Here is a 144,179-nt window from a genome sequence, read left to right as displayed (position 1 = left end):
ATTAAGTCCCGATTTTAAAAATAATTATACATTTAACGCGTCTTAATTTTCAAAACGTCCCGCGGTCGCGTTCAAAGCCTTAAGTTATTTCCTTCGAATCCCGTCCGGTGTCCGGTCACGATGCTCTTATCACTCGGTTTTTTGCTCCTTCGCTACAATGTTCTTTATTTGGGCCCGACTGCATTCTCACACGACAACCTTCCTTCCCACTCTCTCGCATTAGCTTCACGTATGTTAGAGTGAGATGGCATACAAATAAACTACAACGCGAAGCACGTACCATTACGGCATTCAGAACTATTAGGCATGCTAGGCGTATCTCCTTTCGACTTTATTTTAAAAGCCATAAAGTTCAAAATGTCAGTTAATTTATGGAGATGACTTCCTTTGAATCGTGCTGGAAGGAGATTTGCTCAATTTATAGGTTTAAGTATAACTAATAGCGGAGAGAACGTTTTGAAGTGAAAGCGGTTATTTTTAACCGACTTCGGCGAAGTCGAAAGGTAGGGTAATTTAATAATAACACTTTTTTAATGATTTAAAAACCTAACGTTAACGGTAACGTTAGTCACGGTTGTGACTAACGTCAAGTCAAAATTGCTGAGTAAGTTTTGAATACTGCATTATAGGAATAGGTAACTTCTATAGAACTTACCTATTTTTAGGGAATTTACTAGTAACATTTAGTGACTACCTACGTCTATTTTTCTTATTTTTAAGTAATATATATTATGTATTATTTGTGCAACCTTTTAAAATGGCTCCAGCTTTAACATTTCACCCGACACGCCACTTTTTACGACATTCAAATATCGATTTGAGCCAAATGTCGGCATGTAACCTTTCTACCTCGTTCATGATTATTTTATGTAATTACGTTTCTCAGAAGCTCTATTTTGAAATTTTAGGTGTTTTCTGTCGCTGGAAAGGTATTTTTTAAGAATCAAAAAGAGATATTATACGATTATACGCTTAAATGAATTTTGATGTTTTTAGTAAAAAACATGACATATCAAAGAGAATCGAGTATTAAGTAAAATGTATATCACAGTGCATTAGACTCTGCCATCTCTCGACACAGGATTAAAACTTTTGAAGGTCAGTTTTGACCTTTTGATCTTTACTTGATTTGTGTTTAAATTGACAAATATTAATATTAACATTAAGAATCAACCAAAAGTGTAGCGCCATTTACACGAGCATACGTTTTTCTTGATGGTTTCCGATGTTTTCTTAGACTTTATGCTAGACTATAGGTACATATAGACATACCTACGGATTACGGAAATAATACATATTACTATGTCTTTGTTTATATTAATGTGTCAGTGAAGATAATATCGAAGTGATCCAATAAGCATTATTCAAATAAATATATTTAATTTATTTATTACGTACCTATAGTTTATAAAAATCTATGTAATTTATTATTTCCGGAATAAACTGATTTCATTTCATTCATTTCAAATCGGGCTATCAGTGGTTGGAAAAGTATGTGCGTGAGTAGTGAATGTTTTTGGTCTGTATCATGACTCGCATGTTTCATACATTATACTACCCGGCACGACTACTAAACACAGTCGTAGGTTGACTGCGCGCACGATATTTGAATGAGATAGCTATCTGACAGCTACATACATAATACATGGGTTTGGAAATGGTCTCGGTTTAGCGTCCTTGCTGAGCTAAGGTATCATTCGGATTCTAGTAACAAGAGCAGGGTATTTCACCGCATTTAATAGTTATTTGTTATACAGACGCGTTTATCGCTGCTTCCAGTAGTTTCACAGGTGTTAGGTAAATCATCTTCATTACTAAAGTCACCTACTTTTGTCAATTTTAAAGCAGTTAATTTGACTATATTCAAGGTCAAATTACTTTACCCACTAGTGGATAAAATGCGTTTGTACCCGCTGGCATTAAATGATAAAACACGTGTTTCCGAGCTAGTGACCCCTCACTCTAAGCATGAAACAAATCACTAGAATATTAATAGAAAAACGTAGGCAGCATCAGCAGTTAGATACAATTTCTACTTAAACTCGTAAATCGTACCTACGTATAGAACTATAACTAAATACCTTAGTCACGGCAGTGACGTCATTGCATTGTATTTCATATAAGAAATAGAAACAAATCGTTAATGTTAATATTGTTTAATATACCGACTGCCAACTGCATGGATGTCATAAATGTCAAACATTCCGCTAGCAAAACATGCCATTGCAGCTTTCATCATCAAAATAATGTCGGCGACAGATAGGTTCCCAAATGTGCTCCATAATCTTTTTTTTAACACGCTTTTATTAGGTCGTCGTCTTAAAGTCTTTCCTGTTCCAGCGCCCCACGCTTTTACAATCAAATATTATAATTAAAAGCACATAGTTTTTAAACTTCAGCTCACAAATAGAGACAACTTGAACGATCCATAATTTATTTTTTGCTTTTACGTGCATTTATAAAAGCGTGTTTTATAGTGTTTTTTAAACTATTAATTTTTTTCACCACACCCCAATAATTATCCTATGAGATCTTCTACTTTTGAGTAGATCTGAAGATTGTATCGTAGATTGCAGCAATCGTGGTTGCAATTTTTTATGGTCTGCGCCGCCGCTGCAGTTTGTCATTTGTGCGGTTAGGGTTACCAGCTCTCTGTTATTGAATGAACAGCTGAATTTAAACTATAGGTAAGAGATCAAGAATGGGTGAAGAATTTATACAGGGTGTAACAAAAATGGTGGTGATCCGTTTAAGGGCGTATTCAGTATCGTATTCTCATCAGGAAAAAGTAGGATAAAAATTTTTTTTCGCAAAAAATTGTTTTATCTTTGTATGGAGATTCGACCGATTCGCGCGGCCCGGCTCATACAAAAGTGAAAATTTTTTTAGCGAAAATAAAATTTTCTTCTACTTTTTCCTGATAAGAATACGATACTGAGTACGCCCTTAAACGGATCACCACCATTTTTGTTACACTCTGTATTCATTCGGGATTTCAGATAATATGATCAGCGTGGTAATCCGTCAGGTCTTTTTTCGTATATTTTTACAGTACATATGACTCTATGTATATTATCGCACTTGTTAGGAAATGAGCTCATTACCCAACTATGTCAAAAATTGAAATGGCCATATTTAATGTCATAAATCCTTGTACGATACATTTCGAATAAGTAATTCGCAACTCGTGTTGATTGAAAATGAACACTCTCGACGTTTCGTGTTTTATTTTACCGCCTCTTGTTTCGAATTTCTTATTTATCGCACTTGTAATGTATCGTTATGTAATATTTTGAGTTAGTTCTTCAGTTTTCTAAAGCAGATTATAGGCAATTATTATTTCTGTGAAATGAAACCGCGTAAAGGATGAGTCACTTCCGATATTTTGTTTCCTAATAAATATGACAATTGATCGGGGATCACATGTTACTTTATATTCTGTAGGAAATTGAATTACCGCGGGCTTCACACCGAGTCCAGACTTAAGTGTCAGATAATTCCATTTTGATTTACAGTCAGTCATGTATACCGGGTGGCCTAAAATTACGTTGACAATGAATAGTAAAATGTTGAAATAAACCAAAATATCGAAGTTACCGAAAATATTTTTTGAGCCTATATTTATTGTATATTTCTACATTCACCATGAATATTTCAACAGCATTCATGTCCATTTCGCAAGATTTGCTATGTAGACCAATTGTAAAACGGCGATTTTTTCAAATTCATACGTTCGATACGTTTCAGCCTACCTACGTAAATTCACCTCACTTAAAACTATAAATTATAGTTTGTAATCAATCTTAAAACTCTAGCCCGTTTATTGATTACAAAAATTAGGATATTTAAAAAGCTAAACGTGCAATAAGTTAGACGAAAGTCATACTAGAGGTGCAGCGGCATATCGTTATTTTTTTTTCTTACATTTGCGTTTGTACTTCAAAGCCAAAGGAGGGCATTTTGAAGGCGATTCGATTTATTTGGTCAAAAATTATTAAGGTTTCACATTTTAATTTGTTGGACAATCATTCGTATAAGGACAGAAAAATAATTATACAAACGTTTGTCAACGTATTTTTGGGCCACCCTTTACTTATGTAACTTACGTTATCCCAGCGTTTAGCGACGCAATGAGAACCTGGAGTCGCCTCGGGAACGAATCCCAGGATGGCGTCGACACTACTGTCCCACCTTCCAATAACCCAGAGAAAAATAGGCTAGTTTGAGTCATCAATACCTACTCATTTGTGCTGTCAAAGCTTGCATTGAGAGTGTTCTTAGGGCGGCCTTTCATAGTAGGTAATTTGCTCACCGACTGTTGTGCCGCCCATTGGTGCATTCAAGCAGTACCTAGGGTTGTCAGTCATATTAAATACCTACTAGACATTGGGACTTATAAGCGCTGGTGACCTAGCGGTAAAAGCATGCGACTTTCGATCCGGAGGTCGCGGGCTCGTACCAATGAGTTTTTCGGAACTTATGTACGAAATGTCGTTTGATATTTTCCAGTCGCTTTTCGGTGAAGGAAAACATCGTGAAGAAACCGGACTAATTCCAATAGGCCTAGTTACCTTTCCGGTTGAAAGATACAGATAGCAGTCGCTTTCGTAAAACTAGCCTACTTACGCCAAATCCTGGGATTAGTTGTCAAAGCGGACCCCAGGCTTCCATGAGCCGAGGCAAATGCCGGGATAACGCAAGGAGGATGATGATGTTGATGATTTTATACGCCGATCGACAACATCCAAAATATCAATCATTTTATAAAATTGAACGATAGGTACGTGTCTACTTTGATGTAACGCCACAATATTACTAAGCATGTAAATGTGAGTGTGCACGGAAAAACGTCCCACTATGTCGACGAGATACAAATAAATCTGGCCTTAATAATGGTAACCGACAAAGTGGGATGTTTTACTAAACACACTCACAAATAAAACCCTCTCACTAGACTTATACGGCAAATAAAGTCTTCGGGTGAAAAGGACATATCCCATACATTTTAATATCGTAAACATAATCTCATGAATACACTACGCATACGTTAACATACTAAATTAAAAATCAAATGAACGTTTCAAGCTAATGCTGCCGAAATGAGTTTTAATTTTTAATGAATGTAGATTCATATTTTAATTGGAATGTCATTTTTGGAGTTTCGTTTGCTTCGGTGATGGGTTCATTCGTTAGTTTCAATAACTTCATTAATTTTGTTATTGGTTCCAAAATAATTGGGAATATTTCATTCATTTTATCACGATCATGAATTTGTTACTTTTTAATTATTTTATCTTTCGTTCGTTGCAGCTAACATTGCTGGTACTTTTTGTTTTGATTTTTAATTAATCGTTTTTAACAATAAGACAGCTTGTTTCTATGTGGGTATCTTTTGTTACTGTTTTAATTTAGAATTATTAACTTGCATTGTCCAATAAAAAGTTTGTATCTCCGTTTGAAACTCTCGGGTCTTTTGAGCCCGGTCATTTATAAGGCGTGCGTGGGGATATAGATCCAACACGTAGAGGCCGTTTGGAGAGTGATGTCATGTAGAATGTACCTAATTAATACCTAAAAACGCTATCACCCACTAAAACTAGTTCAAAAGTGCATACCCAATTAAAAACCCATCAGCGTGACAACAGACGAGTGGCAGCCCTACGCAGATTACCGCTTTGTCGGCGAGCGTGCGTAATGAGCCCAAATGCAGCTCCGGCGCAGCTGACGTGCGCACACGTATGCACACACACAACGACGTAACTCCACACGCACACATGCTTGACTAAGCTTTATCGAAACAGAAGAAGGTGTATATTCGTATACAACGTTATTACAACGACAGATCTTCACAGAAACATCTGAAACACGTTTTGTACAAAAGGTTTAAGGTGCAAAATAGAGTGGCAATGTCTGCAGGACGTGACGTCACGCCACGTCATTATAGTCACGCACTGTTGCGATAAAGAACGTAGTTTCATTATTCAAGTGTCTGGGAGTTATGACTTTTTGCCAGATGGCGTGATGGGGTTCATATTTTTGAACAATTTTGAGGTTTAAAATGGATGTTGGCAATTTTGACGCGTTTTTGTTCAATTATTATGTGGGGAAGCGTAAGTTTTCTTTTTATTAAGTCATTTTTACTGGTCCAAATAATACTACGCAGAACTTTTAAAATACACACTCACACTGACGGCCTACACATGCCAACAGAAATCAGACATAGGGATCACGTCGTTACGTCAATTATGTCACAGACTGACTTTTGACCTAATCAAGCGTAACCTCTACAGAAACTTGTTATCTAACAGTACCTAGCTGTTGACATATTTTAAATAAATTAGATATTTTTCTGTCTAACCACCACAAACACAAGTTCTTCATCATATTTACCTGAATGTTTTGTCTTAAGCTACTTTAAAAGGAGCACGACAATCTCGACAATTCCAAGTTTAAGAATTAAAAAAATATTAGGCATTCTCCTTGATAGCTTTATACCAGGCATTTCAAATGTTTTAGTTTTCCTCGCTGTTTCAATCGTCTCAAATAAAAATTTGTTTTAATTTAAAGTATAACAAGTATTGTCCATTCTCGTAAACAACTTACGCATGTATGTCTTTAGTTGTAAAAAATACATGAAACTTTAATGGTTGTTGAAATTCAAGTAGGAATAGATTGGGGCCGAGTGTTGACCCCTGCGGGCACGATAGCGGGAGGAAGCTGCGTGTTAGATAACAAAGGGACCCTCTACAAATTGTATCGGAAATTATAGATAGGAGAGTGTTTGGGTAGAAAAAGAGGTATGGGAAATCAACTGATCTACTGATAGGTATAGTTATTGAATTTTTAAATTTAATAGCAATACTGCCTGCCTGTATTTCAATAACATACTAATGTTAGGTGCAATAATTTAAATCACAGCCGTTTTTCATACCTATGGTGGTGCGATACTTAGAAAAAAAAACCGGTCAGTTTTCCTCAAAATACTTTTACAGATTTGGACGAGACAAGTTCAAATACATTAAAGCAAAAAAATCAAAGCTTGATAAACAATAAATACCTAGTACATATCATTTGTTATTAAGTAGGTATGCGGTTATGCATCGAATTACAAATCGTACAATACGAAGTTGGTTACAAAATTTGTGGACAGTATATTTAATATCAATAAACAACAACATAGTACGACTGTTAGTCATAACAAATAAGACTTACAAATTCTATAAATTTACAATAACTTTATTATCTATCTATAGTTTCAATAACTTTATTATCTATCGCTGTACTTTCTCAGACTATTGAAACTCAAATAAAATCAAAGTTATATGAATCTCCACAATCCTTGTTTACAACAACCACGAGTACACAAGTTTTGTTATTTCTGCAGCGTTAGTTTTGTTTTCGCCTTGTTTTCCGTTCCGTTGTTGTTTTATTGGTTCAAAACATAGTTATAGTTTTTTATTGGATGTTATTGCTATACTTGTATTGTAAATAATAGTGGTATTTTTGTTGCGCGTCATAAAATTCCTTTCATCTGATACAATGATAAAGGTGTTTGTTATTATACTAGCGTTTCTGGGAAAAATAACATTTTACAAAGTTCTACGTACCTTAATGTATTCCACCTCGCATCTAAGAGTAGGTATTAGGTATGTATTAGGGCACATTGAAATTCATATTAGTCCTATTTACGAGTCTTAAGAATTGAATGAGTCTTAAGAAGTCTTAAGAAATGTGAAGATTGTGAATCATATTGACATAATATGTTTACATTTTAGTTAAGCTTTAGGACGACGTAATATTTTTAGTTGGAACAATTTTGAATAGAGTAGTAGTTTCAGCAGCATTGTGTGTTTTTGTAGAACAACAATAGAAAAGTGTCTGTCTAATCAAAGGGACCAGTTGCTCAAAAATATCACCACGCACACACAGATAAATTAAAATATCACCACGCACACACAGATAAATTAAAATATCACCACGGTACACATCTAATGAAATGTAGGGTGGGTCTTTGCACCATAATCCTACAGTCTTGCCAAGATAAATAAATAATCTTAAAGTCTAACCAAGGTAAGTTGACAGTCAGTTGCGCCTGTGTTAGAGTTAAATAAACGTCACAATTCTAAGATACCTACGTCTGACGGGGCTGTCAACTTAGGATGGATATAATATGAAGATAGCACCTTCAAAAACTTGAACTAATTAAAATCCCTTCCCTGTATTTTTCAGCACACTCTTATCTTAAGACAGTATTAGGCTTGCATGGTGTTAGTTCAGACCGATCTGATCCTCTTAGCGCCCAGGGGTAATCCCACGGCCATCAATACGGACTTGCGGCGCCATCTCGCGGGCTTATAGACAAGTTCCAGTACCAAGTCCTCACTTTCCGTTAAGTTGGTCACTTTTTCTTTCATATGTGTAATTTATTTCGGTTTTAATTTATATACATAGTAGTGTGACTACTTTAAGACAGCACAAGTTGAAATATTTTCAATAGATTATAATTTAACAGTGTAATGTCATACGGTATTCTGGTTTGGGGCAAAGCAGCTGACATACAGACTATCTTTGTATTACAAAAGAGAGCCATTCGTTCTATTTACAACTTAGGAACACGTGAATCAGTAAGAGAACTCTTCAAAGAAATTAATATCTTAACTGTAGCTTCCCAATACATTTATGATAGTATAATTTATGTTGTTAAGAATTTAGACTGTTTCACTAAGAATTCTGATATCCATAATTATAACACTAGAAACAAAAATAAGCTTGCCATAAAGAAGTTTCGTGTCCGTAAAGTACAGAAGTCATTTGTTGGGCAATGCATTCATTTTTATAATAAGTTACCTGACACTGCTTTGAGATTACCCCTCCCAGCTCTTAAGAACTACTTAAAAAAATCATTGATGTTAAAGGCTTATTACAGAGTCGAGGACTATTTGACAGACAAACATGCATGGCCCGAACCAGAAACTACAAAAAACGAATAGCAATTAAAATAATTGTATTATGTATAGAGGACACAGTTCAGATAAGAAAGCACATCAAATATTTTATATTTTATGTTGTGTAGGTAAATTACATAGGTATTTAATGATATTGAGATTCATATTATCTTTTTCTTCTGTGACAATTTGATATGTTTTCTCTGAATAAGAACGACGTATTATTAAGCAATAATATAATTTATTGAAATTAATTTCCATAGAGTACTTAGTCTGTTCATATTCTTTGATGAATACTTTTGCATGTTAAATTGTATCTTGTTATTTAATGCATGTTAATTATAAGATGTAATGTTTTGAAAAGAAGTTGCCCGCCGAGTTTCTTACCGGTCCCATAGTGGATACCCCCCTCCCAACTGAGGGGGGACTGAAATCTTCTCGAGGCTGAGGCGTAGGGTTAGAGCCGGCGTAGCTTTATCTGACGTTCATATGCGCATTGTAATATGCCTACTTGAAAAATAAATATTTCATTTTCATTTTCATTTCATTTTTTAACTTGTGTTCATTAGAAGTTCCAGTTGAGTTTAAATACGTCATGGAGTCATTCATTGTATGGAGAGAAAAAACAAAGCTCTCAAACTACTTGGTTCTCTTCAATGTAGGTAAATACGAAGCTAAGTTGATTTCGGACGGGGTGCAGTCAAGGGCTAATATGAATAGAAAAAAAAAATCGTCTAGGAAATGTGGTGCTACGATCTTATTGCACCGGATTAAGATACTTTTGGATTGGACATATTTTTTTGTAAAGCTGAGTTTAGACGAGCAAGTTATTGCTGCAAGTTTCGAGACGCAACTATAGGTAAGAGTGAGTGGCAAATATCTTTATCTCTTTCTTGCATATAAGAATAAGAATAAGAAAACATTTATTGACACACAAATAAAAATTGAACATTTACACAAAAATATTAAAAAATAAAATAGACAATTAGCATGCATGTCAAAAGGAACGGGCTCGGCATGTTATGCTGCGCAGCCATTTTATTACAAATTGACGGCGCAACGCTGATTTTCAGTCCGTCCCCTTTTCTGAACCTCATTAACAACTATGCGGTGTAGGTATTTAATACATATTTAACACGAACAGTATTGATGCTGAAATACGTACGTTTACATAATTACGAGTAATAGGCATATAATTCGGTCTCAAAACTTGCAGCAATAACTTGCTGGTCTAAACTCAGCTTAAGATGTGTAGTTGTGTGTACCTACTCGTACATCCGTATTTAACATTCTTAGTGAAATTTGCCTACATTTTTCACCACACCGGCAGCGGTAATCCCACGGCCATCAATACGGACTTGCGGCGCCATCTCGTAGGCTTATAAATAAGCTTACACTGTATTTATGCGGGCGAATGAGTTATTTTAGATGTTTTAGTTTATTGCTGTACCTATAAATAAAAGTTATACAGCACAAACAACTAAAGTACAGTATAAACAGCTAAAGTTGACAAAACGATTCAGATTTCAAGTAAAAAAATACCTGCAATCATTCAGATTTTAATCAAGTTTTGGTAGGTTTCTAGTGTACAACTTACGTACAGTGCAGCTGCGTAATTGCATGGATAAATTACGAATAAATTCAATGACAAATTCTCAATGCACTTCCATCCCCATCCCGTCCCCCGCATCATGTATTATGTACGTTTTACAAATTAATATTTTTTTAACTTTTGCAGCTCACTGTAGAGAGAGATAGACTATCTAATAGATAAGTATTTTGTCTGCTACAGTACCCTTGTACAATCAAATAATATTTTGTAAGAGATTCCTCTTGAGAATTCACAAAGACCACTACTATTTGTTTACAAATGTTGTTTTTACGAAGACATACATTTAGTAGTCATGAGGTAAGCTCATACTGTAAACATAAATATTAAATAAATTCAGTAAGCGGGCAAATCGTACATTATTCATTACTTATAATAAATCCGCGGCGTCTCTCTAAGGACTGAGCAGTAGCTCCAGGTTATTTTATTCTGTAGGTACCTATAAATCCTACCATTTTTTAGGTTTGAGTTATTTGTACAATCATATTATATATTTGTATGTCTTAAAGAGAAACAAATTAACATGCAAATAATTTCAGTAAATATACATAATAAGTTTACAGGAAAGCCTAAAAATTACGGAGTGGAGTATGATTGTGTCTCGGGAATCGGGATTGTGTTTATAATGTAGGATGTGGGTATTGATCTGTGTTCTGGTAAACGTTTGTTACAAAAATCTATTGGGTACAAATGACGTAAAACAGATAAATTAATTCAGATGGTTTCTAATAACATCCGAATATCGACGATAAAGAGGGTCAAGTGACTATTTATACACTCTCACACATAATTAAATTCAAGTTTCCATATTTATTGAAAGTGAATTCTGTTGTATTATTCCAAATGGTTTTGGTGTCATATTACCAGAAATTCCATATAAGGAATTATTTCGATTGCAAATATACGTTAACAGTGTTCGTTGGTCAGTTAATATTACCGACAAGTTATACCTACATATTTGTAAGGATTAGGAACACTATTATTATCTGCATTTTATAATATCAATTAAATTTCGACGGTAAATATAATGTGTTTACATCCAAACTAGCGACATATTTTTGTAAGTCCCCGATACAAACCCCGCGATTAAAAAACAAATCAGCTATCGCAAATAGGTTTAAACCCACACCAAATAACCCTAAAAACGCATTCAGCCCAGTTCGTTTTTGCAGTATTTAGTTACCTTTTAACGTTGTTTATTTTGTCTGTGTGCTGTAAACATCGAAACGCAATCTGCGGTAGATACGGTCAGTTGTCGCAACTATACGATTCATTCAACTTTAAACAAATGTCGTCGACTGATAAGTTGTAGTTATATTTGTTTAATTATTGGACAAGAATATTCATGTAATTTAACCGAATGACAGACGATTTCAGCAATAAACGTCTAAAGATGGTACGATCATACATATAAGGTTGCTTATAATACTAATATAGTCCTTCTCATCATTTCCGATGACGGTGACCCTCAATAGACCTTAGTCCGTTTTCACATTACCCGATCCGATATCGGATGTCGGAAGGATTTCAATGGAAAGAATCCAAGATGGAGCCTGTAATGTATGGGATATCGGTCTGACATCCGATATCGGATCGAATAATGTGAAAACGCACTTACGATGTTTCCAAGAGTGTGGTCTAATCAACTCTAATGTGGCTGGCCACTCTGGTCAGGCCAAACTTGTGTTTAGATACTGTCCTACTCAAGTACTTACCTACGTGTGGCAATGGCAATAAAGTTGGCCAACGGAGTTATAAGTGTACATGAAGGAGGGCTTAGGACTCTTTTTTTCTCTGTAGGTACCTAAATATAGGCCTTAAATACCATCGGAACGTAATATACAGGGTGTAACATTAATGCTGGTGATCCATTTAAGAGCATAACCGGTATCGAATAGCGGTTACGAATACCACTTCCTTTTTTTAAAATAAACACCATGAAAATTAAAGGTACTATAGAAGGTAATGTATAAGCCGTAGGATTTATCTTCGGCAATTATGTTACATAGTGTACACTAGGCATCCAAATAGATTTATCAGCCGTATAAAACGCGTAGGCCCAGATAAACCAGATTCCCAGGCCTAATCCGCCAGGGCCTCCTAAACCATTCTAGATCCTCCGCCGGGACCCTAAAACTGTCACTGATACCGTATCTGCCAGATGGCGCTGCCACTGATAACTGCTGACTGATATACCATCACACTTCACTGACTATTCCTAAACCTTCTATTAAAGGCTGTAAGATACATTTTAGGTCAGAAATTTGATGGAAGTACAGTAGTGGTATAGTAGTCCAGTGACACGCAAACTTCAATCATGTTATAAAGGTTTAAAGTGTAGTTTCCATTGGTGGAAGGATGGGATTCAGTAATAGCTGGAAATGGAATTGGACCTTAAAGTGAATGGTCAGAGTGTAGGTTTGATTGATAGCGAGACGCAACTTTGTAAATTGTTAAGTTATTGTTGTTGCATACGAATGTTTTGCAGCTCTGATCCGACTATTGTAGTAAACTAGTCGGTACATTTTTGAAGATAAGTGCCACCTATAGTAGAACGGGCTAGAATTGTCGACTGCTGGCGTATTTCAGACTTTCGAGCGGCTTAACACCTTGACTTTGCGCTGGAATGTGACCTGACTATCTCATATAAGTAAGTATGTGTACCTACGTATGTATAATGAAAAGTGCTCCGAGAGTTCGGACTAATCCCTGCTGATTATTTCTGCTATCGCTTTAGTGCGTTTTTACATTATCCGATCCGATATCGGAAGTCGGAAGGATTTCAAAGGAAAAAATCAAAGATGGCGGCGTAAATATATGGGATATCGGGCCGACATCCGATATCGGATCGGATAATGTAAAAACGCACTTACGCTATGCGAAAACATTTCTTCACTAGGTAGGTAAATGGTTGATAGTCCTCAACTGAAAGTGTCTTCACAAACACCGCGCCGAACAAACACCTCTCACAGCTATTTAAACCACACTATAATAAAGACTATACTATCGTACAGAATGGCCACTCCCAGCTGAAAGTGCCGCCTACCCCCTCTCGGTTATCTTACAGTTACCGCCTGTCAAAAACCTGTCATATTTCACTCATACAAGCATAGTACGCATTCACATACACGAGCTTAGACTGTGTGCTAGGAACGCGCCTCTTTCATATATTTGGTCGCCAGTGTCCGAGGTGTGGCTAAACTGTAGAATTAATTGTCGTCTGCGGTACTTCTGTATGGGTCTCTGATATTGCAGGCCTCTCATATCATCATAAAACAAAAATCGGTTTAAGGAGTTTCAAAGAGATCCCCAAAGCTGATATTAGTGAATTGTGCCAGTCCATGGTCTGGTTTGACAACTTTTGGTCTGATCTAGCAGTAACTCAATATGTTCAAGAACTCAGCTGTAACGAGTCTTATCTAGGATTCGTTTTATATTGGTCCTCGGTGAAATGTGCGGCCGGTGTGAAGTGGGAATACCGAGAGATAACATCGCAGCTATAGAACACATTCGAGAGTTTTAGACTGTGACAGACAGATAAATGTCGCAATAGAAGATACGCTGGAAGCCGAGGAAGCGACCGCGGTAAAATTCCAATTCAAAAGAAATAAAATAAGTACTTACCTACCTACCTAGTCAGATAACGGAACCAACATTCTTAAATCGTATGTTTTAGAAAAAACACAAACTCTGCAAGTTGCTTAAGAGTTTAATGACGTAACAAAACTTCATTTTCTTTCCACCGCTTAAGTCAGTACTGGAAGTTGGACGGTTTCATGTGCTCTTTTCACGCCTTTGACGAATACGTACTTGAGTTTTGGTCGGTGTGTTAAACTTGCATCTCTACGTTTAATTATTAGCGTATTGTGCACTTGTACACAATGTTTAAAGTGGGTGGAAATGTAAATATTTATTTTAAAATACTTCACCCTTGACCCGATAGAATCAGGCTAGTAGGTTGCAAGTACACGCAGTTCTCTGGATTCTGTTCGACAGGATTCAAACGGTTTTACACTATGGCTTCGGTTTTACTTTAACTGACAATCAGCTTTACTGACCAGACTTAAGTAGCATCTATATGGTTCCTTAGTCGTTGTTAATACAATCCTTTGATAACAAGCCATTGACGGCATTGACCTTTTATAAACTTTATTGCAAAATGTAATAGAGTCCATCAATGGTTAGCTATGAGTGTTTTTAAGCCTTTGATGACTATTTGAGTAGTTGTGAAGTTTTAAGCCTTTGATGACTATTTGAGTAGTTGTGAACCTTACGTGAGGAAATTAAGGATCAGTGATGGTAAGTTGAGTGTATTGCTGTAAGTAGTAAGTAAGTAGACGTTGTAAAAGGGTTTTAGTGCACGACAGTGGACATATATAGCTGCCTCAAGTGCATGTGAGTTTTGTGCGGGAGAAACACAAGCAATGCTGAATGACACAACATGTTGATGATATTTATGTGGCTTTGCATCTCAGAAGAGTACACTTAGGTTTTGCTCTAAAGTCTAGATGCTTATTACACTTTGACCCTACTAGATCCCAGTAAGTACCTATAATATTGTACATTTTGTAAAATGCCCTTATTGCAAATGAAGCAGAATATTTAATTTTATGTTACGAAAAGTCACACATGAACGGACAGTCGGACAGAACAATCGCAATCGAAGGACAATAGTATCTTCATCAAACTTGGGAGCTGCCAAAAAGTGCTAACTATCAACTAAGAAATACTGAATAAGTCAAGTCTCCCCAGTTTTCCTTAAGTAATAGCCATCGGCACTCAAGTTGAACTATTTCAGAAACGGTTTAATCTTTCACATCCCAAGTATTTGCATCACAAAGTTAAAAAATTCCACTTTTAATACCCCTTGCTTAATATTTAACCCTCAGTACCTCCACCTTGTTAAAACGCTTAAAAACTTCATTCAACCCCTAACGAGCCCTCGACGCTTCAATTTTTATGACACAAACGATGACTGATGGCTGCAACTATCGATTCTACCCCCTCTTCTACCCCCCTTGTTTTTGAAGGCCTGTCGGATGCTGCTTTCATTATGAAACTTCTCTATTAACAATCTAATCGAAATTTTCTACATCCATTGCCGTGTTGCTTCTACCGCATTCTACACACACTCTTATACAACAAGCAATGGATGACAAATGAGAGTTACACTCGCTGATTTGTCTATGGAACATCTCGTGGATAGGTCAGTGCCCTTTCCGTATAGGCTGCCGTTCTAAACCAAAAGGACATAAGCGCCTTTGATTTTCATATAAACTTACAGCTATTTGATCGGTTCGAGTAAAGTTGGACGCGCTCCAAGGCTCGCTTTGTTCAGAACGCGATAGCAGAGTGCTTGCAAAAGGCCTTCTATAGAAAACTAGTGAGCTTAGGTCTCATATCAAATGGTTTCTACCAACATTGTTGCAAAGAAATTCAATACGCCTAGTAATAAAAACGTCGTAATATAAAACTAGCTTTATTCACTCGGAAACAAGGATGTATTTTGTGTAATATATAAAATTGGCTATACACTTTAATGGTCTATATAATAAAAGTGGGTAACTTTGATACAATCCGGCGGATAAAATAACAGATTTAGAAACTCGGAATTGGCATCGGATATAATGTGCTCTATATTGAAGATCGTAATCATTAAGATACAAAGTAAGTATAAGGTGTATGTATCTTATCTTACTGCACAGTGCTTAGTTTATTGCACCTATTTAATATTTATGATGTCTCTAAGAGGACATAATGGATATTGGTATTATGCTCTATTTGAGATGTATTTTATGCGAATGGTGACGAGGGAGACGGTTTTAAATATATTTATTGGCTTTTTAGGGTTCCGTAGTCAACTAGGAAACTTTTACAACTGCTTTTATATTATGACGCTACAGGAGCGAAAATGCTAAAATGGAAAGGAGCTCCCCCTTTCGATTTGGGAATTCTAGTTTAATATTATATAGTGTTATTAACCAGATTTATCGGAAAAAAAATTGTCCATTAAGAACAACTCAGTTAAAAGATATTGCGAAAAATTCTTTAAAATCGAGGTTCTGCTCTCGACTGTTTCCTCCTTCAAAACTAAATCAATCGTAACGAAATTTGAGAATCTGAATAACAATGAAATAATCTGTGTCGGACCGTTTAGTTTTTTTTTGCTAATTAACAGCAATTTTGAATACCACACTTTTTTCACACCATAATCAATAAGGCCGTTTTTGGAAATGTTTGATGGGCTCTAGCGTCTTTAAAAATAAGAATATCAAAAAAATCAAAACAATAATAATCTGTGTTTAAAAATCATTGCTCTATCTTCAAGAACCAGGGAGGAAATAGTCGAGAGTGTTTGTATGGAAAATTGACCCCTCCTGTCCCGTCTTAAAGGAAGCGTTAAAATTATATAGGTAATGCCCCTTATCTGGTAATGAAGTAAGATAGTAAAACTAACAAAATAACCTACTTAAAACTTAGAAAAAAGACAATTTGCTAAAACAACAGCAGTCCCTACACTCACAGCACCTGTCATAAAACTTAACTGCTTCATACAAGAGTTCCTTGCTCTTTTTAGTTTCATACTCAACTCAACATTAACGACATACCTCAAACCTTACACTAATATGATCCTTAATCAGTTGTAGTAAGACTTATATATCTTTGAGTGCCAATGCTGATCCACACTGGGGCCTATCACGGATACTAGAGTTAGCTTTCAACTTTCAAATGAAACCAACTAGGGAACAAATCAAATTATTTTACAAGATATTTATTTTGACGACCGGTCTGGCCTAGTGCGTAGTGACCCTGCCTGCTAAGCCGTGGTCCTGGGTTCGAATCCCGGTAAGCGCATTTATTTGTGTGATGAGCACAGATATTTGTTCCTGAATCATGGAAGTTTTCTATGTATATAAGTATTTGTATACATAGAAAACAGTAAAAAGTACAAACAAAACAGTAAAGTTTGGCTTAACAGTAAAAATGTTTATAGCATAAACGAATACCAGACTTGAAATATGTGTAAGAAGTCACTTAATTGCAAATAATAACAGTCTGTAATTTATTGACACTGTACATAGTTTACTTTTAATTATAGCTTTAAGTTTATGTGTATATTTGCATACCAGCAATTGGTTAAACAGAAATCTACCGTTTTTTGTTTTTTTAACACCTATGTAATAATGCATGCATGTTATAATTATAATTATGGTAATGTTTAAAGCAAATAAAAATATTCTTATTCTTCTTCTTCTTCTTCTTATATTATATATACCGTTGCCTGAGTACCCGCAACACAAGCCTTCTTGAGATTACCGGTGGGACTCGGTCAATTTGTGTAAAAATGTCCTATAATATTTATTTATTTCTTGTTTTTCAAGTAGTCACACTACTATATATATATATAAATTATAAACTGAAATAGATATCATATACGAAAGAAAAAAACGACAAAGCCCACTGGTGGCCGAGCCGGTAATCGAACCCGGGTTTTCAGCTTACGCGGCTAACCAATGATATCTATTTCAGTTGAAAATGAAAACTATATGATTTTTTGATGAACAACGTGCTAAATATTAGTCACATAACTTTTAGGGGTTTCTACAATCTATGTCCGTATTTCTCAGCCATTTTAATTACGTGTTGATTCTTGATAAGTAATTTGCGAATTTCGGTGCTCGTGGTATAGTAAGCCCGTTGCGTTGACAATAGGTCAACTCTTATTACCAAGCTATAAGTTTCAGGTTTGGACACACGTCACAAAAACTCATTATGACACGATATTTGCATTTGAAATGAAACGAGAACTGTTATAATTATAATTATCTCGTGTTTACTTCTGAATAGGTACTTCTGATTGTGTTGAATGCATTGTTTCCGTTTTATTTCAATTAGCGTTTCCGGTTCCTACTTTATTTTATGAACGATTTTTTATGCACGAGTTTATAGGGTTCTGTAGAGTTTGTACCATGAGCAGAAGGGGACCAAATCGTCTTAACTTTACTAGTAGGTACCTGGGTGACCGAGCTTCGCTGACATACACTAACATAGGAATATGACCCATTTCCTTCCCTATCCGTCTGTACCTTAGGTCTCATGGTGCAGGTAGGGACTTATTTAATATGTTTATTATTAATTTATGGTTAGGGCGAGTTCTGTAGGGATGTGTAGGGTTGTTTAGGGTGCTACTAGGGCACTTAAGTTGGATAGGCTTAAATTGTTGGTAAAATCACTTCCTGATTTTACACCACCTTTTGAATATTTTGGTATCCATACTAATATTATAAATGGGAAAGTGTGTGTGTCTGTTTGTTTGTCCGTCTTTCACGGCAAAACGGAGCGACGAATTGACGTGATTTTTTAAGTGGAAATAGTTGAAGGGATGGAGAGAGACATAGGCTACTTTTTGTCTCTTTCTAATGCGAGGGAAGCCGCGGGCAAAAGCTAGTAATAAATAAATAAAATACCTACCATAAAGAAAGGGATTAACTGATGACAATTGTATTTTCTGTCACTCAACCATTGAATTAAGTACCTTTCCATATCTTGATAGATAAACATGGCCAAATGAGTCAAAACCGGAATATCTTATAATGCGCCAACGAAGGTGTTTATTTTATCGAATAATTCGTTCCCGCACACAATGGACCATTGATCGTATTGTCCCCATAATCACACATTGTCATCAACACTATACCGCAAAAACTATACTTCGTAATGATCTATCAGATAAATGTACACAATGGAATTTAAACCTTAAGAAAATGGGTCAAAGTTTGACTTGAAATGGTGGAGGAAGTCGATTCGTTTTTGTTTTGAGTGATATCGCAAAATTGAATGAACAATCGTACCTTATTAAGGCATGAATAGAATTCAAACTCCTTTGTTTTCGACGTATAATGCACATGTGCTGCGGTTTTTACTGTTTTTATTTGATATAAAAAATGTTTTTAATTGAAAACAAATTCCCCCCTCGCTTCTTCCACTCAACCCTGTTATTATTACAATCTTACAAAGGGTTCAAATAATGCTTTTTTTCGCTGGCTTAATTTGTCTTTTAAGTGTTTTTGTCTTTGGTCGCATCCTTATCTTTTAAGGATGGTAAGAGAGAGATAAGAGATATCACTTATTCTCACACGTGGCGTCGTCTTGTTGTCAATTACAGTTTTTTACAGAAGAGCTGTGATAAAAAGTTGATGTTCCGAGCGAATGAACCAGAGTGGGTAGGTCTTACTAGGTATACTCTAAATCTCAGATTACCAAATGCCAAAGTAACCTGACGCTTCTCAGCATTTGAAGCCTTATTAGGATATATAAGTACATATTTACATGATATCCTCATTTTTATATTCGTAACTGGGCATTTTCAGAAATTGGCACCCAAAACTAGTGACAGTTGTTAACAAAAATTAACTCGATGTCAGTTTTGTGAGGAACATTTAGAGAAAATTTGTCTAAAAACGAGCTTTTTTCGTGTTCTAAATGTAGATTATTGCTTGTAGTTAACACAAAAGCAATATTTTTATTGAAATTTCATGCTTAATCGTCGTCACAAAACTGACATCGAGTTCATTTTTTTTAACAACGTTCTCTAATTTTCAGTCTCAATTTTTGAAAATGCCCAATTCTCCATTTCATTCGCACCTTTTTTTGTTGTTATTTATTTTTTTAGGCCTGTGTGGTGACGGGTTAAGAATTTCACCACCCCCTTTCTTCCCGTGGGTGTCGTAGTCGACTATGGGATATGGGTTAAATTGTGGCGTAGGCGAGAGGCTGGCAACCTGTCACTGCAATGTCACAGTTTCGTTTTCTTTCAACCCCTTATTTGCCAAGAGTGGCACTGAAGCTTTAGTAGTTTCATGTGTTCTGCCTACCCCTTTATGGGATACAGGCGTGATTGTATGATTGTATGTATATTTTTTAAACTGAACTTACATAAAGTTAGAGAAGTATAAAACAGATTTTTTCTCATCATGATGAGATATTTCTCATGTAGATCTGTAAAAAGGCGCGCTGGGGGCCTACCGGTAAGAGCGTGCGACTTTCAGTCCGAAAGTCATGGGTTCGAATTCGAACCACGGCTCGGCACCCGCTTTCGTAAAACTAGTGCCTACGGCAAACCTTGGGAGTAGTGTCAAAGCGGACGCCAGGGTACGTAGCCGAATGGCACAAACGCTTACGAAACGAAACGCTCGTATTCAATTCATTTATTAAAAAAACATGTTTACATGACCTTTCAGTATAACCAATGCGTCACGAAACTTAGATAACAAAAACAAAGAGAGAAAAAGACAAAAAAAGAGAACAAGAAAAAGAAAATTAATCAATTCATTTGGGCGATGACGTCATAGCGTGGCGTCGTTGCGTCGTTTGCGTATTGGCGCGACAGAGCCAGACTACCTTGCGTTTCGTTTTCGTTTCACGTCGCAGAAATGCCATTCGGCTCCGGCACCAGGCTCCCATGAGGCGTGCAAATGCCGGGATAACGCAAGGAGGATGATGATAAAGCGGTGTCTTTGCGGTTGGATTGTAATATTTGTAATCAAGCAAAAGTAGGTAGGTATGTATCAACAACATAGTATGAAGAACATGAAGCTCCCAGGCTCCCACGGCAGTCTGTCTGACCTAGATTGCGATTACCCAGCTAATTACGACCATCTAATGATAACAATTTAACGATTCTGACTCCATTAGCAATTGTGCCGCGGGCGAATATTTATGTCATTTCTGAGACTGGCAGAGAACAAGCTGACAAAAGATCATTGTGTCTTGTCTTGTTCTTCGTTTCTTTATACATACTCGAACACTTGGGTTTTGTCTGAAGGCTGGAGGATAAGTTTTTAATACGTTAATCGCTAGCGTTAACGTCATATGGAAAATGGTATTTTTGTGTGGAGGAGATGAACAGCACCCGCCCGCCGATTACTTAACGGAATAAGGTAAGGTACAGACAGTGGGGCAATGTTTTACACTATTAATTTGAACTCCATTATCCATATGTATCCACTGAAAACGCGTGCTATATATGACTAGCTATCAGTGATCAGATCAAAAGAATTTTAAAAGGCGGACCATTGATAAAAAAATAAAAGTTCTCCTCTCCAGGGCAAAAACTGTCAAATCAAAGGTTAAAAAGTTCTAAGGGGTCAAGCAAGTCGGACTCAGCATGACTCTGTTAAAGGAAAAAATTAAGGCGATATGTTCTCTCTTTTAAACGTCATAAAAACATAATGTATTGATTTATATCTGTCATGAAATATATTCGAAACCGCACTCTAAATACGACAGGTTAAGCTTGTGTAAATGAATACCGGGTGTTCTTTCATAAGCAAAAAGTGTATTACTTAAAGTGTATTAGCATTTCCCTCATGGCGGAAATGCACACTCAAGCTGGTCTCTGGTTACACTCGCCTTAAGAGCGCTTTCAAAAAATCTGCTTGCTCGCATTTCGACGCCGGCGGCGCTGGCGTGCGCCTGTGTGCAGACGCACACTATAACCAGAAGCATAACGATTGTAGCCTGCGGTACAGACATAGCGTGCGATCCTCTTTGAACCAACCTTACGTGCGGCTAGAGCGAAAGGGATAGCATTCATGGTCGGTACCGCCACGCCGTCAGTAGCGTTGCGGACTAACCATTATTGATACTTGCGTAAAAACACCACCATATATATTACATATTTGCATACATGATTTCGTGCATAAATACTTGACCTTTTAGTTTAATTATTAAACTTATCACAGTTTTTTTTATTAAAACGTGTGTAGCCTTGGAAGAAATAAATTAAAAAACTTTTATAATATAATAAATTGTGTATATAATATTGTCTTCTGTCACCGCGATAGTTACTCATGAAATAAATTTATGGAATCAGATTATATCGCGTATAATGAATATAATCCGTTTTCTTAGTTTTATTTCATTTTGTATATGATATGTTTTCTAGGTTCTTTTCGGTGAAGGAAAACATCGTGAGGAAACCGGACTTATTCCAATAAGGTCTAGTTTACCCTTTGGGTTGAAAGGTCAGATGGCAGTCGCTTTCGTAAAAACTAGTGCCTACGCCAAATCTTGGGATTAGTTGTCAAAGTGGACCGCAGGCTCCCATGAGCCGTGGCAAATGCCGGGATAACGCAAGGAAGATGATGATGTTTTCTAGGTACATATATATAATGGAACTAAGATCGGTTTTCTTTAATTTTAAGTAGTTTTTTTTTATATTTAAAATGTGTTTTTAGGGTTTCGTAGTCAACTAGGAACCCTTATAGTTTCGCCATGTCTGTCTGTCTGTCCCTCCGTCCGTCCGTCCGTCCGCGGATAATCTCAGTGACCGTTAGAACTAGAGAGCTGAAATTTGGTACCAATATGTATATCAGTCACGCCGACAAAATGCAAAAATAAAAAGTGGAAAAAATGTTTTATTAGGGTACCCCCCCTACACGTAAAGTAGGGAGTGATTTTTTTTTTCATTTCAGCCCTAACGTATGATTTATTGTTGGATAGGTATTTAAAAATGAATTACTGAAATCGTTTTTTGATAATATTAATATTTTCGGGAATAATCGCTCCTAAAGGAAAAAAAAGTGTGTCCCCCCCCCTCTAACTTTTTAACCATATATTTAAAAAATATTTAAAAATCACAAAAGTAGAACTTTATAAACTTTCTAGGAAAACTGTTTTGAACTTGATAGGTTCTGTAGTTTTTGAAAAATATGGAAAACTACGGAAGAGCCGAGCGGCTATTTACCAACGCGGCTTTAAAAACCGGCCGAGTGCGTGTCGGGCCACGCTCAGTGTAGGCACTGAGCGTGACCCGACACGCTCTCGGCCGGTTTTTAAATATTATGTTGTTTTAATTGCATGGAGCACAGGAAGGTCCACATATAGGTATCAGTTTTTTGTAAGGAAATACAACTCTACGCTACGCCTACCTGCTTTAGTTGACTGTTGACACACTGAGACAGTGGATGCGCCAGAGTATAAAAGAGTGATTACCATCTCTTGTCAAAGATCTTGTTGAGACGAATCAAACGAACCCAAACACGAAGTGGTTTCAAGACCTGGTCGTGGAATACTCTTGACTACCTTCCAGCTTCATCATCAGATCCTGGGTACCATCTCTTGTCAAAGATCTTGTTGAGACGAATCAAACGAGCCCAACCACAGAAGAGTTTCAAGACCTGGTTGTTGAATACTCTTGACTACCTTCCGGCTTCACCATTAGATCCTGGGTACCATCTCTTGTCAAAGATCTTGTTGAGACGAACCAAACGAGCCCAAACACGAAATGGTTTCAAGACCTGGTTGATGAGAACTCATGACTACCTTCCGGCTTCATCATCAGATCCTGGGTACCATCACCTCTTGTCAAAGATCTTGTTGAGACGAACCAAACGAGCCCAAACACGGAGTGGTTTCAAGACCTGGTTGATGAATTCTCTTGACTACCTTCCAGCTTCATCATCAGATCCTGGGTACCATCTCTTGTCAAAGATCTTGTTGAGACGAACCAAACGAGCCCAAACACGAAATGGTTTCAAGACCTGGTTGATGAGAACTCATGACTACCTTCCGGCTTCATCATCAGATCCTGGGTACCATCACCTCTTGTCAAAGATCTTGTTGAGGTGAATCAAACGAGCCCAAACACGAAATGGTTTCAAGACCTGGTTGATGAGAACTCATGACTACCATCTGACTTCATCATCAGATCCTGAGTACCATCTATTGTCAAAGATTTTGTTGAGACGAGTCAGTAACCTAAAATGATATTCAATAATAAATAATACTTACTAAAAATATTAGTCAAGTTAATTAGTTAGTTACCAAAGTCGTCAACCCAAGGATCAAAGTTTTCGGTCGCAGTATACATGCATAGTACAGCCAAACACGCACACAAGTGCGGTTTTGGACACGGCGGGTGCCGCACACAATGACAAAATAACTTCGCGATCGTCGAGCCGCGTGCGGAGCGGACTAACATACGTCCTGCCTCTACAAGCTCTGCCGCGGTACTGACATCGCAAGCGCGCGTAACCGGTAATAAGGAGGCATTTTTAAAAAATCGTCAAAAATATTAAATTGCAATTAATAGAAAACTTTTGCATAAAATCTGTTTGAGTAAGCGTTGCAGATTATTTTTATATTAAAACTACTTCAAAAACACGTAAGTTTTCGAAGAAATTGACACTTATTCTGAGGTGATTTCTGAAACAAATTGGATTCATCATATCCTCATTTACTCTATTCTAAAGCCTTATAACAAAGAAGTAGTCTCAGAAGATTGTAGTACAGGATATACATAATACAAATTTACCACTTGAAGCATTCAAAACTATCCAAATTTTACAAATTAGACGGACTAAGTCAGCACTTTTCGCGGGTTTTCCTAAACATGCACCAGAAAAAAAATCATAATTAATTAAGTGAGTTAGTTTTTAAAAATCCAGTCTCACAACATGTAAGTTAAGAAGATGTCCTAATCGAATCCTGAACTTAATAAGTCTTTTAGATGACGGAAAGTGTAGCATTTTGCCGACTAAAACTATCAATTTTACATTATTACGACGTTTTCGTTGAATGCCCTCTTAAGCAGGAAATTGTAGTACAATTATTACAGACAGTACGTTAACTTGCACTTATTTAAGAAGTGAACAAGTATTAATATTAGCAGTGTGGCGGAAATTCAGGCAATGGTCTTTGTTAACGCACGCCTAAAGGACACAGTACAAGCATTAAAGAGAGTATTTTAAATGTCACAGAAAGCCTATTTTAGAGAAAACCAATCATTATTGGGAGAAAATGCGCAAGCACCTGTGCCTTACTGAGTGTTCAGAAACCTTAGAAACCTGGATTATGGAGACCTCTGACATTTTTGAGACTACTTTTGACTGAAAAGTTTTCAAAAGGTTTATAACTATCGATCTTCCGAGTTAGGGAGCTTACCTCACAGCTGGTGCGTCCATAGGAGGAAATTCTTACAATTGCACCTTAAACCGCGCAGTGTGCGACCAGTAAAACGGATCACTAACGTATTTTAAGGGCCGGTTACAGCAAACCATTTGTCACCGTTAAAGCGTTCGTTAAATTTTATTGCATGGGAAGTTCCATAGACGTCTGCTCACTGCTGTGTGACGGTGATGTGTCTGTCAAATGTGGTTGATGCAACTGGTCCTAAGTCGAAAAACGCTGACATGTCTCGCTTCATACATTGGAGCGTTTACAATACTTAACGTGCATTGGTGGAATAGAATCCGGTGTGATCTGATGGAACTCTTTGCGACATGACGAAGGCGCGTAAGATGGATGTCTTTATACTGGGAAAGATAATTACACTAGTTTATCCAAGCACGTCTGTCAGGGCATCCACTCAGAAAAAATAGAAATCAATCTCCCATCGCGCTTCCTCGTACCCAGGTTACCTTGTGAGTGAAAGAGACGGCGACAAGATCGAATTTCGCTGGCAACTTGATTTACAAAGTATTGCGTGTCCCGTGTCGGGTGGCGAAGAACTTTGAATAGGACAGGATTCTGTATTCTGTACATACTGTTTGGAGATAATCGACTTTATTTCGAGGAAATAAAGGCCTTCGTTAATCAGTAAAGAGTGTTTTGCTGCTCTTCTTACCAGTCGGGCTGAAATAATTTTCAATTATTGGCTAGTTGATTCGCTCTGTGAGCTGTAGACACAATGATACTTCAGGTACTTCACAGGCTCAGTGACCAAAAACGGATCTTGCCTCCGACACAAGAGATCGCCACTCTGCCCTGACCTGCGCCACTTCACGCCAGTTGGGTACCCCGAGTACGGACAGGTCTTTTAGGGCTTCCTCGCACCTCCTCGTCCGCATAATGTTGCTCCCACACTCTTATAAATGTAACATCGTGTGACAAGGACCGCCTAATGTGAATGCCATCGCGCTGTCCCTGTCACACGTGACACAGCGTTATATAATTAATAACAGCCAGCGTGGGAGCACCATTATATACAGGGTGTAACAAAAATAGTGGTGATCCCTTTAAGGGCGTATTCAGTATCGTATTCTGATCAGGAAAAAGTAGAAGAAAATTTTTTTTTCGCGAAAAAAATTTTCACCTTTGTATGGCGGTTCGGCCGATTCTCGCGGCCCGGCCCATACAAAAATGAAAATTTTTTTCGCGAAAAAAAATTTTTCTTCTACTTTTTCCTGATCAGAATACGATACTGAATACGCCCTTAAAGGGATCACCACCATTTTTGTTATACTCTGTATTAACCGTAATTCTCTTTATCCTCTTATTTAATTATAATGACTTCGGTCATTCCCCCCTAGAAATGCCACGGAAACAAACATATTTGCCAATATACACGTTAATTACTGCATACTTACTTATAATTACGATCACCAATTAAACATCATGTGTGGCATTCCATGCCTAAAGATACCTTCATCTACATTTAGGACGTTTTGTCTGAATCTCCAAGAAAAAACACCTACATAAGGACAAAAGAAGAAAATTACCAAAATCTAAATATGTATATAAAAAGAAACTGACTGACTGACATATTATTATCATCGTCCAGCCTTTTGTCCTAGAGACTCCAAATTTGGCACGTAGGTTTCTTATAAGGTGTAAAAGAGCACTAAATAAAAACCGGCCAAGAGCGTGTCGGGCCACGCTCAGTGTAGGGTTCCGTAGTTTACCGTATTTTTATCAAAAACTACTGAACCTATCAAGTTCAAAATAATTTTCCTAGAAAGTTTTTATAAAGATCTACTATTGTGATTTTTTTCATATTTTTTGAACATAGGGTTCAAAAGTTAGAGGGGGGGGACGCACTTTTTTTTTCCTTTAGAAGCGATTATTTCCGAAAATATTAATATTATCAAAAAACGATCTTAGTAAACCCTTCTTCATTTTTTAATACCTATCCAACAATATATCACACGTTGGGGTTGGAATGAAAAAAAATATCCGCCCCCACTTTACATGTAGGGGGGGTACCCTAATAAAACATTTTTTTCCATTTTTTATTTTTGCACTTTGTTGGCGTGATTGATATACATATTGGTACCAAATTTCAGCTTTCTAGTGCTTACGGTTACTGAGATTATCCGCGGACGGACGGACGGACGGACGGACGGACAGACAGACATGGCGAAACTATAAGGGTTCCTAGTTGACTACGGAACCCTAACTAGTTGACTACGGAACCCTAAAAAAGGCTTTTTCAAAAGTCAGAGTATCCTAAGGGGGTGAAATGGGGGTCCAAGGATAAACGTTTTAATAAGATTACTTTTAGTAAGCGGGCGAAGCCGCGGGAAAAAACTAGTAAATAAATAATATTATAGGACATTCTTACACAGATTGAATATGTTACTGTAAAAGCCCGAAGTACGGTAAAACCTAGATTTTACCGATGCCGATGGGTAAAACATTTGTTGTTTACTTCGGGCTTTTACCGACATTGATTTGGTAAAACCTAGGTCGTAACCTTACCACGGTGGACGGTAAATGTGGCGGTAAATCAGATAAGTATCCGTCAGGATCGGGGCATTAGATTAGATGGCCTGATGGTAGTAGTTTTCGTAAGAAAGTACTAGTAGGTAGGTAGTGCCTATACGAATTCCTGGGATTAGTTAAACATTGCAATGCAGACCCACAGATTACCTGTCTTAAAAGTCTTATACATTGAACATTGCGCGTTCCTTTCTCCGTTACTTATGGCTCGAAGGAGGACAATAGTAATTATTTAATTAAACTATTTACTAGCCGCCTCAAACATAATTATAGTAATTAGTGATTAGTGCATCCACTGAGCTCGTTGAGAGTTGAGACTACGGTTAATTAAATACTAAGTTACCTTTCTAATTATTTTAACTGTTTTTATATCTTAAATTAAAACAATTATTATTAAATATAACTGTGATAGGTTATACTATAATCAGTGTCATTATTTTAGTTTTTAGTCGGAGAACTTTGACAGTGACAGGTCAGTACAGTATCATAGCTGGGCACCGTTAATCAAATAGTTAACTTCGATAATCGCTAATCCGTTACTATAAAAGTTAACTTCGTTAATCGTTAAAGCGATACATTTCAACAAATTTAACGGAAGTTAAAGTTAATCGATAATCCGTTAATCGTGATAAAAAATAATTTTACTGTAGCTATATAGTTGCATCAGTTATCAACTACTAAGTTTTTGGGTAAGTTTATTATGTTATTGTAAAAGACCGAAGATCGTCAAAATCTCTTGAAAAATCCCAGCTGCCAATTGGTAAAAGCGAAATGTTTATAAATATTGTTCACTTTGGACTATATCGACGTTGTTTTGGCAAGTCCAAGATTTTACCTTGGAGCCGTAGGTATTGGGTAGGTTCCTCGGATTAAGACACCTCTAATCGAAGTTGTGATCCACGGTAACTTGGTAGATAGCGCGGCCCGCCGAACTCCGGCTCTGGCTTGATGCGTCGGTTGCGCGATTTATGTGCCATGCGTTGTGCCTGATGATTTACATTCTGTTTCGCAGTTAATGATGGGTGCAGTAGGACTAATAAACTTTAGCAGGTCTCGAACAAGTGATCCAAAGGCACCAATTGATATGTAGACTGTGAATTTTCAGGAAAATCCTAGGTTTCGCCGTACTCCGGGCTTTTACAGTAGCGGTCAGAGCAAGTTTTACTCGGCGCGTGCGGAACTGGATTAACGATTAACGGACTCGAAGAAATGTAACGGAAGTTAACGAATCCGTTAACATTTTTTAAAGTTAACTTAAAAGTTAATCCGTTAACCAAAATGTTAACTTCGTTAATTAACGATTAACGGATTAACGAGTTAATGCCCAGCTATGTACAGTATCGCTGTTAAAACTTATAACTTTGGTTTCAATTGGGCTTCAAATGAGGAGTGTCTTTTCAAGAGGACTTATTTTTATAAGTCAACAAGGGTTATTTCTATCGGAAGACAGATAAAAAAAAACTCTGTTGACTTACAAAATAAGTCCTTTGAGAAGACACTCCTCAAATATTCTCATAAATATTAAAGTACAGTTTATAGCTCTGTCGCGCCAATAAGGAAGAGCGGCGCGATATCGAATCGATATTATCATAAGCCTTTGTACATTTGGCTACGTACTCAGGAGCAGGGTCAAACAGGTCATCAAACTATGACAGAGTGTCACGTTCCCACAGCAACGCGCCTCCCCCCTCCCCCGGGATTAGGGGAGGCCGGGCCCGTCCGGCGGGACGATTGGATCGAGATGACTTGTACTATTGGATAACGGTTTATTTATATGGCGTTGGTATTGCCTCCAGGCCGAAAAACTATTTCTCTGGGCACATTTCTTTCGAGTATGTCCATGAGAAGAAAATAGTGAACATACGTGGAAAATACACAACATATAGAAGCGTATAGAACGAATAAGACAAACAACTCATAAAAACAAAAACGAGAAAGCCTAAATGGGTTTTCACATTATCCGATCCGATATCGGATGTCGGACCGATATTCCATACATTACAGGCGCCATTTTGGATTTTTTCTATTGAAATCCTTCCGACATCCGATATCGGATCGGATAATGTGAAAACGCACTAATACTGACAAATTTGATTAATGTGTGACGAAAGCTGAATGGGATAAAATAAATACGAAAACATGAATGGGACATTAAAATTAGGTACTGACGAAAATTACCTGTCACCTGTAGAGTGAGTAAGATAAACAAGCATTTTTAGCTACGGAAACTAGTCCTTACAAGAAATGTGTTTGCTATAATTGTATACGACTTAGGGCCAGTTGCATCAACCACGTCACGCAGCAGACGTCTATGGAACTTCCCTTCCCATACAATACAATTTTCACCGCACCCATGCACTGATGAAGACTTACTTTGCTATTCGAAAACAGATAGCAAAATCGCATTTTATCCACAAGAGTGCAAAGTAATTTCATACAAATTTTAACTTGATATCTTGAGCTGGCTAGTAGAAATTACCTATAAATGATGATTTTGAATTATAAATATTGAACAAATTGATAGATCTGATTTAGTTTGATGTTTTATGGTCAGTATTTTGTTCGTGTTGGTGTGGTGAAAAATTTTGTGTCTCACTCGGCGGCAAAGTTTGTTAAACCTTCGTGCCTTGAAACCCTCGCAACGCTTAAGATTCCACTTTTTGAATATTTCGCTTGCTCGGGCTTCAATATTGACACGTGCGGTTTAACAACAACTTTGCCCCCTTATAAAACAAATAACTATTAACGAACGCTTTAACCGTGACAGACGGTTTGATGCAACCGGCCCTTATTTGTGTAATTAGCATGTTCTTTTAAAATTAGAATATAACGCCGATTCTTGACTTTGTGGCGTTCCTGTGACTGTTAATTATTCCTTTAGTCAGGGGCGGCTCACTCCACGATCCTTTCACCGCGCTACAAGTACATGCCGGCGGCCGCGAGTTCGCGGCCCATTCAGTGGCGACGACCTTCGCGCGGCGCAATAGAATTCAATGTCGTCTGCACGCGTGCGGTCCGTTTGTTAATGTAGGTAAGAATTTAGAATGGCGGCGTTTTGTGAACATCAAAGGAGTGAGCCTTCTGTACTTGTACTATTATATATTCTGTGCTTTAGTCTCTAATCCCAAGATACATTATACACAAGAACTTTTATATATGCCATTACCCCACACATGTTTTATAGTTCCTGCAATTCGTACACCACCACTCAGGCAGTTAGCGGAAATGATAATGCTACTCAAGTTATTTACGACCGTCATGTGTCATATCAGTTCCCACACGGAATCGTTCAGTGACAAAATGTAGTAACTGCAGGCCGAGCATCAAGACTATATACACCCAGCATATGTAGGTATCTTACAGCCCGGCAAAATAGTTATTTGTTATACAAGGGGGCAAAGTTGTATTTTAACGCCGAGTGTGGAATTGAAAAACGAGCAAGTGAAAGGAATCCTGAACTAGCGAGTTTTTTAAAACACGAGAAGTAAAATACATTTGCACCCGAGTGTAACACTAAACTTTTCCCCTCACTATAGCGAGGAAACTACAACGCAAAAAATGCGTTTATCACTGCTTCCAGTAGTTCCACAGGTGGTAAATCATCTTTATTACTAGATTCACCTACTTTTATCAATTTTAAAGCAGTTAATTTGACTTTATTCAAGGTCAAATTACTTTACCCACTAGTGGATAAAATGCGTTTTTACCCGCTGGTATTAAAGGACAAAACACGTGTTTCCGAGCTAGTGAGGGGAAAAAATAATTTCTACTCCGTTTTTCCAAGCAGTAGCCTCAACCATCTTTCACCGGTTCACTAATGTCTGGCAGAAACGTTTTTCGTATTTGATTTTCTTAGCAGAAGTTATTACGTTCGGCAAAAACACCTTACTCACAATATACTTTGGTATAAATCATTTCGCAGATTTTTATAATACCAAATGGTATATTGACATAATGTTAATGAGCATAATAGTCTTCTAATTTGTGCATAATATTTAGGCGGCATATGTCCTTCTTCTTTCAATATGGTTTTTGATAGCGAGCCCGACGTATTATGGAGGGATGCAAGATACCTAACACTCCTCCTCGCTTCGCTCGTCGTCGTACCTAACGGTGGCTCTGGGACAGTATTTCCTTTTTGATAGCGTGTTAGAACCTTGCTCTTGTAATAGTTTGCTATAGGTATGATTACTATGGTACAGTCAGCTGCAGAGAAAAGTAGACCCGCTTGCATACAAATTTGTATGGCAGGGGGTCTCCTTTTCTCTGCAGCCGACTGTACATAAAATTATGCTAAATCAAATTTAACCAAAGTACCTAATGTCCTGCAGAACAATATCCTGCCAAGGTTGTAATAATGCTAACTATTTTTCCTGCAAAATTAACATTCGACCAAAAGTGTTTCTGCGAAACATGTTAAGTACCTATGCGAAGTGTGTTTCTGACCAAAATTATTCTGCCAGATGAGGGTAACCCTCTTTCACCTTTTAGAATACATTAACGCGTTCAATGTATGTAATTTTTGGTTTCTTAGTGTCTAGTAAATGTACTATTTTTTAACCGACTTCAAAAAAGGAGGAGGTTCTCAATTCGACTATTTTTTTTTTTTTTTTGTATGTATGTATGTTACTCGATATCTCCGAGAATCGTGGACCGATTTTCAAATTTTTTTTTTTTTATCAAACCTGTATAACCCCGAGATGGTCCCATTGGCACCAAGTCAGGGTTTGATGATGGGATCCTGGAGAAATCGAGGGAACTCTTCAAATGTTATAGGCACATGTAATGTTTTTAGTCTATTTTTCAAAGGTACACCAGTATTTACGTCTGATGGTAATAATTTTATGTGGCTGAGCTGCTGATGGAAGGTCAACTCCTCAATGGTTAGGAGTTAAAGGATAATTCTTTCACTACTGTACATGTATTCGGACTGATACATATAATATCACTAGGAACCACTAAAAATCATGTTTATAATTTGGATGTTTAACTTATTGCAATACGATAAGAAATCTGAATTGAAAGGTTTATTATTTTTGGCTTTTTAGTTTCTCCGTGTTTTGTAACGCGCTTATTTTTGAAGGCGGTTTTATTTAGTGACGTGAATAACGTTGCGAATTTGCAGCTAAGAGTACACACATGCCGTCAGTAGATCTGCGGTTCCCACAGACGACTGTCTCAACCTCAACAAAGTGTAAAAAGGATACAAGTACATACCACTGCAACTCATATAGACATACTCCGTTCCTTAAGCCTATTAATCAATTGTCTCTCTTTTTACAGGTCTTTAGAAAAGGAGCGAACACGACATGTGATACCGGAAATATGACCGCAAATTCTACCAGATGTCATCGACATTTTTGTAACCTTTCTTAACCGTATTACAAGAACCTAGGGTCTAGAATGACAAGTGTAACATGAGATGAGTGGGACAGACGGGAATATTATCTTTTTAATTGCCTGTTAAGAGGAATACGCGAATGTTTTGTGCCATTACTGGTACTTACAAGCAAGCAACCCAACAAAAAAATGTTCTTTACAACTAATTTTTAGCTTAATTAGTGTACAGTACAGTCAACCACTTAGAATCCTAAGCCACTCTAGAACCTTGTCGTATTGACACTGCATGTGCTTTATTTGCTATAGCATTCACACACGGAGAGCATTCACTGACTTTTGAAAATGAAAAAAAAATGAAATATTTATTTTTCAAGTAGGCATATTACAATGCGCATATGAACGTCAAATAAAGCTACGCCGGCTCTAACCCTACGCCTCAGCCTCGAGAAGATTTCAGTCCCCCTCAGTTTTACTGTGAAAGGGTTCTACTGTGGCCTAGGATTCGAGTTGGTTGACTGTCTTACGCCGTGGCTTGCGTGGGCGACGGTCGCGCGATGGTCGCGCGACGGCGATGCGACGCATACGAAATCAGACCTTATCGATATGGAAGTATGAGACGCGACGGCGACGGTCGCGCGACGGTCACGGTTTCCCTGCTCCCACCAGAGCCCAATCGATCAGTTTTGTTTCTGTTAAAAAATAAAGGAATATCTTCTTTAAGTATAACCTAACCAGAAAATTAAAATTTTGAAAACACCCTGACATATGGACAAAACTCTCAACTAATTCAACTTTCAAACAAAAAAAAAAACTAAATCGAAATTGGTTTATCCGTTTGGGAGCTAACGATGCCACAGACAGACACACACACAGACAGACAGACAGACACATCAAACTTATAACACCCCGTCGTTTTTGCGTGGGGGGTTATAAAATAATCAAAAGTAGAAATGTTGTGTAAATAAAGTAGAAATATAACATTGAGACCAACCAATTATCTTTTGTATCGAATTTCAAACGTTGTTCATGGATTTTTAACCGACTTCAAAAAAGGAGGAGGTTCTCAATTCGACTGAATGTTTTTTTTTTTTTTGTAAGTATGTATGTTACTCGATATCTCCGAGAATCGTGGACCGATTTTCAAAATTTTTTTTCTGATCGAACCGGTATAACCCCGAGATGGTCCCATTGGCACCAAGTGAGGGTCTGATGATGGGATCCTAGAGAAATCGAGGGAACTCTTCAAATGTTATAGGCACATGTAATGTTTTTAGTCTATTTTTCAAAGGTACACCAGTATTTACGTCTGATGGTAATAATTTTATGTGACTGAGCTGATGATGGAAGGTCAACTCCTCAATGGTTAGGAGTTAAAGGATAATTCTTTCACTACTGTACATGTATTCGGACTGATACATATAATATCACTAGTGTTAGAGTAAAAACACCAGGATACCACTATTAAATATACAGTTTATTAAACGGAATCTCAAAATACAAGTTCAATGACAAGCTATCTTCAAGTGACGCTCTGAGTCCGTCTGCCGCCATTTTTGACAGCGATGCCTAGGGATGGGGACCAGCGACTAGTGATGTCCTTACATTCGCCCATTCTGACCTTGACCTTTCGTCCCGAAGGTCTCTGCTATCCATGCTGCTACTGATGACTGCCGCAGTCAACGCAGCCGAAGCAGGCCGCGCCTCCAACTGGTGGCGGTAGACTTCATCTGTTCATTTGTTCTTTTCTTTTCTGCAAAGTGAACAAGAACTTTGTATACTCCAGCTATACACTCAGGCCCTGGTCCTTTGAAGTGATTAACTCGAGAACCGTTGGAAACGGCCGGTGTAGTTTAAGACTAACTTACACCAAGATATGTAATTGGCCTCATTTTATAGTCGAATCATAGTAATGACATAACTAAACTCAAGATTGCATGACCAGACTAGCCTAGTACAAGTAAGTCAGGTCATTATTTAACAAATCCACAGCCAGTAAGGCTTTAAAACTATTAAGGTGCGATGGTACGAAAAGTACATGTTTTACCGCCATGATCGATACTATATATTAGTCAAATTAATTATGTAAAATAGATGACATCTAGCGGCGGGCAGGTAATTACTGGTGTACAAAACACCATCTAATATTTGCTTGTAAATAACTTCACCCATCAATACATTTCATTTATTTTCAGGCAAGTATTATGCCATTTATGCCTTAAGTTAAGACTTACGTGAGCGGTGCATTCCAAACTAACCAACCGCTCAATATAATAATGATGATTGGCGTCGTTTAAATAGCAAATACATGGAACAAACTCACAGTTGGCTTCGTCACTGTAGGCTGTGAAGCTCCCCACATGCGCAAGAAGGCGTACAACTCGTGAGAGGTTAACATGACACACCCTATGCGTGATCATAGCCACCTTCCAACACAGCACAAGCTCTTGTTAAGAAGCTCTGTAACATACATGGGAAATACTAAGTTCCTTAATGTAACGAGAACGTGATAATTTTTCCTTGGAACTAAGCCAGTAGGTGATAGAATCAGTACAACACAACTGTCGTTCAAGTAACATGATAAGGTTACGAGAAATTAATTTACAATTGGCATAGTAGGTGCTCTCAATTACAGATCCGGCTTACATAGCCGTTAAATAATTTAGTAATAAACAATGACAATCAAGACATTACAAAATATTGTCATGTATTTTTTTTTTTTTTTTTTTTTTAATATATATTAAGCAGAATACATGGCTGTTCCTTGGCAGGACCTTTAACAACCGCTGATTATTTTTTTCTATCAACATGATAAAATTAATAAATGGTAATAATCAATGTGTACTAGCCACCAATTTTGCTATAAGACAACACACATTACCATATCAAATCTTCATACGAAAGCCACGGTGATACGGCTTCTTTCGTGGCTGTCAGCGCAACGACCGCAGAAGTTGGCCCTTCATGACAAGGTTGTCGCGCAGCCTGTAGCATGCATTCGTTCAGCTAGGCATTCCGAACAGTTGCTCTCTCCGCTCTATTGGAAACCGTAATTTCACCAGCGACCTCTGGAAAGTATGCATGTAAGTGACCCTTTCAAGGTAACCTTGAGATCATTACTCTTTAAGGTCATAAAACATGCTTTTGACAAACAAGGTCTCAAGCTAACCTCTTAAGGATATACCTCTTAAGGACTATAACACATGATGGCATCTCTGAAGACCTTCATCACAAATAACAGAAGCAGAACAATCCTCTTAAGGATAGACTATATAGCACATGATGGCGTCTGTAAGACCTACATCACAAATAACAGAAGCAGAACAATCCTCTTAAGGATAGACTATATAGCACATGATGGCGTCTGTAAGACCTACATCACAAATAACAGAAGCAGACCAATCCTCTTAAGGATAGTCTATATAACACATGATGGCGTCTGTAAGACCTACATCACAGATAACAGAACAGAACTAGCCTCGTAAGGGTAGTCTATATAACATATGATGGCGTCTGTGAAGACCTACATCACAAATAACAAAAACAGAACAATCCTCTTAAGGAAAGTCTATGTAACACATGATGGCGTCTATGAAGACCTACATCACAAATAACAAAAACAGACCAATCCTCTTAAGGATAGTCTATATAACACATGATGGCGGCTGTAAAGACCTACATCACAAATAACAGGAAGAGACCAATCCTCTTAAGGATAGTCTATATAACACATGATGGCGTCTCTAAAAAAAAAGTGTAATACATGTGAAAAACCGACAAAAACTTGTAAGTGTTGAACGTTATAATTCTTTAAAATGAACCCACACATATAAAGAACAAGTGTTTACACAAAAGTTCGGCTATGCTTCGTTACAACTCGGCATCCAATCAGCGATAAGAGTGCTAAGCTTAAGAACTGCAACTAGCGATGCTTAATTTCGTGCCGAGAAGCTTCGTACGAATGGACTAGTGGATACACCGTACGGCTGCTAAGCGGAGTGTCTGGGTTCAAATCCTGCATGAAAAAACTTTTTTAATTTTTTTGCATTTATTTTTTGCATGTTTTATTAATATTTTGACGAAACGGGATACACCTTAAAAAAAGGAAAATGGCGCCAACATGTGCAAATTGCAAACTAAGCATATCCAGCAGCACGGCATTCCTGAAATGCTTTGAATGTAAAAAAACATTTGATTTAAAATGCGCAAAGAGATCATCAAGCCTTTTCAACTTAATGACTAAGGAAAGAAAAAAACTATGGGTATGCATACCATGTCGATCCACATCTACTACGCTGAAACAATCTTGTGACAAAAATGAATCTACTAACCATCTAAGTAAACACAACCCTAGAAGCACTTCAGCCGTTAGTACCTTGACAACGCCGAAAGGAATTCAGAGATCTACAAGTATAGAAAATTGCACTGAGCCAAATAATATTCCTAATAATGTTCCTGTGACACCGGAGGTATCTTTGGACGAGGCTCACGAAGTCCAGATACTGAAAAATGACTCTCCTGAGCTACAAATGGATCATATTTGCTCAGAACTTAATACGTTAATAAGCGACTCTCCCAAACCTCAAATAGACAACAGTATTAGCACTAAATTAGATACTTCATTTGCAACGAATAACTCAGAGCAAGTAAGTAACGAAAAGGAACGAAATATCTCTTCTGAGCAACATTCAAAGAGTACTTCGACACTCGAAACATCACTTATGCTGAAAGAGTCTCAAATCAATGCCTCTATAAATACAGAAAATTGCGCGCAGTCACTAGAGCAATTACCCCTTGACGGCGAGAACCCTGAGGTCGGCACAACAAAAAAAGACTCTCCTATAGTTGACAATATTACCAGAAGAAAACCAATGATGACAAAATATACTTCTGCAGATAATCTGTCAAATACAGATCTAAATGATGGTTCTTATAAATATGACAGCTTATCGTCTCCTAACAGCTTACCAAACCTCTCTATACTTGACTCCACAGAAACGCAGCAAATGAAATTTGCTGTGGATGCATTATCAGTCCAGTTGTTGAGTGCCCATGACGAAATATCTAGACTAAACCAGGAAGTCTGCGAACTGAAAAAAGTTGTAGACATATGTCAAAAAAAGATAATATCATATAAAAAAATCCTAGGTGATACAACAGTCCAAAAAAGTGAATTACGATCCAGCAAAAAAGCTAGAAGACGCAATAAAAACCAGCACAATACCTCAAATACTCAATTTACCCCGAGATCAGAACGATTTCACGCGAGTAGCACACCGTTACAAACTGCCTCTACACCTAATGGCGGTAATGTAGCTCCTGAGAGCGGCCTTCACCCAGCTAACTTTAAGAGCCAAACAATTCGCAAACTAATAGTAAAGAACTCACAAAAAAAGCTAGAATCCTGTTCGGACATGAATCAGTCGACTCCTAACGACCGAGCAAAACAAAAAGACAGTTCAAAACGTGTACTCCATTCAAGTTATAGGAATGAACAAAGGGATAATAATCGAGAGATAAAATCGCCTTTAAATATAAATAAAAAGCCGCAGCAAGTCGTTATTATAAGTAATAATAATAGAAACAAAATTTATCAAATCTCGCGCAATACTATCCCAGCTGAAATACAGATTTGTCATTACAGTATGCCAAATGCTGATATTAAGGGATTGCTGCGGAACATAGAGCTGAAAACAAAAACTCTTTCTCCGTACGATTACTGTGTTATACTTTTGGGGCAAGATGATTTTGAATCTACGAAAAATTATCACGATATTATTCACTACATACGTGAAAAACTTCGACCGTTACAACACACTAATTTCATTATCTGTTCCCCAACGTATAGGTGCAATAACAGTAGTAATCTATACAACGGACGCATAGAAACTTTCAACAACCTTCTCTACCTAGATATTGATACCCATCAGCATGCATACCTCATTGACTCAAATCAAAACCTTACATATGACCAAGACATGTTTTACATGAAAACAGGCGAGCTGAAAAACCACGGCATACGGCAAATTATGAAAGACGCATACAAGGCAATTAAACAAATTACAAGTACTATCGAAAACGAATGCAGCAATATAAATGACCCTGAATGTCTAAACGAATCCGAACTAGCCGCTGGGCCATGTGTGCCAAATAATACACTCCAGCGCTCAACTCCGTGCTCTACACTACTAACAAATACGAAACCTAGAGAAATAACCGACAGAGGCATTAAAAAGTTGAAGCAACAGTGTATAACTAGTTACTTCTCTAAAGATAATCCCACAACGCAACATAGTGATCAACACACAGAGAGTGAGTTTTTTCGTGCCTCATAAAAATTTGTTTAGCGTGTTTCATCAGAATATAGCCGGCCTATTATGTAAGCAAGAGTTGATAGAGCTGGCTCTGGATGAACTAACTATAAACAATAACAAACATTTCGACGTATTGTGTTTTTGTGAAACTTTTATAAAAAAGGGAGGTGAAACAAACGCCCGAATACCTGGATACCGATTAGCAGCATCCTACTGCAGGTCACACCAAAGACGAGGAGGAGTTTCTATATTCTGTAAGAACGATATGGTGACAAAGAGACTTGCTCTTTTAGATAATTTATCGGAAGACTATGTGTTTGAATGTTGTGGTATAGAAATAGAACCTATAAAATGTATGATTATTTGTATATATAGAACACCAACATCAGATTTATCTACTTTCTTTGTAAAATTAGATCGACTTCTAAATAGATTAAAGCGTAGATTAAAATATAAAATAGTGATAGCGGGTGACCTGAACATAGACGTGCTAAAATCAAATGAACACTCAAGCCGTCTGAAAAGTACGGCTAACAACAACAATTTCACGTTGCATATCCACTGTCCTACTCGACAGAATTCATGCTTGGATCAAATAATGTCTAATGTTCACGACGCCCACAGTAATGTTTATAGATTAGGCTTATCAGACCACGATACTGCACAAAGTATTGAATTTAATGTTTCAAATAAAACCAAACCAAGTCGTTTCCATTATTATTATAAGAGAGACTATAGTTCTGAAAACATTGCGAAATTCTGTGACTGTCTTTGTCGACTGTCGTGGTCAGAAGTGTATGAGGCAAGTAATTTTACTCAGGCGTTTGAAATATTTTACGATACTTTCAAGTTATTTTACTATCTTTGTTTCCCTGTTATCAGAATCAAACGGACTTTTAAAGCTCAGGCTACCAACTGGTTTACAAGGGGATTAAAAAAATCTATAAAGACAAAGCGAAACCTGCGTTTCATATACTATAAAAATGTCAAGAGTAAAAATATGTGCCACAAGAACAAATATCGCAACTACTCCCGACTTTTGAAACGATGCATATACCAGGCCCAGAAATTGACCAACTGTAAATATCTAGCCAGGTCTAAAAATATATGTAAAGCTACTTGGGACATTATAAAAAGCATGGCGGGAACTTATAATATGGAAGTATCTCCAAGTAAATTAATTGTTGAAAACAGAATATTGGATAATCCGACTGACATTGCTAATGAATTTAATAATTATTATATTGACATGACAAATTCAAATAAACGTAACTATAATACCTCGAATATTTCGCAGGTGAAATCAAACAACTCTACTATGTTTTTGGTTCCCACAGATGAGTACGAAATAAGGGTAATCATAAACTCGCTTGCAACGACTAACTCGGCTGGGTACGATGATATACAAACACGCGTTTTGAAAATATGTAGAGCAATAATATCGCCAGTTCTGAGTTATTTAGTAAACTTGTCTTTTAGTAATGGCATTTTTCCAGAACCCCTTAAAATGTCGTTAATTAAGCCAATACATAAAAAGGACAGTAAGGAAAACGTACAGAATTATCGACCGATCTCTTTGATACCAGTGTTGTCAAAGATATTTGAGAAAGCCATGCATATTCGCATCGTAAAATTTCTTGATAAATTTAATATAATACATGCCGATCAGTATGGGTTTCAAAAAGGGAAATCGACTGCATTAGCAGCCTTCTCGTTAGTAAATAAAGTTATGAGCTACATGGACAAAAGCATGCCGGTCACTACTGTCTTCTTTGACATGAGTAAAGCTTTTGACTTTGTGTCCCATGAAATTCTTCTAAAAAAGTGTGAGCTCTACGGTATCAGAGGTACGGCAAACGAGTGGTTAAAAAGTTATTTATGTGATAGAACCCAGTTTGTGCAAGTATCAAATACCAATTATAATAATACCGTGACAACACACAAATCTTCCACTAAAGTAAACCGAGTTGGAGTACCGCAGGGAAGTATTTTAGGACCCCTGCTCTTTTTATTATATATAAATGATCTCCCTAATGTAACAAAATTGGACTGCATACTTTTTGCTGATGATGTATCTATTGTTATTCCGCTATCTGACATAAATAGTTATAATAATGACATCGACAATACAATCTCTACAATCGTAACATGGATGCATAATAATAACTTAAATGTAAATTTAAGGAAAACGACATACCTGCAGTTCATAAATCACAATGCTAAAAAGCAGCCACTTAGTGTATCTTTTGGCAATGAACCTATAGAAGAATCATGCCAAACAAATTTTCTGGGCATTATTTTGGACGACACGTGCTCTTGGGTAGGTCATATAGATAAGGTATGTGGCAAAATAAACTCATTTGTATATGCTTTGTGGAGATTAGTGAAAACATGTAGTAAGAAAGCAGCCATACAAGCGTATCATGGCTATGTTGGCTCCATACTTAGGTACGCTATTATTTTATGGGGAAATTCGCACCATGCAATCCGAGCACTGATAGCTCAGAAGCAATGCATCAGGGCAATATGTGATGTTGATATTATGACATCTTGCAGACCTCTGTACAAAGACCTTATGTTAATGACAGTGCCTTGTATATATATTTACGAAATATGTTTATTTGTTAAAATGCATCCAGAACTTTTCAAGACGTATAAAGATATATGTAATTTTAACACGAGATACCCTGACAGGCTAGCAATACCTTGCAAAAGAACAGCTTTATATAGTAAAAACACCTTTTGTATGAGTATCAAGATCTATAATAGACTGCATGATGATATTAAATTGTTGCCTTTGAAAACATTTAAAGCAAAACTAAAAGCTTGGCTTGTACAACAAGCTTTCTATTCCATAGAGGAATACATGTCATCTTTTGACTGAAGTTGGCCTTGACTATAATTGTATAGACTTAGTTTTAATTGTAGGTTAAGATATTTTTGCATGCCCGATGATGGTGAAATATGTGTTACCTATTTATAATATTGTCTGAACAACTTTTGTACCATATTTCAAGCAAAATAAAAAATATTTCATTTCATTTCATTTCATTTCATTTCATTTCATTTCATTTCATTTCAAAGACCTACATCACAAATAACAGAAACAGACCAATCCTCTTAAGGATAGTCTATATAACACATGATGGCGTCTGTAAAGACCTACATCACAAATAACAAAAACAGACCAATCCTCTTAAGGATAGTCTATATAACACATGATGGCGTCTGTAAAGACCTACATCACAAATAACAGAAACAGACCAATCCTCTTAAGGATAGTCTATATAACACATGATGGCGTCTGTAAAGACCTACATCACAAATAACAAAAACAGACCAATCCTCTTAAGGATAGTCTATATAACACATGATGGCGTCTGTAAAGACCTACACCACAATAACAGAAACAGACCAATCCTCTTAAGGATAGTCTATATAACACATGATGGCGTCTCTAAAGACCTACATCACAAATAACAGAAACAGACCAATCCTCTTAAGGATAGTCTATATAACACATGATGGCGTCTGTAAAGACCTACATCACAAATAACAAAAACAGACCAATCCTCTTAAGGATAGTCTATATAACACATGATGGCGTCTGTAAAGACCTACACCACAAATAACAAAAACAGACCAATCCTCTTAAGGATAGTCTATATAACACATGATGGCGTCTGTAAAGACCTACATCACAAATAACAAAAACAGACCAATCCTCTTAAGGATAGTCTATATAACACATGATGGCGTCTGTAAAGACCTACACCACAAATAACAAAAACAGACCAATCCTCTTAAGGATAGTCTATATAACACATGATGGCGTCTGTAAAGACCTACATCACAAATAACAAAAACAGACCAATCCTCTTAAGGATAGTCTATATAACACATGATGGCGTCTGTAAAGACCTACACCACAAATAACAGAAACAGACCAATCCTCTTAAGGATAGTCTATATAACACATGATGGCGTCTCTAAAGACCTACATCACAAATAACAGAAACAGACCAATCCTCTTAAGGATAGTCTATATAACACATGATGGCGTCTGTAAAGACCTACATCACAAATAACAAAAACAGACCAATCCTCTTAAGGATAGTCTATATAACACATGATGGCGTCTGTAAAGACCTACACCACAAATAACAAAAACAGACCAATCCTCTTAAGGATAGTCTATATAACACATGATGGCGTCTGTAAAGACCTACATCACAAATAACAGAAACAGACCAATCCTCTTAAGGATAGTCTATATAACACACGATGGCGTCTGTAAAGACCTACACCACAAATAACAGAAACAGACCAATCCTCTTAAGGATAGTCTATATAACACATGATGGCGTCTCTAAAGACCTACATCACAAATAACAGAAACAGACCAATCCTCTTAAGGATAGTCTATATAACACATGATGGCGTCTGTAAAGACCTACATCACAAATAACAAAAACAGACCAATCCTCTTAAGGATAGTCTATATAACACATGATGGCGTCTGTAAAGACCTGCATCACAATAATAGGTCTTATGCACATGGTCCGCCTCCTTAGGCCTGCATTGCATAAACAGAACTACTTAAGAAACAATAATCAAAGTGCTAAATGTATAGCAGACATTAAAGTAATCATTATAATTATGACTCACACTTTAAGTGACGGAAATCACTTCATTTGTGGATATCACATTAATTACACTACCATGGATACCACAAGATTCAGGTACAATGTGCTTATCAGGAAACCCTGTGAACAGAATATATTATTAACATCATGTAAAGGCAACACAACTCGGTTCTTAATCCGGCGTGTATATATGCAATGGAAACTCAGTTCTTAATCTGAAAGTAATAAGACAAGCACAACTCGGTTCTTAATCTGAGACTAATAAGACAAAACACAACTCGGTTCTTAATCCGGCGTGCATATATGTAATGACAACTCAGTTCTTAATCTGAGACTAATAAGACAAAACACAACTCGGTTCTCAATCCGGCGTGCATATATGTAATGACAACTCAGTTCTTAATCTGAGACTAATAAGACAAAACACAACTCGGTTCTCAATCCGGCGTGCATATATGTAATGACAACTCAGTTCTTAATCTGAGACCAATAAGACAAAACACAACTCGGTTCTTAATCCGGCGTGCATATATGTAATGACAACTCAGTTCTTAATCTGAGACTAATAAGACAAAACACAACTCGGTTCTCAATCCGGCGTGCATATATGTAATGACAACTCAGTTCTTAATCTGAGACTAATAAGACAAAACACAACTCGGTTCTCAATCCGGCGTGCATATATGTAATGACAACTCAGTTCTTAATCTGAGACCAATAAGACAAAACACAACTCGGTTCTTAATCCGGCGTGCATATATGTAATGACAACTCAGTTCTTAATCTGAGACTAATAAGACAAAACACAACTCGGTTCTCAATCCGGCGTGCAACTTGTCTTATTTTTCCCGTGCCCCTAAGGTAACACGCTTACTATATATACCATTATTGAAACACATTCCAGTCAAGCAAGAATAATCATATGGCACTTGGCTTGACTTATCGAGGTTTCACTACATTCAAATAATGTAATATTTTATCTATCATTGTTCACTTACCAAATGGTTCTTGACAAAGGTATTTATATATCAACATCAGGCATGGTGCATAAGCTTAATAATTAAACCATCAAGCTTGCCAGACACACTAGAGAGGTGCTCCAGCTGTAGGTATATGTGCAATTTAAAGCACAACATTATCCATATAGCTGCCACCTGCACAACTACATAATTTTGTTAGTTGTGTTAATACTATGCATATGCAAGAATACTTAGTACAGGTGATTGAGTTTTTATAACAAAATATCATTATTTTTGATTCTTGCAAAAGTCACAAAACATGTAAAATATATATATTCTTGTGAAATCAAGAAGCAATAGAAGTGTACAGTTATTTTTTTTTATATTTCAAGGAACAGAACATATTAAAAGTAGACAATACTTGTCAACTTCAAACGTTACCTGTTTGTCATGCTTCAGTTCAGAAACATTCCTTCGCAGTGAAGGGTTAAAATTATTAGAAGCTCCAATTAAGTTATTTACCTCAGATTATTGCACATCTGTTAAAAACTTAACTGATTGGCATGTTTCAAGCCCAATTCCAAATCAAACTGATTTGTTGTAACAGACAAGTATAGCATGTAGACCGTTAAAGTCCATCAGGTCTATAAATATCAAAATCTCTTACCATTAGCTATGACAAATTTTACCAGTGTCATAAATAGTTCAATAGATATCCAGTTTGGTGTTTCCAGCTTTTAGCAAGATTTAACCTCAGGAACTTCTGGAATCATGCCTTACCAATGCAAGTATTTTCAACTTATGGTCAATATTCACCAGGTTACCGGCAGGCAACTACTGTAATCAATAAATTAATCTGGAAAGGAATGTAATTAAGGAACAAATTATATCACTGATAATGCATTAAATGGACACTGGACTATGTCATGATAATAAATGTTCCAAATGTCTGTCTAGGTAATATATTTGTCTTTGGTTCAATTTAGAACATGATTACATTGATTACATTTCTTGTCAAAAATGTTTGCAATGCTAAACCAGCATTATTATAAACAAAACAGCATCAACAATACACTATACTTCAGTGCTATGCCCTTAATTTTAACACACATTATGGTTTTAACAAGATGCATAATTAACCTCATCAAAATATTATTATTATTTTATCAACATTTTTGATGAATTTGTGCCATGTAATATAGCAACATGTTTCCTCATTTAGAAAAATGCAAGATCATACAGAGTTTATATGCATAAGAATGTCACTAAGACAGATTTCAAAATACAGTCCCCGGAGAAGTGTTAGTGAACTTATAACAAAACACAAACAAGACAAGACAGTTGTCAAAGTTTTCTTATGCTTATTTACTCATCCCTTTATACCAACCTGTAGTGAATTTAAAATGTATTTACTGTCAGTATACTTACATAAGCCAGATGCAATGGTACAATATTATTGAGTAGGATAAATACCTTATTCCATGTCATTCCGGACAAACTTATATTTAATATGACAAATAGGGCAAGATAATGATCATCTCTCTTTGTAGATCATTAAACCCATAAAGTCACCTGTTATAAGGAATCATTTAGGTGTAATTTAGATCTAAGTACTTGTATCTTATACTCTGTTTCACTGTGACACTGTGACAATTGTCAATATATCACAAGTAGGTTCAATATGTATTATGTATTCTGAAACATATCTGGAAGCACAAAAACACAACACACAAGTGAGCTAATGATTATTCATTACTGCAGCCCCTCTATATATACTGGTAATACTCTTTGCCCGGAGCATTATGTGAATGACAACTTGGATGTGGTTAGCATCTCACCGTCCATGACTTACTGTGGTACTTATTGTGATACATTTTGTGAGTATATAAAAGTATTAGTATCTTCAACATGTACATAACTAAGTTGATCTGAAAGAAAGAAACACAACACAGGCTACTATAGTGGATGTTGATAATTTCAGCCCCAGAGCACTGTGTTTGGATCACTTTTACTTCCGATTTCACACTCATTATGATAAATTATTACTCCAAAGTGTGAATATCTCGTAAACTGCAATGAATCTGAAAGACAACACAAGACACGCCAGCACACTAGGCATGTTCTATCTCTTTGTTGGCACAATTACGGACAACTATTTGATCACGTACTTTGCCTCTTACACTTTTAACTGTATTATATGGTGCTAGTGTCTTTACTCGTTGAATCAGATCGACTGGTGTTAATTAAATACTGTTGGACGACAATAAATGGTTATGAGCGCGGCGCGAGAATGATATTGTCAATTTCGGACAAATTTCATAGTACGGGCGTATATGGGTAACTTAATATCTCGCTTCTGAAACTGTTAGAGTAAAAACACCAGGATACCACTATTAAATATACAGTTTATTAAACGGAATCTCAAAATACAAGTTCAATGACAAGCTATCTTCAAGTGACGCTCTGAGTCCGTCTGCCGCCATTTTTGACAGCGATGCCTAGGGATGGGGACCAGCGACTAGTGATGTCCTTACACTAGCAACCACTAAAAATCAACAAATAAATAAACTTTTTAACAAAAAATAAAACCGCCTTCAAAAATAAGCGCGTTACAAAACACGGAGAAACTAAAAAGCCAAAAATAATAAACCTTTCAATTCAGATTTCTTATCGTATTGCAATAAGTTAAACATCCAAATTATAAACAAATCAATTATTTTTGGAGTCGGTACCAGCCTGTGTATGGTTGGGTGGGGCAAACAGGCAATAGCAAGGCGACGAACAGGTCTGGTACCGACTACAAAAATAATTGATTTGTTTATAATTTGGATGTTTAGCTTATTGCAATACGATAAGAAATCTGAATTGAAAGGTTTATTATTTTTGGCTTTTTAGTTTCTCCGTGTTTTGTAACGCGCTTATTTTTGAAGGCGGTTTTTTGCATTTCATATTAACTCGCAACAAAAGTGCGTAAGTCGCAAATCGAATAAAGTGCAGCTGCAATGCATGTGTAACGCATGCAGGGCTAATTGACTTATATATTACTTCGTAAGCACGTGGCATACGGATGCCGAAATTGGTGACAGTACAGCGCGCTGCTCAGTGAGGGCACACCTCGGACACTGGCGATCAAATATATTGAAAGAGGCACATTCCTAGCACACAGTCTTAGCTCGTGTAGGTGAACGCGTAGCGCGTACTATGCTATTGTATGTATGAGTGAAATATGACAGGTCGACTGTTCATGTTTTTGACAGGCGGTAACTGTGAGGTAACCGAGAGGGGGTGGGCGGCACTTTCAGCGGGGAGCGGGAATGGCCATACTATACGATAGTACTCTTTATTATACTGTGGCGAGGGCCCTTTTACACGGTGCGAGTAAGTATTTGTGCGTGTGCTAGTTTTGTTGCGGTATTTGATTGGTGTGCTATTAGTTTGACTAAATATCGCATGCAAGTTCTCACATCGTATATAATATGGGTACTAACATCGCTGCGTTTCAAAAATAAACCGATTTTCTGTCGAAATCATATTATTTGCCTTTGAAATGTAGGGTGTACCGGAGGTAATGACAAGTCAAGTCAGGGAATAACTGTCTCTGCCTATGTGTGGGTGTATGTATGACGCTGCTATGATTGTGACCTTACTACACCTCGTCCTTACTCTATAAATCTTTGGGCTCGCTAATTGGAAACGGCAGCCATTGTAACGAGCTCGATAAAACAAATTCTATGATTGTTCCGCGGGAAATGAAACCATAATATTTTCGAGAGAAACCGGACAATGGTCGTATAAATGTTTAGAGTCGGGTTCTGTAGAGCTATACCTACCATCGGCAACACTGTTAGCTGTAGGTACCTAGGTACATTTGTAATCCTAATATTACAAGGACATAAAGTCTACCGATGGTTAGTTAAGGGTGTTGCTGTTTGTACCTAAGTAAGAAAATAGCCGAAAGTTTACTAATTGAAAAGTAACTTTACAGCCCCTGATGACTTTTTAGGATTAGGAGATAAGAATATTGACCAAAAATGCTTTGTCCTTAGATTTAGAATCAAGTTGGTATTATGTGTACGTAACTACGTACTCAGTTTGTGCATTTGATTACGTACCAGCAGCGGCTGGTCCATACAAGCCGATTCCCAACGGCTTGCCTTGTCCCACATCTAGCGTCCCGCGAGCATAGCGTCGGGCCAACTGTGGAAAAAGACGCCACGTCGACGTGGCGTCAGGCTTTGCCATACAGTTGGCCCGACGCTACGCTCGCGAGACGCTAGATATGGGGGGACCCTAAAGTATCTAATGTTAAGTCTTGTTTCTTTTTGCTCAATATTGCATAGCAGAAATTTTCACCAGCCGCCACTGGTACGTACGCAGGTCTGCGGGCTCCACAGACCCCGTGTCGCGAATGAGCCGGTCACGTCCCGCGGTAAATGCAATCTGACTGCGGTTGCGAATGAGAACGTTTCGCGTAATTCGCAACTCACAATATTTTATGATGAAAGTTATCATGTTGAATGAAAGATGGCTTTATTCGACTGTTCATCGCGGAAAAGTTTAGACGTTTTATTTACGGCGCAAAGGTTGTACAGTGGCCTAGGATTCAAATTGGTTGACATGACAACAGTGAGCCGCAAAATTTCATGGATAAATTAATTATGAATGAATTTATTGATAAATTCGCTATGCACTTTTGCAGCTGCGTACATGAATTTATCTGCCTTGCAGGCTTGTATTATAAAAATATATATTAAATTAAATTCTTGTATATCTTCACGTGTTCTATTTCCGCGGGAGGTCCCTCTAGGTATGGCTACGAGCCGCGGTCACGTGTCGCGGTTACAAACGCAATCTGGAGTGCGGTCGCGCGAACATTGCGCGTAATTCGCATCCCGCGATCTTACTGAAAGCTTATTGAGCTGTATCAAAATGACTTCATTTCACGACTTTGGATGGTTTAGCCACATCCTATCTATAGTTTAGCGGTTGTCTATTGTTTGCCCGACAGTCATTTAACATAATATTCATATGCCCGAATCTAACTTGCCTGAATTTCATTTGCCCGAATGATTTGTTTACCATAAAAATTGTATGACATACTAGTTGTTTATCCGAACATTACCTTCCATAATCATATAATGCCATACTATTTGTTAGCCATATTATTAAGTGCAATAATATGGTTTAATATAATATTCAAACGCCATAAGCAATTATTGCCATATTCATTGTTGCCCATATTATTACCTAACCTACTTTCTGATAGCAGTTTCATTTTCCAGGGGGTCACAGTTCTAACCTAACCTAACCTACTGTTCAAGCAGTTTCATTTTCCAGGGGGGTCACAGATCTAACCTAACCTAACCTACTTTCTGATAGCATTTTCATTTTCCAGGGGGTTACAGTTCTAACCTAACCTAACCTACTTTTCAAGCAGTTTCATTTTCCAGGGGGTCACAGTTCTAACCTAACCTAACCTACTTTCTGATAGCAGTTTTATTTTCCAGGGGGTCACAGTTCTAACCTAACAGCAGATTCATTCTCTAGTACTTCTAGTAGTGTCGTCTCTGTGATAATTACGCATTTCGATGATTCTGCCAAATCACATTATGGAAATTGAGTTTTCTGGTCGCTAATTTGGATGACAAATGATGGTATGGAATGTGGTAATTACTGATTTCGATGATTCTGACAAATGACATTATGGAAACTGACTTCATGGGAAACAAAGTTTCTGGCACTTGATTAATACATATATAGTAAACAATGATTATGGCATAAGATGTTATGAGAAACAATATTATGATTGTTGAATAGGGTGGCAAATAAAATTATGGCAAATGAAATTCTGGCAAATGGGGGTATCCCATAGTTTAGCATATTTGAAAAACCTGTTTGAATTAGGAATGTGATGAATTCTGCGAAAAGTTAATTTATGATGAGAATTCAAAGGAAAACAATTGAACAGGTAAACGTGTCAGAAGTAATCACTTATTGCAGCCTGCCTGCCAGTGAATTACTTATTGCAGCGATTCGAAAACTTCTTCTTCTTCAGAAACATTTGCTCGTTATTTAAATACCTGTGTTCTGGGCTGTGCCGTATCCTTTCCTGAGGGGGTGTGATGAAGCGATATCAGGGCGAGGCCCTCTGTGGCTGCTTCTGAAAGACTGCCCCAGAATATTTCTATAGATGAACATATTGAAACCCAACATATATAGCCCGTGAGGTGGGTGATCGCTCAACAGTGTACACATTGCGCGTTCGCTCTTATCGTACGCACTTGAGCGGCGCGATTGTGTTCCAATAACAATATTAATAAGCGGAAACTTGATGAGATATAGGTATTATCAATATTATTTTTAAAGCTTTCTATAGAAGATAGAGAGACATAAGATGGAAGTCAGGGGGGCACGAAATCTTATTTCAAACCTAGGTAAGCTAAGGCTGCTCTAGGGTTTTGATGGGTGATGCCCACCTTTGATGAGTTATTAAACAAACAGAAACAGTTCGCACCGTAATGCACCGCCGATGCTGTAAAAATCGCTGCTTAGTTTGACTCTATTTGATCTATGTCCCTGCTATTGATTTTATTCTAATTTTGTATGTTTATAATCCAATTTAAATCCATACTAATATTATAAATGGGAAAGTGTCTGTTTGTTTGTCCGTCCTTAACGGCAAAACGAAGCGACGAATTGTCGTGATTTTTTAAGTGGAGATAGTTAAAGGGATGGAGAGTGACATAGGCTACTTTTTGTCTCTTTCTAACGCGAGCGAAGCTGCGGGCAAAAGCTAGTAATCAATAATCATACACCTTTTTCTTATTGAACAGGCTGCCTTCCCTTCTATTCCGCCAGTAATTCATGTTTTCTCAACGCACAAAGTAAACCATCTGTACAGCATCCGTCGCCACCTCCATTTAAAACTCAACCCAACCCCCTTGAACCAACTCTCAAAATCGCTTGACACCAACCTGAAATCTACTTCTATCACATAACCTTCACACGATGTAATCTGGAGTAAATATGTCATTAGAATTACAACCGTATTGATAAGCCGTAGAGGTTTCCTTTGTAGTGACGACGGGGTTGAAGATAAGAGTTTGTGAAGGTTATGGTAACAGTTCGCACTGGTGTCAGATGTAATATGATGACGTCAGTTGCACAACTTATGTTATGTATGTCCACCCCCGGAAATATGGTTCAGAACCAAAGGTTTAAAAATAACATAATTTTAAATTTATGTTGTACACGCATTACTATGTAACAAATGATAGGGCTACATTGTTGCACTTATTTTTGAAATTTGGGATGCGAGAAATGTACCTGCTTATACCTACATCAATCAAGTTATGAATGAAGAATTAAGTTATTTTTTTAAACAAGTAAATAAAATACTGACTATGAACTAGTAAAATCGGTTATTCACAGCTAACTAGAAATAAATTAAAATGAGGTGGACAATGGTCAAAGATTTTAATATATAGGTTTTTTATGTTTTTGGCTAAAAATTAACAAGATTTTGACATTTTTCTTTTAGAATTTGTGGTAAAACGTGTATGGTTAAGGGCCAGTTCCATCAACCACATTTGACAGACACATCATCGTTACACAGCAGCAGAGGTCTATGAAACTTCCTATACAATAAAATATAACAAATGCAAACACAGTGCAACCGGCCCTTAGTCTAAAACACTTCGAGCAGCCAACCCCATTGATGCTTTAGGCATAGAACATTATTTATTATTATTATTAGCCCACATTGTCCCACTGCTGGGCAAAGGCCTCCCTCTTACTCTTCCACGTATCCCTATCCTCGGAAGTCTCCCACCAGTGTGTCTCAAAGGCCTCGAGTTCGTCCCGCCATCTCTGACGTGGTATATCCCTTGGCCTTGTAATTTGTGGCAACCAACGGGTGGCTGTTTTTGCCCACAGGTCATCCGGCATACGGCAAACGTGTCCTGTCCAATCCCATTTGAGCTTGGGGGCAGTGTTAGCTACGTCTGTATCTTGCTCTCGCAAAGATGAAATACGGAAATAAGGCATAGAACATACTCGTTGATAATCTATGAATATTGTTCGAACCCTAAGTTTGATCCCACGCTCCGTGGGTGGTGGGTGGGCGATGGGATGGAAACCGCGTCCGATTACATACTACACTTGAATTACTTCATAGACTTACCACAGAAAACTGATAGGTAGTGTAGGTACAGAATAATGCTGCTACGCCTCACAACTCTAATACCCGAAATACCAACTTTATCTCTTATTATGCACAACCTAAAAAAGCCATAAATGAAACTAGCACCTCTTATTGAGCAGAGAAAAACCTACAGTGATTTCATACGGTATACAATTTATTGTAAATTTGGTAAATTAGTGAACTACACAAACAGTGGGGGTGTATTCGGTATCGACCACAGAATTACAGTTAAACCAGAATGAGTAGTTAGGTCAAAAAGTGTGTCCAGTGTCCACATGAGAGGTCATTGTTTGGGATGGTGTCCCTCTCGCACTTACTGACAATTTCAACGTTATTCATTGACGTCATCACTGTCATACATTGGGGATACCAGTCAATTTTCAAAGTTACTACCAAATCTACTAATACCCATTTGAACATATTTTTTAATTATACAAATCTTTGATTTATTGGCATCAAAATAATTACATTATAATTATTTTCCAATTCTTTGAAATATATCAGAACCCTAGTTTGAATATAACACTAAAATAATATAAGAAGTTATAAAGTCTGGTAATATACAGATAAAAATACTACTACTATGGTAACCTCATTAACAATGCCCTCTCATTTGGACCGTTTTCGCTAGTCTGATACGATCACCTTTCTGTTTCAGTGATAAGGTTCAATTTAGTATGGCTAAAAATGTGATTCCACAATCTAGTTAAATAATTCTAAATCTATGGTATCGACTTAGATAACTGTCCGAATGGCGACTCAAAACGCCGCAGAAACATAGTCTAGCTCTGTCGCGCCAATATGCAAGAGCGATAGAGATACTACGAAAGAGATATTATCGTGAACATTTGTGCTATCTCGTGAGTTTGTGCATTCGGCTACGCACACTGGTTCCAAAGATTGTTTGCTTCAAATATTAATATAGCTAGGTAGACATTTTCCACTTTTCCCTAACACGACACCTCCATATTTATTGTATGCCGTGAACGATTTCTCACCGGCATTCGTACTCTATTGTATTTTGCAGGTTTGTGTGAAGTTTCTGAGCAAGGCCCAAACAAATTGTAAAAGACATGCAACGCCAAAGACCTCGGCCACTCATTTAAAATCCGAATCAATTTTCCACATTATACACAGTTTACCTCGAGCGGCCATCTTACTTTCAAATGGAAGGGAAAATGTCTCATGACAGAAACATGCAGGATCGAATGAATACATTTGGAACGGGGTCGTGCATAATACTGGAGGATAAAAGCCGTAGCTGTGGCTAAATAAATAAATAAATAAATAAATAAATAAATAAATAAATGTAAGGATTGTGTTATAAATTATAATATTATACCTACCAGTACCAGTATCTATGGGGCACTTTAAAAAGGGCTTTCTAAAAAAGGTTGATTATACTTTTTTTATCAAAACTCCGTAAATCAACTTAGACCTTATAGATTGGGACCTGCCGTTTTGGTAAAGGGTAGGTACTATTAAGGCAGACTCATGCTAGAACGTTAGAAAAAATACTTCTTTCGCTATTTGCTAGCAGTGCGTCTCACGCTCTCACTAAGCAATGAATAGCAGACAAAATACCATGCCAATCGATTCTAAAATACTCCATTGAATTATGGAAGCAGTAGTAATCGAATTACGGCCTGTTTGCTTAGCTGCTCACTGATTGTCGATTGTTTTCGTAATCGCCTCCTATCCACCGCTCACGCCTAAAAAGTCGTAACTCCATAGTAATATATGTGAGTTAGGACGTTTTAGACCCGCGGCTGGTGAGAGTAAGCTAACTTCAAGAAAGTCGTACCTTTGTACTTATTTCTATAAGAGATATGATGTTCTGTAGCGATGTTTGGTCAAAGCGCGCTTGCTTTTCGTAGTCGTAAGTGCAATAGTAATGCTATTGTAGTTATGATGTTTAGGAATTGTGGAGAGTTAGACTTTGGTTATGGACTGTAATCCTAGTTGTTTACTCGGACTGGGACGAAACAATGGGAATGTTTAATTAACGTTTACTCAGGGTTGCCAGCCGGGAGAACTGGGGAAAACATCCACTAAATACATAAATCTTTACTATTATTAAACCCTTTAAGACGCTACGGGAGCGAAAATGCTAAAATGGAAAGGAGTCCCCCTCTCAATTTGGGAATTTCAGTTAAATATACGTTAAATTCGAAAATTGCTGAGTGCTCCATACAAACTTCCACCCGCCATTTTAGGGAAGTGGGGGGTTAGACAGAGACAAAAAGTAGCCTATGTCACTCTCCATCCCTTCAACTATCTCCCCCTAAAAAATCACGTCAATACGTCTCTCCGTTTTGCCGTGAAAGACGGACAAACAAACAGACACACACACTTTCCCGTTTATAATATTAGTATGGAAGTATGGATTTGTACACTGTACGACTGCAACTATCAAGTTGCAATGAAAATGCTACAATTTAATTATGTCTAGCCACCGCAGCTGTCACGGTGTTAATGAGATTTTTTGTGCCGACGTCTCGGTGGACGAATTTAATTAAAATCCTAAACTTATTCTGTTCGAGGTGTTTTAATCAAAAAGAGAATGTTAGGCGAGTAACAACAAGTTTTTCTTGTAAATCTCGTTAATAAGAACTTTGCTGTCATGTTTCTTATGTATAGTTATTTGCCAAAGTTATTTCATCTTCGCAGACAAGGTTAAACACATTTTCTCCTGTACAAGTAGTCAAGTATAATTTCTACCTCAGCAATTCCCGTCAACTTTGTACAATGCCACGTCAGCAAATTTTAATTGATCCTATTTTGTTACCAACATTTAGTAATATAATTCGACTTTCGTAAGATATATACAGGATAATTGTTATAATTAAGAAAATATAGATACTACAGAACCTTAATGACGAAATAAAACTTAATAAAATCTCAATTCATCAACAAAATCTTGGTAACAAAATAGGAATTAATAAAAACAAATTTAACTTTTCCCTTAATTTTTGTACAAAGTTGACGGGAATTGCTGACCTACCCTAGCCAATGACACGTATATCTCTACATTATTATAACAAAGAACAAGATGCATTCGGGTGATTCTGAACACTTCCAAATGTCGAGAAAAAATAGATCGAAATGAGCCTACATTTTTAAGTACAATAGTCATACCTATGTGTATTTCTTTTGTTTCATTTATAGTAAGTACCTATTGGTAATTAGTTAATTACTGTATTTAAGAACTTACATTATGTATGTACTTATTTTTTTATCAATAAAACTTTGGGTGGTATCTAAGTACGTTTTCACATTATCCGATCCGATATCGGATGTCGGAAGGATTTCAATAGAAAAAATCCAAGATGGCGCCTGTGATGTATGGGATATCGGTCCGACATCCGATATCGGATCGGATAATGTGAAAACGTACTAAGTGAAGATTCGATGATTCAGGTAGTTACTAAATGCTATAAGAGGATAGTGGGTAAAATAAAACTTAACTCGCCAAATATGTTACCAAATCTTTAATGGCATGAAGCGATACAAGTGTAAAACGTAGAAATCACATGAAAAATAGTCATCAAAAGAATATCGACGAGTTTCACTCGTCCGTTAACCAACTAATGGCACAAAAAGCTAGCATTCAGGACATGCTCTTACAAGTCTTACTATCGGCTATACCTACTATCATCTACATTTCACGTAGGCAATGAGTTATATTAAAGAGCCCACTGACTATCAGCGCGGGTAGCATGGTCGCGCGATAGACAATAAAATAGCAGGCCGTCCCTATCGCACTATTTGTAAGTGCGATAGGGACGGCCTGATATTTTATCGTCTATCGCGCGACCATGCTTCCCGTGCTGAAATACATTTTATATCGGCAGTCTGTCAGATCTAAAAAGTGACAGCGCCGAATAACTAACAGTGCATCATCGTCCGACATCGACAAACTGAAAGTCAGTGCACACTTTAACTAAATACTAATAATAACTACTCATATGGCAAATGTCAAACCGACATCAAATTAGATTCATGGGAATGCGACAGAGACTAGGAACTTAAATAGCAAAATAAACAAAATTTTGATCACAGCTTTCATCTAGACAGAACGAAAAAAAAATTTTTTTTAATCAACAAAATAGGAACTAAACACAAACTCGCTTTTAATTAATCTTAAAGAAACAGATTTTTAAGCCGTTTAATCTATTAGCTTTGCGCTTTTTACGTTGGCCTTACTTGTCAATTCAATAGACATTAGACAATCTTCCACAAAACTGTTCGAAATAATCAAAATCTAGTAAGTAGGTACCTAGTAGTACAAAGTCACAAAATTCTTTTTGATATTAATCTGTACTTTATAATTAATAATTACCAAAATCAGTCTTAATTAAAGTACACCGTAAATGCATAAAATTATACGTAAGCGTTAATCTTAACGTTCATCGTAAAGTCACGGCTGATGCCGCGTCTGAACTTAGTATTGTTATACTCGATCAGGTTGGCGATCCTGAACCTCAAGTACAAGGTCATGACGAGCATCACCGGGAAGCAGTGGCACGGCGCCGGGAACTGGTCCGGGTCCAGCGAGGCCAGTATAGTCGCCATCACGCCCTCTGCCAGCTGCGCCGGCGCGAAGTACAGCTTGAAGCAACGCTCCATGTACCCCATGAACTCCGTGAACACCGCCGGCGGCTTCTTGCAGAACTGCTGGCCGAGCTTGCAGCACGGCCGCAGCCGCAGGCACTGCGCCAGCAGGATGGCCGGGCTCATCGTCACGCGCGTCAGCAGCGCCACGTGCGACGGCTTCACCAAGCCTTTGAACGGTTTCCGCGGCTCCACTTCCATTGAAACATTTTTAATCTTGCTCGCGGTCTGCAGAAAGTCATCCAGCTTGCCCATTTCACTAAAAGACTTCATGATGTTGAACACGAAGTTTCTCCTAAAGCCATCGACCACCTGTCGCGCGGTCGGGTCCTTCTTGCTGTCGCCCGTCAACCGCTGGAAAAACAGATGCAGCGGGTCGTTGTTGACGGCGCGCAGAGGCAGCGACTTGTACCCGGAGCGTCGCATGCGCTCCTGCAGAGCCAAAATTGAACGCACGTTTTTACCAAATGCATTGATGACCCCCGGGTCCGGTGCGTTCATCATGTTACGCTTCTCCATGAATGTAATTTTCTCGAGCGTCAACAGCATATCGTGCAAGAACTTCACGTCTGGGTGAAGCGCCTTCTCCAGCGCTGGAAGTTCTTTATTGTGTAGGATCTCGTAGAAAGTGCTGAAGGTCTCGACGAATTTAACAGTCCCGTGGGCGGAGTTGTCGAGGACCCGCGTGTCGATGGCGGCGGCCAGCGCTGCGGCGACCTTCCGAGACAGCGTCTCTGTTGCCAGCTTCGTCTTGCGAGCTGCGCTCCCGCTCAGTTTAATGTGCTCAGCGGTCAGCCCCGCGCCGAGCTTGTATCTCTTCGTGCTATCATACTCGAACAGTTCTTCGAGCACGTCCCACTCCGCTACCATACCCTTGAAGTTCACATTATAAGTCTTAAAACATTCACATAACTTCACCATTAGCTGCGTGCAGTCGTAAAAGCAGTAGATCTGCTTGTCTTTCAATTGGAAATAGGTTTTCAGTGAGTCTAGTGGTCGTATCAACGTGTTGTAGTTGTCGTCAAAATCGGAGACGACCGCGCGGACATTCAGTCCGAGATCAAAGAGATTGGTAAGGAGGTTTTCCAGCCAGAGCCAGAGGTCTTCCTCGTTAAATCCGGAGGAGGAGGACGTAGGAGAGAGGCTGTCGCCAGCGGGAAACGATTCCTCTTGCGTAAACGACAGTGGCGTAGCGCGCGGTGCGAGGTCGTTGCGAACCGTTCATCTCGTACAGGCCGGCCATGCGGTCGCGCACCGGATCGTACGATAAGCCGAGCGAGAGCCTGACTTTGGCTACACACACCACGCACTCTCGCTCCTTCAGCGACGCACACTGAAATTTCGCTCGGAGAACCTCCATCCAGCTATCATTCATCTCCCAATTCAAATTCCTACACAGCTGTTTAATCTTCAGCAACGGCGGCAGAAAGAATGACTCGCACATTAACTGATAAGTTTGCGGGTGTTTATGGTACAGCTTTAACGCAAGAAACAGCACGTCTTTACTGTATCGCTTGAGCTTAGTTGCAGCTTTTAATTCGCTTTTCAATAACGCCTGCACTTCTACAAACTTCGCGAGTTCTGGGCTTAAGTGTGCTTTACTTAATTTGACGAGCAAATCTATCTCGGTGACATTTGAATTGGATTCAAATACCTTTTCATCTAAAACCTCTGTATGTTCCTGAATGTTTATTGGTCTTGGGAAGCTCGCGTCATATCTGTACGACGGGCGTATTTCGTTTTCATCTTCATTCTCTCTCTCCCGTTTCACAGGTATCTCACTCAAGTCATCTGATTCTATTGACCGTTTCTGTATAGTCTGCACAACCGTTTCTTCTTCAGTAAACAAGTCGACTATGGCCCCATCGTCTGGTTCAGTCTTCACTTCTTCTAGGACTTCGTCTCCGGTAGGTTGTTCTGGTGGAGCTGGTTGGTCCGGTTCGTCGTCGGACTCGGGCAGGTTGCGCGTGGGCACGGCGCCGTAGAGGACTCGGCGCCTCCTCGTGTTCGTGCAGATGTCTTCGTCGGCGAAGTGTAGTTGGCAGACCATCAGATTGGCTTTTCTGGGGTTCTCCGGTTTTATTGCTTTTATCCATTCAGTGCGTCTGAAACAATGCATTTGAAACATTAGTACTTGATGCGATGTGGGCCGGTTGCTTATAATATAATTACCTACGAGGTACTATCAATTGGTTCAAGAAGAAAAATCTCTGGTAGAAAGGCACCCTATTGTAGGGAGAGCTCTAATGAGCGAAACTGATGTGGTATTTACTTCTTTTCCTTTCGAATACGAGAAAAGTAAATACACATGTACTTGTCCAAAACAAAATACAAGTTGATGAGCACACATATAAAAGTCTGTATATGTTATATTTTTTGGGAAACAACAAATTCCGTAAAGAATATTTTTTATGAAATGAATTAAGAAATATCAAAATAATACTAGGTGCAGTTCGCACTTCGTATGTTATCAACGTTAGCATTCTTAGGCTCACTTGCACCAATCACTTAACTCAGGGTTAGTGGGCTGTCATCTGTCAAATTCCGTAAATGGAGGGTTAAGTGGTTGGTGCAAGTGGACCTTAAGGGGCTCACAACACCCAACTGCGCAAAATTGATGTTACTTACGCAAATTTTCAAGACAAACTATTAGTAAGGCATGTAAATTATATGTTATTATTCATTATATTTCAAAGAACATAGCCGTACTCGATACACGATTTAACGAAATCGGGTCGATAGAAAAAAATTGCAAAGATTGGTCTCGAGTTCGTCATTAAACGGTTCTATGTCGTTAGATTATTCACTTAGTTGTCTTTAATTAAAATTACAATAACAAAAAAATACATACTCGTATCTAAAACACTAACGAAACATATTGCACAAATAATGCATCTTTCTATTTTATTTTAATATTTTTCCGTACTTTTCGTACCTAGCCGCCCTGTTTTAGTGACATCGCGCTCTCACTTACTCCCATGCGAATAGACAGTGTACGCTAGCGTCAAGGTCATTGGGTGTTGTCAGCGTCTTAAGGGCAGTTAAAAAAACTTTGGTTATCTAAAGACCATTATATCATTCGAATGAAGGCGATAAAATAGGGGAACGAATAAAAATGTAAGGTACAGCGGGGCAATTAAGACTACTCAATTTTCAACTGATTAATATTTTTCAGTACAGATGGTGTATTTTTTACGCACTAGTGCGAGAAGTGGTTCATTATATGTGAGGTCGAAACTTGGGAGGGTCATCTGTCTGTACTGAAAAACGTCGTACTATACACGTGCGAAAAGGGAATTCGGATCTTCCTTTTCTACGCACTTGTATCGTAATGTATAGTACATCTATGTTTGCACTATTAACTAAACCCCATCGCATATGTAATATGGGCCATTTTTAGGGTTCCGTAGTCAACTAGGAACCCTTATAGTTTCGCCATGTCTGTCTGTCTGTCCGTCCGTCCGTCCGTCCGTCCGTCCGTCCGTCCGTCCGTCCGTCCGCGGATAATCTCAGTAATCGTTAGCACTAGACAGACCCCTCTAACTTTTGAACCATATGTTTAAAAAATATGAAAAAAATTACAAAAGTAGAACTTTATACAGACTTTCTAGGAAAATTGTTTTGAACTTGATAGGTTCAGTAGTTTTTGAGAAAAATACGGAAAACTACGGAACCCTACACTGAGCGTGGCCCGACACGCTCTTGGCCGGTTTTTTTTTAAGTAGTTTTTTTGTAACGTGGGTATCTTATGTATCTTTTTAAGCGATTCATACTCGGAATCACGAGGTCTTTCGATCCTCATAGAAGAAAAAAACCGGCCAAGAGCGTGTCGGGCCACGCTCAGTGTAGGGTTCCGTAGTTTTTCGTATTTTTCTCAAAAACTACTGAACCTATCAAGTTCAAAACAATTTTCCTAGAAAGTCTTTATAAAGTTCTACTTTTGTGATTTTTTTCATATTTTTTAAACATATGGTTCAAAAGTTAGAGGGGGGGGACGCACTTTTTTTCCCTTTAGGAGTGATTATTTCCGAAAATATTAATATTATCAAAAAACGATCTTAGTAAACCCTTATTCATTTTTAAATACCTATCCAACAATATATCACACGTTGGAGTTAAAATGAAAAAAATATCAGCCCCCCCTTTACATGTAGGGGGGGTACCCTAATAAAACATTTATTTCCACTTTTTATTTTTGCACTTTGTTGGCGTGATTGATATACATATTGGTACCAAATTTCAGCTTTCTAGTGCTTACGGTTACTGAGATTATCCGCGGACGGACGGACGGACGGACGGACGGACGGACGGACGGACGGACGGACGGACGGACGGACGGACAGACGGACAGACGGACGGACAGACAGACATGGCGAAACTATAAGGGTTCCTAGTTGACTACGGAACCCTAAAAATGCCCCAAGACTCCATACATTTTTCAAACTTTCCATTCCGTTACCGCCGTACAAAATGTATGAAAAAATGATAACGGAAAAGGAAAAAACCTTGGGACACTTTTTAGGGTTCCGTAGTCAACTAGGAACCCTTATAGTTTCGCCATGTCTGTCTGTCCGTCCGTCCGTCCGTCCGTCCGTCCGTCCGTCCGTCCGCGGATAATCTCAGTAACCGTTAGCACTAGAAAGCTGAAATTTAGTACCAATATGTATATCAATCACGCCAACAAAGTGCACAAAAGAAAAATGAAAAAAAAAATGTTTTATTAGGGTACCCCCCCTACATGTAAAGTGGGGGCTGATTTTTTTTTTCATTCCAATCCCAACGTGTGATATATTGTTGGATAGGTATTTAAAAATAAATAAGAGTTTACTAAGATCGTTTTTTGATAATATTAATATTTTCGGAAATAATCGCTCCTAAAGGAAAAAAAAGTGCGTCCCCCCCCTCTAACTTTTGAACCATATGTTTAAAAAATATGAAAAAAATCACAAAAGTAGAACTTTTTAAAGACTTTCTAGGAAAATTGTTTTGAACTTCAGAGGTTTAGTTGTTTTTGAGAAAAATACGGAAAACTACGGAACCCTACACTGAGCGTGGCCCGACACGCTCTTGGCCGGTTTTTTTCTCCTACTAGGATTGAAAGCGACACAAACAACATATACATTTCCAAATCCAAAAAAAAGTGATCGGGACAACTTTGAAAAAAAAATGTCTCATATAGGTAATATAGGTATCCATTAAAAACGCGTGTACTATATGACCAGTAGACACTATTTAATAATGCAAAGAATGTAAAACATGGAAGTCATAATTGCCCCGCTGTACCTTAAGTTATTCTTACACTTTTGGTAGCAAAAATAGCAGCATTTATCTTAATAAATAGGTACGCTTAAGTACAATGTAAATTGAACTGATAACACGATAACAGGAGCATTTCAGATAGTGACACAAGTTTATTTACATCAACTGACGGCCTGATTTGAACTTAAATATACGCCAAAAATTTGTTAAAAGTGACGCGTTTGAAGAAAGTATCAACGCTCATTCCTTACTGTTAGGTAAGTAATATTGAAGTACTTGTACCCACGCTTCTGGAAAATAACTATACTTTGGTAGATATATACCTATCGTAATTACAAAATTATTTGCTTCTGCCTTTGTTAAAGATCTAGATTCTACATTATAACAGTGACTAAACATTTAATTTTCATCATAACCGCATCACTATTGCAGCGCGACATTACTACAGCAGCGGTAACGATGAAAATAATAAACAATCAGTAATAATGTTAGTAAAGTATACCTCTCATCCTTAGGAATATTAAACAGCGTGACATTTTGCAACGCTTTGCTATCTGTAGTATTACAGCGGCATCGCGGCACGGCGCATCTGTAGCGTTGGATGGGGAGAGACATGGCGGACACACACACGTCCTTTCTCGACCGAGGCACGCGCCCGACTGCCCTGACGTTGTCGCTTATTCTTGGCGTATTCGTGTGCACGCACACACAGGCAGCGGAGCGATGGCCGCTCGGTAGGCTAGAGTGAGACGTACACGCGCCAGAGCGGGATGGACGACATCTGCACGTGGTTGTTATGATGCCGGGTGCCGGGTGCCCACATTCACGCGAAACAATGGCCGTCAAGGTTATCCAGGTAATACGAAAGAATGCTCAAAAATAGTTCGCAACAATCGCAGAGGGCTCGCAGGTACACTCACCGGCATAAATATGTGATGAATTCTATACCTTGACTTGACACATTAACGTCTTGTTTGAAATGTCATACGAAATTGTCAAACGACTTAAAGAGCGACAAGGTACAGAAATTATTTGTATTGTTTCGCGTCACAAAATCAAAAAAGAATTAAAATTGGTATCGAAACATACACCCAAATAAGTGCGTACGACCAATATTACCAATACGTTAGAAGATAGCATTTTTATGAAAAACAAAATGGTGTGAATGTTTTATATTAATGAAAGTATACAGGGTGACTTAACGAAAATAAAATTGGATCCCTAAATAAACTATTTGCTAGATGGGGCAGAAATCTATACGTGTCATATAATTAAAATAAAATTAAATATACTTATGTATTAATGTAAATACTCGTACCTACCTATAGGTACCTAGTAGTACTAAAGTGTCTAGTTAAGACGATTACACTAGGATGATAATTGATCGTGTCAAATTGACCTTATTGACAAACGGCCAGCAAGGTCTACACTCAAGGTGGGTCCACGGACAGACTGTACTTTACTCCTTTTATGTAAGATAAAATACGATATACAGGAGGGCTTTTTTAGGGTTCCGTAGTTAACTAGGAACCCTTATAGTTTCGCCATGTCTGTCTGTCTGTTTGTCCGTCCGTCCGTCCGTCCGTGGATAATCTCAGTAACCGTAAGCACTAGAAAGCTGAAATTTGGTACCAATATGTATATCAATCACGCCAACAAAGTGCAAAAATAAAAAATGGAAAAAAATGTTTTATTAGGGTACCCCCCCTACATGTAAAGTGGGGGCTGATATTTTTTTTTCATTCCAACCCCAACGTGTGATATATTGTTGGATAGGTATTTAAAAATGAATAATGGTTTACTAATATTGTTTTTGATAATATTAATATTTTCGGAAATAACCGCTCCTAAAGGAAAAAAGTGCGTGCGTCCCCCGTCCCCCCCCCCCCCCTCTAACTTTTGAACCATATGTTTAAAAAATATGAAAAAAATTACAAAAGTAGAACTTTATAAAGACTTTCTAGGATAAACTTTTTAACAAAAAATAAAACCGCCTTCAAAAATAAGCGCGTTACAAAACACGGAGAAACTAAAAAGCCAAAAATAATAAACCTTTCAATTCAGATTTCTTATCGTATTGCAATAAGCTAAACATCCAAATTATAAACAAATCAATTATTTTTGTAGTCGGTACCAGACCTGTTCGTCGCCTTGCTATTGCCTGTTTGCCCCACCCAACCATACACAGGCTGGTACCGACTCCAAAAATAATTGATTTGTTTATAATTTGGATGTTTAGCTTATTGCAATACGATAAGAAATCTGAATTGAAAGGTTTATTATTTTTGGCTTTTTAGTTTCTCCGTGTTTTGTAACGCGCTTATTTTTGAAGGCGGTTTTATTTTTTGTTAAAAAGTTTATTTATTTGTTGATTTTTAGTGGTTCCTAGTGATATTATATGTATCAGTCCGAATACATGTACAGTAGTGAAAGAATTATCCTTTAACTCCTAACCATTGAGGAGTTGACCTTCCATCATCAGCTCAGTTGATTTTTAGTGGTTCCTAGTGATATTATATGTATCAGTCCGAATACATGTACAGTAGTGAAAGAATTATCCTTAAACTCCTAACCATTGAGGAGTTGACCTTTCATCATCAGCTCAGTTGATTTTTAGTGGTTCCTAGTGTTATTATATGTATCAGTCCGAATACATGTACAGTAGTGAAAGAATTATCCTTTAACTCCTAACCATTGAGGAGTTGACCTTCCATCATCAGCTCAGTTGATTTTTAGTGGTTCCTAGTGATATTATATGTATCAGTCCGAATACATATACAGTAGTGAAAGAATTATCCTTAAACTCCTAACCATTGAGGAGTTGACCTTCCATCATCAGCTCAGCCACATAAAATTATTACCATCAGACGTAAATACTGGTGTACCTTTGAAAAATAGACTAAAAACATTACATGTGCCTATAACATTTGAAGAGTTCCCTCGATTTCTCCAGGATTCCATCATCAGACCCTGACTTGGTGCCAATGGGACCATCTCGGGGTTATACCGGTTCGATCAAAAAAAAAATTTTGAAAATCGGTCCACGATTCTCGGAGATATCGAGTAACATACATACAAAAAAAAAATAAAAAAAAAAAACATTCAGTCGAATTGAGAACCTCCTCCTTTTTTGAAGTCGGTTAAAAATTGTTTTGAACTTGATAGGTTCAGTAGTTTTTTAAAAAATACGAAAAATTACGGAACCCTACACTGAGCGTGGCCCGACACGCTCTTAGCCGGTTTTTTTTAATGAGTAATGAGTCAGTTCCACTATTCACTATGCAATAGGTACACGTAAAGGAAATTACTCACTAAGTATCTTTTCCCCTCACTAGCTCGGAAACACGTGTTTTGTCCTTTAATACCAACGGGTAAAAACGCATTTTATCCACTAGTTGGTAAAGTAATTTGACCTTGAATAAAGTAAAATTAACAGCTTTAAAATTGATGAAAGTAGGTAAATCTAGTAATAAAGATGATTTACCACCTGTAGAACTACTGGAAGCAGTGATAAACGCATTTTTTGCGTTGTATTCTATAGTTTCCTCGCTATAGTGAGGGGAAAAGTTTTGTGTTACACTCGGGTGCAAATGTATTTTACTTCTCGTGTGTTAAAAAACTGGCAAGTTCAGGATTCTATCGTACTTCGCTTCGCTCGTGGTTCAACTATAGAATCCTTTCACTTGCTCGTTTTTCAATTCCACACTCGGCGTTAAAATACAACTTTGCACCCTTGTATAACTAATAACTGAAATATGTAACTATTATTTTGGCTAGAATATGATGGACTTTTTTTTTATCCAAGGCGGTCTAAGAAATTACTTACAATGCCAATGTTCTTGTTGGGTCTTGGGTCAAACTTTTTTAGGGGGTTATTATGATTGCTTTTAAAGATAATAAGAAACCCTTGTGGTAGTTACGTCTTTCTATATATTGGGAAATACATAAAGACAGCATTGACTTAATATCTAGGGAACTGCTTTTTTGACGATAAACTTTACTTACAATTTTTTACTGCAGTCTGCCTAGCCGAAATGACATTGAGCTGACGCTAGACACCGATCTACACGCAGTCTGGTTCTGTCGCTCCAATATAGAAGAGACAGAGATAGCTACGATATTATCGTAAGCTTTTGCGCAGTTGGCTACGTACCCAGCTGGGTAAGATAGCTATCTTATCTATAGTTAGACGCTTTGTTCATCATTCATCAACCGCCTTTGAGTGCGCCCGGCAAGCCGTCGAACGTTGCACACGATACGGCTTAAGCGCCAGTATTAACACACTGATAAATGTTAACCTTACTGCAACGGTGTAAGGCCCAGTAATGGCAAAGTCGTGTAAGAATGTCGTTGACAGTGTGTCGAGGATTTAGCGGTTAGCATTTTTTTTGCCATTTTATGCAGTAGTACCGGGGCGACCGAGCTTCGCTCGCAGTTCTATTTTATTATATCGTGTTTTTGGATGATATACCATACAATGATATACCTGCGTTTATAAAGCGAAAGAAACCCCCATTTCCCGGGACCTAAGACTAAGCCAGATCGATTTTTCTTCTCCGAAAACATCTTCATAACAGTCATAAGTCGTTTTAGATGTTTACGAGATCACTTTACATTAAGTACATAGAAGAGATGAGCAATATGACTGTAGTGTAGTCGTGACGTAGCTTATTTATCATTGTAAAGGCTTGACCTAAATGAACCATAATTAATATTATATTAAAACAATACTTAAAGGTCAGCCTAAATGTCACGCACGTAGGCATCAACTATATAAGCCTAACCATCTTCAAATAAATGTTCATTTACTTAACTGGAAACAAGAGTATTATTTTATCACTAGTACCGCCGACCATTATATGGCGATCCTGCCAGGCGGACTGCCTCTCAGCAGTCCAGGTATCATTTCTGCTCTCCAGCAAGCCTGAACACATCCCCTGATCCTGCAACATCATGGGAAGTCAGCCTGCCAAGGGCTATCAAAAGCAAGAAGAAATCATCATAGCCCAAAACGGCGCGGGTAGCAGCGTGCAGTCATCGCAAGCCGAGAACCACACGGTTGTTTACATAACCACCTCAATAATGATATTGGTGGCTATCACGTTTGTGTACATACTCTGGAAGAAAGTACACAAGTGCCTCACCAGGAAGATAGAACGTCAGGCAGTCGCGGTAGCGATGCGAAGAACCAGCTCTGTCTAATCATCACGGAGCACACCAAACCGGCGGAGCAGAACGAGCCAGCCCAGCAGCACAGCCCAGCCAACCAGCCAGTGTCTTTAGCCCAGCCGAACAAGCCTGCTCGCAGAAACAACCAAGCCAGCCCATGCAGTCAGCGCACGTAACGGTATTGTTAATTTATTTTCATTTCCGATCGTAATGAGCTTGTACTGGGGATAATTTGCTATGATTATGAGGGATGAGTAATGACTAAAATTGTGGACCTATATGAAAAATTGTCAAAATTACGAGACGACATAAGAAAATTAGGACCTAAGCGTCGGCAAGACAAACTCGGTCAGGACAAATTACTTCAAGCACAGCAAATTTATGCCAAGTACGAGGAGCTCGTAGAGGAAGTTAGTGATAAGTTAACCAAATCGGAAATATCTTTAGAAGACAGTCAGCTAGTAACATCATACTGCATCAAAATTGAACAGATTTTTAGCACCATAAAGGGGTATTTTTCAGAAAACGCAACGATGTCTTCTCAAGATAATTTTGAACTTAAGGCCGCGGTGTCATTGTTGCCCGTCATGGACGGTTCTGAGGACGTCACAAACCAGTTGATTGACGCAATAGAGTTATACGCAACAATGATAAAGGAGGCCGACATAAAAATACTTATAAATTTTGTACTCAAAACTCGGTTAACACAGAGTGCCAAACTTAGACTAGTAGGACCGTACAACTCGGTAAAAGACTTGGTTGACGACATGAAATCGCATCTGTTAACAAAGAAATCCACCACTGCGCTTCAAACCAAATTAATGGCGACAAGGCAAGGCAATAGGTCAATCGATAAATTCGGACAGGAATTAGAAGACCTATTCGTTAAGCTCACAGTAACGCAAGCGGGTACTAGTGCGGAGGCCTACAAGGTATTAAGGCCGTTAAATGAGAAGACCGCAATTCAAAAATTTGCAGAGGGCCTACGTAATGAAAAACTAAGCACGATAGTAGCAGCTCGGGGTTTCGACACGCTTAAGGACGCGATACAGAGTGCCAAGGACACGGAAGTGTCGATGGCACCATCTGCACCAACAAACCCAGGACAGTTACTGTATATGCGAGGCCGAGGCCATGTCTCCAGGAAGCCATTCCGGGGAAATGGCAGAAGGGAGTTTCAATACCAACCCCAGCGTCAGTATCGTAATAACAGCGACATTAGAGCTAGGGGGATGAATCAAGGTAGGGCGCGGGGTACTTTCCGGACAAAGTACCCGAGTTATACGCGGACTCGGCGCCAATACAACAAAAACCGGACCCGGCAGCAAATAAACGCGGTAACCGGGGAACAGGGCGAGACAGATAACCAAATGCAGTTTTTTCTCTAAAAATAAGTACATTCTAACCTATAACCATTTAAATTCGGTAAAACTAGCAATAAATGGCAAGGTGTACAATTGGCTTATAGATACAGGAGCATCGCTCAGTGCAGTTAAGCGAGATATAGCAATGGCAACAGGTTGGACCATTTATCCAAAAATCACACGTATCAAGGGAATAGGGGGCAAGGTCACGTCATGTGGTAAAATTCGGTTAGTTCTGACAACAGACACAAGTCAGGAATTTCAACATAGATTCCATGTGTTTACAAATTTACCCCTGAACGTTGATGGAATCATAGGTCAAGACTTTTTAATTAAATACAAGTGTCACATAGACTATGAGAAAGAAATGATTACCTTGAATCACATACATAGCATACCCCTCCATATAAACGTAACAGAAAACGAATCCATGAACTCCAACCTTGTGAAGTTGCCAGCGCGAAGTGAATCAGTAATAAAAATATCAACTAATTGCACGGGCGATTGCGTAGTCCTATTGGGAGAAATAGGAGAAGGAATTTTTGTAGCAAATACCGTGACTCAAAACAGGAATGGGCAAATATTCGTTAAAGTGTTAAACACGCGTAGCAATGATATAATTATAAATAATTTCACGCCACAAATAAGGCCGCTACGTGACTACGAATGCTTTTCTTTTGAGTCATGCAAAAATAACGCGGACAGAGTGAAGCTACTATTTTCTCTGCTGCCACTAGCTAATCTAAATGGCGAAGAAAAGGAAACCATTGCTAGCATTTGCGCCAAGTATGCCGATATATTCCAGCTCCCAGGGGACTCCCTAAGTACTATGAATCTATATGAGCAAGAGCTTCGATTAAAGCCCGGTTCCTCACCGGTATACACAAAACCCTATCGCTTACCGCACGCGCAAAAAACGGAGATAACTAGACAAATAAAAAAAATGTTACAGGACGACATAATAGAGGAATCACGGTCCGAATGGGCAAGTCCAGTCCTGCTGGTGCCCAAGAAAGCGGGAATAGATGGAGAAAAGAAATGGAGATTGGTTATTGATTACCGAAAAGTGAACGAGCAAATCGAAAATGACAAATTCCCTTTGCCCAATATAACCGATATATTAGACTCCCTCACGGGCGCAATGTACTTCAGTACGTTAGATTTAAATCAGGGTTATTATCAAATTAAGTTAGACAAGGAAAGTAGAAAATACACTTCTTTCATCGCCGCAGACAAACACTGGCAGATGAAGAGACTGCCAATGGGTTTAAAAAATAGTCCCAATGCATTTAGCAGAGCAATGACCATCGCTATGTCCGGCCTAAACAATTTAAAATGTATAGTTTACTTAGATGACATTATTATAATGGGAAGAAATCTGGATCAACACAATAAAAACCTGATAGATGTGTTCGCTAGGTTGAGAAAAGTTAATTTTAAATTAAATCCGCAAAAATGCAACTTTCTACAAAAGGAAATTTTATATCTAGGGCACATAGTAACCCCAGCAGGAATAAAACCAGATCCAAAAAAGATAACAGTAGTGAATAATTACCCAGTACCAAAAAACGCGGACGAGGTCAGACGTTTTGTGGCCTTCGTCAACTATTACAGGAAATTCATTCCTCGATTTTCGGAAATTACTCAACCATTAAATAGCTTACTAAAAAACCGGCCAAGTGCGAGTCGGGCTCGCGCACAAAGGGTTCCGTAGCAGCAAATATAATAAACCAATAACTTAACCAAAATTACAGTTAAATCAACCTATCTCAAAAACTATAAGAGATACTTTGATCAAACCAAAAATCGTTGAAAGAGTTAATTAGCATGCATCACCTCTATTTTTTTTAGAATTTTATACCCCGTAGTTATAAAAATAGAGGGGGGGGGACATACTTTTTACGACTTTGAGAGCTGATATCTCAAAAACCGTTCACTTTAAGAAAAATGTTTTTTAGAAAACTTTATATCATTTTAAAAGACCTTTCCATTGATACCCCACACGGGTATGTACATCGAAAAAAAATTTTCATCCCTCAGTTACATGTATGGGGGCCCCACCCCAATTCTTTTTTTTTACTATTTAGTGTCATAATTTTGTAGCGGTTCATACAACACATATTCCCATCAAATTTCATCACTGTAGTACTTATAGTTTCCGAGTAAATCGGCTGTGACAGACGGACAGACGGACAGACGGACAGACGGACAGACGGACATGACGAAACTATAAGGGTTCCGTTTTTGCCATTTTGGCTACGGAACCCTAAAAAACACGCAACATTTAAATGGACAACGCAGTGTCATAAAGCATTTGAAACCTTAAAAACAGCTATAGTGAACCCACCTTTATTGCAGTATCCCGACTTCTCTGATAACAATGAGTTCATCTTACACACGGACGCGTCGGGCGTAGCGTTGGGTTGTGTTTTGTCAAATAAAAATGGCTTACCAGTTGCATACGCCAGCCGACCCTTAAATCAAGCAGAAAAGAACTACTCAACAACAGAACTAGAACTATTATGCATTACATGGGGAGTAAAATATTTTCGTCCCTATCTATATGGCCGCAGGTTCAGAATTGTTACAGACCATCGTCCACTCGTCTACTTGTTTAGTATGAAGGACCCATCTAGTCGCTTGACAAAATTCCGCCTGTGTTTGGAGGAGTACGATTTCACGGTAGACTATCTCAAGGGGAAAGACAATGCAGCAGCTGATGCATTATCTCGGATTGAGATTACCAGCAAAGATCTAAAAGAGATGTCAAAACACGTGATCTCAGTAATGACTCGAGCACAATGGAAGAAACTAGAACAGCAAAACCAAGAGGAAAAAACAGCTAAAACAGATAACCACGGTGTACGGACTGATCACCCGACAATAGTGGAAATCTTTAGAAAACCGGGAAACATGCCCGAATTAACTTTTAGCATAGCAGACTATCATAAGATATCGCAACAACCCGACTGCATAACCAGTAACAATAACGAAATAATATATTCGCCATCCTCGATGACATTGTGTCTCAAGCCTAAAACCCAGTCGCGTACGGAACGAGCCTTCCTCGCGAGGGAATTAGGTACATTTTGCAAGGCACAGCAAATAGAGGAAGTATGCATATTATATAACAGAGGCACCGCATCGATTATTAAAGAGCTAGCTCAGCATATGCATACGTACAATAAAGGGTCCGGACCCCGATTATGTATAATTAAAGGTGCCACGAAAGTCGACGACAAGGACGACAGGCGAGTCATAATAAACGATTTCCACATTTTGCCCACAAGTGGTCATGCGGGAATACGTAGAATGACAAATAATATAAAACGTTATTATTACTGGCCGGGAATGGACAATGACATCCAGCAATTTGTATAGTATGAATTTTTTGAAACGAACGTTTCTAAACAAAGGTATTGTTCCTTTTGTGTTGAGCGGGAGCTTCTGTATTTGCACGCGCTAAGACAACAAGAAGCAACTGTATCCTGATAATTGTAAGGTTCAAATCTGTACAGCAGCAAATTTGAGATAGATTATTTTGGAAATGTGAAGCGATAGACCACACCGCTATAGGTGCGAAAATACAGCGCTTCTAATACTTTGATACTTGATGGTGTAAGTATAGTACATATAGTTATAATAATCATCGGTAATATGTCAGTCTGTATAATAAAAATAACACGTTTAAACAGCGAAACTACGATTAAAAGGTTGATAAGCACCTGGCACCTTAAGGTGTCATCGCAAAGTGACAATAAACACTGATAAGGTTTTTCAATCTGACCGCCATTGTTATGTTTTGTTATAAATACGGTTTACGGTTTGTTTAGTTATTTATGTTATTTTATTTATCAAGACTTGTACCTAATATTTATGTAATTACTATTTATATATTGCTATATACAATTGTTGATTGTTAACAAAATCATTAATAAAAAATAACAGTGATAATATACGTGTTTCATTACTTACAGCACCACCACCAAGTATCAAAGTATTAGAAACGCTGTATTTTCGCACCTATAGCGGTGTGGTCTATCGCTTCACATTTCCAAAATAATCTATCTCAAATTTGCTGCTGTACAGATTTGAACCTTACAATTATCAGGATACAGTTGCTTCTTGTTGTCTTAGCGCGTGCAAATACAGAAGCTCCCGCTCAACACAAAAGGAACAATACCTTTGTTTAGAAACGTTCGTTTCAAAAAATTCATACATAAAACGTTGCGATAAATGTCAAAGACAGAAGTTTCATAAATACGTAAAGCAACCCCTTTGCGTTACCTCAACAGCTACAGCTGCCATGGAAAAAATATATTTAGATTTGGTAGGCCCGCTCACTAAGGATTCAAACGGGTACAATTATATACTAACATTGCAATGCGAACTAACTAAATACGTGGAGGCATACCCACTTCCAAATAAGGAAACGGATACAGTGGCGCGAGCTTTTGTAAATAACTTCATATTACGATACGGAATTCCGCGCGAAATCGCGACAGATCGCGGAACCGAATTCATTTCGTCAACCATGCAAGGAGTTTGCAAAATTTTGTCTGTAAACCAACTGCAATCAACCGCTTACCATCACGAAAGCCTTGGATCCTTAGAAAACTCGCATAAGTCGCTAGGAGCGTACCTTAGAATACAAACGGACAACCAGGCTCACGAATGGTCAGAGTGGTTGCAGTACTGGTGCTTTTCATATAATACGACGATACATACGTCAACCAAATATACACCATACGAATTGGTGTTTGGGAAACTTTGTAATATACCTAGCAATATTATAAGTAAACTAGACCCTGTATATAATTTTAACTCATACCCAATAGAACTTAAATATAGACTACAAAAATCCCAAGAGGATGCCAGAAATAATTTAATCAGGTCAAAAAAAACAAGGAAAACTAATTACGACAAAAATAGTAATCCAAGAAATTATAGCGTAGGAGATCTAATATTAATAAAAAAGGAAGATAGAGATAAGATGAGCCCAGTATATACAGGTCCGTACACAGTCATCCAAGACCAAGGTCACAACGTTAAAATAATAGCTGCAGGTAAGGAAAATATTGTGCACAAAAACAGAACTAAACCCTACTACTTATAAAAAAAAAATGTATATATAACTCACCAATTCCACAGTTATAATAGCGCGAAACACTAGTTACTGAACAAACTTGGTCTATAATAAAAAAAAAAAAAAAAATAAAATAAAATAAAAAAAAAAACCACACATAACACACATTTATGCACCCCATGGGGCCACTAAGTCCAACTCCGCCCAGAGCCAATCCAGTTCCAAGCGCGTCCAGACTACACGCCAGAATAGGCCACTGGGGGACAACTCATGCGTAACCCCATAGAAGGTGTTGCTGTCCGACAATATGCATAGCACCGATAACAACACATCCCCCAAGTCACGGGCCGGATGCCGGGGACACAGTAGGGGATGCCCCTCCACGGCATCCAACCACGCGATATAGGTCACTTCGGGGCCAGAAAAGTCCAGGGTCACCCCGAAAACCCGTACACCATGCCGTACCGCAAAGTCATTAATAACTAAATACACATATTCATACACATTCGCGACTTCCATAATGAAAAAAAAAATATATATATATATATATATAACAAAAGAAACAAAAGGAAACAAAAGTTAGCACAAGTGGGATGATTGACGAAACCACAGCAAGACTGATCCCATAATCTAAAGATTGCACTTTAGAAATGCAGATATTGCAATTAGAAACCAGGAAAACACCAATACGTATTTTTACCAACATAGTAATTAAGATTCCAAAAGGGGTCCTTCGTGCTATTTATTATTATTTTACGAATCGTCACAGAAAACAAAGTTCACTTCTTTACGCCGAAAAAAACTAACTGACAACCCGCGCTCGCGCCGCCGGGGTTGCCAACATACAAAAAATATATCAATCTTTGGGTAAAATTATGAGATTTTTAACATTGTCTTAAAAATATTATATAAATAATTTGTGAAGTTATGAGATTCTTAACAGTCGACCATCCTGACCCAGTGCCTGTCCCAGGCACAACACATGGATAAAAGGAATCAAACAAGCTCTAACAATTATTTTTAAAATTAACTTAAATTAACTTGTACGTTGTAATCTACCCGAAAACTTGGGATGAACGTACCCTTGAACAAAACTAATATATAAAAAAAACTAGTTGAGATCACTCGAACCCAGCTGGATTAAAATGTTCTACAATCGGTCTAGTATCAGCTATTCACAAATCAAGCCATTATGTCAGGTTAGTAATTCAATCAGGATAAGTTAGTAGGTAGCGACGAACCACTACATAAATGACTCAATACAGTGAATAGAAAGAGAAAAAATATTTGTATATATGTATATATATATGTATATATCTGTACATCCAGTGCCACTCAACTGTAAGTACCTCTGGCCCTCTCGGCCATCCTGCTTTGTTAGAATGTCCTCATTCGTTGGACATTTTGTAGCCTATAGCGTATTATACCTGCGCGATAGCAGTATAACGACCTTCTTTTGCTGAGCTGCACTGAATCCACATTTTACAAACTTATTTGGGACATATTAGGTAAATTTATTCTAAAACGAGAAAGAGCACTCAGTATTCCATCTAATTTAGCAGATAATTAATACACGACTATTTCCCGTTTTCTCTCTTGCTAAATAGAGTTGGAACGCTGGAACTACATTTAAAAACATACATTAAAACAATGGAACAACATTAAATTGAATATGAAATTATTCTGACGATACAAAAATAAGAGAAAAACACAAGATGGAATTTCTTGCTAAATGAATCTCATAGTTTCTTACGCCCTTTATGGTAACAGCTAAATTATTTTGAATTTCTTATAGTCTACATCTTGTTTTACAAACACAGATATTTATATTGCATATATAACATCAGATTTACATATCCCAATCTTAGAGTAGGTTATTGCATAATATTAAATTAATCACTCATTGGAATTCCTCATTGTGCATATAATATAAACCTATAACTTTAAAATAGATTCTAGTCGCAACTGTTCATTCCCAGACGTTACATTCCTATATAATTTTGTGCCAAAAACAATATCTCTCCTATAATTATTACTAAAACTAAATAGACTCAATTTACAAAGAACACACAACAACATATATAATAATCATAATAAACAAACGAGTTGTATTGCACGGACCGTTACTTTGACAGCTAAAATAAGTTTTATAACTCAAATAAGTTGTAATAAATTTAGAAACCGTGCATTTAAATCTATCACATACTTATTTAATTATGTGATCTTATTTTTGTTTCATTATAGCTTATTTAATATAATTTCTAATTAATCTTGCGCTTTGCAGTTAAAGAGATGTGCTTTTAGTCTTATAAACGTACTACAATATCGTGAAATATGCATCCAATTTACATTCGTCACCTCGACTACAAAAAAAATACAATAAGAGAAGTAGTCTAACGGATAGGCGTCTGTCTTCAGCTTTGAATAAAAATGATGAAAAAGTACGATCGTTGTACATCAAATGTACCGCGATGTCGATATTGCCGATAGAGATTACCGCTCCATAAATGGTTTTCACATGTGCAATAAGCATATCAAAATCGGTATCTTTCTTGACATCTTCCAACGTGCTAAAGTATTATTTATACAGAACAAACTGCGTGTTTTCACATCCATAGTGAATAATTACAGGCATGGGTCGTTAATATCTGCCATAGCTCAAGTATCATATCCTAAGTCTTCATTCCGATTCAGTGATCATAGTAGGATGTAAAATTGTGTAGATTACCAGATATTATTATTGAAAATTAGAATATTACAACATACGGAATCAGTCTATAAGATGTTGTTCCTAATTTTCAATAACTATAATGGGAATGAAGACTCGACGCTTTTACCTATAGCTAAAACAGATTCCATTTGTTTCAACGAGGTTGTCACGAGTTAGAACCGTACCTAGTACAGCCATTCGTAGCACAAACCCAACATAAATTGACCCTAAGACCCGTTTGTTCATTAAAATCTACGTAGCTTATACACTTTTTTTTTTTTTAATAAATAGTAAGTTTTATCAACCTCTATGCAAGTAAACACTAAGCACTAGTGTAAACAAAATCATAATTGTAAGTAAATAAATACATTATAATTCTATAACAGGATACAGCTCATCTGAATCAACTGCTAAATTTTGATTAGTTCCAGATAATAAATCATACAGCAACTAAATTATTGCACCGTCCAACAGATAATATCTACGATTCTGGGAACCTCAGAGTGTTCTCAAACAGTTTAGAGCCCTTTATACAAAATAGATTCTAGATCAAGATCTTTATAGATGGGTAAATTAGGAAGTTTTTTTTTTTCTTTTGAAATATTATTGTAAAGATAAGAATAATTTATTAATAGGAAATATTTTGAAAAACTATGATATCAATATCGTACGGCTCCACACTTGGCTAAACCTGTCACGTGGCAGCCCGAATCGTATCAATAATCAACATAAAATAGTAATTGTTTAAGATGTCATATATGACTCAAGTCACTTATATTTTATGAATACACTATAAATAAACTAAAACTACATCAGTGCCATAATTACGTGCAGATACGCAAAATCACTGTATATTACTCGTATAATAACTATGGAGTTAATTAAAATGGTCACAGGTAATACTAGTATTAATATATTTATGTAAGGTTAATGCGGCCATACCAGTATGTCCCGTAGATGTGGTTCTTCAAGTGTGGTTCAAATGTGCCACTCTCAAACAAAAGGTATCACATTATCGCTTAATCATAGGTAATTTGTATAAAAATACGAGCTAAGCTAGCTGATACTAGAGCAGTTTTATGCTTACTTATAGTGAATTACGCCTACAATGCAATGCTAAAGCATTGTCATCTGAAAGGCAAATCAATCAACGAGCCCAAAAAGCTCACCTATACTTTTCAATCACTTAATTACAAGGAGACAGAAGCTATTCTAAGTAATGGTTTTGTAATGTACGTAAATAATAAAAATTTTGCGAATAACAAATGTCCTGTAAATTGCAAGTTATATTTAAGTACCAAAAGTCAGATCTCCGATAGTATATAGATCTAACTCGCCTCGTTATAATGCCCAAAACTTTATTTCCGTTGTAGATTTCTTTTTTTGCATTTCGCATCTCATATAAAATATTATCATTTCGTCACTACTTCATGACTATGTAAAAGTGTTTTATCTTTGTTCTTTAAATTTACTAGTAATACGAGGTTTTTAAAGGAAATCCCAAATACGAAAACCGCAATTTAAAATTAACCTAATAAAATATCAGACCAAAAAAACAGCAAATTGAGTATCTAAATTTGACATAAAATTAAATTTACTTTAGGAGGTGTACCTCCAAATAATTCTGAAAATAGTTTGTTTCATATGCTAACTAAGCTAACTTACAGTGAAAAATGACCATACAGTATGCAGCATTCGAATTATAAGGGAAAGACTTAAAACTGCGACTCAGTCGATATTCCTAAATATTGTATTATTAGTCGATATTTCAATATCATAGAATTTAAGCTTTTTATGGACGCAAAATTAAAATTGTAGATTATCATACATAAAATAGTACGAAAACGTCCTGCGCTAAGCCAACATGCAGTCTCAGCGTTTACGACCAATGTTTTTTTTTCTTCACCCCCCTTCAGCCAGCAACTTATACAACTGAACGTTGAATTCTTGTCCACCTCAAGGATCCATCCAAAATGAATAATGGTAGAAACACAATAGCCCATCGTATCCGCTTGTTTAAGGAAATATCTTGCCGGCTTGTAAGAAAGAAGAAAGACACAAAATAATCATATAACAAATCAGAGACATTATGTTCTGTGCAACGAACGTCTCGTCATGACATGATCAACATTAGTAAGTAACAACTTTCAGGGCTGGACACCACGAGTGCTCTTGCGCAAGCAGTGTTCCAACTTATTTCTAGAAAAATAACAATCTGGCTACCGCTTGTAACCAGCTACTTCAGTCTCCGTCCAGTTAAAACACGAATTTAAGGAAATTTATCTAACCTCTTCGTTAGTTAAATTTCTCTGAAGTAAGGTACTCTTGTGTGCCCATTTTAGGATAGAATAACAAATGTTGCGAAATAGAATTACCTACTAAATAAAATAATAACATATTCGTGGTGTATAATGTCAAAATGTCCAAAAATCAAACAAGATGAATACCTAATTAAGCGAGAACATGTCACTTGGTTCAGATCAAGTTCTAAAATGAACATTTATATTATTAAAAGAAACATCATCAAGTTATCCATAAAGATGTTAAATTCTTCAAGAATTTCAAGACGATATGAACTCTGAAATTTCATTCTTGAATATAATACTGATTAGTCTGCTTACCGTTTACCATCACCTAACATGTATAAACCTTTAGGTGTCGTTCAACGTTAACGATAGAATGTCAGACTACCACTTACACAACCGGTGGTGCTGTGGCCTCAGTCCTGTGTTACGGTGAGATGACTGGCTACCGTTTGCGCATGCTTCGGTCTCATCCAGTATGATCTAAATGATCTGGCTAACGCTTGCACACACCAGGTGCTTTGGCCTCGTCCAGTATAAGCTAAATAATCTGGCTACCGCTTGCACACACCAGGTGCTTCGGCCTCGTCCAGTATAAGCTAAATAATCTGGCTACCGCTTGCACACACCAGGTGCTTCGGCCTCGTCCAGTATTATGATGAAATGACTGACTACCGTTTGCCACACAAGGGCTCCGGCCTCGTCCAGCATTATGATGAAATGTCTGGCTACCGTTTGCCACACAAGGGCTCCGGCCTCGTCCAGCATTATGATGAAATGACTGACTACCGTTTGCCACACAAGGGCTCCGGCCTCGTCCAGCATTATGATGAAATGTCTAGCTACCGTTTGCCACACAAGGGCTTCGGCCTCGTCCAGCATTATGATGAAATGTCTGGCTACCATTTGCCACACAAGGGCTCCGGCCTCGTCCAGCGTTATGATGAAATGACTGGCTACCGCTTGCCACAAAAGGGCTTCGGCCTCATCCAGTACAACTGTAGTGGTGTTATCTGAGATAAATTTCAACAATTATAAGTAGACACAAACATAACAACTTCACAGTTTCACATAAACTTAAGCAGTTCAATATTCAAAACAATTTAACAATATAGAAAAGAACAATCAATTTCCTCAAATTAAAACACATTGTGAACTATATGACGGTGTCGATATTTATGACGTTTATCATGAAAGTCACTACTACTCTCACTACTACTAGATAAATGCTTTCGAGAATTACTTCTCCTTCGACTATAGCGCTCAGACGAACTTGAACGATCTCTACTTGTTTTCACGTATTATTATGGCCCACCCTGTATACGTGCGATAAAAAGAATTGTATTCAGTATAACCATTTGCACTGTGTAGGTCACCATGTATGAACGCATTATGGCCCGCCCTGTATACGTGCGATAAAAAAATATTCGTATCAGGTATAAACATGGCACTAAGTGGGTCGCCACGTGCAAACGCATCATGGCCCACCCTGTATATACATGATTAAAGAAAAACCTTATTTATTATAGTCATGGGAACTATATGGGTCACCATTTATAAATGAATTATGACCCACCCTGTTTGTGTGATCAAAAAAAAACCTTATTTATTATAGTCATGGGAACTATATGGGTCACCATGTATAAACGCATTATGACCCACCCCGTATATGTGTGATTAACAATTTGTATCAGATTGTTTGGTTGTACTAAAATTTTATTTGACGGGTATAGATTTATTTGAAACTACTTGATGTTAAATCAATTTAACCCTTAGGTACCAGTTAAAAAGTTTAACCCTTAGAATTTTAATGTCAGAATGTAAAATATATTATTTCTTTGTTATTGTTTTGAGTTGAGGATGATAAAACCCAATAAGCACTAGTTATTGAATGTAGTTAGTATAATAAGTACTTGATCAGTTTAATCCACTAAAATATTCTGATGAATAATTCGTAAGTATAACTAGTCACTTTTATTTTAGTTCTATATAAACGTTAAATGTAAAAATTCCTATATATAGAAATAAGTAAATAAATAAAAACTAAAACTAAAAGTCCCTGCGGTAAGATGTCGCAGGCGCTGGCTACATTACCTCGCTGGACTGTCAAACTGATCCGTATATATTATATGATAATGTCATAAGCTTTTGGCAGAATCACTTAATTGAAACTGTGTGAAGCCACCATTAACAAAACCAAATCAATAACCAACGAGTAAGCCACTTTCCCGCTATGCTACTGTTTGTAACGGATTGTCTTGCGTTGATTATTAAATTATATTCCTTCATCTCAAATACTATTTAGGATTTGAAAAAATTGTACACTAGCATCTTGAGGTAGCAATTGCAAGCAAAATTTCATTAGCCCAAATTGGCCCGTTGAATAACCGGATTTCATAAGAACTTATTTATCATTATTGTATTTTTATTATGAAATCATAACAATTTAACCGAAATATATGCTAAAACCCTATAAATATGAGCTCTATATGCAGCTCTAAAGTTTTTGTAATGACAGTTAAGTAGATAATGTACGCTTGGCACATTGTGCAGGCTACTATGCAGATACAGTTTTTATTATCTATTACAACTCAGAGGACTTCATGTTGTGATTTATTTACTCAATATAATTTCATTTGAATTATTTAGAGCATTTTACATTCCTGATGTGTTTTATTCATTGATAAATTGTATGGCTGTAATTGCAATCATCCAACATTCATCAATGATATTATTAACCATTTTAAAGTAAATCAGTGTGTAAGAATATTACAATTATGGTTTAATAACAAATAAGCTTTGGTATGTAACACTGACTACAAGGCCGTAACTGAAAAGTAGGCTACTACCGAACAACAATATGAAAGGAAAGAACTCTTTGACAAAGCCGGTTATTACCAAGTGTGCTAATGAAAATAAAGTTAAATATAAATCATTGCTAATAGTGACATGATTATTGTTGTATTCACCATGTTTCTCAACATAATGAATAGGTAGAGCATGCTCAGTTTGCTACACATATTATCGATATTCGTGGGTGACTTTTCTACGTAATTTAGTTACTATGCTACGAGAATATCTTAACCCGTAAACAATAACACAAGTTACTTGATACACCTTATGTTGAATCGAGGCTCGAATTTGTCCGAGCTAGTAGTAGAACATAACTATTTTCTTGCAAATAACCTCAAATATTACGACATTTTCTGTTTGCTTTCAGGGCACAAAACATGTTATTTATGTTAATTGTTCAGTATATCAGTAACCCCCGATAACTACGATCGATAATTAAGTACGAAATCGTATGAGTAGCAAGCCGGCTCAGATTGAAAAGAATAACAATTCTTACATACCAAGTTGTCCTTGATCCTTTACTTACAAAACACAATTCTGTGGGTTTGAGAACTTATGTCACTTCTGAATTTTTACCAACATAGTAATTAAGATTCCAAAAGGGGTCCTTCGTGCTATTTATTATTATTTTACGAATCGTCACAGAAAACAAAGTTCACTTCTTTACGCCGAAAAAAACTAACTGACAACCCGCGCTCGCGCCGCCGGGGTTGCCAACATACAAAAAATATATCAATCTTTGGGTAAAATTATGAGATTTTTAACATTGTCTTAAAAATATTATATAAATAATTTGTGAAGTTATGAGATTCTTAACAGTATTGATGACAAGAGCACTCCATAGATGGATCTCCATCTTCCTTATTAAAATAGAGCATTGCTGACGGCGTCAACGCATTGAAATACTAGCATTTAAAATGTTTACATTGTAATATAATATTAAGGAAGCTAATACCTAAGATGTAACACTAATCCCTAAGATACATACGTATGTGCTTAATTAAGGAATAAAATGTTATAAATAGATTATGTATAACTACACATAGCATTAACCATATATTTTTGTTTTTAAGATCTAGATTGTTTAGGAAAAATTTTTTTTTAGCCAGTAACCATTACGATATATTTGTATATAAACAAAAAAAAAATGTCAAAAACATATTTTTTTTTTCCAAAAAGAGGGAAGGTGTAGTGTAGTCGTGACGTAGCTTATTTATCATTGTAAAGGCTTGACCTAAATGAACCATAATTAATATTATATTAAAACAATACTTAAAGGTCAGCCTAAATGTCACGCACGTAGGCATCAACTATATAAGCCTAACCATCTTCAAATAAATGTTCATTTACTTAACTGGAAACAAGAGTATTATTTTATCACTAGTACCGCCGACCATTATATGACTATTAATGCATTGCATGCATTCGCCTATCAATAAAAACATGTACTTATCTAGTAAGGAGCAGAGTTATCTTTTCGAATTATGATTTTGACAAAATTAAAGAAATTATAAATCACAGAGTAAAATTAGTAAAATTACATTTGTATAATTGTAATTATTAGTTATTTGTTTTACAAGGGGGTAAAGTAGTTGTTTAACCGCACGTGCCAATATTGATACCTGAGGAAGCGAAAGATTCCAATATTGAACCGCGAGCGTAGCGAGTGGTTAAAAAAGTGGAATCTTGAGCGTTGCGAGGGTATCAAGGCACGAAGGTTAAACAAACTTTGCCACCGAGTGAAACACAAAATTTTTCACCGCACTAAGACGAATAAATTACTGACTATAAAACATCAAAATAAATCAAATTCATCAATTTATTCAATATTTATGATTCAAAATCATCATTTATAGGTAAAATCTAGCAGCCAGATTAAGACATCGAGTTAAAATTTGTATGAAATTACTTTGCCCCTTGTGGATAAAATGCAATTTTGCTATCTGTTTTCGAATAGCAAAGAAAGCCTTTACCAGTTGGTGCGGTGAAATAGTTATTTGTTATACAAGGGGGCAAAGTTGTATTTTAACGCCGAGTGTGGAATTGAAAATTGAGCAAATGAAAGGATTCTATAGTTGAACCACGAGCGAAGCGAGTGGTTCGAGAATAGAATCCTGAACTTGCGAGTTTTTTAACACACGAGAAGTAAAATACATTTGCACCCGAGTGTAACACAAAACTTTTCCCCTCACTATAGCGAGGAAACTACAACGCAACAAATGCGTTTATCACTGCTTCCAGTAGTTCCACAGGTGGTAAATCATCTTTATTACTAGATTCACCTACTTTTATCAATTTTAAAGCAGTTAATTTGACTTTATTCAAGGTCAAATTACTTTACCCACTAGTGGATAAAATGCGTTTTTACCAGCTGGTATTAAAGGACAAAACACGTGTTTCCGAGCTAGTGAGGGGAAAACATATTTATTTGTCACCGTTTTATAAGTACATATTAAAAAAAGTGAGAGAGGCAGTTTCAATTTATCGTAAATATAATAACTTGTTGCTTACAACTTAGATTTTCCATTTCCGCAATAAGTCGGCTTCCGGTTTTGTAAAAGATTTTGCTGAGTTCGATCTCCGGCTGAACGTGGGTACTTTAATTTAAACTATTTTTCTTTAATCTTTGTACCTAATTATGTAGTGGTTCTTACCTCCAAAAAGTTACCAGAATGCAGTAACGCGCATCTTTTCGCATATCTTTCAGTGTTACACTTTATGACATCCTGTATTTACAAGCGTATGTTTTTCTAGTTATCTTGAGCTTTAAGTAGGTACCTATTCCGTATATTGCAGATGTAATTATCCTCTCACGGAAAACAGATTAAGACTTATCTTATACTTTTAAACGAGCAATTCTTGTATATTTATTTATTTATTTATTTATTTATTTATATCTATATTTATTTACACTGACGATCTCGGGAACCGCTCTAACGATTTCGCAGAAATTTGTTATATGGGGGTTTTTGGGGGTGAAAAATCGGTCTAACTTATCCTTAGGTCCCGGAAAACGCGAATTTTCGAGTTTTCATGCGTTTTTCTTCGCGCGCCATCTCGTGTGCAGTAGTTGTACTGTTAAGACAGAATTCTTTCGGTCGATGTAAGTACTATTTATTGCAAACACTAGATGGCGACACAGGTCAAGGCTAAAACGAATAGAAAATATACTATTTGAGTTTTTGTGGCAAATGCGCGCCATCTCGTGTGGAGTAGTTGTGTTGTTAAGGCTGAGAATTCTTTCGCTCGATGTAGGTACTATTCATTTTTGAACTAGATGGCGACACATGTCAAGGATACGAAACAGAACCGAGCGAAGCTCGGTTGCCCAGATATTGAAGAGATTATATACCACGACCCCGCCGAAAGATATCATTAAATGTACAGGATTAACAGGATAATTACGAAAACAATCGTTTCAGCTTATTGCACATGGTGTTTTTTTCCCTCACTAGTTCGCAAAGTAATGTTGTACATTTTTTGTCAGGTCGAAACTTCAAAGGAGCGTAATATTATATTATACTTATGTAACTACTGAAAAACGTCGTACGAATAGTACCTACGTGCGAAGAGGGAGGAATTCGTAACTCGTGTCCATTTAAAATATTCTCTTTGATGGTATTTTATATATAATTATATATCGACAGACCGTCAATTGTTTCGAATTTCCTCTTTTCCGCACTTGTATTGCAAAAATTTGACTTTTTTTTTTCTAAATTATGTTAAAGTCAAGTTTTTCTACCTAACCCTTATCAAGTTTTATAATTGATCACGTCTCAAATGTCACCCTGTATTGCGACCGTTTCCGCCACTAACTACTCTGTCACTGTTACATGTCATCTCCGCGCGATGGGATTACCATCCACCCTCTCCTTCCAAACACAACCTTACTACTTCAACTTAAGGTCTAAATTACAATGGCAAGATTTTATTATCGAGGATAGAACTGTATTTGAAAGATATAAGGTGCATATTGCAATGATAAAAGCAGTGTTTAGATAGCTCTCGCTTAAATCCTCAATAAAACGCCTTAATCTCAATTATATAAGGTTAATTTTACAGTGAAAAGATATTATAGGCTTAGAAAGGACCCGGCCTGAGATGTCAGGTGGATTAATTTTCATCAGGATGTGTCTCGTCTTTTTTGTAGACTTGAAGATATTAGGTTGTCAATTCTAATCGTAGATCAATAAGGATTTGTAGGCGGCTTGGTACCTAACTATGTTTATTTTTTGCAAATGTTCATTTTAAGAAGAGATCGGTGTAGGTATAATATATGTATATCTAAAATCTACTTATGTTATACTATAACTTACCTATGAATAGTAGGGTATAGGTTAATTCCCATCTTGGTCTGTTTTTCTAAAAGAAAAGTTGAGGAAAATCTCAGACTTGGTACCCGTTAAAAATCCACCCTGTATTATATTGTACTATATATGTTTAAACTATAAACTGTAGATGATCATTAAATTCATTAATTATCTAATAGTATTAGTAAACCCCTCCTTTCCGATTGGTATGATGGGACAAACGATTTTTATCCTCTAGGGCTTGTCAACTTTAGTAAACATCATTTAGGTGTAGAGTGTAAGAATTTAAGTTAAGGTTTTTTTTACAATACTCGTGTTCTTTAAGAACGTGACACGCCTAAAACCAGTCCATAAAATCTTCCCAACACTTTTATTTTCCTCCATTAACGGACGATCTCTCAAAAGGACCAACCGGTTTCGATAAGCGCACTATTTAAATAATTATCTCATTAGACTTGTAAAGCGATCGTAAAGGACCTATTATGCAAAACGCTTTAAAAGTGAGACGGATTATTGTAAATTATGCTAAACTTGCGATATAATTTATGTGAAACTAAATTAGGACAACGGAATTGCGTGAAAGTTTAAAAAGAATGGGGTAAGCGGCTTCTCCGTACAAAGGCAGATCCCATTTTGGTTTGGATACTGACGTGACGAAATGGCAAATATTACCATACCATACCTTAAGAAAAACATTTCTATTCCCTTTTTTATTTTACGACTTTGTCCGTGTGATTGATATACATTATTGGTCCCAAATTTCAGCTTTCTACAGCCATCGGTTACTGAGTTATCCGCGAACGAACGGACGGACAGACAGACGTGTATTAGAGGAAGGAAGTGTATTCATTCCCAACAGGGGCCAGGAACAGAGCTGCATTGATCGGGGCTTGAACTCCGGACGTCCGGAGATAACGCGGCACAACCGGCGCGCTGTCACAGCGGAGCTAAGTACCTACACGGTCGTCATAGTACAAGTTATACAACACATTCATAGTTAGAAGCATTTTATGGGAATAACATTTAACCCTTTACTGCATACGAAGCCATTTATGGTGGATATATAGGTAATCAATATTTTTATTGACTGAGGTAAATGATTGAGAGTTTCCCATTTTTTGTGTTTGCGTTGTCTTAGCATTTTGCCACGACTCATGAGAACCCGGGGTCCACTTTGGCAACCAACAATGCAACAACAAATACTAATTTGGCGTTGAAAATAGAGGAAAGCAACTGCCATCTGTCTTTCCAAATCAGATGGTAAATATAAACTGGCCTCCCCTTGGAATTTGCACAATTACTTCACAATGATTTCCTTCTCCTTGTCAAATAAGGCTTCGTTTATAAGTTATAAGTTCCGAAAAATCTTACTGCTAGGCCACCAGCAGTTTGTTTCTTATACAATGCCGATGTGTGAATAAATATATACGAATTTAATGATTATTACAGTCACATTGCCGTAGAATGAGCTGGCACGGGCGCTTGTTTACTAACTGTTGGCAGACATGACACCTCAACTGAGTCGTTTGTTTTATTGCTAGTCAAACTCATTAGTGGAGATTGGTCGCTAAACTAAAACTACAAATTCTACTTTTTCCTAACTGCAAAAAACCAAACTCTAATTCGTTTAAAATGTGTGTTGGTCAAAATCAAAAATCGTGAAAACTTTGTTGTTGTCTAGATTCCCAAGTTGTAATCACTAGTATTTTAAAAATATATTTTTTGCCTTTAATAAAAATGCGCGTGCACTAAATTCAAAAATGTATCAGAGAATGTTTCTGTAGAAATGCACAGCGCTTTAGGACAGCCAACTGCCAACCATCCAAAATGGTTTAGTATAAAACATTGAACTACTACTCTATTTTTCGCGCTAGAACATTTTTCTTAAACACAGCATTTAACCATTTACAGCCCCGCACATGATTTGTGCGACTATCCCGTTTCCAATCCATTTCAACTACTTAACTCGTAATGACATTCCGTCGCAGCCACAGCGAAACCGACCGTATAACAGAAGTGGTAAAGTTCTGGTTGTAGGAGTGGCCTGGTATGCGACACCATTTGGCAGTCCTCATTATGTGACGCATTCGTTACACATCATTGAGGCGAGTGTTCGGAAAGTTTAGCACACGGCGTGACACGGCGGACCAGCCGGCCTCGCCGAAATGACAACCGTTGATGCTAGACGCCAATCCAAACGCAGTTTGGCTCTTTCGCACCAACACGGAAAAAGCTAGCTACGATTACGATATTATCGTAAGCGTTTGTTGTGCATTTGTCTACGTACCCAGATAAAAACTTCAAAAATTTCAGCTTACTTGCGTTGTCCCGGCATTTTACAGCGACTCATGGGAGCCTGGTGTTAACTTTGCATAGCTGGGCACCGTTAATCAAATAGTTAACTTCGTTAATCGCTAATCCGTTACTAAAAAAGTTAACTTCGTTAATCGTTAAAGCGATACATTTCGACAAATTTAACGCAAGTTAAAGTTAATCGTTAATCCGTTAACACGTGAAAAAAAATGAACTTTTCTTTAAATATTTAGTTGCATCAGTATCCACTATAACGTATTATATTTCTGTAAAAGGCCGAAGTACAGCTAGCCTATTGAACTCTAGGCTGCACGTGGAAGGCAGTGATCGCCTGAGCTACTGCCAAGAGCTGTGTCAGGAGAGATGCTGGCGGTGACGGGACTGTTGTGGCACTTTGGGCGGTAGAGGCTAGGGAAGCGAATGTGGTCGTAAATAGGGCTCGAATTTGCTGCCCTATCACTACAACAGTCGCCATGGTAAAGCTTAGGATTCACCGAATCAAAGTTAGTAAAAGCAAATCCACGTGAAGAATACTTTTTTAGGTAATATTTCGGACTTATAGCAATCGACATCGGTAAAACCTAGGATTTACCGGCAAATCATAGAATTTGCCGTACTTCGGGCTTTTATAGTAGCGTTCAGAACGTGTTTTTCACAGCGCAGATGGCGCCTGTGCCCTACTAGATTAACGATTAACGGACTCGGAGAAATTTAACGGAAGTTAACGAGTCCGTTAACATTTTTTCAAGTTAACTTAAAAGTTAATACGTTAATCGAAATGTTAACTTCGTTAATTAACGATTAACGGATTAACGAGTTAATGCCCAGCTATGTAACTTTGCCAACTAGTCATCATCCTCCCTGCGTTATCCCGACATTTGCCACGGCTCATGGGAGCCTGGGGTTTGGCAACTAGTGACTAGTATTTACGAAAGCGTTGCTGTCTGACATTTTAACCTGGAGGGCAAATTAGGCCCTTTTAGGATAACCGAATTTCATCAAGATTTTTTCCTTCACCTAAAGATGACTGGTAAGTAGATTATCACTACATAGTATAAAACAAAGTCGCTCTTTCTGTCCCTATGTCCCTATGTATGCTTAAATCTTTAAAACTACGCAACGGATTTTGATGCGGTTTTTTTAAATAGATAGAGTGATTCTAGAGGAAGGTTTACATGTAGGTATAGTACCCATGCGAAGCCGGGGCGGGTCGCTAGTTTTATAATATAAGAGAGTAGAGACTGCACGATCCCACAGTCAAACCGTGGAAACTGTTTTGTGGGACACTGTACTTGTATAAGCTGTATACTTTTATGTTTATAAATAAATAAATAATGATATTAATAGGTAGCTGGAAGCCGTCCAGATTGAAAGACGCACACTTTTACCGCTAGATCACCAATATCACCATCACTTCCATGCCTGTCGCTGGAAAACTACACCTCGTCTCCTCTTGATATTTAGTTATTTTCGATGATTTCTTTCGAACAACACTGTGTTAATTAGGGACTGCCTTAAAGTGCTTCTTTTCAGCCATATCCTCATTGCTGGGGGTAACAATTTTCACAGACGGTTTTTGCAACTTCTTCTAAAGTACTTCTATCTTGTGTTAGTGCATTAGTAAAGTAATATTATTGGTTTAATTTAAACTAGACGCGGTACCAGCCGCGAATAGATGTCTGTTGAATAGCTCGACAGCGTTAGCTCCATTGCTGACATATCCATCTTCAAAGTTGCGTGCTAGGGAACTCTTCCAAGGAATGTTTGCAACAGAAACATGCTTACAGCGAGCAGGGCTATGTATAACGTTGTGTGCTCACATGTTTAACCCAGGGCCGATGTACGCAAGAAAGGCCAATCCATCATAATTATATAAATGTTGTTGAATAACCTGGAAGAGTTAGTATAGGACCATAACTGTTATATTCATCTTCAAGCTGCGTGCAAGGGAACAGTGACATGCCTGCTGCTGGGAACTGATGCCATTAAGGCGTCTCTTACTATGGAACAAGCATGAATTTATGAACAGAGATAACAATTTGTTCTCTTCAGTCGCCAGTTAGTATTCTATTCATCCAATGAACTAGCCAAAGTGTGTGTAAAAATTCATAAATAATAAAAATCTCAGACCCAAGACAAAGACTCGTTTAGAGTACGTTCGTTTTAAATAGCTTAATGAAAGTAAAATATTTTAAAACTACCATTTCCATATTACGTTCTAAGAAATCGTGTTCGACTGAATGGCGTGTCCAGGAGAAGATATTTGTTATATGGTTGATGTAACCCAACGCCTATCCCAATTCATTTAACATAACCAAACATAATTATGTAAATTAAAAAACAGGTGTCCAAACGTAATGCAATGAAAACATCGAACCAGCGACAAAAACCTCCAAATGGAACATGCATTATTTAAAGTGTTCTCACACCGTCCTAAATAAATATCGTAAAGCATGGCGTCCCGGTCCCGGAGACTGAGATTGAGGAGCGCGGCTCTTCACAAATTCGACCACCAAAGACTACATCTGTCCACTGTCAGTTCCCCCCCCCCGAAGGCCTGTCAGTAAGTGAGAAGTAAAATAGTTTTTAAGATTTTATGGTCAATTGTAACCAAACGTGATGATTTATGTATATTTATGATACTTTACAATACAGGTTGCTTTGTTAATTCTTCTAAGAAGTGCGGCCCGATATAAAAGTTAACAATACAGGACCTATTCTATTCGTGTTTTCTATATAATACTTAGTGAACAGGCATCTTCTGGGCGAGCTCACTCCATCGTAGGCCACGTCTTTGCCTTTAGCTAGTCTGTGGCCAAGAGTAAGCCCATTTATAATATTTTTTTAAATGTTCACCTAGAGCTCATGTTAAACTGGGTAGTAGTCCAAAGTCGCGGCCAGCTTTATAAACAGGGCAAATGTATCGAAGAGGGAGCGAGTGACGGATGGGCCGGCAATTGAACGATTACGGGCCGCCGGTGCGCGCTTTTATTTGCTCCTTTACTGGCATCTGGAACTGAAAGAACGTATGTTGCTTTGGAAATTCAGGGGAAATGACGTTTTGGCTTAGGTGTAGTTACCTACAGATAAATCAAATTAATGCATGGTTCTTTTGTTAGATTATGTACATAGACCGAGGGATGGTGGATACTGGATAAGTATTAGGAATAGGAATTAATAGCGGTGAACTATTTCATTCATTGTCTTAAGCAAAAGAGTTAGAGAATCGGATATCTTAGACATACAAACACAAGTGAGAATAAAGGCCCAATGGTTTACAGCGGTATCAGCAAGGTGTTTATAAAAAAATAGTCTGAAAATGTCGAACTCATCTGCGGTGTATCCGGTCGACCTTTTCACACTTTTTTTTTCCCTAGTCTATAATTGTGTCCCACTGCTGGGCAAAGGCCTCCCCTTTCTTCCACACTGATTTTAAACAGGATAAATTATAAGCCAATTTATACATTATGTACGTAACGTGCATGCTTGCCTTGCTTGGGATATTTAATAAGATCGGGCTAAAAGGTTCGTTAGTATTGTCCTGGTCCACTAAGCCTTGAAAATACTCTTGAAATCATTATACCTACTTACCTAAGATCTAAGGTTTATTAATTTCGTGTATTTTTCATTCTCCTGTGCGCATAGATAACTTTGTCATTTGCTGACGATACGATTATCTTTTACAACTAAGTGAGAAACACTAAACTACGAACCTCGTATGGACTCCCAGTCTTGTTTACATTTTATTTCCAGCTATCTCAACCCCACGCGTGTATAAATAACACATGTGTGTAATCGCGTTTACTTCTCAGATAGCTTTAATACATTCATAGAAGTTCTCAGCGTTACTGTATGGACGCCAGCTGCAAATCCACTCGTGCGCAGTTAAAGTATTTCAAACTGTTTGTTAATGTTTAAATTGTGTAACCCTCAGATAACTATTAACGCAGATACATACATGGCAGGAAATGTATTAAAAACATGTAAGTTATCATTCGCCTGCCCTTATCCCAGTCATTTGGGGTCGGCGCGGCATGCCCTTCTTTTCCATGCCAATCATACCATTCTATGGCCTGTCATCTAAACATTCACTCGTTTCTGTTTCATTGTTATCCTTCACACAATCCATCCAGCTCTTCCTCGGTTTTCCTCTCCCGTTACTTCCTTTGACATTAGTAGTAGTAGTAAACACTTTATTGTACAGAACAAATTACATGTAGGTACAGAGAATAATTATAACGGTTATGTAGAAAGGCGAGCTTGTCCCTTTAAGGGATCTCTTCCAACATATATTCGTAATACCTTTCTCGTCACATACTAACTATTATTTAATTTATTTATTATTTAATACAACAAAATTTGGCCCATAATGGTTACTACTGACCTATACATTATTGAACATTTAAAAGCTAATTGTTAGCATAACATAAAACAGAAAGTATACAGATTCAGATTCAATCATTTATTCAATGGTAAACACAGTTAATATACATAAGTATTATATAAAATTCTAATAAGTGATGAGATTTTTAAAAAAATGTAACTCTGGTTTACCACGAAATGGTCCCGCCTCAGCATAAATGCTGACCCGGGGGTCAGCGCTGATCTTCTTTATACAACACAACAACAGCAACAGGTACACATTACAGCAATAAAATGAATAAAACAATCACCTAGTGGCGGCCATGACACACTCAAAATACTGCGCTATACAGAGTGTAACAAAAATGGTGGTGATCCGTTTAAGGGCGTACTCAGTATCGTATTCTCATCAGAAAAAAGTAGAAGAAAAAATTTTCACTTTTGTATGAGCCGGGCCGCGCGAATCGGTCGAATCTCCATACAAAGATAAAAAAAATTTTTGCGAAAAAAAATTTTTATCCTACTTTTTCCTGATGAGAATACGATACTGAATACGCCCTTAAACGGATCACCACCATTTTTGTTACACCCTGTATGTGATGTGAGTCATATCATATCGGCTGGCTACAGTAGCCAGGATGGGGTTGGTGCTGGCCCGCGCTCTACTTTACAAAGCCACGGGGCAGTTCTTTTGCGTATTATCACAGAATATATAATAGTACGAATAGTAGTCATCCGCGGAGTTAACATACTGTATAATATTTAAACGACACTTGACACTAACCATCTTAAAAACAAAAAAATAATTAAATACCACGTGGTGAAGCCCAAGCGATGACTATACACTTCACTATAAAACTTTGACAAACGATTTTAAATTTTATTACAAACGTATTAAGTCGAGTGCTTGATGATAAGTGACGTGCAAATTCAAAGTTATATCTCCAAGCGATTATAGAATTTATTGTAAAGGGATAAGGTTGAGATGTTGAGGTTTTGTGAATATTATCTCATTTGGCGCCTGAAACAATTGCTTAAGTGTGGGAGCAAAAACCAAGCGCCGACTGACACACAATAGTAGCTACATTACGATGCAAGTGCGGAAAAGAGGAAATTCGGAACGAGTGGCGATAAATTATAACACGACCGAAGGGAGTCCCTCTTCGTAACGACATTCATGTGGCCCTTTGAAGTTGCGACCTAACAAGATATAGGTACAATACTTAGGTACTTTGCGAATCTCTGTTCCACAGACAATATCGAGCATTCGAATGTTATGAAAAAGCCATTTTTCCGTAATTTTGTGGTTGGTGCCATATATCGGACATTAGGTATCGATCCGGAGGTCGCGGGTTCGAACTCCGGCTTGTACCAATGAGTTTTCGGAACTTAGGTGCGAAATATCATTTGATATTTGTCAGTCGCTTTTCGGTGAAGGAAAATATCTAAGAGGAAACCGGACTAATTCCAATAAGGCCTATAGTTTACCCTTCGGGTTGGAAGGTCAGATGGCAGACGCTTTCGTAAAAACTAGTGCCTACGCCAAATCTTGGGATTAGGTAGTTGTCAAAGCGGACTCCAGGCTCCCATGAGCCGTGGCAAATGCCGGGATAACGCAAGGAGGATGATGAGGTAAGACGCAAATTATTACCGAAAAGTTGTTAAAGAAATATAATCAACGAATGTGGCTGGAATGAAAACAATTCAGTTAGGAATTAATTCAGTTTTATTTACTTTCATCTTGTTCTTGGTCCTTGAATTTCTTCATGGGAATAATAGGAGCCTCGCACGTCAGATTTCTATTTTTGAAACCCTTTGGAGCCTGTGTCGAGTTTTCCGACATCTCCTCAGTCGACAGGGATTCACTCTTCACAATTATTACATTTGAAACGCCACTCTCTGGCGACCTTTTCAATGCTTTTGCAGAAGTTTTAAATGTTACTATTCCAGTATCTGAGACAGAACATTCTGCGTTTTCTGATGAAAACATTTCAACTTTTATGTTTTGTAAAGATTCTTCTTCAATTTTGACCCCTGGTATTTTTTGTAAAGATTTTCCCACATTTTTGACCTTTGTGGATGTTGATGAGCTTCCTTCTATATCTCTAGCTAGCAGCAAGGTCGGGACGGCGCCACGTTTGAGAGTTTTGAGCCATTTTATCTGGGAGTCGTCGAAGTGATTGCTGCAAACGCAGTAGGAACTTCTTTTCAAATTGTCCTTTTCTAGCATGTCGTCTCTGCCGAGAAGTGTCAGCCATTTCTTGTATCTGTAGCAGAAACAAAAACGATCGTAAAACTGTCGAAATTGCAAATGACTGAAAATCACGTCATAAAACTTTGTACGTAGGTACAGTCTGACCAAAGAGAGTAGAATTTAAAAAGTGGCATCCTTTTCAAATCAATATGTGCGAGAAAACGGGACGACACTACGATGTTGCAACTTTTTAGGGTTCCGTAGTCAACTAGGAACAGTAGGAACCCTTATAGTTTCGCCATCTCTGTCTGTCTGTCCGTCCGTCCGTCCGCGGATAATCTCAGTGACCGTTAGCACTAGAAAGCTGAAATTTTGTACCAATATGTACATCAATCACGCCGACAAAGTGGTAAAATAAAAAGTGGAAAGAATTGCTTTGTTAGGGTACCCCCCCCCCCCCCCTACATGTAAAGTGGGGACTGATTTTTTTTTTCATTCCAACCCCAACGTGTGATATATTGTTAGATAGGTAGGTAATATTTAAAAATGAATAAGGGTTTACTAAAATCGTTTTTTGATAATATTAATATTTTCGGAAATAATCGCTGCTAAAGGAAAAAAAGTGTGTCCCCGGGGCCCCTCTAACTTTTGAACCATATGTTTAAAAAAATATGAAAAAAATCACAAAAGTAGAACTTTATAAACACTTTCTAGGAAAATTGTTTTGAACTTGATAGGTTCAGTAGTTTTCGAGAAAAATATGGAAAACTACGGAACCCTACACTGAGCGTGGCCCGACACGCTCTTGGCCGATTTTAATTTCTTATTTTTGGTCAGACTGTTGGTATTGCCATTCTTCATGCATTGTTACCTATTTAGGCATCTATAGAATCTCAAAATACGCTTTCATACGCCCGGTTTTCCTTTTAAGTGCCTGTAAGTGCGTTTTCACATTATCCGATCCGATATCGGATGTATGTCGGAAGGATTTCAAAGTCAAAAATTAAAGATGGCGGCTTATATGTATGGGATATCGGTCCTACATTTGATATCGGATCGGATAATGTGAAAACGCACTAACGCAACCACTTCCGACATTTTAAATTGTAAGTTTTTTATAAGAATTAGTCATTTATCAGTAGCTAAGCTTAAATGGGACTGGGCTGGACACATCTGCCGCATGCCAAACGACCTGTGGGCCAAGAAAAGTACCGAATGTAGCCAACCATAGTGCGGCGTGACGGCAGACCGCGAAGGAGATGGCGGCACGAACTTGACGTCTTTCGAAAAGATTGGCCAAACATTGAATTAACCGAGACGCGTGGAAGAAATAGAGGGAGGCCTTTGCCCAGCAGTGGGACACAACAGGCTAACAAATAAATAAATAGTAGTAATTTATTTACCTTTCCACCTCTTCCTCCGAGTGTCCGGTCGGCAATTGGAAGAACGTGCAGTCGGAATTGTTGTCGTTGTTGAAGCAGCCGGCCGCGATGCAGTATTTACTCGCTCTCTTACATTTCGTCTCCCATTTACGCATTTTTTAATATTTAGACTATATTCGATTGTAATAAAGGGACTGACGGAAGGGATTTTCAATTCAATAAATTATAGAATGAAAAACAAGCTTTGTATTTAACGCGAAAATTGACTACAAATTGCAATACGCGCGTCACGCGGCACCGCGTGGCAACCACTGGCGAGCACCAGACCCGGTGCGGCGGGCAGGGGCGCCACGACGAGGTCACGGTATTATTTTTAGTCACTTAGTTAATAGTTTATGTTACCTAGTTAAATGCCAACATTTATGTTGATGTTTAAAATTTCAAATTTCAGGCACACGGACGTTCCTTTATTTACTTTATTTTATTAAATTAATTTAATTTAACATTTTATTTATTATATCATATTAATATTCACAATTTAATTTTAATTTTTAATTTAAAATTTGAAATTTTGAATTTAATTCGAATTTAATTTTGTTTTAATGTAGTTTGATTTTAAATAATAATAAGTGAATTTTATAGCTTTAATTTTTATTGTATATTGTAATTTGTTAATTTTAAATAATGTAACGTAATGTAACAATATGGACTGTTTGTCTGAAATAAACGAATACAATACAATATAATATTATTCTCAGAACTTAATAACACTAGTGAAGTTTAGAGGGCGGACAAGCCGCTGGCGGAAGTGTCGCAGTTGTTAGCTCATTGAACATACAGTTGTCGTTGTGTGCGTGCGTGATGACACGACTCGCTGGTCGTTCGCATGTACACACACATGGAAATGGTGCGCGTGTATTGCGCAATAGCCGAATAGGAGCGTTCTACAACTGTGAGTGAGTTCAAGAACAGGCGTATTCGATACAAATTGGCAAGTCCATTCGGCAAGAAGCCGGGTGTGGCAGGTTCGCAACCACTGGCGAGCACCAGACATGGTGCAGTGGGGAAGGGGCGACGCCGACCCGATTTATTTTTATTGTTGAGTTGAGACTAAGTGCGTTTTCACATTATTCGATCCGATGTAGGACTGATATGATGATATCCCATATATTTAAGCCGCCGTCTTTGATTTTTGTCTTTGAAATCCTTTCTACATCCGATATCGGATCGGATAGTGTGAAAAGGCACTGAACAAGACCGAACGCAGTGTGCGGTCTAGAGATTGCAATCCGGTCCGGTTGATAGCTGCTCGACATTACCGACGCGTGGGATTTTATTATGTAGAATGCGAACGTGAGTATCTATCATGAGTATATTTGCGACTACATTCATTTAGTGCTCTTGAGTTTGACAAAGTGTAATTACATCATTTGTATGTGGTTGTGGATGACGAAGCATGTAGCTAAATTTGTTTTGTGTCCCGCCTTTAGCCCAACCACAACTCAACTACATACGTTTTTTTTTATTTATTTATATAATTAAGTCCACCATAGCTTTATAACAATTCCTACTTTCAATGCGCAGCTATAAGTAGTAGTAGTATAGTAGCTGCACCAGGATTTATGTGAGTACCTCTTGAGAAACGTTCCTTCACAGCAATGTAAGTAGAAACAACTTCCACGTCCAGTTTACGGCATTGTGCCCCGAAAGGAGACAGAAACTTGCTAACGCCGCGCCTCAAACATCGCCGCCAGTATTACAACTTCATAGTGTAACAACCGAAGAAAAAACCAAAATAGTAATAGGTACTTGTAGTAGTAGTAGTAGTAAACACTTTATTGTACAGAACAAATTACATGTACAGAGAATAATTATAACGGTTATGTACTTGTGTGCGTAGCCGAATGCACAAACGCCCACGAAACGCCCACGATAATATCTCTTTCGTAGCTATCTATCTCTATCGCTCTTGCGTATGGCGCGACGGAGCCAGACTATTTTTCTGCGGCGTTTCGGTGGTGTTTCGCTTCGCAGAAGTGCCATTCGGCTACGGAGCCGGAGTTTATAATCCGAAGATTCCGAAGAAAAATCCAGCGCTCCGAAAGGAGACAGTTATTAATTACACTCTTACGAATACTACCTGTCTGTTTTCGGCACTTGGTTAAAGATTGAGCTAATTAGAGCAAATAAAAACCTAATTCACTCCGTCACAGAATATGAAATATGCAATGTTTTGCATTCGCATTTTTACTGCAGGGCTGCCTGTAATTTAACGCTACTAAATATATTTACAATAATTTTAAACTTAATTTGAAAATTCACCAACATAACAGTTGAACAAAATGAAATTGTTCAAGCGAAGACAAAGACTTCTGCAGGCCTAGCACATGATGGCCGCGGGAGTATGTCGCCGCGAGATAGACTACCTGTCCTTATGTCATTAATACAATTAGACAAAGACGTGTCATCTATCTCGCGGCGACATACTCCCGCGGCCATCATGTGCTAGGCCTACTGAAGTGTAGGTACCGACTCTTCTCTTGATTGACTAAGTTATAGATTCTACCACTACTAAACTTTGCCAACTAGGTATAATGTTTCCATAATTGGCGAGAAGTGGCAAGAAGAGTGCCAACAAGACCCCACAGATATACCTATTGAATTGAGTTAAAAGACTGGCTACACTACGTACGTTGTTGTAGCACTAAGAAACTTGTCCCCGTACAATGTTGCCACAATGGTCGAGATAATGTAGCTCACCCTTTACACTCGCCCGCCATCGCCGGTCGCTTACCCTGTCCATCCACTTGTAAACCTTATCATACCAACACAAGATCTACATGTGATCAGTGGAAAGAGTTGGTCTTAGTACTACAGTACGTGCAGTTAAATTTAACCTTGTGGTTTAGGTTTCAAGGTTCATAGTTAGATTTTAAACTTTTAACTAGTGCTTTCACATTGCTGTTTATGGTATTAAACTAAGTACTAGCAAGTTAAATAAATTGGCGTTTAGTTAATAAGGAGCGTACCGCGATAATCGGTACTCGTTACTCGTTAGCTCTCATTTATTGAATTGGCCGTGGAACTTCGTTCGCATCTGTCACTTTGTTTGTTACATTGTAACTTTGGTAACCAACAACAAAATTACACATTACTAAGTTCTAAATCTCCGAGATATGTTCAAGATAGTAGTAATAAAAAAAGGAGCCGAGATAACCCTAGAAACTTAACTAAATCGATATAAATATAAGTACAAGCTTAATCTTTTGGTGCACATTTGTTATGAAGTATAGGATTTAATAGTAAGACGAAGAAATCGATAGAGTTCTTCAAATAAAAAACAATTCATGTTAGTATTTTTTATACCTACTATCATTATTTAACGCTCATAAGACTGACCTCTAATAACTAGTGCTTATAACGATCATAAAACCATCTCAATTTCAACCGTTCTGCGAAATTGGTTCTTAATTTCTGTTAAACGTTTTTTTATTACTTTTCGACTCGTGTAACTCGTGTTAACAAGGGCCACCTTTGCTACGCCCTAAGGTGAGGTACTTACTAAAACTAATTAAAGTTCTATCGATCAGTCATCATCATCAAGCAAACTTTAATTCTCCCGAGAAGTGGCCTATCACGTGAACCAGCGGTTCAGTGACTCATTTTAGGTTTGAACCACTATCTCGGAAATATTTTCTGAGCATTAAACATTTAACGACAGAGTTCAATCACATAAGTAGAATTTCATTACTCACTTCGAGACCTTCGAGTGACCATAACGATTTCCAACATTTATTTTATAATCCCCACGCTGCATCGCTGGCATAAAAACCCATCGGTTTTCATATAAAATGAAAGGATTGAAGTGTAGTTAGGCGAGTACTTAAGCTTCCCTCTTTCGTTGAAAGTGTTTGTTCAAGATTTGTTTTGTCGCTTTAGAATTTATTAATTATTAGATTATTACACATCAAAATGTCCATACAGAACTGTGTTTAATAGATAGGGTAGGTAATCCGTGGATTATGTTGACACAATTTAGCACACATCTTACTCAATAACCACAAAATTAAAATTTTGAAACAACTCCCGACCGCGACATAGTGAACCGATTTTAATGAAACATGGCTAAGAACACTCCCGACTAACTCAGCTTTCAGACAAAAAAAAACAAAACCTAAATCGGTTCATCCGTTTGGGAGCTACGATGCCACAGACAGACAGACACACACACAGACAGACAGACAGTAGTTTTTGTGTCGGGGGTTAAAAATATAACCATAGCACCTTAGTCCGGTGTAATAAGAGCGTAGTATAGGTACCATTATGATATTTATGAGACGATTTTTTCGATACATATTTTTGCACTTGACTGTACCTAGTGTCATAACTGACATTTCAACATCCAACAAATTTACGTTTGAACCTTATAGATCGGTATTGTGTACATATTGTATCGCTAAGATATCTTATAAGCATCTTATAAGAGATGTTCGAGTTGGGCTGTAAGCATGTGTACCTGGTGACGTCTGACTTATCTAAGTTATGTGTATAAGAATCTTCTTATTCCTGCCTCTGGTGCATACAATGTTGCACAAAAAAGAACGTAAAAATATCCGATATAATCTTATTTATAGAGCCATATATTCTTGCATTCTTGAAATTTTCAAAACATAATATTATTGCAGAGTACACACACACGCAAGAATGTGTGAATGCTAATAGTGTGTATGTGTGTGTGTGTGTGTGTGTGTGTGTGTCTGGGCAGAGTAAGTACCTATGTAGTAGATGGCATTGTTGAATTGCAGAGGCTTCCCTTTGTCCGCCAGTCTGTGGTTTCCAAGATTACACGTTGCTCGTACATGTACATTGTACATACTTAGTGTACATAATGCGGCATCCACACATACCTATCAGTATATGCAGGAAACAGAAGTGTTATTTTAGTAAGATTTGGTGTTTTTTTTAGAAAGTTATATACCAATTTAAGTACTTTGTTAATTTTTATCTTTCTTTTTGCTAAATAATTTAAAAGGTCTTACTGTATAAGCCTGCTTAAATGAATTGACTTATTATACATCCGGACTGATAACAGACCAAAATAAGTTTACAGCGATATTGATAGCGCAGTTATAAATTAGAAACAAATTGTGAAACTCTTAAGAAAATTACAAAATTTCTGCTAATAGTGCCAGCTTCGAGCTTCGTTTTGTGTGACCCACGTAAGACTAATAATGTATGTATTTACCTTATTATGCGTCATTTAAATAGTTAGAGGTTAACAAAGCTCGTCGAGTAAACGAAAATAAGAATAACGCCTAAGAACAGACCACGAGACCACCCGCGGCCCTTCACGTGTTTGTTATGGCGACTGCAGGCGAAGTTTCACACATTACTTTCAACACACATAACAGTCGTAACAACCTAGTCAAAACACACACAATTGTACACCGAATTCTTGGGAGTATACGGCCTACATTCAAATAGTTTTCTGATGGCTCTTAATGCGCGTCGGAGGCATAATTCTAACTCGCAACTAAGTAACGTCAGTTATAAAGTTTCAAAGTCTTCGGGGACTAAAAACGACTTTTCATGACCTGTTGCCTGTAGGCGTCTGAAATTACTTTCGTAAGCACTGCAATAGTTGTTAATGAAGGGCATAAAGTTAAAATACGAAGGTATACCATATACCGGTCAAAATCATAAAACCGGACTAATCTCAATAAGGCCTAGTTACCCTTCGGGTTGGAAGGTCAGATGGCAGTCGCTTTGGTAAAACGAATGCCTTGGCCAAATCTTGGGATTAGTCGTCAAAGCGGACCACAGGCTTCCATGAGCCGTGGCGGACGAAAGCCGGGATAACGCAAGGAGGATGATACAGATCATAATCATAACTCTTCTTTTGGATCATATTTGCAGTAATCGGAAGATCTGTATATTTTGATACAGAATAGAAGTCTCAGGTTTTCTTCTAGAAATAGCACGGTCTGTCCTCTTCGCAAAAGTTGTGTCGATAGAGACGGCATCGGCATTTCTGATATCCCACGAGGACAGTACTGTCGTGAACGTGGGCAGAGTAGTAATAGGTACAAGACGGGGAAGCCATTCGATTGGTAACTGTGCTACCAGCGTAATAGGGTTGGTAACTATGGCTCGACGCCCTCTCTCGACGACAAGAAAACATTTGTTGACTCCTCAGGTATAAGGCATTTGTTTATCCCGTGTATGTTTTCTGTGTTATCTCTTTAATTAATGCATCAATGCCTCCTGTAGACCTCGTCACCAACTCCACTGCTATTTAATTATCCAAAATGTGAATTAATTTTCACAAATCGGTTGAAAATGCGATCTGTAGAATTTTTCTTTTGCGTTTTCTATGTTTACTGTATTTCGTTTGTTCAGCAACATATCTGTGCCTGCGAAGGCACAAATCTGTTAGTTACTTCTTCATTGATTAAATTCGACAGGCGTCATTCGAGGGGTTAAGCACCAAATGAAAACAGTAATGTAGGATTTGTCGCTCATGACAACCCTTGAGACCGAAAGCCTCTGAGAGCACCCGACGGGCGGAGTGGCACTGTACTCTTCAGCCACATTTGAATCTTTATAATCTTAACTTGACCTAACATTAAGAATAGATAAGTACGGTAATATATAAGTATGGTAACTGCCTACATGTATTGGGACCGAAATTATATAACAAAATTCCAACACTAATAAAAAATGCTCCAAGCTACTTCGGGTTTGTTTCGAAATTAAAAGGTTTTTTAGTCCAGAAGGCCTATTATTCCGTGACTGAATTCATGACTGAATAATATTAATTAAAAAAAATGAAATTTTTTGATAGTTGTTTGATATTCATGTAATTAATTGTTTTTATTCTCTAATCTAGTATTTTAAGAGTAATTTAATAATGATGACATAATATATGTATATAGCTGTAATATTCTTGAATACTAATAAATATGAATATGAATATGAATATGAATATGAATATGTACCTATTTTTTATCTCTGCTCATTTTCCATTAAGTTGGAAACGAGGAAAAATACTTCCAACCAAAAGATCATAGGTACATTCTTCTCAAAAGACGGAAATACGTATACATAAACACAACGACTCCTCTGGGGTCTATTTGAAAACGGCTACAAATGCTACAATTAACACTTATACGTTACTAGATCTGTCCATTTCTGTGCCGATAAGTAACAAAAATACAGTCCAGCAATGTTTGTATATTAGTCAGTTAGTGGCGTAACAGAAGAGAGACATATGCTCAGCAGTAGGCTATAAAGAGCTGATATGACGATGATGCGATGACGATAAAGTAACAAAAATAATACCCAATGACAATCATACATGTTGGGCAAAGGTCCGCTATTACCGGCAGATGACGATTGTCATTTTGTTGAAATGGAAAAGGTTCTTGGGAAACTAATGGTGAAGGTAATTATACGATCTTACCTACTCGTCCACGCAATGAAACTGCAAGTAATACGAAATCAATATCAAATCGAGTTAGTGCGTTGCAAGAGTGAATGGTCCGGCAATACAGTGCACTCCGCGGGGGTACTTCCACACGGTAACTTATGCATCCGCACGTGCCGTCTGCGTCTGGAAATGTGTACCTACTGTACGAGGGAGGCACAAATATAATTTCAATGTATAAGTAGGTCCCAAGAAGCTCAAGAAGCTGCTTTTCAATTCGGAGATGTTTTGGCATCTACGAGTTTAAAACTTATTCTTACACGCAGTGTAAGTTTCTATTTGAATTGTCGAATAATGGAAAATGTGTCGTCAGCTATGTTTTATAGTTCTTTTTCATTTACTTCTAAAACATGCGTTAAGTTTTACCAAAACAAACGGTATTTTCCTTCGGAATGGTGTCAATTGTCATTAATATATTCAAATAATATGAAACATAATATTTACTACTTCTTAAATCTATCCTTGGATCCTAAAGATTGCCAAAGGAAATCTTGTGTCCATGCGATATCGTGTTTTCGTTTCAATCGGAGTCAATGGACCATACCTTTATACACAAAATGACAAACTAAGACCGAGACCTAATAGGGATCTACGGTCCGTCCCGCTAAGAGGCAAGATAAATGGCACTACATAATGCACATGATGCGCTTCACCCGCAGCTGCAGCGCAGCGATCCGTCAATGGCTGTCGTTGCACTCTTGCACTAGTGTGAGTCGTGCGAATGCTCCCATTGCTCGCTGCCTAACTTGAAACTTTCAATGTGGAATTTTGTTCATAACACTGTAGGTAGGTACGCTGAGATTCAAAAGTGCATGGACACTTGTAAGTTAATTTGTTCATAAGGTGTCCATGCAATAATGGCTAATGAGAGATAATTCGCCGCTAGAGGCGCTGTCTGTGGTGGTCTCGAATGTCACTGCTTCTTGATGAATAAAGCGCGATTTTTTACAATTAGGTACTTACATAAGTAATCATTTTTCTTATGCACATACATAATATTTTTCAATTTTTTAATTTTTTGTTTATGCTGTGTTCTTGACGTAAGTCTTAAGTACATTTTAGTGTACATTTTAATGTAAAATGTTATAGGTGCCTACGGTTTCTGTAAAAGCATGTTCTGGAGCGCTGCTCGCTAAGCTGCAAACAGCATTGTACATAGTTATCGCCGGCATTTTCTCGAGCTTCCTGTAATAGCATTACACTGTAACTTATTTAACGGGTACTCTGCCACTGCACATAACAACAGCCTTAGCGAGTCAGTTGGAATTTAGATTCTACTGCGCGAGAATCAGGTTGGCAATTAAATGCAGTTTTCATCGGCGGTTACGGCAGTTGTGCAGTGTAGATGTGACAGGTTCTAGCCGTTCTAGAGACACTGCAGTGTTTCAAGCCAAGTTCAAAAGAGAGAACTGCGAGGCAACGGCCGTGTAGTGTTATGTTATATTATATGAACCCATGTGTTGTATTATTTGGACTCATTTTCGACCCTTGTTTAATCTAAAATTCATTTGATATAAACGTTTGAAGTTTCGTTTGTTTATAAAACCCCATATTGATGAACATAGCCTGAGATACAAACATCTAGAACTCGCGAGTTTTCTGATATACCTTCAGTGATAGTACTCATCTGTCATTAAAAACCTAACCTAATTTTAGATGGCCTAGAAAGTTTAAATTTAACCAAATCCTAAACTGTAACTTACCAAGTTAACTAGAATTTGGCACCTAGACCTCAATTATTAAAATAACACCACCCCATCTCATCCTGTGGGTGTCGTATAAGGCGACTAAGGGAAGACTGATGGCCGCAGACATGCACATGAGCAAAGCTCGCTCGTATCCTTAGCGGGGTCCTTGCTTATGGGACGAGTACTGTGCACGCCGCCACCACAAAGAAAAAGAAGACCTAATGGTCAATAGTTTTTGTGTGTTGGTCGTTATTGAACTTGTCTCTCATTTGCCTTGTATGTTTCTGAAGGGATTAGTTTAACAGCTATATAGCACACAAACGCGGGCGCTGAAGGTCTTTACTTTACGTAACACTGATTTAAAGGCGATGCAACTGAAAACTGCATATTCAATCCAAGCTGCAACTGCATTGTGGATAAAAAGAAAGATATAGTACGTGTGTTTTGTTAACAGTTACATTAAAATCTCATTTAAAGTTGAATAAAAATATTATTAATCATTTGTTTTGTCTCCACTGTATTTTTATTTCAGAAAACGTCACCAATAGTGAAACATTTTCCAAAAAAAATTATAAATATTTAAACAGCAAATGCCAGTATTGTCCAGCACCAGTATTGTACCATAATTTTCAAAAAAATCTGCCGAATTGAGATGAGGAGATGACTTAATTCTTCAAGATCAAAAGACGATTTAAAATTCTAATACCGATTTTTTATTAATATGGGTAACTACATATATTTATTATGCACTATGCAGTTTATGCAGATATTGTTAGTTAATAATGTACAGGCTACTCACGTATTTAATTTAAACTACACCGCAATACATCACATTACACCCAAAGATCATAAAAACTATACGATATCCTATATATCCGAAACTATATATCCAGCCATAACCATAACGCTGTAAATATTCTTTACTCTCGATACAAAACTGCAACTTTTATGATTATTGCAGTAATAAAGGATTACCATACAGATACTTACTGCAATATGTATCTTCTTACAGTTGACTGACAGTTCGTGAACCTTCATGCACGGAGATAAAGTATATGAAAGATAATTGAATGAAACACGTAATACAGTGACATATAAATGCCATTGATGAACTTATAAAAATTAGTATTGGGAGCATTGTCCCGATCTCGTTAGGAAAAGTGAGCAGGACTAATGTCCTTCCCACAATTTGAGACTTCTCATGTAATCACTTGACTATTTAATTGCAATTTTCAGTCCATAGTATCTATCATTAATTTGTACAAATGCACAATTGCACATGCACTGTCGCCGTATTACTTGTTGGTTTTTGCTGGTGCATTAAATTTCTTCCGAAGAGCTTTTCAAAAATAAAAATATGTAAAAAGAGTGTCTCTTTTCGCCTACAAACTGCTGTGCAGTTTGGTGAAGATTTAAATCGTGATTTGTGTAATGTGTTTTCTGTAATAAATAAATAAAATAAAAAAATCATGTTCTATAGGCTTTTATTCAGACATATGTAATAAGTAGAAGTTTTGACTTGCTTTTGATCCGCGGGCTTCTAGTTAAATATGACGTTGTTAAGGCAGATCAAGCATGTCATATTTAGTTGTGAGACGTAACTATGAGCTCATCTCAGCGAGCGTGTAACCCTACGTAGCCGGGCCTTTGTGTACTCTGTATTCAAGACAAGCCACCTCATACGATCCTGTAGTTAGCAGAAAGGCTGACGACATCAAAGTGCTACCACGTTAGTCTACGTCACTTAGGAATAAGTGGAATTACTGATGTGCCGACGCCGACGGAAAGTTTCCAAAATTCTGAAATTTTCACTTAGGAAAGCTTCGGTGAAATACGTATGTCAAACGTGAGTGTCGTGCATTGAGAATATAAAACGTAAAATTGGAGATTTTTCATGTTATTTGGAGAGACTGCATCCCAACTGCACGCCAACTGCAACGTCAACGCATGTGCAGTCCAAGGGCGGATCCAGCTTCGTGTCCCGGGGGGGGGGGGGGGGTCATAACCCCCATGACCCCCCCCCCTCGGGATCCGCGCATGGTGCAGTCCCATACAAATTGCAATTGGATTGCATACATATACATCTGTGTATTTTTCGAATATATACCTATATTTTATTTTTTCTTTTCTTACAATTTCTTTGCTTACAGGAGGCGTACAGCTTTAGCACCATCTCCGTCGCGACACCGAACTTCACAGATTGTCTACAATAAATAACAAAAGCTTACTTTCTTGTCTCCGTCATAACTCATCTTCAAAGATACACGACGGCTATAATAATTCATTAAGGCGTTGCTGGCGAGCTGCCATACTATACAGAACTACCATGAACACCCACGAAAATAATAAACAAACGTTTCATTACCTGCCTCTCTATCACTCAAAGCAAATGTGATAAAGAGGTAGATAACGGAATGACAGTCTTAGATTTTCGCGGTACGTCCTACAGATTCAGGATTAATTTGTTTCTTTCTTGTAGCGCTAATAGCGTTTAGATTGTGACAATATGTTATTATTTAAACTTTAAGTACGTCAAAAGGAATAAAACCGGACCACTTTGTCAGACCACGCCAAACTCTTAATTTAACTGTATTTGCTTTTTAAATGTCGATGTTCTCTTCAGCTTCAAAAGCTCATTTGGACACCTAAAAAAATACTTAAGTCCCTACCTGCATTAGGGTACTCGTAATTTCGAAAGTCGCATAAAAATCACCATTATTTCTATCATATCAAGATTCCCCTTTCGAAATTACCCGAGCATTTTTGTGCTTACAGAATTACCCCAATACACCCTATTTATATCGAAAACACCTACATTTTACTGGCACCCTAAATGAGTAATTATTCATGCATTGCTGTAATCTAATCCACGCATGTACCCAGGCGTGACGTAGTTGTAATCCGAGCGGGCGAGTGTTCACAGCCACAGTAACGGCAGGCGCAGGATCCTATCATTATCACAGAATATATAATAGTACAAGTACAGAAGGCCCACTGCTTTGATGTTCACGAAATGCCGCCTTTTTAAATGCCTACAAAATTCTAACAAAGAAACGAGCCGCACGTGCGCAACGTCGGACGATAGGGTTGCCTATGGATTAAAACGAATTAATACTCACAACATTTTTTATATTATTATATCCAAGTTTTGGGTACTTTCTAAGTATATATGCTATTTATATATATTTGTTTAAGTCCCAAAATTACAAGCCTTATTGAATTTTTCCGTGGGACTTAATCAATAGTAGATCTGTGTTAGATTGTCCTATTTTATTCATGATGTCTATTTAACTAAGCATTATTAGCCATTCCATACGCGGACATCGCATATGAACCTTAAAAAAAGACTCGCGACGTAAAGTAACAATAGAAAGTGCGAACGTGCGTTCCGTGAGAACGCGCGCCACCCCTGATTAGGCCGCGAACTCGCGGCCGCCAGCATGTACTTGTAGAGCGGCGATTGAATCGCGGAGTGAGCCGCCCCTGTCATTATATCAATTAATTTTGTTAATTCTGCTGCGATAATGCCGGCTCACGCGTCACAGAGTTTGTATATTTGAGTAGGGTACCCCGGGCCCTCGCTTTTTATTCAACCATTATTTATTTTAAATGTTTGTGCCTGATACTTTGATATCAACGCACGCTAAATATGGATGGTCATTATATTAACCTGAATATTCCAGAATAGCGTAGGTAATAGGTATCGCCGTAAAAACACCTATTCATCATAGCAAGCTTAAAAGCTCTCTTCTTTTTTTCAGTCGTTCCTTTCAAAGGACCAGATACATAAACATATCATGTTTTCCTGTTGAAGTCCAGGGTACGTAGCCGAATGGCACAAACGCTCACGAAACAAAACGCTCGCAGATATATTATATATATATATCTTTATCGCTCTTGCGTAATATTGGCGCGACAGAGCCAGACTGTCTTTCGCGGCGTTTCGCGTCGCAGAAATGCCATTCAGCTACGGCACCAGGCTCCAAATGCTCTCAATTACGGTCCAAAATTAACTGTTCTTCTTCGGAATTTATGGCAATGTAGGAAAGCACTCGGATAGATTAGAAAAATAAGTAGTTAGCCTACTCTTTTAACTCTGCCCATGAAGTCTATAATATACTCTTTTAACAGTGCCCCGCGAGTAGCCAAGTTGAATGGCAATCAACGCCCATTGAAGCGCAGAGCCGCCATAATGCCGCCTTTGTCCTGCGGCGCGGGGCGCGGGACACTGTCCGTGTTCCCTGTGCGCGCGTTGCCCGTGTGTCGCCTGTGTGTTGTGTTGCTTGTTACTCGCCGCCGCCGCCGCCGGCAACCTGCTGGGACTATTTAGGGTTCCGAAAGCATATAATTTCGCATAGTTTTTTTGTTCGGTTTTTATTAAAAATAGTACAATATAAATATTTCTTGAAATTCGTTTTGATAAATTACTTATAACTCTTATAAGTAGCTCTTTAGCTCGCTATTTTCAATACCTAGTAAATAAGTTTTCCCACCTACGCGGAATAAAAACAAATTTGACAACAATAAATAGGACAATAAAATGTAGGTATGTATGTACAATGAAATACTCGGTTGAGTTAAAAGCGGGCCGCTGGACGTTAGCATAAATAAATTAGAGGATAATGTTGCAATACACACACAGACAAACTACAGAAACACACCAAAAATTCTGTGCACCTGGAAATATTCCAAAAATTAACTGTTCAATACAAACCCAACCAAGTAATCGCGAAAAGCATAGCACCTTATTTTCTTGAATCCCCAATTGTGAACTGAACAAGTGAACAGACACGTAGTAGGATACGAAACGAGTTGTGCTCACGCCCCGCCATCGCCATAGCTCGCCAATGCAATCTCGCCATCTGCTGTTACACGCAACATTAGTATAATTCGTAATACTCCCATATCCTATCCTACCCTTCATTTCACCCCGGGGGATCTTTCCGAGACAGCAAAATTATAACATACTTCTAGGCATGTTAAAATATATATTCTGACAGATCTCTTATAGTTATGAAACTTCATCACTTTCATCAGTCATCATCTCTATCTGAATGACTTGCGAATTAATCTATGTGACGCGCTAATTCTATCCAAATTAAGTTATGGCGATGCTGTCTTCGGTGGCTGCCTGTTGGCACGTACTTCTGTATTGTTACAACGCATACAAAACGCTTGTGCACGATATTGTTTCCATGTTCCTCCTCGTTCCCACATCACGCCGTTTTTAAACAAGAATAAATTGCTCAATATGGCGGCAAGACGCACTTTGCACTTATCTTCTTTGTTATTTGGAATAATTCATACCAAGCAACCAACATATCTTTATGATAAATTGAAATTTTCAACGCGTCACGTCCGGGGCGCCCAACGACTCATTGGTCCGAAGCACAATACGTCTGCTTTTCGTGGCAGCTTTCGTTACGCTGCCACGAAGTGTTGGAACAATCTGCCACCACCTATTAGAAACTGTACATCGGTAGGAACCTTCAAAATTAAGATGAAAAACTACCTTACAGCTCTTCAGATTACCAATACATAAGCAGACGTATCGTGCTAATTTAAATTTAAATTTAAACTAATTTAATAGATCAATTAATCTTTCATTACATTTATTTTCTGTTTTTAAATAGTTATGTTGCCTGCTCTACTGCATATTAAATCTGCGTAGATACTACTTTTAAATGTATAAGTAAGTGGACTGTTATAATTGTATTTATTGCGACCTCGTCCACCATATGTTAATTTTAAAAATATTGAAATCCCACCCTGTTTTCTTGGTTGCCCTGAAAACCAGCGCCGTGGCTAATACCAATTAGCCATTGGCATATGCTGAGTGGCATCCTTTTTGGTGACTTTAGTTTAAGATGTATATAGATTAAGGCTATTGTTGTTTTACTTGTATATTTTCACCAAATAAACGTTTTCTATTCTATTCTATTTCTATTCTATTCTATTCTATTCTATTCTATTCTATTCTATTCTATTCTATTCTAAATTATCGTCATCTCTTTCTAGAGAGAATGGCAACTTAAATAATGATTTTCGATGTTGTGGACTTCTGTACCTACCTATACTGATTTGGACCGAGTGAAAGACAGTTAAAAAATTAGCAATATATATTTCGTCTTGCATATTTTATCATAATTATCATGCCATAAGTAAGTAATGTAGGTATTATGCATTTAATTTGTCCATTACGCTTGTCAAATAGTCGGGCCTTGTTTAATCTGAGAGCTGGTCTGAATTATAAGTACCTGCTTATTCTACGAACGCAGTACCTATTGAAAGGATTATTTGTTGGCCATTTACTTGAGTAAATCGATCGTCTATAAATAAAGCAAATATACTAATGCTGCTGATTGGTTCAGAGAACTGATCAAAGAGGGAATTGATTAGGTAGGTAGAAATTCTTGCGAACCTATACAATTTCTTATGTAACTATTTATAAGAATATTCTTATTTATATCAATCGAATTATAATGACTTGATCACTATCATAATTCTCCCTTTCATCAATGACATAAGTACTTGGTGACAATTATGTACACGTAATTACGCAGCAGGTAACAGGTAATGTAACTTTGATAATACATAATCCGATCGTTAAGCTTTATAATCTTCACTGTCACGCTCTGAATATGAAGGCGTCGTGAGTCACGTTTACTTAGGACAAGATGAAAGTAATTAATGATATTCCCAATCGTATTGGACATGTAACTCGAACGACCGTTGATTTGGCGAGTTCTCAGATGTCCTCAAACGCCACAATCAGAGTGGGAGTGGACAGACCCCCCTTGAGACTTACATACTAACACAAAAGGACGTATGTTGTGTTCAAACTTGTGATACGATACGACATTTGGGTTAAGAAATGTACCTAATGCCAGACCAACCGCGTCTGCCCCGCACCCAAGTACACCAACTTAGTCGAACGTTTGTAAATCACGCGTTCCCTTGCTGCGTCAGTACGTACCAGCTTTAAGAGTATCCAGCTATAACGCGCAATGGAACGCAACATAAGCAGTGACACCTGAATTAGGAGGGTTCGTGTCGCGAGTCCTAACATCTCGGACACGACTCAAGTTAACACTCGAACAAACTACGACTGAGCCGGATTGAAGTTCTTTGCAGAAGCAATAAGACCGGCCGAAATAGCCCCACTATGTACTGACCACTGCTGATCCCTAACACGACGTGATAAGGCATATTTTTAGGCACTGAAAATGTTTCCTTATACGATAGTAATAGTCCCTGACCATTAGTAAACCTTGACACAACGTATTAAGATCTGTATTAGGGCTATGTGTGATAGTTAGTACATATTTGCCGAAGGCGGGCAAACACACGGAGCATTCCTGTGTAGAACAATGGAAAGCCCTGGGCACTGTACTGTAGGCTCTCATCAGGGGCCTATTCTTGTAGCTTTAATGATCGCTCGTGACGTGACTTTTAGTGACATGCTTCGCAAAGTTGAGTAGTAACTAAATATATATGTATGTCTAGATCATCTAGTTTCAATACTCTTAAACTAAAAGCTAAAAGATACTCCGCCAATCTTACCACGACCTGCTTTGTTATCACAAACTATGGACTTGGTACCTATATAGTGATCGCAAGGTGTACAGTTACCGGCATAAAGAAGTTTAGTGATGATTTCTGTACCTTGTCGCTTTTAATCGTTTGACAATTTCGTATGACATTTCAAACGAGACGTTAATATGACAAGGTACAGATATTAGATTTGGGGCAATTAATTAAAAGACACATTGCGATTTATAAGAGTTCAAATATATTATCGCAATATAGTAAGGCAAGGTGTGCTCCTATTAATAGCTACCAAGCGACTAAAGTACAAACGAAGTCCTTAAGATTAGGAACTATGGGCTGTTGTTTTTTATTCAATAGTTTACATGTATGAGAGAGAAAGTATAACAATATACTTGTTAGAGTAAGATAGATTTAGTTTTGTTAATTCCAACACGCCCCCTCAAAAATAAATCTATGATTAAAATCATTATACAAAACAATAACAGCATCACCCGCCTTTTTCTGGGAAACATTATGGCCAACATTTGTTCAAAGGTAAGGGAAACCCAGTAAAACCTTACCAGCCATGTCATGAACTTATTTCTAAAATACAATCCAATTTATTTGACATTTCCTATCTATATGGTACCATATTTAACAATTTTATTCAACACATATGCATATGTAGTTTAACACACCAGAATCGATTGATCAGATCGATTCAAGTTAATTATAAGTAGACACAATTAGTTAAATTTAAGTATAATCACACATACACTTATAACTTTTAAGTCTTAATATTAACACTGACATTTTAAATACCCACAAGTGTGTACGTATTCATATTGCAATATTTAATATAGCATTTATACAAAATTAAACATCACGAACAATTGAAAATACATTACAGTTGTTTCTTGCATCTAAACGAAACATTTATAATTTCACAGTAAATCAATCGTATATCATTTTCATTAATATGTATCAATAATAATATGTAGTTTCAGCTTACGCTTTTTTATTTCATATACAAAAACCACAAATTCAACCATTCTCAGTCAACAATTCTTTCAGTAGTTTCAGTAGGATTGTACTGAAATGCATGAAGTTCACTTTTTTATACATTTTTCATGTCTTTTATCAAAACTTAAAAGTTTAGCTTTATCAATGTCTTTGACAATTAACGAAAACCACTTGACAGAAATTTGTAACCCCTACAGAGTGTTCACTGTTCAGCTCACTTAAGATTTCCTTATCCGTGAGAATCAACCCGATATGCTTTAGCATAGACATAGACATAGACATAGACATAGACATAGACATTTTATTAATAATATTATAAATATTACACGTTCATCAATAAAATTATTTAACAGCAATTAAATTAAGATTATTACAATTTCAAAACGTATTGCTTTGTTTATATTAGTTTAAAAGGGCTAAGAACAACTACACTTTACTTACAACAAAGGGCCTTTGTTTTTCAATTTGAAACTCTTTGCATTATTTATTTCACATTCCAAAATAATCCTAGTGCAAAGACTGTGACTTGAAATCGAAAGTGCTTAATCGATATTTGTATATTTCATTTTAGTCTGTACATCCATACATAGGTACATACAATCACGCCTGTAACCCATGAAGGGATAGGCAGAGCACATGAAACGACTCAAGTTTGTGTCACTTCTGGCAAATTTAGTTTAGTCTGTGTAATTGAGTAATTTTCATATTTGAAATAAAATGCATTTGTTATCTATAGTTAACTTTTTATGATAGATTTATGTAGTTAAAAAAGTTAAACTAAAATACTTTATCTGTACGAAATATAATATTAATAATTGAAAGTAATTTACTGATTGACTTTTTAATTACAGTAACTGATTCTTTTGTCTTTGTCTATTACAGTTAAATTATGAAATATTTAACCTAAATTTGTTCTCTGAATAATCTGGTATAAACTAATAGAAATACCAAAAAAAAATATAACACATATTTAATATTACTGTTTATCTTGTTTTTATATTCGTTTTAAATGGCATATTTACTCTTACACGTCCAAACTAAAATCTTGTGGTCTGAACAAAACAAATTTACTAGGTATCAATTTTTGTATGAAAGCGGTTTAATACCTACACCATGTGGTGGTATTGTAAAGATTCAATTTACTATTATCTGTCATTTCTTTACGATGCAATTATTTGGAATGTATAGTTTACAAACTAAGAACAAATACTTTAATACTTTAAGACTAAAACATATTGCTTAGATCAGGGAGGGATAACTTCCAATATTATTAGGTTCATGTAGTCCACTTAGACTTTGCGTAACATATTCGATAGTCAGTATCACCGCAGGCAGTTAATTCACCCACATAGACTATTCGTAAAACGTATTTTCAAATACTTCAGACTCAAGTCAGTTGAACCTCCAAACCTTTAGACGAATGTGGTCTCTCTTTAGACTGTTCGGAAATCTGAATGTCAATTTAGAGTCTCACATAGCTTAATGTGGTCTTTCGTTAGACTATTCGGAAAGCCGAATGTCAATTTAAAGTCTCACATGGCCTAATTAATGTGGTCTTTCGTTAGACTGTTCAGAAAACTGAACGTCAATTTAAAGTCTCACATGGCCTATTTAATGTGGTCTTTCGTTAGACTGTTCGAAAACCGAACGTCAATTTAAAGTCTTACATGGTCTATTTAACGTGGTATTTCGTTAGACTGTTCGAAAACCGAACGTCAATTTAAAGTCTCACATGGCTTATTTAATGTGGTCTTTCGTTAGACTGTTCGAAAACCGAACGTCAATTTAAAGTCTCACATGGCTTAATGTGGTCTTTCGTTAGACTGTTCAGAAAACTGAATGTCAATTTAAAGTCTCACATGGCCTATTTAATGTGGTCTTTCGTTAGACTGTTCGAAAACCGAACGTCAATTTAAAGTCTCACATGGCCTATTTAATGTGGTCTTTCGTTAGACTGTTTTGAAAAACAAGTCAATCGAATTTCTAATTTCTTCAGTCTCATGTGGCCTAATCTTAGACTATACGGAAAACCGAATGTCAATGGAATTTCCAATTTCTTCAGTCTCATGTGGCCTAATCTTAGACTATACGGAAAACCGAATGTCAATGGAATTTCCAATTTCTTCAGTCTCATGTGGCCTAATCTTAGACTATTCGGAAAACCGAATGTCAATGGAATTTCCAATTTCTTCAGACTCATGTGAAAGTCACTAGACACACATGGCCTAACGTCTGTCTTTTCAGATAAAATCTGAAAGTCAATATTGGAATTCTTTGCAGGCTCACATGGTCTAACGTCTGTCTTTTCAAGAAAACTCTGAAAGTCAATATTGGAATTCTTTACCGGCTCACATGGTCTAACGTCTGTCTTTTCAGAAAAACTCTGAAAGTCAATATTGGAATTCTTTACCGGCTCACATGGTCTAACGTCTGTCTTTTCAGAAAAACTCTGAAAGTCAATATTGGAATTCTTTACCGGCTCACATGGTCTAACGTCTGTCTTTTCAGAAAAACTCTGAAAGTCAATATTGGAATTCTTTACCGGCTCACATGGTCTAACGTCTGTCTTTTCAGAAAAACTCTGAAAGTCAATATTATTGGAATACTCGTAGTCTAACATGACCGATATAAGAATATCTTGTAAACACCGTAAAAGTGATATTGGAATGTCCTTTAAAGTGCTATCACTAACTACACTATCACTTTTCTCACACCTTTGGTATTATAATTATTTGTTGAGACAGCAAAATACAAACCACATCTTTGTTACAATCAGAATCAAATACCTGTAGTGTTTGTACGTGGCCTCAAAGGTGTATTACAATTAAACCAGTGTTTCAGTGAGCTTTTCATATTCGACACAAGACACAAATTCCAGTTATTTACTTCACTCAAGAACGACAAGTCAATAGTAAATTGACAATCAACATCAAAGTGTCATTTCGTTTCTTTTTTACGAATATTTGATATGGACACTTATATATAATAAAAATACTGCCATATATATATATATATATATATATAGCAAACACACTGTAAAGTCAAAGACTCTTTATGATTTATAAATTCTTAAACATCTCAATCTGTTCTTGATAATATGATAAATTTCAAACAAATCTATTGCAAAAAAAATACTTTCAAGTATCGAGCGCTCCAAAGTACCCTTCAACAAAATAACATGGTTTTTTTTTTTATTCTTAAGAGTCAAACAAGCGACATCATTGGATACCTTGTGTCAAAAGAAACTTTCGTAGCTGTTACAATGCTTGATTTTTGCCATCATTTTATGTAGCATTTATTTTAATGTGTACGGTTTTTTTTTTTAATGAGCTGTTGCATTTGTTAATGCTCAAACGTAATAATATTTCATAGCATTACTTGTAATTAATTATTTGTGTTCTGAGTGAAGCAAATAAAACTAAAACAAATTAATACATATGTATGTAGTTATGCACTGTCTTCTAAAACTCACAATTGTTTAAAATTTTACTTTGAATAGATACAATATCTATTACCTATGCAGGTTATTAAAATAATAGCAAATATAACCATACGTACCAAACCTTACACTCACTGTGTAAGCCAATGCCATTGTTGGATTTGATGGTATGACTGTCATCATATAGAGGTGGTGTCAGTGTCAGCATGCTCAAGGTAGACAGAGAGCCACGTAGCACTAACATCTCGCCGTTACCACATACGTTACCAAGTACGTGTGTGCGCATATGTTGCACGTTGAGGGTTCCATAGTCGATAGTCTTATCTGGTCACAATGATGTTTCTTGCTCATGTATATAACAATTATTTATGTTCTATGTTACTCTGAAGAATTGCTCATCGAACTCGTACTGCGATGTGATCACATATTTTGGACATTCTATGATATATGAGGCATAGTAGCAGATTAATCGTTTAGCGCTGCGTGTTGTAAGTACGTTTTCGGCGTTTAAGATTCCTTTGTTATCGGTTTGATGGTCGTATTAAAAATTGGTCCCAATATAGCGCAGGCGTCAGGTAAAATAAATAAGTCAACGTGGATTTTCATGTTGTGTTCATGTACAATGTACATCTTTGAGTAAGTATTTAGTATTCTCACTCAAGTTTATTCAAACTTACTCGTAATTTCCAGCGTTATCACTGTTATCAGTTTGCGAACTTCTTCGTCGACATAAGTCAGCTGCATCTTCAACTTGGTTAGACATTCTACCGCTTGTCTTGATCCAATTTTAACGGGTCTTTCATAAATGCCATTAAAATGATTGAACGACTTCAAAATTTCAAATGTGTAACTTCCGCGTACTTAGCTTTTCACCACAAAGGGATTAATGTTCCGTTGAATGGTTAAATTGTTCACAATCACATTAACATCACTTAAATGGTCCGAATCTCACAACACTATTTTCAAAAGTCTGTTAAATGTGTCTGGGCCCATAACCTATTAGATTTGGGGCAATTAATTAAAAGACACATTGCGATTTATAAGAGTTCAAATATATTATCGCAATATAGTAAGGCAAGGTGTGCTCCTATTAATAGCTACCAAGCGACTAAAGTACAAACGAAGTCCTTAAGATTAGGAACTATGGGCTGTTGTTTTTTATTCAATAGTTTACATGTATGAGAGAGAAAGTATAACAATATACTTGTTAGAGTAAGATAGATTTAGTTTTGTTAATTCCAACAAAATCATCCCTTATTTGTGCCGGTGACTGTAGGCGACTCTTCGACACATGTCAGACACTTGGGGCTCCCAAGTTAGGTCACAGTCAAATATCAACCCCAGATTAGCCGAAAATGGAATGACCCTGTTTTCATAGAGAATTAGTGCAACGAGCTCAAATTGGTATTTAAGACCAGTCGCGGGTTCCCGATGATGATAGGCTATCATCATCTCTCCATCACTTGGAGGTAAGACTCCAAACAAGGTCACTGACAAGACAAACAATCCCTTGTAGATCGGCTCATGTCCTGTGACAATACGTGGAAAGTGCATGGAGATAAGATACTTAAAGGAATAAACGTAATTCCGACTATTAAATGCTTAAGTTATGAGCTGTGATTCCAGAGATGCGACCTTGAAAAAGCACTTCCAAAATAACTTTCAATCCGAAGGATTTTTATAACTTTCCTCTTATAAGTGTCAACATTCCTATTACCCTGGAGACATAAAAGAAACGGTTTAAATAGAGCAAGCATGTAATGGGTTCGGCATCCGGGAGCGGCCGCGTTTTTACGGCGTGCCTCCACCGTGCTCCGGATCCAATTACTATACTCACCCACCGTCTCCTGACCGTATGTCCTTGTAGGAAGGATTACAATCAGGCGATGTGGACGTGACAAGTACTGAGAACTGTCGCAGCCGGTCGTTGTCAAGCATTTTACTGAATCGCCTAGTGACAAGCCTCTGTACATAATAATTAGTTCCGTAGGTGGCATTTATAATATGTGTTAGCAGACTTTTGAAAAGAAACGTGGCTGAAGATCAATAATTCAACAGTAGATTGGTATAAGATAGTTTGTTAAACTTCCAATAACTATCCGTTTTCGACCACTTATGAAAGTAAAAGTGTCCAAAGCCTCCTGTGCCCGCGGCGCACCTGGTCCAACTAGCGGCTAGCATCTTCTCAATTCGTGATGAACGTAGTTTCTATACATGTTAGAGACAGATCAAACTACGTTGGCAACAATTTTGGTATCACCGATTCCGTGAGATACCTAACGTCAAACCACAAATACGAAACATAAGTACCTATCGTCATACTTCACACCTGTTTTAATACTTAGCATTAGCCTGTTTTAATGCTTAGCAGTGGGCTTGTCGTGGGCAGGCATGAATTTTATCCGCCTAAAATATGGCAAGTCTCGAATCGGCCTCCACAGTCACCAAAGCCGTTGTAGAAACAGCATGCGTAAATCAACGGCATCTGCAATAGACGCAAAGGTCTGTGCTGTCATGATGATCGGCATACTTCTATCAAATTATGAATGTCACTTTAACATGTCTGCCATGTGCTTTGTCAAAGTCTCTGTGAATTTAATTTAACTTGGTCAAACACTTAATTATATATAATTGTTGTATCTATCCCGGCTTGGTATTTAGCGAGTAAAAAATTACATTGGCCACGATAATGTAGTGTGATTGAGCCACTAAGAAATAAATGTCTATTTATGAAATATTTATGTACGTAATACCTACCTCACTTCAAGCTGGAAACCTCACTCCAAGCCCTACCCGGTGTAATTACGTACGTGAGCCTAGTCCGAAGCCCTACCAACTCACCATGAAATGAGTCTTTGAAGTACGAGATTAAACGTGACGTGGCAAGCTTGAGCCCGACTGATATGAGCCGTGACAGATCGACTGAGGGCAGCCGGTTTGTTTGGCGTACCTACATTGCTACTTTACACCTCATCTACTCTCTCATACTACTGGTGTAAAGTCAAACTGTGACGTTGCAAACTTGAGTCCCGACTGATGTGAGCCGTGACAGATCGACTGACTTTGTTTGGCGTATATTGCTGCTTTATACTAGTATGTACATACATAGTATGAGATTAAATATGAGCCTACTGCAGCATACATAACGCATGAAGCAACCGCGTGCTGAAAAAAGTTAGCAAATTAAAAGTGCATAAAATAGAAAATTAGTAGCGACCTAAGTTTATTTTAGTTCAGGTTCCTGTTCCTACCAATCCTATACCTACAATCTACATATGTATTAAGTATTGTATTCCGGTGACTGTCGGTAGTCGTTTGTGAAGCAGTCTATGTTCGAGCATAACTAATAGGCCCCGGGACGGATGGGCCATGAAGTGTCGCGGATAGGGCTCGCGTGACGACAACTACTGAGCCACTCACTCCAGAAATATACTTTACACAGTCAAAATAAGGTACGAATACAGAAGGAACGATCACTGAAGTCAGAATAGGAGCAACTTTCTGACTAGAGATACGACCTTATTCCGTTGGAACATAGTGCACTGATGTTGAACTGTGGACGGCAACTTTTGTAGCAATTATAGGTATTATATAGATGACCTGTGATAGACCTTACCTGCTTGTAATAAGGTTAAAGAAAGTTAAGCTGCGATGTCTCGTGTTTGGGCGACTGAGCAAACAGGCGCGTCCGATAACGTAAGGTACGTAACCAAATAGGGCTTTGGGCTTTTCCGTAAGTGTGGTAGAACTGGTAGACGGCAAACGAAAATAATGTTAAATATTATTTATATATTTCTTTATTTATAAATTCCTTCAAATTAACACTAACAGACAGGCTATAGGTACATGTTAATATAGGAGGGTAGTTTTAGAGACTCACACAATAGGGTACAAACTTATGGCCTTACGATTGATTAATAATCAGTAGCTAATGGAACTTGGAGTCGTATAAGCTTCCAGGTATTCCAGGCAATAAATGCAATCTACATATATGTTGCGTATGGGCGCGACAGAGCTAGACTGCATTTCTGCGGCGTTTCGAGTCGCAGTGACAACAATCTGGACATGTTTTACAGCACGGAATCGCAATTTATTTCGATTAGCAGCCGATACCTGGAAGCTAGTACAACTTTTCTCGACGCGTTTCTTAAATTTTAATGGTTACTAAAGCAGTGCTAATAGCGGCAAAAGCTGCGTAGTCTGAGTAAGGGTGCTAACACTGCAAATGAAGGTCATGGTCATATTGAATCAATGTTGTAACTTGCGGAAACGGCGCCTAGACTGCGGCTGATGCGGGTTCGAGTCCCACCGCAAGCGTACACTTTTCCATTTTTTCCTTTAATATAAAAACTTGAAGTTCATAGTGCTTTTACGCGGAGTAGCATTTGTTTGGAGAAGCAGAGTTACCCAGACTACCTTTAGTTGGTTAATTTTAAGATTCATTATAGTAGCGTCTATGTTGATAAGATCTGCCGGTGGCAGCAAACATGTACAGATGCAGACATGACGACTAATTACCTCCACGACACGACGGCACGACGCACGACGCGTCGTCTCCGCGGCTCCCAGTTCATTTATTCTGTAATTGGAATGGACACGACAACACGGCAGACAATCCCACCACGAACGATATTTAATTTATTTTAGAAGCATACGTATAAACCTTTCTTGTAAATTAGTTATTAGTTTAGAATGTTTACTAATGAAAAGCCAGAACAAGAACAAATAGGCCTTCTTATTTCGAATATTTTGAATTTTTGATAAGTACTCATAAGAGTCCCCGGGCGTACTGGTTAAATTGCACTGAAAAGTTTCAAATTAAAAGTCGAAAAATTCGCCTTTGTGCCTTACGTGATTAATACGATAAGAATAAAAGTCCTACCCTGATCAACAAATTCATGATTCAGGCGCCATCTATCGAGTTGTCAACGAAACTTGCACTACTTGCAGCCATACAAAAAGCACAGTTTCTTTTTTTTCCCCGCCTGGATGTGTGACGCTCGGTCTCCGCCGCTTTTTGCCGGCCTTCGTTTTTGGGCGTTCGTAAAAACTCGCGGTAATTGATTCGTCTGAGAAAGCGAGGCCGACGCTAGACGCTACGCTCCATGACGCTAAACGATTTCCAATTGTAAAAACTTGCGCAAATCGACTAAATCAAGTATGTCATTTAAATTGTCTGATTGTCTTGCAGATTGTAGAAAAACTGTAGCGTCTGTAGTTATGGAATGAAGTTTCTACCAACAATCGATCGTAATAAGTCTGCACTTGAAAGTCTTGGAGATTTATACGTTTTTATAACTTTATACAAACTTAAATACGGACGAGGCGCTGGTTACTTTATAAAGAGTTTGCACAAATTACCTAAATGTTAATATGCATCTATCAATTAAGTTACTGCCAGTAGTGCCAGTCAATTTTTATTAAAACACCAAATCCCTGGCTTATAATACGAATCTGCGTCGACGCAGCTCCTACGGCGTGTGACATAAGAAAGGGGGGAGGGAGTACAAATACCTAGAGCTTAAAACGTATCTAAGTAGGTTAAAACAAACCATCAACTTGGCATGGGATAGAAGCTGCGAGTAGATAATAATCTGTATCTGCGCCGAGACAGCACGCTCGAGCGAGGACAAGTCGATAAAATCAGCTGATCTGAGAAACGGATCCTACAGCGGAGCGGAGGGTATGACAGGGTCGGAGGGTATGAGGGGGGTCACACGCTTGCACAAAATCACACCGCTTACACATGTGTTGAAACGCCTCTTTACTAGACGTGCATGATGTATGAAGAGAGGTACGAAACTTGAACAGTTTCATGTGGTCTGTCTAACCCTTTTACGAATTTTGGACGTACAGGTGGGAGTTTATCATCATCATATCAGCCCACTGCTGAGCATAGGCCTCTCTTTTAGTACGCCACTTGTCCCGTTCTTGACCTGAGCTAATATCACCCAGTTGGTGACCCGCACTTTTCCGGATGTCGTCCACCCAACGAGCCAAGCGCTTCTTACATCTGTAAGCGGCCCCCATTCTGTTAACATTTTAGTCCGCCTGCCATCATTCTGTCTGTGCAATATGTCTATGTAGTTAGGTATGTTTGTAGTTATGTATATTGGAATGTATACATAGATAATACGAGTATATGATCTTCGTATCGGTGTGGTGTGTAGACAGCGCGCTCGGAAAGCGTGCGGATAAGATCAGTTGATCGGAGTCGAGGCACTCGAGACGGCGGCGGCGACACAGGCAGTGAGATAACTGCAGCTACCATGAATTACATCAAATTAAATGTACATTTTCAATAACAAATAAATTAATTTAGTAGGTTACTCGATACTAGAACGTCACGGAAAATGTATGTAATTTATGGTTCTAGCGAGGCAACTGTTTTGGGGTGCTGTTGCTGTTCACTTTACCCATAGAATGAATGTAATTTTCCGTGACGCTCTCAAAGTCTCATTGTGACCACTAAGGAACTATCTTTTCCTTTGTAGATGTCACAAATAACGCGTGATGGGTGATGGTAAATTCGATCTTAGTGCTAATTGATATGTAATTAGTAATATCCGCCGCAATGAACGATAACAATGCTTTTTTTCAATACTGCGTTACAAAGTACGAAACTAAAAGACCAATACAAGTATACAATATATAATTTATACTGTTACTGACAAACAGTCCACTAAGTACTTTAGTATTAGACAGCACACAGGCCAAAGTTCGGTACTAATTTAAAATAATGGTAGCAATTTTCTAGAGAACATCCCCGTAACTTCTGAATCTTCGTTTGAAATGTTAAAACTTGTACTTAAACGATTTGTATTGAAAATATTACCAAACAGAAAACCAATATTGCTTTTAAAAGGAAATCCTTACAGAATGTTTACTGTTGTTTTGAAACAAATATCAGTAAAAGTCTGAATGTGCATCACTGGTTGTGTGAGTTTGGGAGTCGATATCGGCATGCTCACATTGCTCACTGAACTCGACTGAAATGTCGGCCATTTTTGTGACGTCTCGCCTGGCTCCGTTTTGCTTCCATTGCTGTTCGAGTGCTCACGCGAGCTTCGAAAACGGAAAAATGTGTAAAAATACTGAAAATACACTTTAGGTAACAGTCGAGTCGAGTGTAGCGTGTAGCTGAACTGAAAACGTTTACTTAGATGTTAAACTTATTCGGGGTGTAAAATGTACCTATGTTTTATGTGCCTGTCAGGCAGAACATTGGATGCATTTTACAATATGTATACACACGCCTCCTCCTTGCGTTATCCCGGCATTCGCCGCGGCTCATGGGAGCTTGGGGTCCGCTTTGACAACTAATCCCAAGATTTGACATAGGCACTAGTTTTACGAAAGCGACTGCCAAGTGACCTTCCAACCTGAAGGGTAACTAGACCTTATTGGAATTAGCCCGGTTTCCTTACGGTGTTTTCCTTCACCGAAAAGCGGCTGGCAAATATCAAATGACATTTCGCACATAAGACCACTGTTTGGTTTCAGAACCATATTTCCAATGCATAGCACATGAAACTGGTAAAATTTCAATGCCACTCTTAGTTATTACCTACGGGTTTGTAAAATTGGGAGTACATTTCTGACCCTTACTGATACTTTTTCATTAATTAACAGCAAAAAAGTTTCAAAGACAAAACCCTGAATTTGCTTTCGGTACGGTCGGCACAAAAAGATACCTAGCGAGTACTTACTTTTGCCATGCCTTGACAAAATGTCGATCATTAAATTTGAACCAGATATGAAGCAAATCGATTATGTGACCAAATTGAGAGCGAGATCGATTGGCGAGTTTTTGTGCAAAAGAGAAACTTAACAGTATTTCGGCGGCTGTTGCTGAGGCCTCGTTTGCAAATTGCAAGAGTACAGGTAAGTCAGTAACAGAGTCGGATGCATTAATATAAGAATGTAAGTTTATTTATTTCTTAGTAAAAAAAACTGTGTAGTCAAAAAATGTACAAATGGCACACTTAACGCCTAATGGCATTCTCTCATTCACCAGTCAACCATTGGGCCATATATGTAAAAATGGTGCACGGAGATTGAAAAATTATCGAAAACAATGTTATGAGGTAGACAAGACATACAACCTACATGTCTCACGCACCCTCGTTTGGTTTACATTCTTTAGATACTTTCTTTGTATTTGAAGTTTGAACCCTTTTTGTTATAGGCAATGGAAGTTTAACAAAGACCACCGAGGGGTTTTCTGTGGTGAGGAGTTCAATTAAGTATATACTTTGTATCCATGCAGTCCGGAAAAACAACTTGCAAGCCATATTTCATATAATTACCGCAATGTGACGAAAACCACAAGCAAGTTCTTGAGCCATTTACGATTTTCTACAATAATACTTAATTTATAACTTCATAAAATAATGCAAACCAGGCAAGTTTAGCACGAAAAGTCGTTTCGTCAGGCTGACCAAAAATTTGGCAATATAACCACAGAATATATAATAGTACAAGTACAGAAGGCCCACTGCTTTGATGTTCACGAAATGCCGCCTTTTTAAATGCCTACAAAATTCTAACAAAGAAACGAGCCGCACGTGCGCAACGTCGGACGATAGGGTTGCCTATGGATTAAAACGAATTAATACTCACAACATTTTTTATATTATTATATCCAAGTTTTGGGTACTTTCTAAGTATATATGCTATTTATATATATTTGTTTAAGTCCCAAAATTACAAGCCTTATTGAATTTTTCCGTGGGACTTAATCAATAGTAGATCTGTGTTAGATTGTCCTATTTTATTCATGATGTCTATTTAACTAAGCATTATTAGCCATTCCATACGCGGACATCGCATATGAACCTTAAAAAAAGACTCGCGACGTAAAGTAACAATAGAAAGTGCGAACGTGCGTTCCGTGAGAACGCGCGCCACCCCTGATTAGGCCGCGAACTCGCGGCCGCCAGCATGTACTTGTAGAGCGGCGATTGAATCGCGGAGTGAGCCGCCCCTGATATAACACAAACTTCTGACAAAATATAACTTTGGACTGGACTTACAAAATAAAAATAGCTTGAAGCATTTTCTATTAGGGACATTTAGTAACATTTCTCTCTGTAACTCAGCATTTGTATAATATAATGCTACAAATTCTGGCGAGCACCCACACTTAGCAATAAAGATTCACAGTTGGTTATTGAAAGGTTTCCGTCGAGAGAAGAGAGTGAAGTGAAACAGTATCCTTCATTACGGGATGAAATCCGAGCGACGACTCCATGTATTGATTACGTGATACTGTGGGTTGATCGCCGCTATAGATAATATAATAAATCCCGCGATGAAATAACACGTGAGGACGTGACGAAACAGTTTTTGTAAGAAATAGGCGGCAAAACTAGAGGATCACTTAAAGAATGAAATCTGAGTGAAGAAATTTGATGTAAATATTTGATTACGGGGTAGTGTAGATTGATCGCCCCTGTGTAGATCACGCGTTGACAAAATTAAAAGCTTGTGATAATTTTTTGTTTCAACTGAGACGAAACCGTTTTTGCTGCAGTAGGTAATTTGATCAACTGTGTCGACCCTTTGATCGGCAAAGTCTATCACAATATGGACTTGGACCTTCATGCGTCACGATTATCACGAAATCTATTTTCTCGGCGTCCAAAAGAATTAAGAAAAACACAGTACAATCAATAAATACAATATCTGCCTTGACTGCCGGCACATGAACATTTTTACAAACTATATTATCTCAAGAAGAACTTCTTTACCGAGCCTTGCGGACCTTTTCACCGACGACGCGATAGATTATATCACGCGACCGTGCTGATACCGGTGATTACATGACATATTCCCATTTAGCCACCACGATGCACCTACTCTGGTGTATAATTATGGCCAGTCTGCCAGAATAGGCCCCGGTAATACGAGGCTGAGTCATGTCTCACGCCGCGTGCGTGCAGCGCGACGGTCGCAGGGGTTGGGTTACCTAACCTACATTAAGCTGGGTTCTCTTACGGCTGGCATGACTGATCAACGTTCTGCAGTTCACGGAATGGAACTTAAGTCCAGAATATAATTAATATATTTTGTTAAGTGTTCAATTGCCGGTCTTTTAGCGATGAAGATAGGTTATTATCTACATTGTCTCCCTAATTTGCATGTTTCCTGTCGATATGCCTAGGTACCGAAAAGCACTGGGTTGCTATTCAGTGGTGGAGTGTTTAATTTACACAGTGATTTTTTTCATTTTTGATGTGTCTTTTAATCAAATAAACGCATTTGTAAGTTTTATTTTCCTGCACTGAAATAATTGACTACGACTGCAAGATGATTTCCATGCATTTATTTTAAAGACTGAGTCTTGAGACATGCCGTAGAAACAGCCATACTCTTGTCTGACCATCACTAGACCTTATGCCTTCAAAGCAAAGTTCAGCATGCCTCAGTTGAGTGTACAGTAATTAGGCAAGCGGCTGGACAATGAGCATTCAGCCCGTATCAGCGGCATCTGCCCCTCAGCTATACGTCTAGTCTAGAGACTACAATCTCCATAGAAAGGATCTATGTACAAGTTGCGGGGAACTTTCCACCTTATTATGAAACTACTTTTTAAGTATAGAGGAAGATAAAATGGGAAGCCTTTCACATTATTATTCATGATATTGGCTATTGGAGGCAGTGACGGCTTACAAGTAACAAGACAATCGTTTGCGCTATCTGTCTCTTCTCTTCCAAATGATGTAGTTGCGAAGCAGAGACAGTAATATTCCTTGTTCTCAGAAACAATTGTCATACTAGCGAGGCTGGCCGTGGTTGAAAACTCAACTCTTACTCTACTTCAAATTCTTCAAAGTTTATATGCTAAGTACCTATTGAAACTTACTCACTTTTTGATTTAAGGACTACTAGCTTTTGCCCGCGGCTTCGCACGCGTTAGAAAGAGACAAAAAGTAGCCTATGTCACTGCCATGTATGGACATGGCAGTGACATAGGCTACTTTTTGTTTTTTAGGTGGAGATATAGTTGAAGGGATGGCCCTTCAACTATATCTCCACCTAAAAAATCACGTCGATTCGTCGCTCCGTTTTGCCGTGAAAGACGGACAAACAAACAGACATGACATGACAATCGATGACTCATCTACCTACTCGTACTACGTACGGTCAACCCGGTCAACCAATTTGAATCCTAGGCAACTCTAAGACCCGGTATTGGCACCGTGCCGTATTTACTTATTTGTCAAAGAAGGCAGTTCGACGTTTACTGTGAAAAGGTTCTCTACAGTGGCCTATTAGGATTCATTGGTTGACTGTACCTACATCATCAGCTCTGATATAATATGCATAATTTTATTAAATGATACATACATACATACAATCACGCCTATATCCCATAAAGGGGTAGGCAGAGCACATGAAACTACTAAAGCTTCAGGGCCACTCTTGGCAAATAAGGGGTTAAAAGAAAACGAAACTGTGGCATTGCAGTGACAGGTTGCCAGCCTCTCGCCACCACAATTTAACCCATATCCCATACTTCCCATAGTCGCATAGTTTATTAAATGATAGTATGAAATACCCCTGAAGGCACATAAGCTCTTTTTGAATAGGACAATGCCCCATGGGAAGATTGCGAGCCGAGATCGGTTCAAGTCGGTTAATTAACCGATATAGAATAGCGCCAGTTATCTATGGAAATTAAGGAAAAGTTGTTCACACTTCGTGTTACGGTTGCTTGGGACAGGCGTGGCGTGTAACTAAGTAGACGGTTTGTACTTTTAAGACGGCCTGACCGACCTCCGATAAACAGCTGCCAGATGCTTCGGCTCGGTCATATTGATAAGGGTAGTTGAACTATGTAACTAAGGACTTAATGAACTTTCTTTTTTGTCGAACCTACACTGAGAGAACTTTGCATTGTGAATTTAACAAGTTCGACTTGTTGCGTTGCGGGTTTATCCGTTTGAAACAAAAGTATTTCAGTAAACGGAATTAATCACAATATTGATGGTACAAGTCGAATTTGTTCGAACAACAATGTCAAGAAAGAGGCCTTGACCCGCGCTCAGGGTCATTCCTTTTGCAAAGGCTGTCCATCGCTATTCAACGCGGTAACGCAGCGAGTGTGATGGGCACCTTTGCACCAGAGGTTGCGCGGGAGGCCTCTTCCAGTAGACTTTTTTTTTAATACCAAATGTAAGTTATTTAGTTATAGAGTTATTTAGGTTTTTTTAGTTTTAATTTAGTTTTAATTGTAGGCTAATTTGTACCTATTTTATATGTCAAACTTGTTAAAAGATATTTGATCGAATCAACCCAACATATGTTTAAAACAGTATCTGTCATGTTGCTTTTATAAAATCGTCTTGTTGATTCAACTATATTGTTGAGTCAAATGACAAGTAACTTGAAGAATGTACTAGTTTAACTAGTTACACTTAACAAACTCTAACTTGTTGTTTGAACCAAAGAGCACATTTTAACCAAAAAATATCATCAGTGTTGTGTGTCGACAGAGTAACATCCCTAGTGCACAAATAATTCAAGTTGATAATCAAAACCAAGTGCGGGTAGTTCGAAAAAAACTCGCGCGGCTGTCAGAAGGTGTTGATGTCATTTCAAGCCAGTCTTCTCCGAGACCACGGGGACAACGCCGTCCCTGAAACGTTAGCGGTCAGTTTAATATGTAGGTAGTCATACGCGATTAAGTCCCGATTTAAAAAATAATTACCAAAAAACTTGTTGAACGAACATGAAAAGTGGTTGTTTTTTCTCTCAGTGTACTTGTCTCTTAGAATATTTATTAGTTGCGTACTTTCGTGCCGAGTAATATATTATTTGTCAGGAAATAACATCGATCTTCCCTTTCTTTCAGCTGACCAATAGCAATAGTCTGGCTATCTTTGCATCTCATCCAATAGAATGAATATGTAAGAGCCACATCTACAATCAGCTTTCATCCGCATCAGAAAATTATAATACACAGCAGTGAGCGTGGTAAAAAATTAAAAATGACACAAAAAGGATTCTATAGGCCAACTGGTTGATCTCCTCCAGCGGAAAGTCAGCATTTTGCAGCGAATAATAAGACAACCCCGGACTGACTGATGCGAATCGGTTCTCGCACGGCTCGGTGCGTTTCACTGCAGTATTAAAGTGGTTCTGATATACCTACTCGTGGCGTAGCGAATGCCTCACGTCATGATTCTCATCTCAGAATGTGACGCAAACGTGCTCGAGTAGATTGCGCGCTATTAAGGCAACTTTATATGTTGCGACCGGGAAAATTCATGCAGAGAACCTACAGGCTATGCTGTAGGCTACAGCATTGCCTGGTTTCAAGATCTAGCCCTAAAGGGCGATCAGTTAGCCGGCACGACAGTTCCTATGCGCGGCGCGGACACTTTTACTTCTGAATTTCTTTAGACTGATCGGCAGTGGACCCCCCCTTTCAAAGCGCACTAACTCTAGAAAGATGTTAATCTAAATAAATATTACTTCAATCGTCACAAATGCGATCGCAAATGCTATCACTTTTATTACATTGTATAATCAGAAGAGCTGTCCCTCGTATGAAAGCGCTGACTAAATCGCCTGTAAAAATGTAAAAGCGTCATCAAACTTACGAGTCATAGTCATACGGCTCGCATAAAGCACTGTCCACACACAAACGCACTCACGCATTTATATCTGGACGCACCTCAAAGTGCACTAGAATAACGCCGAGCGGTAATAAAAGCGTCGTTGTAAAACACTTCCATAAGAAGCTATTACCATTACATTTCACGCACATTGACGAGTAATGACGTAACGCGGCGTCCTCTGCAAGTTATTACTGCGGTTTATCTTCACGACTGCCTTTATTTTCTAAAACGACATAAGAGTCTTTAAAAAGTTAAAGGACTGTTGAATCGACTGATTTTGGGTGAATCTTATAACTTGTACAATAAGGACGAAGAAAGATCATTAAGAATGTGGCTCACGGTACAGTCGCCATCAAATATGTATATCGGAACAGTCAAGGTGTTCAGAAATATCAGAACACGCCTGTATTCTCAAGGTGTTCAGATGTTTTTGAACGCCCCGGCCGCTCCGATATATCTGATGGCGGCTGTGTGATGTTTGGTATATTTTGAAGTTTTAAAAGTAAAACCGCAGGCGACTGTAACCACAAACACTAACATATCTTTGCGGGTTGTATAAACTTTACTGGTGTAGTTTTAAAGCTTTATTTAGGTTGGTAGGTGATATTCAGGGTTGGTAATAGTGTAATGCCCGCATCCGCTGGATCGTGAGTGCAGGCTACTGCCACCTGGCGTGTTCCCTCCGGTTGCCTAGACTGAGTCATGCTAGCACTGCTAGCCAACCTAGCCATGTAGTGATTGTAGCGAATCAACCAACCGACCAAAGATTCAACCAAGATTCAATTAATCACTTTGAAATTGGCATTCCAAACCAATATTTTTAGAACATGTATGTATATCAGTAAAAGTAACGAAAAATGTGAAACTTTGTGCTCATGGACGGTAGTTTAATGGCATAATACATTATGTTGTATTACTCGTACGAATGACCCCTAAAGTGCCCCCCGCCCCCCCCCTGCCGACTCAGGAGTGCCAGTCGGACCATGACACGTTTGATTGATGTGACACGACACAAGATGCTATACATGCTATAGACGCTATACTTATGGATATTACGGGAGATAAGGAGACACTAAGGACATTATATTGAGCACGACTACATTTTAGAAAATGCTTAGCATGTTTATACTTCATGTCATGTCAACGCGCAATAAGCGAAGTTGTTTTTAGTCAGCGTAAATATAAAATTTTGAAAAAGGACCGATGTTCATCAAACACGGCTAAAGAACACTCCCAAATAATTCAGCTATCAAACAACAAAAACGAAATCTAAATCGGTTCATCCTTTCGAAAGCTCCGATGCCACATGCAGACACGCATACACAGAGACAAACAGACAGACATGTCAAACTAACACCCCGTCGTTTTTGCGTAGGAGATTAAAAAGAATTTAGGAATGTTTTTATTTTTGATTTCTAGTGATACAATACAACTATGATTCGGTTATAAACGAATCTTGTCTTGAGATCGTCTTCAGCAGCGCAGTGCACGCCAGGCTTAAACGGATTCATGCCCGATACTAATATTAGTTATCGGCCTCGGGATGAGGACACGCATGGTCCCGCGTCGTGTCTCCATGGACACGCGGCAGTCAGCCTACAGTCGTTACCACAAGGTTTACGAAAGGTCAGGAAACTTTACCAAGGGGTTGTCCTGACAGTGACACTCTTCGTTTACTGCATGTCGATGAGCTTTATACCTTTGGAGTAAGGAATTAAGACTGGTCAAATGACTGTGGCGCTGATATAAAATTTTAGTTGACCAGAGTTGGATCTTGTTGTATTAGAATAAGGTTTGGAGACGTTTGTGATGTTGACGAGGCTACACGACACACATGACTGATAACGACATTTATTAATACAGGACGTCTGTTTTCTATACTAACTATTTTAAATCCGTAATGTTTGCCTAGCCTTTTAGTCACACTACATTCATAACCTGATTAAGGAATATATTTTCTAAAGAGCTTATTTTTGTATGGACTTCTTATAGAGATATACGCTCTTTTGAAAAGACACTCCTCAATAAAGGTACTCTTGACATGAGAGTTACTAGACAATTAGTGTGTTTAGAGTTTAGTTGCACTCATAGCCGGAAAGACAGTCTTAAACAGACATTGAAAGCAGATGAAAACATAAGCATAGCAGCTTAGCTTAACAATCAGAATGTAATTACACAAGCGGATTAATTTAGCCGCCAGCGATCCGGCGCAGAATGAAGACCACCCACACCTGATAAGCTAAATAACAGCTTATTGTTTTATTTGTATCTCCGTTTATTTCCTGTTACCAGTCTATAGAAGTCTAAATAAACAAAGATGACAGGTAGAATTATCTCTAGTATTTTTGTAAATAATAAATTTGCTATCGGTCTGCTTTTCCCTTTATCTGTTCATTCACCTATTTAAAACTATCTATCGAAAAACTCAGTTGCTTTTGGTAGCTCTAGTTAGTATTTACCAGCTCTCACCTTTATTTTACTTGATAATTGACAATTGAGTGGATAATTTGATCGATATATTTGAGATAGAATAACTTTCATCCCAGAATACATATTTCCCTATGCTAATACCATTTAATCTGATGACCAATGATAACAACATTTTATGGTTGATGTTAGGTATAATGATTGTGTCAATAAATCAATATCGGTTAGCGTGAACGGAGAGATATGCAACATAAACATTACAATTTACAAATATTTATAGCCAATATAGGGCGAAGTCGACCCATTTTTTCCATAATCTCTGGGAAACATCTTCCACGGCCAAATTAGTAAAGCCCAGAACCATTTGAAGGCATGTTTAGCGTCTGTTTGCACAGACGAACAAACAAACACGCCACAGATGTCCACGTTCCCGCAACTCATAAACGGGCTACGATGTTATCTACTTCGATCGCTTTCAGCTCCTAAGCTTTTTCTTTAACAGTTATACATTTGTACCTATTGTCTGTGATGGGTTCTAACCGATAAAATGGTCCTACCGAGTTTTAAGACGCAATTACTTTTAAAACTGGAGCAATTTGAAGGCATCGTCTGTACAAACCAGGGATGTAACGGAGTTCTGCTTCTGCTTCCGTTACTGCGGAACTTCCGTTTTGTTTTACACATCCGCTTCTGTTCCGGTTCTGTTATTTTTCAAACGGAAGTTATAACGGATGTCGGAACCTAGCGCGACGGTGGGACATGAGCGGCGTACATCAAAGACCAACAGGTCTATACCTATCATTCGCTCATCTCTCCGCTTGCCACGTGCTGCGATACTAAACATTAATCGCTTCATTCCATTGCGCGCCAATATTTGTCCTGTCCACCTAGTTAGTAGCGAGTAAACAACTATTCAGTGGTGCAGGGCTTATCTACGATCCCCTTAGAAGCTCCCCTTAGATTTGTTTATTAAATACAGTTTACTTCTTTTACAATCACTCCATTTAATTTAAAAATTTAATTGTGTGCTAACAATTACACATATAATTTTTACTGGTTAGTTTTGGATTGTATTATACTACCTACGAGTAAGTTTTCTTTTCGTTTCTAAAACCTTTTACGGCATAATAAAGGTTTAAAAGGATTCTCATGTGATTTTTAGTGATTACCTAAACAACAAACAATCTTAAAATTCAAGGTGATTTAAATTTTTGGATTGTAATGAATGATATACTTAAGATAAAATATCAGGTTACTTTTCTTTTCGTTTTTAAAACCTAAGTGGGCCTAAAGGCTGATTACAAACTGCTGATTACAGGCTGAACAGTAAACACCTAAAAGTTCTAGGTAATTTAATTAGTTTTGGTTTATGTTATACCTATGTGGTATTTTTTCATTTCGTTTTTAACATCTATAACTTCCGCTTCTGGTTCCGGTTCCGCTTCTGCTTCCGTTAAACTAAATTCAAAACTTCCGCTTCCGCTTCCGGTTCCGTTAAAACCACATCCGTTACATCCCTGGTACAAACAGACGCAGCGCCTACAGACGAACAAACAAACACGGAACATATGTCCACGTTCTCGCAACTCATAAACTCGTTAACAGCAGCGTCAGCAGCGTTCTTATTTCAAACGCTAACACAGTCCGGGCGAGTCGATGGCTCTACAAAACCAGCTGCCACTAAAGTCCTATCAGGGGCGGCTCACTCCGCCATTCTATCGCCGCGCTACAAGTACATCCTGGCGGCCGCGAGTTCGCGGCCTACTCAGGGGTGGCGCGCGTTCTCACGGAATGCACGTTCGCACTTTCTTTTGTCACTTTACGCCGCGAGGTTTTTTTAAGCGATGTCCGCGTGTGGGATGGCTAATAATACTTAGTTAAATAGACATATTTAATAAAATAAATACCATAAGACATTCTTACTTAGATCTACTACTGATTTAAGTCCCACGGAAAAGTTCAATAAGGCTTGTGATGTTGGAACTTGAACAAAAATATATAAATACAGTATATATACCTAGAAAGTACCCGAGACTTGAATATAATAGTATAACATTTTATGTGAGTATTAATTCGTTTGGATCCATTGGTAACCCTATCACCGGACGCCGCGCACGTGCGGCTCGTTTCTTTGTAAGAATTTTGTAGGTATTTAAAAAGGCGGCATTTCGTGAACATCAAAGCAGTGGACCTTCTGTACTTGTACTATTATATATTCTGTGGTCCTATTGCACTTGCACAGAGATGTGATGTGACAAAGTCTATCTAAAAACTGTTTACGTTTTGTGCTCCTTCAAAACTTGAACAAATGCATATTCAAAATTAAAATTACCGACATAGGTGTTTTAAATACAGGTACACGGGTACGGAAGATCGTTTAAAAGTTTCTAAAATATAAAGTACACTACATTCAATAAGTTCCTCTAACTTTATTCCGGATTCTGTAATGCTGGGTTTACGCGGGCTTAGTAACTAATGCTTAGTGCGTGTCACTATAACACTTGTCACATGCGTGTAAACACATTGTACAAGTGCTTAGTTTAGTATTAGTGCAACTGCGAGTGCAAGTGAATAGAAGTCAGTTCTATTTACTAAGCTACAGTATCTATATCTATCGCCCTGACAAAAAATACTAATGCTTGTCACTTTACAAGTGGTGTAAATATTACTGACAAGTGAAGTTCAATTACTCCAGTGATTAGTTTACTTCGTTGCCATGGCAATATCTTGTAACTAATACTATTCTCTATTACCCATATGTAGACTGCTGCTTGCCACTTGTCACTTTACTGACAAGCCCCTAATCGCTAATACTAATGACAAATACTAAGCCCGTGTAAACATAGCTTAATACTCGCGACCAACTTGTTTAATTTGTGAGTTTTGTAATGCGCAGCCCTTGTTCCGTCAGTATTAATGACAGTCTGTTACTGATCAAATCTACTGTACTTACTTATTAGACTATCGCTCCTGCATATTCGATTTAGCCCTAAAGATATTTTTATATCCGTGATAGATAAGGCCGACCGGTCTGGCTCAGTCGGTAGTAACCCTGTCTGCTAAGCCGCGGTCCTGGGTTCGAATCCCGGTAAGGGCATTTATTTGTGTAATAAGCATATTTGTTCCTGAGTCATGTTTTCTATGTAAGTATACAGATACAGATACAGAACTTTATTAATAACGGCAAAGTTACAGGTCATTTAAATGCATTACAATAATCATAAGCCGGTACAATAGTAACCTTACAAAAATAAATAGGTAATAACTTATTGTCACATTATTTATATAAATTTATGTATAGGGTAGGTTAAAAAAACTCCTCGATGCTGTACAAGGACAAGGTTAGTAACCACATTCGCAGTCTACATTTAAATATACCAGTGTAGGCTGCATCTCTGACCGCTGCGGGTAGTCTGTTATGAACGGACGGCCCCATAATGTAAGGCGAGCGCTCTGACTTAGACAGGTTGTGTTTGGGGGTGACAAGACGGTAACTAAATTTGTTACTACGGAGCGCATGACTCTCATTCGTGCCGCGTGTTTTGAAGAGATGTAAATTAGTGTAAGTGAATAGTGCGACCTGGTAGACAAGTTCCCCTGGCAATGTCAGGACCCCTAGGTCTTCGAAGAGGTTCCTGCATGAGGTATCGGAAGGTACTTTAAGAATGGCACGTATTTCTTTTTTCTGCATTCTTAGTACACGCACAGAATCAGCCCCGCGGGCCCACACCTCGGCACCGTATGTGACTAAACTGTGTACCGTCGCGAAATAGCAGGAGCGCACGACGTTGAGGGACGCGGTGTTGGCCAACCTACCTACATATAAGTATGTATTTATCTATTTAAGTATGTATATCGTCGCCTAGTGCCCATAGTACAAGCTTTGCTTAGTTTGGGGCTAAGTTGATCTGTGTAAGGTGTCCCCAATATTTTTTTTTTTTTTTTTTTATTTATTTATTTAAAGGTAACATACATTTTACATTTTTAAAGTTCCTCGCCAAACTGCTCATGCAGTTTGTTGGCGAGACAGCGCTCATTTTTTACAAAGCTATGTACCGTTCTTAAGTTGCTATAATTCTAAATAATGCTTACCCTAAATTTAACATTAAATAGTAATTTAGTAAATACACAACTATGTGAATATGTGCTTAAACTAACATGCTTTACAAAATAGTAAGTATGTATAACAAACAATAAATGAATTCCTATTACTGCTTGGTAGCTGCATTTAAGGTAGGTTATCTATAAGTGTTTTTTTTAATTTATTCTTTACTTGCAATAAACTATATTTATTTTCCTCTCTTAACCATTCTATTTCATTGTATATTTTATTTATTTATTTATTTATTTATAGGCGCCTCTGGTCCTTTGTATGTTCGAGAATAGGACTCACTCGCATGAGATACCCCCGTATTGCCGTGACACTCGTGACGCCCATCCTTTGTGCCGCTATTAATGGCATGTTACTGACACGGCCTCTAATCAGTATCGTCAGCTGAGCCGACATTTGCAGAAGGGGTGGAGACTTTTCGAAGCAGAAATGAATCGTTAACAATGGGGGCTAAAGCTATTACATATACATATGCAGGTTTCTTCTTACACAGTATATTTACATACTTTAGGAATACAATAGCTGAACTTTAATTATAAATACTTATCGTGGAATTCTGCCCCTAAACTGTGCGCTTTGTATTGATCTCCACAAGTCAAAGAATGAGATTCTCAATTGTTGAGAAACTATTGTTAAGATAATAAATAATGGAAGATGATGAGTGAAACCTTTAAGCACTTATTTAGGTAGATTCCTCAAAGTGTTTATATTAAATTTGTGGTAGATTCATTACATTCATCATTATTGAGCAAAAATATGTATATAATCGATAGTATTCCATCTGGCCCAGTTAAGGCGATATTTGCTTTGAGCTACGACAACGAAACGCTTTGTGTCTCTATCTATACTCTTCCATATTAGTGCGACACTGCGTTTAGTTCGCTAATCGCTACGGAGCGTTCGGTATACAATATCCCTGCAAAACTATACTTACAGTTCCATGTTGTCTACGTGGCTAGAGCAGATGCGCTTCCTGCCACCGTGTACAATATCTCCGTTTGTTCGGGACACGTAACATGCTTGCTTGTAAGGCGACAGCTAGCCCGGTGGGGGTGGAAGTGGGGGTTGAAAGAGGGGGTTTCTTGGGAGTGAGGGGTCAAAACATAACGGCATGTGCGCTTGTCGAGTTGACAGCTCAATTCCGTATGAAAACTTTAAGTGTGTTGTTTCATAGTTGCATACAATGTATACGTTGAAAAGCAACAAAAATATACCATTTCTCAGAGACTTTGCTCAAAGTGATACAAATACCTACATATTATAAATTACCTTTAAAATTACACTTTGTAACTAGATAAATACATATGTTTTTCCCAATATCCAGTACAGTCAGAAGTATAAATATTAGATTGTGCCCACAGCTTGGGAATTCAGAGTAAATAGGTACAAACATACACACTTATTTACAGAATTACAGACATTAAGCGGCATCTGTTTAGATGGTTGAAAGAAAAATGTTTTTATACAATTAATGAATTTTTGAACCTTGTGACGATGAATAATGTAGTTCCTTAGTTAAGTATTTAGATTTTGACATGTATACAATGTATTTGCATTTTGTAATATTATGTTATTTCGGTTGCTATAATTTTAATTTTTTAAATTACATTATGTTGTAATTATTGTAAATATGTACTATAGTTATATAGCATGTAGTTTAGGCATAAGAATAATTTTTGCATGCTTTTTAGTAGCTAAGTGTGCGATTCAAATTTATATTATGCTAAAATACCCTCAATGTACCACACTTAAAGCAAATAAATATATTTCATTTCATTTCATTTCATTTCATTTCATTTTTACCACCTCACCTGTTTAGCAAACCCTTCTACTGAATTACTTTACAATGTGTGGTTCAAATGAGACAATTTGAACACTGATTCACCCCTCGGTTCATTTACCGTGCCGGTGAAGCCAATTAATGCATTTCGTGAATAATGCCTGATCGATCCGGACACCATACTCACTTTAGTTTAGGTATATATTTAGGTATTTTTAAATTCATGTCCTTTTTTGTATATCGTAAAATGGAACGCAAATCTATTAGCGACAGTACGTAGGGTAGTTTCTTCGAATTAATTTGACATTTATAAAAGCCAGTTGAAGGTAGATCGAATTTGATGGCTGCTCATTGCCCTGTGCGCAAGCTCGTTCGTCGCGAAAATCAAAAACTCGCTAAAATTGTCGATTGAGGTGATCAAGGCCCTCCCCGCGACGTCTCCAGCACCAGCCCGCCATCGAGGAGAGTCGGTACCGACCAGCTGTTCGCCGAGCGGAGACAGGGTGAGTTGGCCTTTCGATTTGATTCGCTTTCACTGGCATAGATCGTTAGATTTTCTCAACTACAATTTCCCTACTCGAGGGCGATTGTACATTTGTTCCTTCGACCGCGGATCCTCCTAAAACTGAGAACAGCTAACCTGTCTCGGGGCCAGGAGTGACGTAGAACCACTTTCGTTTCGTTAAAACTGTCGCTAATTTCGTTTCGTTACCATAATATCGTTAGTTTCGTTTCGCTCATATACATACATAGATACATCGCAAAATTACATACTTAATCTTGGCAATCGATCACTTCGCTTTCGTACCTACCTAGCTTCCAAAGTCCGACAATAAGTAATCATTCATTTCAACTGCTTTAGACATAATTACCTCAAAACAGGAACTTTCTGGATACTAAGTTATTTCAAATTTCGATTTTCGAACGATCAAAATTGATGATGCAATCATATTATACGACCAAATAAAGTAGGTGTTAAATTTGTTGTCATAACCCGTTGAAATAGAATACTTCGTAATTTGGTCGGATAACACTGCACCGCGTGCTATTTTGTGATTACGTAATAATTACCAACCTACATAGTGTTGAATTGGGACTTTAAGAATAGCGATAATTACATTTAGTTATTGTTATTTTGTAAAGTGGATAATACATAATAGTTAGACAAATATAATTTACATAATAGTACGAAAACATAGATAAATTAGTAATATTGTTTACCACGTATTTAGTCTATACATATATCGTGCATTATTATTGAATAATGACCACAGATAGATGTCCATTATTATTCACATAGGCAAATCACATAGTTTTTAATCCTAATCAATTAACTACTTTCTGCTAAATATTAATTACGTTACGTACTCATAATCGGCACAAGCCCACAAAGTATTCGCGGACTTCACTCCTATCCATTAGGGTCTATTTTCCAACGGCAACACATATCAGTGCGAACCGAACTGCTTGTTTTTCTAATTGAAATAATTTACCTAACTAGTGTTTTTGTCTTCCCTTTATTAAACTCATTTAAAAATAATACGTTAGTTTAGGCACTCATCGTTATAAATAATTACTCTCACTTATCAATTGAAAGAAATATTTTTCTGTAATAGTGTCGTGGTTGGTGGACCTTACACCATAGTAAATAAGGTTGAAAATTGTTTGTACTACAAGTAGTTCGAATAGGTTACATTTACATTAGATTAACGTGGTTATTACATATTTGAAGTGACAATGTCTAAGGCACTCGCACGTCGTAATTTGCAATTAAAACGTGAAATATCGATCAAACGGATCGATGAATGTTTAGCGGCCGGATTACAAGCTAAGGTGGATTCCTCGCGATTACCGTTGTTTATGTCTAGATTTAGCAAAATAGACGGCTATTGTTCTAGTTTTGAAACCCACCACATGAAACTCATTTCGGAAATAACAGATGCGAACGAGTTAGAACAGGAGGATGTCGTGCGTCAAGAATTTGACGACAAATATTTTCAAATAATTGAAATTCACACTTCGTTGTCCTCCGCGACCACTACCGAGGGCGAGACAAATAGAACCGATTTGTCCGTCAAGTTGCCTCGTTTGAATCTCGTCCACTTCGATGGTAACATTAAATCATGGGGAACATTTTACGATATGTTTAACACAATGGTACATCAAAACAAACGACTGTCAAATATTGAGCGGTTCTCAATTTTGATGACACTTCTTTCGGGTGAACCATTGCAATTGTTAAAAGGTTTTCCTTTATCGGATAGCAATTATTTAGATGCCTACGCGGCCTTGATCGATCGATACAACAACAAACGAAAATTAGCTTTTCGTCATTGGGAGGAAATTCAGAACGCTTCGTTGAAATCTAATTCTCCCAGTGAATTACGTCGACTGGTAGACACCTTCAAAGAAAACATCGCGGTTTTGAAAAACTTAAGATTTCCCGTCAACGATTGGGACTTCCCATTGTTCTATTTGTTGATCAATAAATTGGACCAGGACACCCGCCGTCGTTTTGAGTTGCAGAACGACAGCAAGGATGTACCTTCTTTCGAGTCGTTGTTGGAATATGTGAATAAGGCCGGTCAAGCTTTGGAACTCGCCTCGCTCACAGAGAGTGTCGCCGCTTGGCCGCCGCGCGCGCCCGCCGCCGCGCCCGGGCGCCCCGCGCGCGCGCCCGCCGCGCCGCGCGCCGCCGCCTGGCGCGCGACACAGGAACGTACTCCTGCGGCCGCCGTCTATAAAACGTTAGTGGCCACTAGCGCCGCTCCGATTGAACCGTGTTGTGCGTTGTGCAAGTCGAATCATGATCTTGCTAAATGCAGTGAATATCGGAACAAGACTCCTCACGAGCGTTTTTCTGTTGTCAAAGACAATCGGCTCTGCGTCAACTGCTTACGCTCGGGACACGTAGTCAAAACTTGTCCATCGAAATCTCGTTGTTTGAAATGTAACGTCGCCCACCACACTACTATTCATTTCGATGTCGATGGTGGTAATCCCAAGGTCAGTGTCGGCTCCTCGGCCGCCACTAGCCCTGGCGCCGCGACTTGCTCGTCGTCTTCGCTTCTCGATACCCCGACGCAGGTGCCTGATAAACAGGTGACCATGATTGCGTCTGGTTCAGCACCTGTGGGTCAAATTTCGCTTTTTGCCACAGCATACGTGGAGGTACTCGATAATTTCGGTAGTTATCAAAAAATTCGTCTTGTCATAGACAATTGCAGTCAGCCCAATCTCATCACGCGTCGTTGCGCCCAGCGACTTGGACTTCCGATTCGACATAAATACTCCTCGATCGAGGGTGTATGTGAGGTGTCAACATTGTCGACCTCCTATACCACTCTTAATATTCGCAGCATGAAGTCTGACTTCGAAATGTGCATCGAAGCCATTGTCGCACCCAAAATCTGCAGCGATCAGCCTGCAGTAAAAATTGACATCGACCGTTTGCCATGCGTCAACGCATTCGATCTCGCCGACTCTAACTTTGACAAACCTGGGGGTATCGACATCTTAGTGGGAGTAGATGTTTTTTGTAAAATCTTCATGGGTAACCGCCACGAATGTGATAACGGACCCACAATCTTTGAGACCAAACTTGGTTGGGTAGTCATGGGAAGCGCTCCTTCC

General features: G+C 37.9%; 2 protein-coding genes and 1 long non-coding RNA gene across 3 annotated transcripts; all 3 read right to left on the bottom strand.

The window, feature by feature from the left end:
- Positions 1 to 35,559: 35,559 nt before the first annotated feature.
- LOC125232888 lies at positions 35,560 to 36,710 on the bottom strand. Its single transcript, XR_007177802.1, has 2 exons — positions 36,275 to 36,710; positions 35,560 to 35,853 (listed from the first exon to the last, which is right to left on the bottom strand). It is a non-coding gene; the product is annotated as an uncharacterized LOC125232888 (long non-coding RNA).
- Positions 36,711 to 59,233: 22,523 nt separating this feature from the next.
- LOC125232845 lies at positions 59,234 to 64,042 on the bottom strand. The gene is made up of 2 exons (XM_048138638.1): positions 63,891 to 64,042; positions 59,234 to 60,234 (listed from the first exon to the last, which is right to left on the bottom strand). The coding sequence occupies exons 1-2, from the start codon at positions 64,001 to 64,003 to the stop codon at positions 59,241 to 59,243; spliced, it is 1,107 nt and encodes a 368-aa protein (XP_047994595.1). The 5' UTR covers positions 64,004 to 64,042; the 3' UTR covers positions 59,234 to 59,240.
- A 31,542-nt stretch (positions 64,043 to 95,584) lies between these two features.
- Positions 95,585 to 97,715, bottom strand: LOC125232648. Its single transcript, XM_048138401.1, has 2 exons — positions 97,456 to 97,715; positions 95,585 to 96,125 (listed from the first exon to the last, which is right to left on the bottom strand). The coding sequence occupies exons 1-2, from the start codon at positions 97,587 to 97,589 to the stop codon at positions 95,585 to 95,587; spliced, it is 675 nt and encodes a 224-aa protein (XP_047994358.1). The 5' UTR covers positions 97,590 to 97,715.
- Between the last annotated feature and the right edge of the window lie 46,464 nt (positions 97,716 to 144,179).

This window comes from Leguminivora glycinivorella, chromosome 13, assembly GCF_023078275.1.
Source record: "Leguminivora glycinivorella isolate SPB_JAAS2020 chromosome 13, LegGlyc_1.1, whole genome shotgun sequence".
NCBI lineage: Eukaryota > Metazoa > Arthropoda > Insecta > Lepidoptera > Tortricidae > Leguminivora > Leguminivora glycinivorella.
This window is presented reverse-complemented; position numbering and strand designations above follow the sequence as displayed.

What these genes read in the sequence shown, in the direction of transcription:
- LOC125232648 (XM_048138401.1), bottom strand. Translation starts at nt 97,589, where the DNA reads ATGCGTAAATGGGAGACGAAATGTAAGAGAGCGAGTAAATACTGCATC. An exon ending in TCGGAGGAAGAGGTGGAAAG is followed by an intron (nt 96,126 to 97,455) that starts GTAAATAAATTA and finishes TTTCTGCTACAG; the next exon opens with ATACAAGAAATGGCTGACAC.
- LOC125232845 (XM_048138638.1), bottom strand. Translation starts at nt 64,003, where the DNA reads ATGTCTCTCCCCATCCAACGCTACAGATGCGCCGTGCCGCGATGCCGC. An exon ending in AATATTCCTAAGGATGAGAG is followed by an intron (nt 60,235 to 63,890) that starts GTATACTTTACT and finishes GCATTGTTTCAG; the next exon opens with ACGCACTGAATGGATAAAAG.